This window comes from Mytilus edulis, chromosome 7 (genome assembly GCF_963676685.1).
Source record: "Mytilus edulis chromosome 7, xbMytEdul2.2, whole genome shotgun sequence".
Lineage (NCBI taxonomy): Eukaryota > Metazoa > Mollusca > Bivalvia > Mytilida > Mytilidae > Mytilus > Mytilus edulis.
The window spans coordinates 40,484,099-40,616,943 of NC_092350.1; the positions used below are offsets into that span (position 1 = coordinate 40,484,099).

General features: G+C 32.2%; 8 protein-coding genes across 12 annotated transcripts in view; 1 reads left to right on the forward strand and 7 right to left on the reverse strand.

The window, feature by feature from the left end:
- LOC139483120 (testis-specific expressed protein 55-like) overlaps nt 1-73 on the reverse strand; it is a 438-nt gene extending 365 nt beyond the window's left edge. Inside the window, exon 1 of the mRNA XM_071267153.1 lies at nt 1-73. This exon is cut by the window's left edge and continues 365 nt beyond it. Coding sequence (XP_071123254.1) covers nt 1-73 — 73 coding nt within the window.
- Nucleotides 74-672: 599 nt separating this feature from the next.
- Nucleotides 673-9,598, reverse strand: LOC139481451 (uncharacterized). Of its 3 annotated transcripts, XM_071264803.1 has the most exons (3): nt 9,518-9,578; nt 3,785-3,876; nt 673-2,675 (listed from the first exon to the last, which is right to left on the reverse strand). In XM_071264803.1, the coding sequence occupies exon 3, from the start codon at nt 2,663-2,665 to the stop codon at nt 983-985; it is 1,683 nt and encodes a 560-aa protein (XP_071120904.1). In that variant the 5' UTR covers nt 2,666-2,675; nt 3,785-3,876; nt 9,518-9,578; the 3' UTR covers nt 673-982. The 3 variants fall into 3 exon arrangements, with proteins under 3 accessions (XP_071120904.1, XP_071120903.1, XP_071120905.1); XM_071264802.1 differs by lacking the exon at nt 3,785-3,876 and having other exon boundaries at nt 9,518-9,598; XM_071264804.1 differs by lacking the exons at nt 3,785-3,876; nt 9,518-9,578 and adding an exon at nt 3,450-3,479.
- Nucleotides 9,599-14,358: 4,760 nt separating this feature from the next.
- LOC139481452 (uncharacterized) lies at nt 14,359-16,957 on the reverse strand. The gene is made up of 2 exons (XM_071264806.1): nt 16,922-16,957; nt 14,359-16,171 (listed from the first exon to the last, which is right to left on the reverse strand). The coding sequence occupies exon 2, from the start codon at nt 16,159-16,161 to the stop codon at nt 14,479-14,481; it is 1,683 nt and encodes a 560-aa protein (XP_071120907.1). The 5' UTR covers nt 16,162-16,171; nt 16,922-16,957; the 3' UTR covers nt 14,359-14,478.
- Nucleotides 16,958-19,802: 2,845 nt separating this feature from the next.
- Nucleotides 19,803-22,412, forward strand: LOC139483122 (uncharacterized). The gene is made up of 2 exons (XM_071267154.1): nt 19,803-20,885; nt 21,414-22,412. Exons 1-2 carry the CDS (start codon nt 19,803-19,805, stop codon nt 22,410-22,412), a joined length of 2,082 nt encoding a protein of 693 aa, XP_071123255.1.
- A 5,676-nt stretch (nt 22,413-28,088) lies between these two features.
- Nucleotides 28,089-29,783, reverse strand: LOC139483123 (uncharacterized). The gene has a single exon (XM_071267155.1). It carries the CDS (start codon nt 29,781-29,783, stop codon nt 28,089-28,091), a length of 1,695 nt encoding a protein of 564 aa, XP_071123256.1.
- Nucleotides 29,784-37,775: 7,992 nt separating this feature from the next.
- Nucleotides 37,776-41,114, reverse strand: LOC139481453 (uncharacterized). The gene is made up of 2 exons (XM_071264807.1): nt 41,089-41,114; nt 37,776-39,505 (listed from the first exon to the last, which is right to left on the reverse strand). Exon 2 carries the CDS (start codon nt 39,494-39,496, stop codon nt 37,811-37,813), a length of 1,686 nt encoding a protein of 561 aa, XP_071120908.1. The 5' UTR covers nt 39,497-39,505; nt 41,089-41,114; the 3' UTR covers nt 37,776-37,810.
- An 8,211-nt stretch (nt 41,115-49,325) lies between these two features.
- On the reverse strand, nt 49,326-50,739 carry LOC139481454 (adenosine receptor A3-like). The gene has a single exon (XM_071264808.1). It carries the CDS (start codon nt 50,581-50,583, stop codon nt 49,384-49,386), a length of 1,200 nt encoding a protein of 399 aa, XP_071120909.1. The 5' UTR covers nt 50,584-50,739; the 3' UTR covers nt 49,326-49,383.
- Nucleotides 50,740-56,446: 5,707 nt separating this feature from the next.
- Nucleotides 56,447-120,782, reverse strand: LOC139481475 (ligand of Numb protein X 2-like). Of its 3 annotated transcripts, XM_071264838.1 has the most exons (16): nt 120,645-120,782; nt 117,592-117,963; nt 88,677-88,769; nt 77,454-77,569; nt 74,052-74,152; nt 69,343-69,426; nt 66,943-67,072; nt 64,081-64,147; nt 63,674-63,704; nt 63,052-63,168; nt 61,916-62,089; nt 60,618-60,740; nt 59,669-59,856; nt 59,178-59,345; nt 57,029-58,437; nt 56,447-56,755 (listed from the first exon to the last, which is right to left on the reverse strand). In XM_071264838.1, the coding sequence occupies exons 2-15, from the start codon at nt 117,921-117,923 to the stop codon at nt 58,302-58,304; spliced, it is 1,860 nt and encodes a 619-aa protein (XP_071120939.1). In that variant the 5' UTR covers nt 117,924-117,963; nt 120,645-120,782; the 3' UTR covers nt 56,447-56,755; nt 57,029-58,301. The 3 variants fall into 3 exon arrangements, with proteins under 3 accessions (XP_071120939.1, XP_071120940.1, XP_071120941.1); XM_071264839.1 differs by lacking the exon at nt 120,645-120,782 and having other exon boundaries at nt 117,592-117,970; XM_071264840.1 differs by lacking the exons at nt 56,447-56,755; nt 117,592-117,963; nt 120,645-120,782 and adding exons at nt 96,782-98,425; nt 103,548-103,836 and having other exon boundaries at nt 57,030-58,437.
- Between the last annotated feature and the right edge of the window lie 12,063 nt (nt 120,783-132,845).

Sequence of the window (132,845 nt, forward strand, 5' to 3'; positions counted from 1 at the left end):
ACTGAGTACCAAACCTTCCCTCTACACAACATCCTGACTTAATGACTAATGATATATGGATAACATGAAACATCTTCTGACCTGTTGTCCTGCTGACCTGTCGACCTGCTGACCTGTCGACCTGACGACCTGCTGACCTGTCGACCTGCTGACCTGTCAACCTGCTGACCTGTCGACTTGCTGACTATTTAACTGAGTACCAAACCTTCCCTCTACACAACATACTGACTTAATGACTAATAATCTATGGATAACATGAAACATCTTCTGACCTGTTGTCCTGCTGACCTGTCGACCTGCTGACCTGTCGACCTGACGACCTGCTGACCTGTCGACCTGCTGACCTGTAAACTTGCTGACTATTTAATTGAGTATCCAACCTCATGCTAGTCCCTATCCACATTGACATATTAACAGCTGTTATGTTAACCCCCAAAAACACCGACCCACAAGAACATATTTAATGTTTCAGCGAATGAATATTTCGATTATTGCCGGAACTAGGCCTTCAGATTGTTGCGCGCCTAAACATATTTAAAGTATTGGCGTATGGATATTTCGAATATTGCCGGAACTACTTAAACGTATTCTATACTTGGGCCTAATTCTTAATATTTACGTGAAAGTAATATGTATTAATTATATGTCAATTGAATAAATAATACATGTCAATTTTTGATATTATGCTGTATTGCTTTAATTTGCAACAACTACAATTTCAATGTTGAAAGTTGAACGTAAAGTATTGAATGTAGTAATTCAATTATTGTTTGTATGCTTAAAATAACTGTTCTACGATCTTTTCGACGTAACTAACTGCTTATACATGATCATAAAATTTAAGTAATATTTTTGAGAAAATGTAATCTTACAGGAAAAAAAGATAACGGACGAAGCAGCAAAAAAGAAACTGCATAATTCCAAAAAATTTATGCTAGTTCTTGTTACATCTTGAATATGCATGTTGCGAATATAGAACTTTCTAATCGATACCATCATATATAAAATAGTCACCATAGTTATTAATAACCAATAGATGCTTGCCTTTTCTATCGAAATGAATCGCACAAGGATTTCTCAATGCATCATCTTGCGACAAAAGTATTCTGCAATGTTGTCCATCAGGTGATATCACCACAACGTGATGTGATTTTGAACAAGCAACGTCCACGTTTCCACTATTATCAACTGCTATGCCATGTGGATATTTCAATATTCTTTCATTTTTAAATGTCCAAATTTCCTTCCCGTTCATGTCACAAGACGTTACAGTTCTCGTACCATCGTTAGTATAATAAATGATGTTATCAAAAATTTCAATATAAGACCATGAAGGTAAATCAGATCTGATGATAAGAGTACTGCTGCCGTCTAGGAGGTTAAGTTTGAAAATGCCCTCGGTGAAAGCACACACGAACAATGACCCATTGTGGTGTGTTATTCCATAGCATTTATATTTTGTTGGAATATACTTTGTTACTTTTTCTAGAGAAATATCTACTATATTGACACCTATACGCGAACCAATATCTGACGTTGTAGCCACGGTTATATCGTCTATATATGTTACATCAAATGCATTGGCAGGCTTTACAGAGACTTTACTTGGTATCTTCCTGTTAGTACTGAAGATAGCAACATTTCCTGTACTCTGACCACTAATTGCAATATTTCCGCTAGGTAGTGCAACAATGCCTTTAATGTCTGAAAACTCGTGTTTTATAGTTTTCACTAGCCTTAACTTAATATCACCAATGGATTTAATCCTAGTCTCTACAATTTGAGCTTCTTTATTTTTGTGTCTAATAAGGGAAAGTTTATAAGGAGTTTTCTGTAATTCCACTGACCCAAAAGTTGTAATATCATCACAAATGGTATCAATTTTGTCATCAATGTTAAGGAGTAAAGTGGTTTCATCCACGCTGTGGTCTTCAATGATCGACTGCAGGTACGACTCAGTAGTTGCTGCTTCTGACGAGATCTTCCTCAATCCAAGGTACGTTTGAAGGTCAGTACCGTACCTGTCTATGTCATGTAATTGTTTTTCAGCATGATGTGTATTAGTATTGCTGCTTTCTAGCATCTGTAATGTTTGTTTAATACTATGATTTGATTCACTTGTTATCTCGATGATTTCATTTCTTATCTTCTTTTCCAATTTATCGAACTGGTCATTAATCTTTTTCTTTGTTTCTATGATCCGGGCTAAAATGTTTTCTTCCTGTCTCTCTAAACTTTCTTGTTGCTTCTTTAATTCACTTTGTAGAGTTTTGATGTTTTGATCAATATCTTTCAAGCTTTGTTTTGTTTCTTGGAATAGTGACGACTTTTTAACGTTTTCTAATACCTTACTAAGGGGTACTATACCTTTGCATTCATCATGATTCTCAATACATTTCAGGCAGAGAAGTTCATCGTGAGCTTTGCAAATCATTTGGTATTGTTCATTATGTTCATTGCACATATTACTCGTTTGAGAAATCGAAGACATTGCCGAGTAATCCTGAATCGATACAGTAACGTGATGTTTGGACGACCTTGAAAAGCCATGATAATCAGTACAGTCGTCACAAAATGCTTGTTCACATTCGGGGCACCAGACTGTGGATGGTTTTGTAATATGTCGATGATCACAGATATCACAAAGTTGGTGAGATGCCGCCATTTAAAGTATTCTGAAAAAAAAGACACTGCATATTTTCATCACCAAGCGTTATATCGAAAAAAAACTTTAATTCTCCTTGTTTTGATCAATCTCAAAAAAAGCCTTGCAGCGAAATGTAAAATTTCGGCAGGTTTTCTGTACGGAATCTGAAAGAAACGTATTCAATATAAAAAGTTGTACCAAGGGCGCATATACGCTTTCTCACTTTAACTCGAATTAAAGTTTTGGATTAATTTATTTGATTATCAAGAAATATTATGAACATTGCTCAAGTATAAGCCAAACCGAGCGCCCAATGCCCCAAAAAGACATGCTCACACAGTAGTTCCTATTGAAACAAAACATGGACAATTTGACACTATTAAAGCTACCAAGTTAAAAATCGGAAACTTAAAATAAATAGTAATCAAATGGGATTAACACAAATAACCAAATTGCAGACATTGCATGACAATAGTGACAGCATTTTTGAATTATTGTTTGAAGTTTTGACGACAGATAGACGGGCGGACAACTGTATAACATAATATGTCAACAGGAAACACAAAAACGTAAACATTTCCGAGGTTGTCTGCATCATAGTAAACAAGACCTCACGAATTCATTCATTTGATTCATTTATCAAAAAAGGTTAATACATAGATATATATAGATCGATCATTTTACACAAGAATATTGACTAAAGTGTATGAATAATCTCTGTCGTCTTGATCAAGAACAATTTGAAGAAATGTGAAAGGATAAATATTAAAACAGAAAACAATCATTTAAAAAGCATGTTTACCTGCAGTCTGTTACAACACCAAATGAATGTATTCGACCAGGAAATACACACCAGGTAAATTTGATAAACTTCAAGTAATAAAACGCGGCAGATTTTGAATTCATTGATTGATGTCAATAATCGGATAATCAAATCATACGTTCCTGCTGCAGAAACAAGGAAAGAAAATAAATACCTTGCCATTCATACCAGTGGAACAAATTAATTATTATAAATTTTCACCCCAAAGATAATTAAAACACGTACATATTTGGTAAAGTTTTATCTATTTACAAGTTTTTTGTTTACACATATCTATTGTTTAAGTTTGATAAGGTTGCGAATAATACGGTTACCATGTAAGTATAATCCACGTTGTTCACCTTACTGTAAATACTCTTACATGGGTCTCTGGTCGGAAACTGTACGACTCTAGGTACGACTAAGGCTAAACAATGAAAACAAAAAACCATAATCAATATTCCAGCATGTTCATTAGTAATTAGATCACAAATAGGACCAATTTTCAAGGTGTTATTTTACTCTTTTTCATACCAGTATCAACACAAGCATATTTTGCCATGATTCTCATCACTTTATGAAATGATTCCAATACGAACCCTGGACCATCTCAATTCGAACCAAGCTATTCGAGTGGTACCTGTGATAAACCTGCTAAATGGGACGATAAAGGCATTGAATGCAATATATATACTTGTAACCAATGGTATCATGTTGTCAGTCAATGTCACCAAGTATGTACCTTTATCAATGACTCTGCAGCTGCATTGAATAGACAACTTTCGAGTTCAATGCATTTCCATCAAAAACTTTACTTTTAGTGTAAGTCATCCGTGCGTTTAGGGGCGTCGTCTCTTCCGTTCCAATGTTGAGCAAGTGGCTGGAAAACTATGATATGCTATATTGCACGACTTTTTTGGCAAATTAAATTCTCATAATTGACAATCAGCACTGGTGTCATTAGGGAATTATGATCAAGTACCTACAGAACAAACATTATTTCTAGTTTATCCTGCACAATGACGATCACTAAGACGTTTGGTGAACGTTAATATCTGAAAAATGACGTCATAAAGGCGCGCATAGTTAACGAGTATTTTCCGGTGACAGACAAACTCGAAAATGGTCTTTTACATTGCATGTATAACTTTCCGATTTATTCAACATTCGGATTTTTCTATGGTTTTCAGCACTTCAAAACATTTTGATATCATGTCCGAATCACCTCAAGAAAGTCCCTAACCAACAAACCAGATGCAAACCATTCATGCATTTAAACCAATAAAATCAGCAACAAGACGACTTAATCACAATAACATTTGAGATTTTCAATTATTCAAAAGAAAGCAACCTCAACTTGACTATCTTATTGATACTACAGCCCTGGATATTATCATTGGTACATAGTCATTGACATAAAAGATTCTCGGATCTTTCCACACGAATAAAATATATCTAGAAATGACAGAAACCTATCAGAAGGAGATATATTCAAAGCAGTAAAGAATATATATATAACTACATCAGCTCCAGAATTGCAAACTGACGGCGAAACGATATGGTGCAAATTAGAGCTAGTTTGATAAAAACCCATTTACATATTCTCCTATACAACCCTTGGATATCAAACGAAAAAAACATAATTCAGTTTGGTAGGTGCATAGGAAGAGCATCAAGAATAAACAATGCATTTATATTGTCTGCTGGAGGTGTCAACCTGCCAGGATGGAATTGGATGAAAAAAAAACCTAAACCATATTCCCAGTGTCCAACTATACACTATAACTTTAATTACATACTACATGATTGTGGTTTTACTCAACTAGTCGAGAGAAAGACAATTACATCTTACAAGCCATCCATCTAGTATCAGTAGGACTAAGATCATACCAGGTATACCATATCACGAAATAGCATATCTGGAATCAATATAATACCAGCTAGACATCACCAAAAAGCTTACAGACACCATTATATGGCAAAAGAAACTCGGAGAATGTAAAAATAGACATCATAATCATCAATAAGTCACTACCAGATATGGTAAGATAGGGAAGATTAGTAGAGAATATTTAGAATATATTCCAGAAAAAGTTATAGGAAAGTATCAAGAATAACATATCTCACAAAGCAGCAAGGAATAAAGATGAATGGTCATTGCTTAATACAGACATGAAACAACTTATGCGAAAACGAGATAGGTTGTTTAAAAGACTACAAAAATTGGAAACCATGCTGATGCGGCAAAATACTAAAAAAAAGTAAGATACACAACGTGAGGTTTGGCGTGCTTACGAGAAATACAATAAAAGCATAGTTACTACACAATATGATGACCACAGTGGCACTAGAAACTACATGAAGTGTTTTTTTTTACTTGCATCAAACACACAAAGGATAATAATGACAGCATTACTACACTTCAATCAAAGAGAATCGTTCATAAAGAACCAATGGTAATAAGGCAAACATTCAAAATTATTAATTCTTAAAAGCATTTTTCATCAAGAGAAGATATACCAGACAAAGACAAGGGTGCCAACTGAAGCCCGCCTCCGGTGTAAGATTTTCACTCAAGTGTTGAAGATCCATTGGTTGCCTTCTGTTGATTTCTGTCTATTGGTCGGCCATTGCGATTGCCAAATAAACGGATCACCAGATGTATATATAGAAGTCAATATGATTAACTTATCTTGTTATGAATGATGAAAATTATCTAAGAATTTGAATACGCAGTCCCATTTTTTTTTGGAAAATAATCGATAAATAGTTAAACCATAATATAAAAGATTACTGTTCGAGTAATAAAAGATTAATTTGAAAGCGAATTTAAAATGTGTGACCATATCATCTTACCATTAAAGACAATGTGGAGTACAAGGTTTTCTTTGGCAATGTTTAAGTTTAGTTATCAGAATCAAATGAATAAAAAGAAGGAACATGTCATCTTCCTTCAGAATCTGTTATCTTTTAATTCAAAGTCTAAATTAAATGATGGAAGCTTTCCAAATACACAAATAACAAATGTTTTAAAATGTGTCGTCTGTACATTTTATTTGACTTATTAACTGATCTTCGTACAATCTTCATTTGTTAAATTATAATTATCTATTGAAAACATTGCCGATGTAAAATCAATAGATACAAGAAGATGTGGTATTAGTGCCAATGAAACAACACTCCATCCAAGTCACAATTTGTAAGAGAAATCATTATAGGACAAAGTACGGTTTTCAACACGGAGCCTTGGCTCACATTGAACAGCAAGCTATAAGGGCTCCAAAATGAATAGCGTAAAACCATTTAAACGGGAAAACAATGCATACTTAATCTTATTCGTTTAAATTAAGAATAACAATTCAAGTCTGACAAATTATTCAATGACAGGTTCTTATTTTTTTTTTTGCAATCATTGGTATAATGATAAGATTGTCATTCTATCATTTGTCTTTGATAACACAGAGTCAATAAAAATAACGAATTTCAGTAGCTAAAGATAATTCAACCATTCTCTTAGTACTAAAAAAAATTACTATAGTATTATTCAACTAATGATGTCAATCAGATGTGGATTCTTAAAAATTCTAAAAATCTCTCGCAAAATCTTTGATCACAATTTATGCAATTTTGCAGCAGCATTAGGAAATTGATTTTTGTACGGCTCCAAATGCTCAATTGAGGTATCAACTTTACCATCTCATTAAACAGAGCTTTTTTTCTATAAAAATTGGAATCAAAGATATATATTTTTTGTTTCGGGTTATGAGAATTATTGTTTTGTGAAGAACCATATTGATTCTATCAGAAAATACCAATAAGATGAAATTACGAAAATATCAACCCTATTCCAGTCTATATCTAAATTTGTTAATTTCTTTAATAATGTGGTGACATTTCTTTGAAATCGTACAAAGTTGATGAATTAAAACAGAAATAATCTAGTGACAGAAAATTCCAGAGGTGTGAGACTGGTACATTGGAATGAACTTCTTGTATTTATGAATGTTGAAAGTAAACAATAAGGTCATGGTCAAATGTAGTATGTACAAGTTTTGCAAATAATTATATACATATTGCTCGCCTAGCATACATAGTGAATAAGATTAAGCTCATTAAAAGAAACAAGGTAAAAGTACTCATGGAGAAAGCCAATTTCTGCGCAAACCCCTCCTTATTGAAGACATTTATAGTCGAAATGTAAATCTGGAGCAGTGCAATTTGTACCGTTTATGTTACTATACATATCAAAATGTAGTATGATTGCCAATGAGACAACTCTACACGAGAGACCAAATGATACAGAAATGATCAATTATAGGTCACCGTATGATCTTTTACAACGAATAAACCTCATACCGCATAGTCAGCTATAAAATGCACCGAGATGATATATGTAAAATAATTCAAACAAAAAGACTAACAGCCCAATTCATGTAAAAAAAAATAATGAACGAAAAACAAATTTGTAACACAGCAACAACTAAACTACAGGCTCCTGGCCTGGGAAAGGCACATAAAAAGTGTTGTACAATTAGACAATAGTTTGAAGGCCCCCTACCTCACCTACCATGAAACAGTGGGGTAACAGTACAACATAAAAACAAACTATAAAATTCAGTTGGAAAAAGTCTTAACTTCTTTGGTCAATATCTTTTAAGCTTTGTTTTGTTTCTTGGAAAAGTGACGACTTTTTAACGTGTTCTATAACCTTTTTAAGTGGAACTATCCCTTTGCATTCATCATGATTCAAAATGCATGAAGGACATACAAGTTCATCGTGAGCTTGGCAAACCTTTTGGTATTGTTCATTATGTTCCAGGCACATAATACTGTTTTGTGAAATCGATAAAGGCATTGATAAATAGGACTGAATAGATACAGTCATGTGATGTTGGGACAACCTTGACAATCCATGATAATTCTTGCAATCGTCACAAAATGCTTGTTCGCATTCGGGACACCAGACAAATGACGGTTTTTTTTATTATGTCGATGATCACAGATATCACAAGGTTGCTGAGATCCCGCCATTTAATGTATTCTAAAATAAGAAAGAAATTGCATAATTGGTTTTCATCATGCGTAAAATCGATCAGATGTACATGTTCCCTGTTTGGATAAATCCACAACATAGATAGCTAAAAGTGGAAGTTCCCTAGTTGTCTGTACCGAGTCTACTCGAACTTATTCAATATTTTTAAAAGAGCTACGCCATGAGCAAAAAATACGCCCATCAACCTTTAAGCTGATCTTCATGCTTTATATGAATTTATATGATCCAATAGAAATACTAAAACCACTTCATCAATATAGCAGTTTTTGATCATTTGTCTGAAAAGTGGAAAATTCCCTTCTGTATGAATACATTCCTAATACTTCAAAACGTAAATCAGAAATTGTTAAAGAATCGTATGAAAATTCATGTCAATATATATTAAAAAAATTCAATAAGGTTTCTTAAAAGTTGATTAATTATAGTCAGAAAACTGAAAATTCCATATTTTCTGAGAAAAAATTCCCATAGCACGGAAATACAGAATTTTAAAACAAATAAAACTTGAAAGCAAGTTTACGTCACGGATATACAAAAAAATCACCAAATCTTTATGAAAATTGGTAAAAGCATTTTCGTGTTATAGTCCGAAGTGTTGACGACGGAAGAACAATGGTATATTGTCTTTAAATTCATGCGTATAAAAATGAAAGCATATTGATTTTATACAAGAAAGATGACCTTAAACATGTAGTTCAACACTTTCTTATAAGAGCTTTAACAGTCTCAAACGTGAAATAATGAAGAATCTGTAAATTATGTTTCGAACCAGGCAAAAATACGTATGAAATCAATGTTCCTGGTTGGTTTAACCCAATAAACCATACAAAACAGCGAAAAGTTTTAAATAATTCAAAGGTTTTCGGCAGCATATTAAACGAGACCTCATAAAGCAGCCATTGATATATTTAATAAAAAAGTTAATATATAGATAAACTTTAAACGAGAAACGGTTTTAAAATTCCAAATGAAAAATAATAAAACAGTGAAAAAATGTTAAGAAAAACAAGTTTACCTGTAATGTAAATCAACATCAAAATAAATCTGTTCGATCTGGAAGTATACAATATGTAAACAGTTACGTGAATATGATTAACTTAAAGTTCTTAAACCTCGAGAAAAAAATGCAGCAGATGTTGAATGTCCTCAATCTGATAATCAAAGAAGATTATGTTCAAGAAAACAAGTGGAAAAATATATTGCCACTTATAACAAGAGTGCACACGCTGAAATGTCTCGCCTTCTTTACTAACCACTGATATTTTGTTTATAGTCCTAAATATAAAGCTTTACTACAACTATCCCATAAACTTAACATGATCCAAGAAAATGAGGCCACGATCGTATAAATTGAAAGGGGCAATACATGTTCACCTTACAATCATTCAATAAACTATCTATAGTTGACCTATTGCTTTTAGTTTCAAAAAAAATGAACATTGACTAATGAACCAAGAAAATTAGGTCAGGTTCAGATAAATAAAGGCCCTTGCCAGGCAGACATGTCCTGCTTACAATCATTCCATACATCAAATATAGTTGACCTATTACTTATAGTTAAAGAAAAACAGACAAAAACACAAAAACTCAACATTGAGCAATGAACCGTGAAAATGAGGTCAAGGTCAAATTAGACCTGAAAGACTGACATATACATCTTAAAATCTTTCCTAATACCAAAAATAGTAAGCCTATTGCATATAGTATTAGAAGAATGAACCATGAAAATAAGGTCATGGTCAAATGAAACCTGTCAGTTGGACATGTACTCCTACAATCATCCGATACACTAAATACATTATACCTAGTGTGTACAGTTTAAGAACATCAGACCAAAACACAAAAACTTTTTATTTTTATTTTTTATTTATAACTTCCAATTTACAACATAATATACACATATATAATAGCAATATATAATTTATAAATCTATATATATTATCTAATCAATACATTTTTCTATCAGGAAGCAATTTTTTATAATATACAAATATAAGATAAAGAGTAAAGCAGTTTTGAACACCGGAGAGAGAGAGAGAGAGAGAGAGAGAGAGAGAGAGAGAGAGAGAGAGAGAGAGAGAGAGAGAGAGAGAGAGAGAGAGAGAGAGAGAGAGAGAGAGAGAGAGAGAGAGAGAGAGAGAGAACAGTGTTGTGAGTTTTCAATATAATTCATCTAGACATTGAATTCTATTTTAGTATAGTAAATACAGAATTTTCATTTATAATATGTATAATATTAAGTGTAAAGTATATAAATTTTTGTACTTCACTAAGTAATCTATCAAAAACAATTCATTCTCTGCGAAACTGATTTTCACATTTGTTTTTTATAGTAATATTTGTGTCCATTGCATACACATATTTCATCTTTTCTTTTACTGATTTTATTTTTTTTAAACATTTGGAATTATTAATATATTGCTTTATGGTAAGAAAAAGAGTATTTTTTGCCTTTTGATATTTTGCAATGTTACCAAAAAAAGCAAACTTCTTTTGCAAAAAGTACACTAATTCCATTGGTCAGAAACCAATTTTCAATCTGTTCTTATAATAATTGTGTATGTTCACATTCCCAAAATAAATGTTCTAATGTTTCAATTTCTCTTTTACAAACTGTACAATTTGGATTATCAAAAATCTTAATTTTATGAAGAAATTTGTTTGAAGCTAAGATTCGATGTTTGAATCTATACTGTAGCCATTGTAACTTAGTATTATTAGTGACAACAAATGGCAGTATTGACCGTCCCTTTGGTATCATTTGTCCCTCTTTTATCATTTTTTCCAATGATTTTGATCAAGCCAAAAATTTCAGTCCATCTTAACTGACTAGTGGGAACACTTCAATTTTTATTAAAAAAAACCAATATACATATCTTTCAATCCTTTCAAACTTTAAACAAGTCTTTTAATAGCAGATGGAATTAAAAATCTTAACTCTTATCACTGAACCAAGACAACGAGGTCCAGGTCAGATGATACCTGCCTGTTGGACATGTACACCTTACACTCCTTCCATACACCAAATATACTAGACTCTTATAGTATAAGAAACATGGACTTGACCACCAAATCTTAACTTTGTTCACTGCTCTATGAAATGAGGTCGAGGTCAAGTGAAACTGGCATGAGAACCTTACAAGGTTTGAAGCTAAGATTCGATATAACTTAAAATAAGAGAGGAATTAACATTACAAAAAATCTAAACTTTTTTTCTAGTTGTCACTGAACCATGAAAATACGGCCAAGGACACTGGTCATGTGACAGACGAAAACTCGTAACATAAGGCATCTATATAAAAGTATGAAGCAACCAGGTTTTCCACCTTCTAAAATATAAAGCTTTTTAAGAAGTTAGCTAACGCATTCGCCGCCGCCGCCGCCGCGGGACAAAAGTTGCAGGCTTAACCAAAATTGCCTTAACAGCGGAGAACATATAGTTTTTTACAGCAATTTTTATCCTGACTACCTGAAATACTTGTACTTAACCCTTAAAATTCCTTTTAAAAAACGTGCATATTTGATACAGTTCTATCTGCATATAACTTTTTGTTATTTTTATAAATAGTTATTGTTGTATTTGATTAGTTTGCAAAGAATATGTTTGAATCTATAGCATGTAAGTATGTATTAAAATATATATAAAGAAGATACTTATTATGATAATATGTGTGTTTTTAACTTTTTTATTAAGGAATTATTTTTGAATGCTGTTCACCACTTATCATTTGTCGTCATATTAAAAGGATCGCTGATGTTATATTCGGACACTGTTCACCGATCAAAACGGAATGATGCCACTTTAGTCATATATTCATAATCATGAATTCTAGTAACAGCATCATAACAAAACTTGTGGTTATAAAAAGAGATTCAACGACTGTGAGTGTCAACTGTTCCATAATAAGTATACAGCTAAGATGATCCCTGTACCCTTATTTTTGACATTTATTTATATTACTAGTATGTCTGTTTGTTCGTCACACAATATAATGGATATTTATATTACTTTCATACAAGTGAGAGATAATCGCAAATGCTGTTAATGTATCGTCTATGATCAAGCGATATTTGTTTTAAATCTCCTATAATAAGTCTTAAAAGATCATAAAGAAACTGAAAACCTAGCAATTGAAAAGTGCTGCGTTATACAAAACATAAAAAAAAAAACAGTCCGAAGAACAATACATCAGGTTGGTTGCTGATGAATCTATGGTAGATGAATTTTGATGCACAATCTGATTTCAAAAAAGTTGCAAACAATTAGGATCACTTATAACATGCGTGTACTCTCAGATCAGTACTTAGTGTCTTATTGTTGTTGGGATATAGAAGTACCAATCTCTGTTTTTGTTAGATGTATTTCTATTTGTATCCATCTGATGACTTTTTCGACTGATGTTTATATTTTGTTCTTTTGTTGTACTGTTACACCACAGTCCCAGTTTAGGGGGAGGGTTGGGAGCACGCAACCATGATTAACCAAGCCACATTATGTATGTATGTGCCTGTACCAAGTTAGGACTTTGTAACTCAGTGGTTGTCGTTTGTTTAAATGTTACATATTTGTTTTTCGTTCATTTTTTTTTTACATACATTAGGCCATAAGTTTTCTCGTTTGATTGTTTTTACATTTCTCATTTCGTGACTATAGCTGACTATGCGGTAAGGGCTTTGCTTATAATGGAAGGCCGTATGGTGACCTATAGTTAATAATTTCTGTGGCATTTGGTCTCTTGTGGAGAGTTGTCTCATTGGCAATCATACCACATCTGCTTCTGTTTTTATTTTTACACCCTGACAGGAAACTTTTGAATGATGCTTAAATCTCTGAAAACCAACAAAATGTTTTTGGTTCTACTCCATTGAGTTTCAGTGATTATCTGAATAATTTCTTTTACCCAGGAGGAAAATAAAAACATAGCAGCATTCTGTTTAACATAGCTCATTTTCCTTTTATATATGAACTATTATTCCATAGAAATATGATATTGATTGTCATTTCAATGCTTACATCGTCAAATCTGGGAATTCGATGGATTCCAGATAAAGTGTGTCTCCTCTTTACTTTCTTATGTTATACTGCTTTCGTCTTAGTAAGATCATAATTAATTCTAACAACTATCGTGCATTTCATTTCACAATTGCTTTTGATAGAGGATTGCTGCTTACGCGGAAGCTATTAAATCGAGAGTTTCAAGTGATAATATTAAAAGCATATCTTGAAAAACAAATACAGATTTTTTTTACATTTACAGGTAAAAGATAAAATGAAAAGGGACATTTAATCGCGTTTACTAGACATACATACATAAGAGTATTATTGCTATCATCTGTGTATATCAAAGCCTGGAAACACTAAAAACATACAAAACGAAACTACATTGAAAAACGAAAATTGTGCCTAGATAGCGGCAAATGAAAATAAATCGTTCATTAAATATTTATAAGAAATACAATAAATTATGTTCTATTACCTCAAAAGAATTGTAATAAACAACAGAAGTAATACGTTATACCGCTTATTTCGTGTTTAAATACAACACCTCGATAACATTTTAACAACTTGTCGAATAAAATCATTCAAGAATTATAACCAATATGTTTAGGACCTATGGAAGGTGCTACACGAACGACAACATTGTAGGTATGCTGATAATTGCCCGAAAATAATAAATATGATAATAGAACTATATTGAACAATTGAGCATACAGGATGGTCCGTGCTAAAAAGCCAATTATGAATAGTTTGTTTCCGGGTTTACACAGGCATATAATGATCAATTTCCGACATTTGTTACCTGTCAGCAGACTAAGAAAAAATGCCATTTCTTCAATTCACAAAAATGGAGCAAGTTGTTTCACGTTTCATCTTTACTTCAAACAAAATTACAATATATCAAACAAACATAAGTCTAATGATTTAGAAACTTCTTTTTATCGTGAAATGAATTACAACGATTCGCAAAGACAGTACTAATGTATGGTTTCATATGTGAAAACAGTTTGTTGTTTGTTTGCAACCAACAGACAATTGCTTCTCCGATCGAAATGAATTGCACTAGGGTTTACCAATCCATCATCCAGAGACAACAACTCTCTGCTTTGTTGTCCATCGGGAGATATCACCACAACGCGATGTGATGTTGAACAAACAACATACACGTTTCCACTGCTATCTACTGCTAGACCACGTGGACATTTCAGTGTGTTCCCATCTTTAAATTTCCAGATCTGTTTGCCCTGCATGTCATAACATTTAACAGATTCATTACTAGTGTAATAGATTTTGTTATCAAAGATTTCAATGTAGGACCATGAAAGTAAATTAGACTGGACTATAACTGTACTACTTCTGTCCTGAGGGTTGAGTTTGAGAATACCAATGTTGTTTGCACAAACATACAACGAACCATTGTGATAAATTATTCCATAGCATCTAGAGTTTGTTGATATATGCCCCGTTATCCTTTCTGTTTCAATATCGATAATATTGACACCATTACCATTCCACAAGTTTGACGTTGTAGCTATTGTTTTATCATGTATAAACGTTACATCAAATGAATGGGCCGGTTCGACTGAGATTTTACCATGTCTTTTCCAATCAGTTCTGAAGACAGCTATATTTCCGGTAATGTAGTCACTTATTGCAATGTTTCCACTCGGTAATACAACAATTCCTCTTATGTCTAAAATTCCTATTTTTGTGGCTTTGATTAGGTTTAATTTGATATCAGCAATGGATTTTTTAATTTTTATATCCCCTAACTGGGCCTGTCTATTTTTATACCTGACGAGATCAATTTTACATAGTATTTTATGTATCGTAACTGATCCAAATTTTTTGCTGTTATTTGTAATGTTGCTTATTTTGTCATCTACTTTGAAGATCAAAGTCATTTCATCCAAGCTATGATCTCTTATGATCGACTGCAGGTACAACTCAGTAGTTGCTGCTTCTGATGAGATCTTCCGTAATCCAAGGTACGTTTGAAGATCGGAAGCGTATCTTTCAATGTCTTTTAGTTGTTGTTCAGCATTGTTTGTGTCACCATTCTTACTTTCTAGTATCTGTAGTGCTTGGTTCATATCATTATTTAATTTTGCTGTAATTTCAGAGACTTCATTTCTGATCTTCTCTTCTAATTTATCTAAGTGATTATTAATCTTGTTCCTTGTTTCGCTGATCTGGGACAATATTGTTTCTTCTTGCTGCTTTATACCTCCTTGTTGTTTCTTCAATTCATTTTGTAGTATTTCTATATTTCTATTAATATCATTCAAACTGTTTTGTGTTTCTTGGAAAAGGGACGACATTTTAACGTTTTCTATAACCTTACTTATGGGTATTATACCTTTGCATCCATCATGTTTCTCAATACATTTAAGACAGAGAAGTTCATCGTGAGCTTGGCAAACCATTTGGTATTGTTCATTATGGTCCATGCATGTATTACTGGTTTGTGAAATAGATGCAGACATCGCCAAATGGTCCTGAATCGATACAGTCACGTGATGTTTAGACAACTTTGAAAATCCGTGGTAAGCGTTACAATCATCACAAAATGCTTGTTCACACTCGGGACACCAGAAAGTTGACGATTTGGTAACATGTCGTTGTTCACAGATATCACAGAGTTCCTGGGAAGCTGCCATCAAATATATTCTACAAAAAATAGGGAACATTTTTTTTTGTTATACTAGATCTGAAAAATGTTCATGTCATTACACTAAGTACATTGCATATTGGTTGTTTATTTATCAATATTTTTAAAAGACTTAGATACATGATGATTTTACTAGTCTGAATAATGGGTAAAGTTCGTGATAAGACTTACCTGATAAGTACGTTATTCAGTCAAAAGTAAACTTGTCCGGTTATCTATACCAAGTTTTATCGAAACACATCCTGTAACCCATTCAATGAAAAGGTAAATACATAGCGTTTTTGGTTTTTATCAAACTGTGGGAATCCGTGATACCGTCTTAGAACGGAATAAATATCCATTTCACAGATGATATCGGATATATTCCTTTTGCCGTAACTACTATACCGTTCCCTTTTCACGAATGTGACCTACCAAATTTTACTTTTTACCGGGTCTGTAATAAGATGAACAACACAACGGGTGCCACAGGTGGAGCAAGATCTGCTTACCCTTCTGGATCACCTTCGATCACCCCATGTTATTGGTAGAGTTCGTGTTGATTAGGCTTCTAGTTTTCTGTATTGTGTCTTGTGTCCTATAACTTGTCTGTTTGTCTTTTTGATTTTTAGCCATGACATGGTCAGTTTATTTTCGAACTATGAGTGTGACTGTCCCTCTGGTATCTTTCGCCCTCCTCTAGTAATGTCTTAAACCATAATAATTGATGGAATGTAACAGATAAATAACCAAATACAGAAAATGTTTACCTATAGTCTGTAACAACGCCCAGGTATTCGACCAGGAAGTAAAGACAGGAAACGAGTTACATAACGTTGATTAATGTCAAGTATTTAAACGCGGGAGTTTTTAAATTTCATTACACTGAGTATGAATTGATGCTAGACTGTTACATATTTTTTTTTAAAGAAAAAAAAGAACAAAAATACATATTTTGCATACCAATTCCGTTTTCAATGCGCACTGCATTATGTTTCCATGTTATACGAGCATTTACGAGTTCAAGTGCGGTTAACACCAATAATAACCCTATCATTTAAATCACGTCCTCATTTCTAAAGTGTTATCTGTATTTTATTTGTTCATATAAAATAATCATTGTTTTCTTTTCATTACATTGCGAATAAAAATGTATAATTTTGTGTTAAGGAAAAGTAAATTTTAAATGACAAACAAAAACAGATAAAAATGATATAAGAAACTTAATACTTCTGTTAACAAATTTCTACATTTATAGAAGGAAACTATCTATGGAACAAACCAATATAATAGCACTAAAACATTATTTAAAAGAAAACTTATTAATAGAAAAAAATATATTCTATAAAAAATAAATTACTCAGTAGGGCAGAAAACTGCTACCCGTGGACTCCTTTACTTTTATAAAAACAAATAGACTCCACATATAATGTATATATATTTCATATCCAAACAGCCTAATGTCTTAAAATCCTTTTCTGCAATGTATCAAAAAGCTGTGTCTATCAAATATATTATATATCTTCTGTTTAGTTTATATAACTATTATGCATACAAGTGTGTATAACTCATTATGTTCATGTGCAAATAAGAAAAAAATGAAATTTAATATAAAAAAAACTATATATATATATATATATATATATATTCAAAACCTGTGCATTTGTTATACTTGATTATCATTGTAGATATAATACTAACAAAAACTAACAACTGTATAAATATGTTTATTTACTAATATTAACGATGCCGGGATAAGGTACCGGTACTTGATGTTTTAAAATAACAAATGTACAGATTTCAATAAAATATGATAACTTTAAAAAAAAAAATTGTTAATATGACATGAAGTATCATTGATATGATCATATATATATATATGTTCCGGACCATATGAGTATTTGGACCATACGCGTATGGTCGGGGTAATTAACAGGTAAAATTTTAATACTTAAATATATTTCATTTCGTTTGAAATTGGGGTTTTCCCGTTAGGTATTTGTAGTTATTATATATAGATGGGAACTAGTGGAACTAGTTTTAGAACTAGTTCTGCAGGAGTATGTACTATTTATAAAGTCTGATGTTACGTGTACAAGGCACGAGAAAAGTTTTGGCGGTTTCTACGGGTGGGGTACTATATAAAGTTTGGCATTTAAATGTATTAGTATCGAAGGTGCTCGCAGTTAGGTCGTATAGTACGAAGTTAGTCACATTAATTTACGTTTATCATGTCCGATACTGGTTCCGACCATGATGATTTGAGACCGTCCAAAAGTAAAGAGAGTACATCAAATACCGAGTTGTCTACTGATGGTGCCGTATCTTTGTTTTCAACAGTTTTAACGAACGCTCTAGAACAGCAGAAAGTTAATTTAATCAAACATTTCGAAAACCAATTTATACAACCAGTGAAGTCAACCGGTGTTTCGACTCCAGATTTCGTTTTCAAGAGAGAGGGACATCGCATTCAGTACTTATTTAATACAGAAAGGTCCGACACGATTTCAAGAATAGAGAAACTGATAAGGTCCAAATCGTACGTTCAGGCGTTGGAGGTGTTAGCAGAAGAGAAAGAAACCTTGCGGAAGAGGAACAAAATTGTGAAAATCGCCGACAAACATGGATGGGACACCGTTAATGAATATCTTGATAGTCCTTTGGCTGACGATAAGGATGATGCAGCCAATTTGCGTTCCGCTATTGCCAGTGCTTCTAGAAAAAGGAAAAGTTCAAAACCGTATGATCGGCCCAGCAATAAGCCTACAGAAAGTGGAAATAAATTCAACGCAAAGAATTTTTTTCGTGGGATTAGTCAAAACAGTGGATTCGGAGAAAATGCAGGTCAGTCACAGAACAGATCCGGGAAATGCTTCTATTGCAATCAACAAGGACATTTCGCCAGATACTGTCCATTCAAGGCAAGTCCGTCAGCAACAGTCAGCACGGCCCCAAAGGAACAAGAAAAGTCACAGTAAAGAACCGACGTTAGATGAAGATACTACGAATGGAGTTGAGTATAATTTTGACTTTATTAACAATTATGAAATTAAATCTGGAGATCAAGTTATTAACGTTAAAGGGAATTTAAAACATAATGTGTCTTTTTGGAAATCTGTTTTACAGGCAAATGATTTTATCGTAAATACAATAGAATTTGGCTATCGTATTCCATTTAATATTGAACCATGTTGTATTTATTTACCTAATAACAAATCAGCTCTTAAGCATGCCACTTTTGTTGAAAAGTCAATAGATGAACTTCTTACTACCAATTGTATTAATGAAGTAGAGTGTCCACCTTTTGTAGTAAATCCGTTAACTGTTTCGGTACAAAGCTCAGGTAAAATAAGACTTGTACTAGATTTAAGACATGTAAACAAATATGTTGAAAAACAAAAGGTTAAATTTGAAGGTGTTAATGAAGCATTATCTTTTGCACATAATTCAAAATACATGTATAAATTTGATTTAAGGCATGGTTATCATCACTTAGATGTGCATTATGATCATCAAAAATTTTTAGGTTTTTCATGGAAATTCGGCAATAAAACCAGATTTTTTACTTTCACAGTTTTGCCTTTCGGTTTGTCATCAGCAGGTCACATTTTTACTAAAACGCTTAGAGTTTTAGTAAAATATTGGAGAGCTATGAGTATTCCTATTGTGGTTTATTTAGATGACGGGTGGGGAACTGCAGAAAATTCAGAAATATGTGAAAATATGGCTTTACAGGTTAAAAGTGATCTAGAAAAATCTGGTTTCGTTGTAAATAATAAAAAGAGTGTATGGACACCTGTTCAAATTATGGAATGGCTAGGTTTTAATTGGAATTTAAAAGACGGAACTTTAGAAATACCTGTGAAAAAATTTGAGAATTTAAAAAACATAATATCTGCTTTATTTGAATGTAATATACATATCACTTGTAGAAATTTAGCTAAAGTGTGTGGAAAAATAATTTCTATGTTACCAGCATTAGGCAGTATTTGTCAAATTATGACAAGACATTTACATATGACTATCTGTTGTAGAGATTATTGGGATTCTTTTGTATATTTGAATGAAAATGTTATTCAAGAACTTAGATTTTGGTATTTTTACTGTGAAAAAATTAGTTTTAGGCATATTTCATATTTTCATAGAATGCCCGAGAGAATTGTTTTTTCTGATGCCAGCGAATATGCAGGTGCTGGTTATATTGTAGGTTCAAATAATGTCGCTCATTTTATGTGGGATAAATCAGAAAAAACCAAGAGTTCAACTTGGAGAGAATTAAAAGCAGTAAGCAATATTTTACAGTCTGTACATAATCAATTGAGTGGAAAACTTGTAAAAATTTACACCGATAATCAGAATGTGACTAAGATTATTAGAAAAGGTAGTATGAAGTCAGAGCTTCAGGACATAGCTTTAGATGTTTTTAATATATGTTTAGATAACAATATTGTATTAGAAATTGAATGGATCCTGAGAGATAAAAATATTCAAGCTGACGAATTGAGCAAAATTTTCGATTTTGATGATTGGGGTGTTTCAGATATTATTTTTAAATATTTTGATAGATTATGGGGTCCATTCAATTGTGATTTATTTGCTGACAGTAGAAATAAAAAAGTATCTAGGTTCTTCTCAAAGTTTTTTACACCTGGTACCTCCGGTGTTGATGCATTTGCATATGACTGGTCAGCATTTAATAACTGGATAGTTCCTCCTATTTATTTGATTACTAGGGTTATTAATTATATGCTTATATGCAAGGCAAAAGGTGCATTAGTAATACCTAAGTGGAAATCAGCTGTGTATTGGCCTATGATTGTGAATCATTTAACATATGAATATAAAGACTATATTAAAGATTTTCGTGAGTACAGAAATCCGAAATCATTTTTTATAAAAGGATCGGACGAAAACAGTATCTTTGCTAAGCAACCATTTAACAGTAATGTGTTAGTGTTGTTAGTTGATTTTACAACTTAGAAATTTAGATGATTATCTATTTAGATACAATTATATATGTGTATGTCACACAGTGTGAAATGTTTACGGGTGAACAATATAGTTGTTCTGTGGTATAATATACAGTGTTATGATGGATTATATATGAACTTTCACGAGCTATGTTGCACAGTGTAACATAAAGAATCACACAGTGTGATTAGAGGATGATGTATGTAGATATGAGATGTATATATTAATAGAACTTTAATGTTAAGATACATGTATGTATAAAGATTTTAATTGGGTTTTTTCTATTTACAGACTCAATGGAAACAGTTCGAAGAATTAGCCAATGATTCTAGATTTGCCAAAATTGTCAGTGCATTGCCATCAATTGTGGAAGCGTCTAGCTCAAAATCTACTGTTAAAAAGTATAAATTTTATTTTGGAAAATTTCGTATTTGGTGTTCCGATTGCCAACTTGAATTTTCTCCGGCTAATTCAACTACAGTATGTTTTTATATCGGTTCACTGATACAGCAAGGTGTTGGCGTGTCAGTTTTAGAATCTAACTTTTATTCAATTAAATGGTATCATGACATTAACTTTAAATACAATCCTTGTTCTGATAAGTTGTTATCTAATATTCTGGAAGGCGGTCGTAGAATTTTGAGTAAACCCATCAACAAAAAAGAGCCTATTACTACTGACATTTTAAAGTTAATTGTTTCTAGATACGGCTCCGAACATGATTTGTCTAATTTAAGAGTGTGTTTACTATGTCTTCTTGGATTTTCCGGTTTCTTACGCTACAGCGAGTTAGCTAAGATAAAAAGAAACAACATTGTTTTTTATGATACTCATGTTGAGATTACTATTGATAAGAGTAAAACAGACATTTATAGAAGAGGAAACACGGTTATAATTGCTAGGACCGGGAATGAAACGTGTCCTGTTAAGTGGTTAAAAATTTATTTGAAATTAGCTGGTTTAGAATCTGATTCTGATTATTTTATTTTTCGGTCTTTGTCATTTTTGAAATCACAAGGTGTATACAAACTAAGCAAAAACAATACATCCTTATCGTACACTAGAGCTCGTGAGATATTACTTAAGGCATTGGAAGACATTGGTTTGGATAAATCTAAATTCGGGTTGCATAGTCTGAGAAGTGGAGGTGCTACCTCAGCAGCTAATAACGGGGTTTCTGATAGATTATTGAAGGCCCACGGTAGATGGTCATCAGATCAGTCGAAAGATGGTTATATTAAGGACAATTTACATCGTCAGTTGGTAGTATCTTTGAATCTTGGCATCTAATTCTGAACTGTTTCATTTCCTTTGATTCGATGTTACTGCGAGCAACTAACTCTATTTCTGTGTTTGTTTTGTTTAAAGCCTATTGAATTTAGAGTAGAAATACTTTAAATTCGGACGAGCAGGGCGAGGGAGAATTTAAATATATTTCATTTCGTTTGAAATTGGGGTTTTCCCGTTAGGTATTTGTAGTTATTATATATAGATGGGAACTAGTGGAACTAGTTTTAGAACTAGTTCTGCAGGAGTATGTACTATTTATAAAGTCTGATGTTACGTGTACAAGGCACGAGAAAAGTTTTGGCGGTTTCTACGGGTGGGGTACTATATAAAGTTTGGCATTTAAATGTATTAGTATCGAAGGTGCTCGCAGTTAGGTCGTATAGTACGAAGTTAGTCACATTAATGGCTGCTATGTTTATTACATGTATTTATATTATGTTGTTTGTATCGAAGAAACTTGTATTATAGAGTGAAATAAAATGTGTATCGCAAGAGAAGATAATAATGTTACTGCGAGCAACTAACTCTATTTCTGTGTTTGTTTTGTTTAAAGCCTATTGAATTTAGAGTAGAAATACTTTAAATTCGGACGAGCAGGGCGAGGGAGAATTTAACTCTACATATAACCCTTCTAGTTAATCATCACGTCATTTAAAAAAAAAACTACCAAAGGTAATTTTATTATAGATCTATCAAAAACTAATAGTTTCACAAAGTAAATTTCACTAGTTAAACATGTTAAAACTATAGGTAACAAATTTTTAACCTATGTTCATTACTTATTACGAGTGAATGGCAAAATGTCGATTTGGGAAGATAACTTCCAAAAATATCTGCTAGAAAAGAAGTCAACTATAAACTGACGTAAAAGTCGACATGCAGAACGAGTCTAATAATTTGCTTATTTTTAAAACTTTATATAATTAGCATTAGCAGTTCAGAATTTTGTTAATAATATGAGTTTTTAATTCAAAAGATGAATGACGTCACCGGCACGAACCCTAGTTTACTTAAGTTATTTGGTGGTATGATGTACAGTCATGTTACTATATTGGAGATCTAAAAACACCGTAGACATATTGGAACGAACCAGGACCCAAGAAAAGCTATGGTACCGTGTGGATGTAAATGTCACCCTACGCATACAGGCACGAATACATATGCGATGAAAACTAATTTTGGTATCAATATTTAATGTTTATGTAGTCTTTGAATTGTAAATAATACATTTTCATATAGCCATCATTGTTTTTTGGTAAAGTTTTCTAATGCATATTATTGAAAAAAATCTATATGGTTCAAAAACTCATATGGTCCTGCCCCGTTAATAACCGAAAGGAGTATATACTCATATGGTCCAACCATACGCGTATGGTCGGACCATATAAGTATACGCATACGGTCATGACCATACGCGTATTTTCCAAATACTCATATGGTCCGGAACATATATCGTTTATCAAATACTAAGGCTTTTCTACCTCAGGAATAGATATTCTTAACTGTATTTGACAAAACTTTTAGGGAATGGTAGTCCTTAATGCTCTTCAACTTCGTAATTTATTTGGCCTTTTTAACTTTTTGGATTCTAGCGTCACTAATGAGTCTTTTGTAGACGAAACGACGCGCGTAAATATAAAATTCAATCCTGGTATATATGATCTGTTTATTCATAATTTCAAAAATTAAATGATTATGAATAACCCCTTACATTTTTTGAAGTGATTATGCATAATTTCAAAAATGTTAGTAATTATATGAACAGTGATTCTCCATAATCCCTGAAAAGTTTTAAGTTATACAGAGACAGCAAAACTCTCTCATCTAAAGACACCACGCTGTCCAAATTACGCTATTGAGATATGACATTATATAACCATCGACTATGTGCCGTACTTGGTAATACAAAAACTAAGGCCAAAATATATCAACTTATTGAATGAAAGTTAGAAAATGGGAGAGGGCGAGCTCTACCAAGCAATTCAACTGTTTCGTGCTGAATACAAAAAAAAATATATTATCTGAAATTGACCTTATATTGTGTTTATAAGTTGCAGCTAAGATAGATTCAACTATACATGATATTTTGTACTTGTTTTGGCTTTCAATCTTTTTCATCTGAGCGTCACTGGTTATTCTTGTGTGGACGAAACGCATGTCTGGCGTATTATATTTTAAACCTCGTACCTTTTGTTAGCTATTATTCGTGTTTTTATTTGTATTGTAGTCCTCGGACTTCTTTTGAACTGAATTTTAATGTGAGTGTTATTATGCGTTTACTTTTCTACATTGGCTAGAGGTATAGGGGAAGGGTTGAGATCTCATAAACATGTTTAACCCGCCGCAATTTTGCTCCTGTCCCAAGTGAGGAACTTCTGGCCTTTGTTAGTCTTGTATGATTTTTAATTTTAGTTTCTTGTGAATAATTCGGAGTTTAGAATGACGTCCATCATCACTGTACTAGTATACATATTTTTAAGGGGCCAGCTGAAGGACGCCTGCGGGTGCGGAAATTTCTCGCTACATTGAAGACCCATTGGTGGCCTTCGGCTGTTGTCTGCTCTATGGTCGGGTTGTTGTCACTTTGACACATTCCCCATTTCCTTTCTAAATTTTACTGTCTTGTAATGTTGTAATTTTAATGTTATATTTAACATTGCCATTGAAGCGTCAGGTTTGGCATGCCACAAAACCCATCATTTTTTTTCTTAAAATTTCCTGCACCAAGTCAGGAAAATGGCCATTGTTATATTATAGTTCGTTTCTGTGTTGTGTTTCTGTTGTGTCGTAGTTCTCTTATATTTTTCCTGAGTTTCTCTCAGTTTTAGTTTTTAACCCGGATTTTTTTTTTCTAAATCGATTTATGAATTTCGAACAACGGTATACTACTGTTGCCTTTAGTTATTATATAAAAACTTAAACTGTTCAGAAGAGCATAATAGTTTATATACGAATACCAAACTAAGAGAGATTTACTAAGATGGTCAACTGCAACATGCAGATGTAGATAATAAAAGTAATATTTATTGTAAAACAATTTTAACGAGTGTTTGTTCCTTTGAATATAATCATGTGACACGAATAACAAGGTTTAATTTTCAACTCCATAGATGAAAATGGTTTGATTATAATTTGCAATTAAAAGACTATTGGCTTTTCTGTCGAAATGAATCGGACCAGGACTTTCCAATCCTTCATCTTTAGACAAAAGATGTCTGTTTTGTTGTCTATCAGGGGATATCACTACGACTCGATTTAATTCTCTACAAGCTACATACACGTTTCCGGAGTTATCAACTGCTAAGCCTCGTGGACACTTCAAGATAGTCTCATCTTTAAATATCCAAACTGTCTTTCCGTCCATGTCACAACAGGTAACACTTTTAGTGCCATCGTTGGTAAAAAACATTTTATTATCAAAAATATCAATACACGACCATGACGGTAAATCAGAAATGACGATAGCTGTAGTACTGCCGTCCTGAGGGTTTATTTTGAAAATTCCCTCACTCATTGCACAAACGTACAATGACCCATCGAGGTGTTTTATTCCATAGCACTGATAGTTTGTTGGAATAAACTTTGATATTTTCTTTTCCTTAATATCGATAATACAGACGCCTTTGTGTTTGTGCAAAGGTGATGTTGCAGCTAACGTTCTGTCATCTATATATGTTATATCAAATGAGTTGGCATTATTAACTATGACTTTACTAAGTTTTACGCCGTCAGAACCAAAGATCATTACTTCCCCGTGAGAGTGAGTATAGTCACTCAAGGCGATGTTTCCGCTTGGTAGAGAAACTATTCCTTTAATGCTTTGAACTGTTGTTTTTATGGTTTTGTTTTCTAATGCATATTATTGAAAAAAATCTATATGGTTCAAAAACTCATATGGTCCTGCCCCGTTAATAACCGAAAGGAGTATATACTCATATGGTCCAACCATACGCGTATGGTCGGACCATATAAGTATACGCATACGGTCATGACCATACGCGTATTTTCCAAATACTCATATGGTCCGGAACATATATCGTTTATCAAATACTAAGGCTTTTCTACCTCAGGAATAGATATTCTTAACTGTATTTGACAAAACTTTTAGGGAATGGTAGTCCTTAATGCTCTTCAACTTCGTAATTTATTTGGCCTTTTTAACTTTTTGGATTCTAGCGTCACTAATGAGTCTTTTGTAGACGAAACGACGCGCGTAAATATAAAATTTAATCCTGGTATATATGATCTGTTTATTCATAATTTCAAAAATTAAATGATTATGAATAACCCCTTACATTTTTTGAAGTGATTATGCATAATTTCAAAAATGTTAGTAATTATATGAACAGTGATTCTCCATAATCCCTGAAAAGTTTTAAGTTATACAGAGACAGCAAAACTCTCTCATCTAAAGACACCACGCTGTCCAAATTACGCTATTGAGATATGACATTATATAACCATCGACTATGTGCCGTACTTGGTAATACAAAAACTAAGGCCAAAATATATCAACTTATTGAATGAAAGTTAGAAAATGGGAGAGGGCGAGCTCTACCAAGCAATTCAACTGTTTCGTGCTGAATACAAAAAAAAAATATATTATCTGAAATTGACCTTATATTGTGTTTATAAGTTGCAGCTAAGATAGATTCAACTATACATGATATTTTGTACTTGTTTTGGCTTTCAATCTTTTTCATCTGAGCGTCACTGGTTATTCTTGTGTGGACGAAACGCATGTCTGGCGTATTATATTTTAAACCTCGTACCTTTTGTTAGCTATTATTCGTGTTTTTATTTGTATTGTAGTCCTCGGACTTCTTTTGAACTGAATTTTAATGTGAGTGTTATTATGCGTTTACTTTTCTACATTGGCTAGAGGTATAGGGGAAGGGTTGAGATCTCATAAACATGTTTAACCCGCCGCAATTTTGCTCCTGTCCCAAGTGAGGAACTTCTGGCCTTTGTTAGTCTTGTATGATTTTTAATTTTAGTTTCTTGTGTATAATTCGGAGTTTAGAATGACGTCCATCATCACTGTACTAGTATACATATTTTTAAGGGGCCAGCTGAAGGACGCCTGCGGGTGCGGAAATTTCTCGCTACATTGAAGACCCATTGGTGGCCTTCGGCTGTTGTCTGCTCTATGGTCGGGTTGTTGTCACTTTGACACATTCCCCATTTCCTTTCTAAATTTTACTGTCTTGTAATGTTGTAATTTTAATGTTATATTTAACATTGCCATTGAAGCGTCAGGTTTGGCATGCCACAAAACCCATCATTTTTTTTCTTAAAATTTCCTGCACCAAGTCAGGAAAATGGCCATTGTTATATTATAGTTCGTTTCTGTGTTGTGTTTCTGTTGTGTCGTAGTTCTCTTATATTTTTCCTGAGTTTCTCTCAGTTTTAGTTTTTAACCCGGATTTTTTTTTTCTAAATCGATTTATGAATTTCGAACAACGGTATACTACTGTTGCCTTTAGTTATTATATAAAAACTTAAACTGTTCAGAAGAGCATAATAGTTTATATACGAATACCAAACTAAGAGAGATTTACTAAGATGGTCAACTGCAACATGCAGATGTAGATAATAAAAGTAATATTTATTGTAAAACAATTTTAACGAGTGTTTGTTCCTTTGAATATAATCATGTGACACGAATAACAAGGTTTAATTTTCAACTCCATAGATGAAAATGGTTTGATTATAATTTGCAATTAAAAGACTATTGGCTTTTCTGTCGAAATGAATCGGACCAGGACTTTCCAATCCTTCATCTTTAGACAAAAGATGTCTGTTTTGTTGTCTATCAGGGGATATCACTACGACTCGATTTAATTCTCTACAAGCTACATACATGTTTCCGGAGTTATCAACTGCTAAGCCTCGTGGACACTTCAAGATAGTCTCATCTTTAAATATCCAAACTGTCTTTCCGTCCATGTCACAACAGGTAACACTTTTAGTGCCATCGTTGGTAAAAAACATTTTATTATCAAAAATATCAATACACGACCATGACGGTAAATCAGAAATGACGATAGCTGTAGTACTGCCGTCCTGAGGGTTTATTTTGAAAATTCCCTCACTCATTGCACAAACGTACAATGACCCATCGAGGTGTTTTATTCCATAGCACTGATAGTTTGTTGGAATAAACTTTGATATTTTCTTTTCCTTAATATCGATAATACAGACGCCTTTGTGTTTGTGCAAAGGTGATGTTGCAGCTAACGTTCTGTCATCTATATATGTTATATCAAATGAGTTGGCATTATTAACTATGACTTTACTAAGTTTTACGCCGTCAGAACCAAAGATCATTACTTCCCCGTGAGAGTGAGTATAGTCACTCAAGGCGATGTTTCCGCTTGGTAGAGAAACTATTCCTTTAATGCTTTGAACTGTTGTTTTTATGGTTTTGTTTAGCTTTAATGTGATATCAGCAATTGATGTTTTCATTTTTACCTCTACTATTTGAGCTTGTTTACTTTTATGCCTGACGAGAGAAGTTTGACAAGTAGTTGTCTGTACCTTTACTGGTCCAAATGTTTTGATATTATTGATAATGTTGCTTATTTTGTCATTAATTTGCAGAATCAAAGTAATTTCATCCAAGCTATGATCTCTAATGATCGACTGCAGGAACGACTCAGTAGTTGCTGCTTCTGACGAGATCTTCCGCAATCCAAGGAACGTTTGAACGTCGGTTGCATTCCTGTCCATATCTTTTAATTGTTGTTCAGCATCGTTAGTGTTACCACTCTTATGTTCTAGTATCTGTAGAGTTTGGTTCATATCATTCTTTAATTTTGCTGTAATGTCAGAGACTTCATTTCTTATCTTCTCTTCCAATTCATCTAAGTGATCATTAATCTTGTTCCTTGTTTCGCTGATCTGGGACAATATAGCCTCTTCTTGTTGCTTGATACTTCCTTTTTGTTTCGTTATTTTATTTTGTAGCATTTCTATATTTCTATTTATATCGTTCAAACTTTGTTGTGTTTCCTGGAAAAGTGACGACTTTTTAACGTTTTCTATAACCTTACTAATGGGTATTATACCTTTGCATCCATCATGTTTCTCAATACATTTAAGACAGAGAAGTTCATCGTGAGCTTGGCAAACCAATTGGTATTGTTCATTGTGGTCCATGCACGTATTACTGATTTGTGAAATAGATAAAGACAGCGCCGAATTGTCCTGAATCGATACAGTCACGTGATGTTTAGACAACTTTGAAAATCCGTGGTAAGCGTTACAATCATTACAAAATGCTTGTTCACACTCGGGACACCAGAAAGTTGACGATTTGGTAACATGTCGTTGTTCACAGATATCACAGAGTTCCTGGGAAGCTGCCATCAAATATATTCTACCAAAAAAAGGAACTTTTTTTTTCAATACTAGATGTGAAAAATCTTCATGTTATTACACTAAGTACATTATATATTGGATGTGTACTAATCCATATTTAAGACTTATAGATACATGATGATTTTACTATTCTGAATAACTGTTCATGATAAGACTAACCTGAGAAGTATGTTATTCGGTCAAAGTAATTTTTTCAGGTTATCTATACCAAATATTAACGAAACACATCATGTAAACCATTCAATGAAAAGGTAAATACAGCCTGATTTTGACCAAAATGTGGGAATCCGTGGTACCGTCTGAGAGCTATTGAACATCCATGTTACAGACGATATCGGATATATTCATTATGTCGTAACTACTATCCCATTCCCTTTAGCGAATGTGACCTACCAAATTTGACTATTTACCGGCTCTGTAATATCATGAACAACACAACGGGGGCCACAGGTGGAACAGGATCTGCTTACCCTTCTGGATCACCTGCGATCAACCCCAGTGTTTGATTGGGTTTGTATTGATAAGTCTTTAGTTTTCTATGTTGTGTCTTGTGTCCTATAATTTGTCTGTTTGCCTTTTTCTTTTTTAGCCATGGCATTGTCAGTTTGTTTTCGATCTATGAGTTTGACTGTCCCCCTTGTATCTTTAGCCCCTCCTCCTCCAGTAATGTATTAAACCATAATAATTGATGGAATGTAACAGTTAAATAACCGAAGACATCAAATGTTTACCTATAGTGTGCAACAACGCCCAGGTACTCGACCAGGAAGTAACGACAGGAAACGAGTTACATAACGTTGATTAATTTCAAGTATTTAAACGCGGGAGTTTTTAAATTTCATTACACTGAGTATAAATTGATGCTGCACTATTAAAGAAAGTAAGAAAAAGGGACATACTTTGCAAACAACTTCCGTTTCCAATGTGCATTGTATTATGTTGAGATGTTATACCAGCAATTACTATTCTAATTGTCTTAAACACCATTAATAGCTCTATCATTTAAATCACGTACTATTTTGTAAAGTTTTATCTGTATTTAATTTGCTCCTTAGAAATATTCATCGTTTTCTTTTCATTGCATTGCGAATAAAATATTTAATTTTGTAGTCAATAAAAAGTGTAACAAAAATACAGAATTCCAAAGTAAATTCAAAACAGCGAAAGTCTATAAATACTGACGAAAGCAAACACTGTCAATCAACACGACAATTGACCTGGTACAGGGATTTTCCAACGAAAATGGTGGGTTACATTTGAATATCTCGAAAGCTAAACATGCCACTTGCATGTCAATTTTTTTCAGCTCGGTTATATGGAAAGATTTTGGTGAGAAACCAAACCAGATATAATAGGTCAGTGTCATGATAATTGCAATTTAGCAGCAAAAAAACTGCAAACATACAACACAACTGATTAAAAATATTAACAGATATACAAATAAATCGAACGAATATGCCAACAAAAAAGGTGAAGACCATTAATTTTTTATATAACGTAAAAAAACAACTTCATGTCGTTGATAAACATAAGGCCGTATGTAGTTTATTCTTTTTCGACAAGCTTAAAATTGAATAAATAAAACTACAATGGTAAACAAAATAGAAACAACACTGTAAAAAGCTATTGTGTCCGAATCTCACATCAGCCTGACCCACCGGCAGTAGGAACGCCCAAACTCAAAACTCCCGATGGCAGAATGCATAAATACCGAGTCACGTAAATTTAAGTCATACACAAAAGAAACATTAAAGAACGAAGACAATTCACGAGAAAACTAAAAGTAATATAAAAATATACACACCTCCAACATATATAATCTATAACTCTTGAATCATGTGTAAAGAAGACAGTGTCCATGTATCTATTAGGTCTGTGTACTTTCCAATAAGTAAAGAATGAGTCGTTCTTTGACAAAACCTTGGCTCCTCGAACTTTTGCTCAGACTCCTTTGACGTTTTACAAAGCCTGAATAGCAACTGCAAACTCTTAAATACCGTATGTGATATAAGACATGTATACCCAATATATGCATAAAGTTGGTATGTTGCTGCTACGGTGAAGACAATTCAAATTTTTAAAATAGTGAAATGTCTCGTTGGTCAAAGATTTTGTTAGACAATTTTGCCGTTTGTAAAAATAAAGGATTTGTAGAAGAATATTATGCTTTAAATTTTGATATGTATGTTTTTAAAGATGTTTTAAATATGATTTTATAGAATAAACTATTTCATTTTTATGCATTGACCATTGTCTCTCCATTGTAATTATTATGAATAATTCCTTTTTTTGTAGTGATGATAAAATAAATCATTTCTGAAAGTATAATGTTGCCAGTGATTCTACATAATCCCTGAAAATTCCATGGATAATGCAAAATCCCTAATTATACACATTTACTGTACAATATGTATCAAGGAGGCAACACACCGCGACTCATCATAAGACACCAAGCTGTACACATATTACTATTGAAATATGACATACAACAATTGACAATGTGTTTTACTTGGTAAAAAATAAAATTAGGTCATTGTCAGAAAGATATCAACTTTTCATATGAGGCTAAGAAACTTGGAGAGGGCGAGGTTTGACAAACTCTTCAACTGTTTATAGTCGAATACCAAAAAAAAAACAAATGATATTACATAAATAGTTATCAAAGGTATTACCAATGTTGTTTTAACTGATCGAGCGGAGTTTACGTTTTGCATAAGGACAGTCTATTTGAAGATGTGTGTGATAAGGATGATTGCCGTTATATTTATTACTGATTTCTAAATCACCTATCAGTTTCATCAAAGTAATTTACAAAACAATGACTGGACACTTCATTGATGAGTTTATCCTAAAAACACCTATCTATAGATGGACTGGTTTATTGTGAGCGAATCAGTTAAACTCCGCCCAGTCAAGTGAAATAAATTGAGTAATACCAGGAGCCTGTAATTCAGTGGTTGTCGTTTGTTTATATGCTACATATTTGTTTTTCGTTCATTTTTTTTTTATGCCCGCGTCACACTGTCCCGATTTTTACGCCGATGGCAACACGATTATGGAAATTTTCAAAATCGGGACTGATCGTATCCAGATCGGGCTATTCGTAGTGCCATCTTTAACCATCGTAGAACCATCGGCCAATTTTTCTAACCTTCGGGGACAACTTCGGGAAGGGTTCTAAATTTTTTAACATGTTAAAAAATCCCCGAAGGTGCGTCCGATGTTGAGGGTTCGTATTGAGTTCGTATCACCATCCTCACCATCGTAATGTCACCGGGAATGCATCTTTGAACATCGTATTGCATTCGTGTTTGCATCGTTTCCATCGGGCAGTTTTGGCATTACGATGTCTACACGAATGAATCACGAAGCTACCCGAAGGTCTTACGATGGCAACACGACTTCGTGAAGACCTCGTAATCCCGTCGTGTTGCCATCGAATAAAAGTACGAAGGCGACAAGATGGAACTACGACGGCAATAAATCCAGCTAAATGTATTAAGTTAATTTTCGCGCTAAAATACATTTAAAGTGCCATGCGCGATATGCACTGGTCAGTCTAATACGACAGTTAAGAAAGACGTTCACAAAACATGGAGCTCATATCATATGATTCTATGAGAACAAGAAAGGCGACAGCGTTGTTTCTATTAATTCAAATGGAACAAGAAGAGCAGCTATTACAGGCTCCGGATTTACTTTTACAAGTAAAATATTATTTTTTGTCAATTTTTCATATCAAGTAACATAATGAAAATCATAAACGCGCCTCGTACACCAACACTGCAGGTACACGTATATAGGGAAACCAACTTTTTCTTCATTATTCTGATTTTTTATGTATCGTCTGCGTTGTTGTCACACGAATGTTTACTCCATAACCATTTTGTTTTCTTTATGTCATATTTTGCCGCATTCGTTGCTTTCCCCACATATTTCCTTTTGTCTATATTATTATGATATTCTCCTGGAAAGAGCTCTTTTTGAATAAAAGGGATCAACGAACCCATTACCTTACCTTTAAGATAGATCAGTAAACATGGGCATAATTATGGGTGATTATTCAGACTAGTGAACACATTTTACAGTTCAAACAAGGCAATTCCGAGCGTGGCATCCCCTCGTATGTAACATATTTGGGGACAAATATGGACACTATATTTGTATATGACACATGCAGAAAATAGTAAATTGAATATGCATATTTGATATATAAACTATTTTTTTAGAAATCAACCAAAACATTCAGTAACTGGAAATACCCTTAATATTGTCTTTAGAACCAGCAGGTAAAAAAATGAGGAACCAATTTCCTGTGTATTATGCTATTTCAAGGAGAAAAAACAAGTCCATCTGCATGACCTTGACCTTTGGCCTTGAACGTAAAAAATGTCAGATCATTACAAAGAGGAACAATATACCAAATGTGGTTAAAATCTTTTGAAGCATATTGGTTTTAGAGTGTCAACAAGGGTGATATTGTCTTGTATTACAACTGCCACTGTGACCTTGACCTTTGAACTTTAAAGTCAATAGCGCTTAAGATATTCTTAACGAGTAACACCATACCAAGTTTTGACCATTTTGGTTCTAGAGTGTCCATAACAATTTTATCTACACGCAACTTACGGCATATCATTTAAATGCATCGTAAGCTGTACACGACGTCTTTTAGACATCGTATGGCCATCGCGCCACCATCGTAATCCATATTGTAGCCTTCGTAATCCATCGTGTAGCCTTCGTGATCCATCGTGTAGGCTTCGGCTGAGATATGAAGCTTAAATACCCGTCTTCGGTTAACCTTCGTATGTCCATCTTTTGCTATCGTATATAATTTCGGCACCATCGTATAGACTTCGTTATTCATCGTACTTGCTTCGGTCACTTTTTGGTATTTTAACGAGATCGGGACCAACTTTGTACGAACTTACAATTTTCGCATTCGGGTGTCCATCGTATATAAAAATCGGGACAGTGTGACGCGGGCATTATACAAATAAGGTCGTTAGTTTTCTCGTTTGAATTGTTTACATTTTCATATCGGGGCCTTTTATAGCTGACTATGCGGTATGGGCTTTGCTCATTGTTGAAGGCCATACGGTGACCTATAGTTATTAATGTCTGTGTCATTTTGGTCTCTTGTGGATAGTTGCCTCATTGGCAATCATACCACATCTTCTTTTTTATTTTTTATTTAGTACTTCAGACGCGTTTTTTGTCTACATAAGACTCATCAGTGACGCTTAGATCAATTTAGTTATAAAGCCAATCAAGTACAACGTTGAAGACAATTGAGGTCCAAAAATTCTAAAAAATATTATGCCAAATACGGTTTAGGTAATCTATACCTGGAATTAAAAAAAATCCTAAGTATTTCGAAAAATTCGTATTTTTGTAAACAGGAAATTTATAAAAATGACCATTTATTATTGATATTAATGTCAGCAATGAAGTGCTGACTACATGGCTGGTGAAAGCCTCGGGGACGAAACGTACACAAGCAGTGGCATCGACCCATATTAAGGACATTGACCTAATAATGTTTTTATAAGTTGCAGCTAAAAATTATACAATTATACTTGCTATAGTTAAATATAGTAAATATGTTTATTGTTTCCTAGTTTGTACCTTGACTGCGAGACATGATTTACAAAATATTGTTATAGCTGACTATGCGAAATGAGATTTGCTAATTGTAGAAGGCCGTACGGATACCTATAGTTGTTAATTTCTATGTCATTATGTCTCTTGTAAAGTGTTGTTTGATTGCCAAGCATACCACATTTGCTTTATTTTTATATTGAATATTGACACAAATAAAACGCATTTTCCAGAAAGTAGAAGTGTGATTTAATAAATGTAAGATTGGAAAAGTATGTACGCACCCAAGGAACAACTTTATATTTGGTGAGATTATGTCAATAGTTATAACAAAGCTTTTGTATCAAAATATTTTGTTGTTTCTGGGCTATGCACAATGTTTTCACAATGGAAATAACGACAAAAACTGCATAAATTCTATATTTTTCATCGTTTTTGTAAAAACAATACATATTATGACATAATTTGGAAGTCATCAGATTAAATTCTTTATGTTTTTCATTTATATTTCTTGACCGTATGCATTTCCAAACATTATGTGCCAGTTTTAAAAAGTTTTCAAACATTTTAAAACTGTTTTAGATAAGAGTTTTGTTCACTTTGTCTCATACTCCTTTGAAAACATCAACATAGATATGAAAAATTGTAAAATCTTCTACTAAGCAAAACCAACTTCGATATAATAAGACCAAATACAAACCAGCGATTGCCGGTAAATTAAGAACTTACGAAAGCAAATGACTTTGCAATTGAAGTAAACCTTGCTCATTCTAACCCCCCAAAAAAGAGGTTAGAATACAATACTCAATACATGCTGATTGTTTTAGATAAGATTTTTGTTCACTTTGTCTCATAATGGTATATTTGAATAAATCTTTGTTAAGAACATCTAAGTTTGGTATAAAAAATAAACTGTACATATAGCTCTTTTATTTTGCTCTATGTTATGAAAAAAATTCAACTCTTAAAAAAAGATAGATTAAAAAAATTGTGACAGTTATAAAAACTCATATATATAAAATTAATTTTGGCAATTCCCTATAAAAAATATATTTCATATTTTGATATATATTGGAATGAATTTACAATATTTCGTTAAAGTTTAAAAAAAATCGGAAATATCATCTTTAACAAATTACAGATCTATGTTTATTGTAATAAATCTATGTATCGTCGAAGTTTAGGACATACATTGTATAACCACATCAATAATTGTAGATATTAAAGTTCCAAGGATAAACAATCAGAATAGAATACAGTCTACAACTTGTGCAACGCTTCTCGAGTCTTATATGTTTTCATAGTTATGGTCTATTTGTGTCAAAAGGTGTGTGTACATGTACATGTACTATAGATACAAAATGCACTTACAGTAAAGGAGGTAGAAGGTATGTGGTATTGAATTTGGTAGGGTTCTGATACTGAAGGTTACGTCAATTTTGTATTAAAAGAGACAGGAAATTCTAACAATTCCTGAGCTTGAGTTTAATTATGGTCGGTGAACATGCCATGTACAAGGGGGAGGGAGTATATAAAGCCAGACCGCAAACAATGCTCTGTTTCTGATATCAATTAAAACAAAAATGATTCATTAAATGTTCATTAGATATACAATGAATTATGTTATATAACCTTAATGAAATTGTATTAAACAACAGAAGTTATGCATTAGACCGCTTGTATCGGGTTTGTAAAACAATGATGTCTTCGACATATGGTAGCTGCTATACAAACACGCGCATATACTTCTAAAAGAATTAACTTATTAAATCAAAAATAAAAATCCTTGTCTTTAAAGTTATATATATGCTTCTGCTGTTGTCTGTTCTATGGTTGGGTTGTTGTCTCTTTGACACATTCCCCATTTCCATTCTCAATTGTATTACTAGTGCCTGAAACTGGTAAGTACTAATATGAAACTTTTGTCAATTCGGTGCCTTTAATAACTGACTATACAGTAAAGGCTTTGCTCATTGTTGAAGGCCTAACGGTGACCTAAACTTGTAAATTTTTGTGTCATTTGGTCTCTTGTGGAAAGTTCTCTCCTTTGACTATCATACCACATTTTCATTTTTTATATGACAACTATTTGATATCAATACTAAAAAAAAGTGAACAGAAGAGAGTAATAGATAGTCCCCGTGAAAGGCGCATTACTTGTCGTTTTTTTTTTGTCATTGTTGACTATATTTCCACACAAATACTTGGACGAATGAAGGTTTGTTTGTGTGCTATTAGCAGACACGAATGCTTAATTTGTAAACAAACATTGAGAAAGAAGTTCTATTATTCATCTCTAAATACAACAAAAGGGCATAACAGATGTGGTAAATAAAAACAAAACATTATAAAATTTTAATAATTTTGCGTGTTCTTTGTATTTTGTATTTAAATGATTCTATAAGAAAATTTTAATTTATGATTTCGTATGTACAAACAGTTTGCTTTTCATTTGCAATCAACAGACAATTGCTATTTCGGTCATAATGCATCGCAAATGGACTTTCCAATCCATTGTCACTAGACAAAAGTTGTCTGTTTTGTTGTCCATCAGGAGATACCACTACAACTCGATGTAGTGTTGAACACGCAATGTACACGTATCCGCTGTTATCTACTGCTATACCATGTGGATTTCTCAATATATTTTTGTCTTTAAATGTCCATATCGCCTTACCGTTCTTGTCACAACAATTCACGGTTTCAGTTTGTTGGTTTGTATAATAGATTTTATCATCAAACATTTCAATATATGACCATGAAGGTAAATCAGTCGTGATAATATCAGTACTAGCTCCGTTCTGGGGGTCAACTTTGAATATACCCATGGTAGATGCACAAACGACCAATGAACCATTGTGGTATGTTATTCCATAGCACAGAGCGATTGTTGGTATGAACTTAATTACGTTCTCTGTATTAATATCTATGATATTTACACCTTTACATGTTTCTGTACTTGACGTTGTAACTACAGTTTTATTATCAATATATGTTACATCTACTGGAAAAGCCGACTCAAACGAGCCTGTATTTAGTATTTTCCAATCGGTACTGAATACAACTACATTTCCGCTACTGTAATCTGTTAAAATAATGTTTCCACTAGGTAGAACAACGATTCCTTTGATATTTAACAGTTTTGTTTTAATGGTTTTCCTTAACCTTAATTTGATTTCAGTGATAGATTTTAGTCTAGATCCTACCAGTTGAGCTTGCTTGTTTTTGTATGTGACGAGGGGAAGTTGAAATGGCGACTTCTGTGCCTTTATCGACCCAAATGCAGGGACTTCATCGATTATGTTGTCCATTTTGTTATCAGTTTTGAAAATTAAAGTAATTTCAGTCATGCAATCATCTCCAAAGATCGACTTCAGGTACGACTCGGTAGCAGCTGCTCCTGCCGAGATATGCCGTAATCCTAGGTACGTTTGAATGTCGGTCGCGTACATTTCAAGATCCTTTATTTGTTGTTCAGCATTTTTGGTGCTATCATTCTTGCTTTCTAGGATCTGAAGTGTTTGGTTCTTATCATAATTCAGTTTTGCTGTTACCTCAGCAACTTCATTTCTGATCTTCTTTTCCAATGTATCTAAGTGGTCATTAATCTTGTTCCTGGTGTCGCTAATCTGGGCAAATATTGTCTCTTCTTGCTGCTTTATACTTCCTAGTTGTTTATTAAGTTCACTCCGCAGAGCTTTTATATTACCATTTATATCTTTCAAACTGTGTTGTGTTTCCTGGAAAAGTGACGACTTTTTAACGTTTTCTATAATCTTACTTGTGGGTATTATACCTTTGCATCCATCATGGTTCTCAATACATTTAAGACAGAGAAGTTCATCGTGAGCTTGGCAAACCATTTGGTATTGTTCATTGTGTTCCATGCACATATTACTGATTTGTGAAATAGATGAAGACAGCGCCAAATGGTCCTTAATCGATACAGTCACGTGATGTTTAGACAACTTTGAAAATCCGTGGTAAGTGTTACAATCATCACAAAATGCTTGTTCACACTCGGGACACCAGAAAGCGGACGATTTGGTAACATGTCGTTGGTCACAGATATCACAAAGGTTATGGGTAGCTGCCATCTCATTATACTACAAAAAATAAGACAGCTTATATGTTTTGCAACATGTGAAAATGATCGTGTTATTACACTAAATACAGGACACTTCATAAACATCTAAATTTTGCCTGTATTTTTCAACCTATAATGAATAAAGTCCTAAACTATGGGAATATATGTGCATTTAAACATATTTATCATATACACACTGTGTAAATTGTAAATTAACATGAAATTGTTGTGCAGTGGCCAAACCGGTTCTTGGGTGGAACACTCAATTTTCAAAAAAATTACTGGAAGCCTGCTAGATGACCTAAATTATTTTAAATTAGTATGGACAAATACTGTCACATGTAATGCAGTGCAAGCTAATGTTGATGTTTCAGAAAATGTATTGATTTACGAGTTTCAGTTAATTTTATGTGTCTAAGTGAACGAATATATAAGGTACAATACAGTACGTATTGGGCAATTATGACATTGAAACATATATATGTGACAAAACAACATTAGCTTGACGTACTGCATTACTTGTAACCGTATTCGTTTATACCAATTTTAATCAAATAAAGTCGTGTCGAAGGCATCCCGATTTTTTGAAAAATTTAGCATGTTTAGTGTTCACCTCAAGAACTGGTTTGGCCACCACATACACATGATACAATTTCAAGTTTATTTACAATTTACTGATACACAGTGCATGCATATATGTTACGTATGTTTAAATGAACATATGTTCCCATAGTTTAGGACTTTATGTTTTATAGGTTGAAAAATGCAGGCAAAGTTTAGATGTTTATGAAGTGTCCTATCATTATTTTGACTTTAGCGGAACATTGGAAGTCGGAATAAATTAAATATAGGCGAAGTTCGTGATTAGTACTGATGTTATTCAGTCAAAAGTAAACGTTTCCGGTATCTGTACATAGTCTTAACGAAGCACATCATGTAACCCAACCCATTCAATAGAACGGTAAATACATTTGGCTTGTTTTTTATCAAGCACAGCAGCTAACAAGCGATAGCCTTTCAAAAAGTGCTATATTCGACTCTTAGCTGATGAAAATGGAAAGAGCTCTCGATCACTTTGTAGATTAATTCATTTACTAGAATAGCCACGTGCATCAATAAACAAATTTTACAACACACGTGAGGTCACGCGTTATGAACTTCTAGTATCGTTTAACGTTGTTGTTTACTCCAGAAGGTTCGTCTATTTATACATGTTATAGATAAAAGTTAACTCTGTAAAATCTAATTGCTTAAATAGAGAAGACAAATCCGATACTCTACGGGATTGAAGGACATTTACTAGGTTTGGATTGTCCTAACCAATCAATAAATTTTGATTATTCCCGTCTCGTAATATCTTCAAATCAGGTAGCAAGAAAAATTCACGCCCTAAGTGTTCATCGTTCAATTCTTAATTATTAAGAGTCCTAGGAGTCGATAATGACCGTGTGAAATGTATCAAGTCCAAATGCCGAACGGCATGAAGAGAATATGTGAGGAGAGTGGTGAGATTCGTAATACCGTCTGAAAGCTAGTAATGTTTCAAACTATAATAATTGGTGGAATGTAACAGATAAATAACTGAAAACAAACAATGTTTACCTGTAGTCTGTAACAACGCCCAGGTATTCGACCAGGAAGTTTAAGACAGGTAAAGGGTTACATACCGTTGATTAATGTCAAGTATTTAAACGCGGGAGATTTTAAATTTCCTTGCACTGATTATGAATTGATTCAGCACTGTTACAGAAAAAAAAACAGAACAAAAAGGCATATTTTGCATACCGATCCTGTTTCCAATGCCCAACGTATTGTGTTTCCATGTTATATCAGCAATGAATATTTTAAATGTCTTAAACACCAATAATACCTCTATATTTCAAATCACGCATTAATTTTTTTTAATGTTTTATCTGTATTTTATTTATTACAGAATATTTATCATTTTCTTTTCATAACATTGCAAATAAAATGTATAAATTTATAGTCAATAAAAAGTTGAATAAAATACCGAAATCCCATTATATTATACAAATAAATCTAACAAATATGCCAACAAAAAAAAATGTAGAAAGAAAAGGATTAGGTCCGGTAAGGGCCGATTTTGGCCTCAAATTTCAGGTTCATCTGAAGAAAGATTTTGACCCCTTTTTAAACGTGTCTATTTTATTTGAATCAATTAGTTTATGTGAAAGATTTTAACTGATTTATTCATAAAAAAACGCACCGATTCAAGCTGAAATATGAAAAATCTACCAAATATGCCGGAAAATGTCACTTTTCAGATGGTTTTTGTCAAAAATCAAAGTGGCCGCATCCGTGTTCATCCTCAACCTTTTATATATGTTATGTATTATCATAAAACACAACTTACATTTCAATATTAAGGATGAACACGAATGCGGCCTTTTTCGTTTTTCACGAAAACCGTCTAAAATGTAACTAAAATGGTAGAATTATGAAGATTTCCGAGTAATTTAGCATGCCTTAATGGTGCTAGTACCCGATATATGTGCATTGTATTGTCAAAAACAGCCCATTTTTATGTAGCAGAAGCATTTTACTGTCCAATATATAACTAACAAGAATGTGTCCTCAGTACACGAATGCCCCACTCGCACTATCCTTTTCCATGTTCAGTGGACCGTGAAATTGGGGTAAAAACTCTAATTTGGCATTAAAATTAGAAAGATCATATCATAGGGAACATGTGTACTAAGTTTGAAGTCGATTGGACTTCAACTTCATCAAAAACTACCTTGACCAAAAACTTTTACCTGAAGCGGGACAGACGGACGAACGGACGGACGGACGAACGAACGAACGGACGGACGAACGGACGAACGGACGCACAGAACAGAAACATAATGCCCCTCTACTATCGTAGGTGGGGCATAAAAAGTTTACATTTTTTAAAACAATTTTGTAAAACTGCTATATTTTGGGGCCAAAAAGGGGTCTTACTGGACCTACTCCTTTGACAATTATGACGTTATAAAGAAAAAAGTTTATGTTGTTGATAAAACATAAAGTATGCAGTATTATATTTTTTCGACTAATTTCAAATTGAACTAATATAAAGAAAAGGGTATTACCGTACAAAAAATAGAGACAACACTTGAAAAACCTATTATATCCGAATCGCACAAGAGCCTGGCCCACCTTCAGCAGGAACGTTCACAGTCAAAAGTAAAAACAACTATGGAAGAATGCATTAATACCAATAAAATCATCATAGAATGTTGTACTAGTAGTGATTATGAATAATTTCTGAAAGCATAGTAATTATGTTACCAGTGATTCTACATAATACCTGAAAATGTCATGGCTAATACAGAATCCCTAATTATACACATTTACTTTAGCATAAATACCAAGTCCACAGCAAACCGAGACTCATCAAAAGACGCCGACATTGAACTTATGTTGTTTCGATATAAGTTGCATCTAAAATTGATGCAAGACGTATAATAAATGTTATATAGTTGTGAATATGTTTATGGTTTCCCAGTTTGTACTTGACATATATCATGTACTGTAGTACGCCGCTAGATTAAAACTGACGAGGAAAGGTAACACACGGCCAGCGGCGTACTACAGTACATGATATATAAGGCATGAAGATGTTATTGTTAAAGATCAGCTAAATTATCTATAGTAAAGGATCCTACAAATTAATGTAATATACAGTCACAGAAAATAATTATATTTATAAGTACGTCTGAGTCAGTGACAACTCTATAACAGATGTATCCATCGGATCGCCATCAATGATGGTGATACATGGCTGTGTACATAATGTATATACAACTCGTCTAAACATCAACCCAACAATGTTAGATCTGTAAATTTGCTTTCGCAAATTTTTTGGTTCTTCCCTCGCCGGGATTCGAACCCATGATACTGTGATATCGTGACACCAAATCGCCTGCACTGCAGCCGTCCTGCTAGACCACACGACCACCTGGGCTCTAAAAAAAAGAGCTTTCGCTGGCCGTGTGTTACCTTTCCTCGTCAGTTTTAATCTAGCGGCGTACTACAGTACATGACATATAAGGCATGAAGATGTTATTGTTACAGATCAGCTAAATTATCTATAGTAAAGGATCCTACAAATTAATGTAATATACAGTCACAGAAAATAATTATATTTATAAGTACGTCTGAGTCAGTGACAACTCTACAACAGATGTATCCATCTGATCGCCATCAATGATGGTGATACATGGCTGTGTACATAATGTATATACAACTCGTCTAAACATCAACCCAACAATGTTAGATCTGTAAATTTGCTTTCGCAAATTTTTGGTTCTTCCCTCGCCAGGATTCGAACCCATGCTACTGTGATATCGTGACACCAAATCGCCTGCACTGCAGCCGTCCCGCTAGACCACACGACCACCTGGGCTCTCAAAAAATGAGCTTTCGCTGGCCGTGTGTTACCTTTCCTCGTCAGTTTTAATCTAGCGGCGTACTACAGTACATGATATATAAGGCATGAAGATGTTATTGTTACAGATCAGCTAAATTATCTATAGTAAAGGATCCTACAAATTAATGTAATATACAGTCACAGAAGATAATTATATTTATAAGTACGTCTGAGTCAGTGACAACTCTACAACAGATGTATCCATCGGATCGCCATCAATGATGGCGATACATGGCTGTGTACATAATGTATATACAACTTGTCTAAACATCAACCCAACAATGTTAGATCTGTAAATTTGCTTTCGCAAATTTTTGGTTCTTCCCTCGCCGCGATTCGAACCCATGCTACTGTGATATCGTGACACCAAATCACCTGCACTGCAGCCCGCCCTGGGCTCTCAAAAAAAAAGAGCTTTCGCTGGCCGTGTGTTACCTTTCCTCGTCAGTTTTAATCTAGCGGCATACTACAGTACATGATCTATATATATATATAAGTGCCTATAAAAGCTGCCAATACAAGCAGTTCTTTCATCAGCTCCGTTACTAAACAAAAATATACCATCTACTCTAATTCCAACTGTAAAACGGAGAACTCAATTTCATATTAACATGTGACACTTGTGGCATTCAGTATGTGGGAGAAACAATGGACAAATTTAATATTCGGCTCAATAACCATCGTTCATCGTACAAAACCAACAAAAACTGTCCTCTCACAAGACATCTTCGTTCAACGAAACATCCTTTTGATAATGTTACTTTCCAAATTATAGAAGTCAACACCGAGTGGGACACCACGGCGAGAAGGAGAAGAGAACTTTAGAACCTGATGGTCTTAACGAAAAAGACGAAAAAAGATACAGGAAAGATAAAGAATAATTTTTATCCCGTAATATTGGCCAATGGACGTTGCTAACCCCAACTACCAATTATGTACTTTTAAGGTAGCTAAATCCTAGTGCAACATATACATTGAGCTGCAAAATTTTCTTATTTTCAAAGCAGCTAAATTCAAGTGCTCATAGACATTGAGCTTCAAAATTTTCTTATTTTAAAGGCAATTAAGTGCAACATAGACGTTGACCTGCAAAAGTTTCTTATCATCTACATCCGATTTCACCAGGATAGATGCACGCTTGATAAAGCTAGTTGGTCTAGCGAAATATTGCGTTTATTTTCATCATTTTGTAAATATTTTAAACATTCTTATATTTACATACTAAATAGTGTGTTAAAATTACATTGTTAGGCAATCTATATATATATATAAACGAGTCTAAATTGAAAACTACGTTCAAACCTATGATTGCGTTGGATAAAAACCGCAATTTTTTTACGTGTGCATGTAAAAAAAAATTCGGTGTAGAAGGGTCTAAAAACAGCACAAACAACATTTTCCAAAAGACCAAAAAAGTGAAAAAGTATATTTAAACAAAACGCATTTGACTAACAGGTCGAACAACTGATGTTCTTAAACCCTGCTGACTGCCATTGGCGATTGCCAAATAAAAAATATATATATATTGTTATGCATAATGAATTTACACTGGATTTATCTATTTTAGTTCATTAACAAATTATAGTGTTAATAAGTATCTGCAAATGAAAAGGATTTTAAAACATCCACAACAATATGAAAAAACATATGTAAAATCTTCTAATAAACAAAACTTAACTCGATATAAAAGGAGAAAATACAAAATGACTAGGAAACTATGCAAATGCAAATGTTCTTTTATAATTGAAGGAAGCACATGATTAGTATATTATTAAGATAAAAAGGTCAAAATATTCAAGCTGGGTTTTTTCACAATTTTTTATTTGGTATAATAAATTGAATCTTTGGGAAGAACTGTTTAGTAGTTTAAGATAAGAAAAAAAAAAATAAAGGATGCAATTACAATTAATGAGTTATAGATACAGTGTTTGCAGGTTTCTTGTAACGTATGTCAAGTTTGTATTATAAGAGACATGAAGTTCTTGCAATTGTCGCGCTTGAGTTCAATTATGAATGGTGGATATCTGTTGGTCAGGCCACGAATAATGATCTGTGTCTTACATCGGCGATACCTGTAACTTGACATTGCACAAGGTCATGTTTTTCGCTGACTGTTTATGTCTTTACACTACATCCATTGGATGCTTGATGTGTACGGATTGATTGTTTAGTCTTAGATGCATGATTTTCTTTATTAGTTGTTAGTGGCTTTGAACTAGCTGTCAGATTACTGCGAGTACTCTCAGATCTGTTCCTAGTGTCTTTTTGTTGTCGGGATGTACAAGTACCCGGCACGTCCACTTGTATTTTTGTTCATCTGATGAGTTAAACCTTTTTCAACTGATTTTTATAGTTCTTCTTATGTTGTACTGTTATACCACTGTCCCAGGTTATATTAGGGGAGGGTTGGGATCCCGCTAACATGTTTAAAACCGCCACATTATTTATGTATGTGCCTGTCCCAAGTCAGGAGCGTGTAATTCAGTGCATGGTTGTCGTTTGTTTATGTGTTACTTATTTGTTTTTCGTTCATTTTTTTTATATAAATAAGGCCGTTAGTTTTTGTTTGAATTGTTGGGTTTCGTTTGTTTGCATGTCGAATATATGCGTTCGATTCATCTTCCTTATCCATTTCAAAAGAACATTGTCAGTTTATAATGTTGTTAAAACAATTGGCGTGTCTGGTTTGCATTTCATGTCAGTGGCGGATCCAGAAATTTTCATAAGTGGGGGCCCACTGACTGACCTAAATCCGCCTCTGCATGTGGTTGATTGCTGGATGTTTAATGTTCTGTGGAAAGTATACCACGCTTTTCACGACGATATTAGCGTTTGCAAAAGGTTTGAAAAGTGATTGAGATGACACAAGTTTAGTACTTTTCATTTATTATATCCACACATTCAGGCTTTATAAATATTGAACGAATAAAGGAGGGCGAGTTTGGATTAATTCTGTCTCCTAGAATAAAGCACCCAACAGGAAAGTCTCAATGTGGGTTAGGTCAAATTGGTCTGACTTGCTATTAAATTATTTTTGGGAATAAGTTACAGAAATATAAAGGTGCACTTGATCTATCGTAAAGTTTAGAGTTTTGTGTATTCTTGTTGAAAGTATGAGTGCTACAGCACCAACAAAACTGATAGTTACATAGTTTTTAAAAGGTACATTTTCTAAATAAAAAAGAAAATAATGAGAAAAAAAGAAACATATACAGCATCAAACAAAAAATCCACGAGAAAAAAAACCAAAATAATTATGTGTATACTAAAATTTGTACGATTATACACAAAGAGAAGAAGAACTGCCATGAAAACAAAACAAACCAAAAATAAACCTAATATAAAAAAGAAATGACACAGACATTAACAACTATAGTTCGTCGTACGGCCTTCAACAATGAGTAAAGCCGATACCGCATAGTCAGCTATAAAAGACCCCGATATGACAATGTAAAACAATTCAAACGAGAAAACTAACGGCCTTATTTATATAAAAAAAATGAAAGAAAAACAAATATGTAACACATAAACAAACGACAACCATTGAATTACAGGCTCCTAACTTGGGACAGGCACATTCATAACTAATGTGGCGGGGTTAAACATGTTAGCGGGATCCCAACCCTCCCCTAACCTGGGACCGTGGTATAACAGTTCAACATAAGAAAGAAATAATTACATTATTAATAATAGAACATCTTTTTAGTTAAAGTCATAAGAAACGAGTGACCGGTGAAAAATAATGTTCTTCAATTCTTAAACCAATGCATACAAACATCATAAACTTAGTCTTCTGTGCTCCAATTTATCATTTTTTTCGTGTAAACTTCGTATAATCGTCAATTTTTTTTTCAATCTGTCAGTGTTGTTGTTAAAATATGGCAGGTAATTAAAGTTCGTGTTCTGAAGCCGAAGTTTAACGATTGTCACCTGTTTGTCAACAATTGACGAAAAATAAACAAAAAAGCATGGAAATTGAGCACGTGTTTAACATGTAAATTCAGATAATAGTTTATTTTAAGGACATCCATGCGTATTGTGGTCACCGGATTTTTACGAGATGGGTCACACTGAGGTCACCTTGCATACGGAAAATATATCGGGGGAATTGCTTGCTGGAAGGAAGCAATTCAAATAAAGTAAACTTCTTCTAAATATGAATAAATTAAAGAATTTTCTTCAGAAAAAAGTATATGTACATAAGTTTTACAATGAAAACTATCGATTGAGTTATAAAAAACATATGCATTATTTTTTTTTGATTTGAGGTTTCTTATGACTTTAACTATTTTTTTTTTCAAATATTTATTTCAATGTTTCCCTTTAGTTATCTTATTAAGTTTGTCAGTTTAGCTAGAATATAAATCAGTTTTAAAAATTTAAAGTCAAGGAGTGATCATTGTGATTTTAGAGTTGTGGCGACGAAGTTACCACGGATCCGAGGATGTTTTTTTATTCAAATTATAAGCTAGAGTCGTTGACGCCTAGATTAGTTATTTGCGAAAGACCTTCTTGATCTGATCCTTGTTAAGATTCAAAAAGATTCCTATCCCCTTCCATTCCAAAATTGTATATTTACCCTTTTTCATATATATTTACTAAAAAATCGAAATGATGTTGTCATGTTTATCAAAATATCTTTTACGATTGCTGTCCTGGGTCTAAATATTTTATATTCTTTGCCTTAATTTATTGATCAAGTAGATTTTCAACTATTTTGATTAAACCGTAAATTGTATATCATATATTACATATATCAAGTCAATATACTATTTCTACCACTCAAAATGGTCTTACAAAATCCAGAATGTATATATATAATTTTTTTTTTTATGTAAAAGACATTTCAAAGGCAAGAAGATAACAACCGATAGTCCAAAATTATTGAATAAATGAATGCTCCCTCTTTTCTCGTTACGGCAAGTTACGACACGTTTAAAAGTAAATTTTCGTTCTTTCGTAAGATGTTGAGAAGTAAGTTTGAATATTTCTACTCAATAAAGTTGACAATGGTATAACTGGAATCGTCGCGTTTGTCATTGATTCTGTTTTAGTTGTTCTTGAAAGATTCATTTTAGAAAAAAGACCTAAAATTGAAGAATACTTTTATTCTTTACATCAATATTACAAAATATATAAAATGTATGCTCTTTCTGACGAAAATGAAAAAGAAAAGTCTTGATATGGTCGTAGTTCATTATGAGTCATATCGGAAAGTGAAGCATGTGCATGCAAAAAAAAAGTTACAGGTAATAATTGTTTTTTAGTTACAATTTATTGGAGAGTTACACATACAAACTTTTACAATAGTAGAATCAATAACATTAACACATTAAGATAAACGGCTTAAAGAGTCATTCACTTTAAGATGGACTATAATTTGATCACAAGTTCTTTGTCGGTGTAACACTCGGAAGACACTTGAAATATGACGGAAAGGGATAATCACTATAGAACATTCGTCACAGATTATAACTATGACTCTTTTTAAAACAAATAATTTTCTTAAAGATATATCTATAGCCATCCCTAAATCTTCTGTCAATAAATGCATATATGATAGGGTTCACTACATTGTTTATGGCGAATGACCTGGATACTATTGGCAACACAGCAGACACAACAGGACCTGGTGCAAACAGGAATTTACCTTTCAAGGCCGTCAATAAAGATATCGTCAAATGCGGCAGGTAGCTCAAAATGAAGGCGAGACTGACTGCAAATGCGATTTTAGTTAGTTTCTTCGATGCCATGTCTTCTTTTGTTGATTTTTTTCTATCTTTGATGGTTGACTTTTTCTTGTTCAATAGTTTCTTTTCACTGTGTTCCTTTTTGTCCTTTTTGTCCTCGAAAACCTCATTTTCGTATTGCTGAGAAGTATTTACATGGTGTTGCTCATTGGAAAGTGTTGTATCAGACGTTGACTTAGACGATGACACATTAGAGAATTTCCGCCTAAACTGGATGTGTACGCAAAGTTTTCGTCCAATTAACGAGTATATAACAATCAACGATACCATACAGATAATGAAAATTAGAAACAATGTTCCACCGTACACAGTTGGGTATATTGTTTTTGCAAATTGATCCGAAAGCGAGCAATCAAATCCTGTGATATTGAGTTGTCCGAGTTTTACATGTCTTATTCCACTGATAAAGAAGTTCGGCCACGAGAACATGAATGATAAACAGACACTAAAAAAGATGATTACCGTAGCATGGTGAGAAGTCATTTGAAGTTTTAATGGCGTAAACACACGTCGGTATCGGTCGCCTGATAGTCCCATTAAAATGAAGATCGACGACAGTGCAAAAAGGTTGTTACAGGCGCGAAAAAATTTACATGCCCACATGTTGTAAAACGTATATTGAAATCGCATCTCCGTTATCTCAAAAGGCAGAGTTACAGCACAGACAAATAAATCTGAAAGTGCCAGACCAATGATAAATGTACGATGAGTACTCTTCTGAAATCTAATAGGATAAACAATTAGAACCAAAACATTGCCTGGTATTCCAATTAACATTAGAAGTACGAGATAGATCATTGGTGCCAGTCGTCGTAAAGCTTCTTCATCATTGTAATCCTGTAAAGTTTTGTTTAAGTCGAGATCTATTATGTTGGTTACATTAAAATGTGGGATTGCTGTTGAATTATCCATGATTTGTGAATACAACTGTACTGTATATACACATGAAATAATATGTCCAAACTGTCACTTAGAATTTTCTTTTCTTGGATATTTCTTTCTTTTAAGACCACGTTTTAATGTCAAAAAATGTAAATATCTATGAATGGACATACACAAGACTAAGTTAGTATTATCAATTTATGGCGCATTGTCAAACTTAAAGGCGGATGACAACAATTAAAACAATCCCAAGTGGAAGGATGATAGTTAGAATTAGTAAATTTTCCGATGAGGAAGTCACTTGTTATATGTACGCATTTGCCATAGTTTGATTATAAAATAAAGGAAATAAATTAAAATTGAATTATCTAGTGTATTTACTGTAGATATTAAAACAATTGAATGAAATTGGCTTTCCAAAAACACAAGAGTGGAATGTGGCAAATAATACAAAAAGTTTTTATAGAAATATAATGAACAAGAATGTGTCCCAAGAACACGGATGCCCCACTCGCACCATCATTTTCTATGTTCAGTGGATCGTGAAATTGAGGTCAAAACTTTAATTTGGAATTAAAATTCTTCAAAAACTACCTTGACTAAAAACTTTAACCTGAAGCGAACGGACGCACAGACGGACGGACGAACGGAGGCACAGACCAGAAAACATAATGCCCCTCTACTATCGTAGGTGGGGCATAAAAACGTCGTTGTATATATATATATATCATTTTTGAAACTCAAAATAAAATCTATAACCTTGTTTGTTGTGGAAACATTAAGTTGTCATTTTGTTGTTGCTTGATCATTGGCATACACATCTCTCTTTTATCAATCCACTCATGAAACAGTGATATTTGGTCAACAATCCATGAAAATTGGGTCCAGTTTGGGTGCATAGGAACATAAGTGTTCAGACAGGATAGTGAATGTTTCTATGATTTGTACGAACACTTTTTATCCAGCAATATAAATAGCTGATAATGATCTCTTTCTTACACAACAGCGTACACGCTGAAATGTCTTGCCTGTCTTACTGACTATCGAGTTTATGTTGAAAGTCTTAAAGATCAAGGTTAAAAGACAAGTATCACATAATCTAAAATATTAAAGAGATTCTTTACAATGAGGTCAAGATCAGATAAATCCTGTCAGACAAACATGCACTGCTTACAATTTTCCCTTACATCAAATTTATATGACATATAATTTACATGTATCACAATAGAAAAAAAGAAGACCAAAACACAAAAGCTAAACATTGACCACTGAAACATGAAAATGAGATCAAGATGAGATAATACCTTACAATTATTAAACACATAAAATTTAGCTGACATATTGCTATAATTATTTGAAAAACGGACCAAAACAGAAATATAGTTAACCTGCTGCTTTTAAAGTATCGGAAAAACGGAGCAGCCATATTTAGGAGTTCAGACAAAAATTACACTGGATAACACCAATAACATCTATAACATTTTCGTGGTGGTCATTTAGACCATAGACATTCCTTTAGGAACCAACTGTGCCGTTCATATGTGTCAACACGTTTTACTTCACTCCGTTATTTAGATGTTGTCCTTTCACTTAATAATTCAAATAGGTGACTATGTTGACTGCATCTATACTACGTGATAATTATAACAGTTTCAACTAAGTTCGCTTAATAACTTGACCTATATCTAGTAATTTATAATGAATATTAGTTGTGAATCAACTTTTAAATTATCCCAATGTGAACTTTTCCTTTCATAACAGCAACATTTCAGCAGCAACTGCATATGCCATGTGGAGAACAGGTTATTCCCGAACTTGTGATTCCTATAATAATTTCCTTGATAGAGGGTTACTACTTACAAGAAAGCTATTAAAGTTCAAAAATTTTAAAGTCAAAGTTATTCTCATGAAAATTTACATCACCAAGATTTTGGTGGCTATTTCGAAACATGTGTGTCACAGATTACCATAGAAGTTTTTATCTTATTGTCACCTGCCTGTTTTTCTATTACAGAATGAAATGTATAACCATATAAGACAAGAAAAATTCACTCCAGTATAAAACGTTTATTATAAGACTTATCTTCCCTCAAATGGTCAAGTTGAAAAATTAATTCTAAAAATCCAAACATTTGGTATTTGTTTAAACATTGTGGTGTATGGTAGAAATAGTTGTTTGTGTACCAATCTATAGGTTTACACATAAAATGCAAATATGTCTCAAATTTTGCAGATTTAGGCAAAGATAAAACCAATTATGTACTGCTATTGTACAATCCAATATGGTAGTATACAGTGGATCTACCTAAAGGAAGCTGGAAAGAAACACAACCTCTGAGAAAAAAAAACTGTCAATCCTAGTCAATTTAGATCGGTTTCAAGCACAACTACCACAAACAAGGTATGAACTCACAATGTCAGATTGACAGACAACTGAAAATGAACTACTATGACCACTAAACATCTAAGGTCTCAATTATTCTTGAAAAAAGACAACAGTCAATAATTCTAAGCATAAACTAAACAAATTGACAACAATAATTTATTTTTATTTTTACTGTGATGAAAATGCATACAAAGCATGTTTGTAATTTCTAAATGAGATCAATATCTTGTATTTAATATTATTGTGATAGCACACATTCCCTAATGTGTTCAAAATCATATTATGCAGTAAAATGACTTCTAATAAATAACAACTCATTTATAATGCTTATATGGATAAATTTATATTGCTGTATACACACACATATTCTGTTCCTAGATACACATGAGAATGTCAACCCTGGAAAAAAAACTTTTTTTTGAAACAGGAATAGAAATAGAAATAGAAAATATGGGACAAAATTGTCAAATTTCATAGCAATGATAAATTTTGATCGTTAACACATACAATTATATTTATAGAACCTTTGATAATGTCGACCCTTTCATGATTGAACATTTTTTAGATATCAAACATGAAATACAACTATATGCAAATTTTCATGAAAAACATAAAAAGTTCAGCCTTCCATTTTTAGATATCGATGCAGGTCTTAGGTAAAGAAAATGAACTAAAAACAAGACTTAAAAATCTGGAGTACACATTCTATTGCATAAATAGTATATATATTATCTCAAACCTTGAATAAATTTACATCAACTTTCTTGTAAGTGGTTGTTAATTTAGTAAAAACATGGCATTTGATGTGTTGAGAACCGTGAGAAAGCCTTCATGAATGAGGCTCTATTAGGAAGACATTTACGTAGCAGATAATGTTTATAAATTGCTTCTCTGGCATACAACTAATAATAGGTTGTCTCATACATGTATGGATTTAGAAACAACATAAATTGCAGCAATTTAAATAATAGTTCATCTTATTCAGTACTGGTGAAACAAACAAACAAACAAACAAAATTGTAAAACCTATCTCAATCAAATTAGGAGACTGGATAAAAATAACTATCGGCTACATAAAACAAAACAAAATAAATTGTTTGGTGCTGGTTTTTTGGGGTAAAAAAAGAAATAAATTTCATGTTTAACACTTTTTTTCTTAATAATTTTTACTCTTTTACTATTTATGTAAATTTCTTTAAAACAAACTTTCAAAAATAATGCTATGTGTAAGTTATCACATAACTTGATATGAATTAGTTTATTTCAAAATTCTACAAAATTATACAACAGATCTACGTGCAAAATATTTACAATTCCAATTTGGAATAGTGAGTATTCTTATCAATCATTCATAAAGCCTTTAGAATTACATCAGAATGAAACATTAACAATGTAAAGTGTTATAACTTATAAGCAAATGCTATGTGATTTCACTTATATTCTGGGTTGTTTTTCTTTTTAAATGTTCACCAATAAATTTTTCTAGATACATGTTTCTAAGAAAATTTCAACATAAGAAGCTATTTCAAAATTTTAAAACCATTTTCTTCTATTATGAATATATAATTTTGAAATTATTTATTTAAAAAAATGATTCATTTGAATTATAAAAAGTTGTAATGCTACTTATAAATTTGTACTAAAAATCTCATCCTTACTCTCATCTGCAAAAAATCTTTTAATTTAAAAAAAATTATACACGATATATTATTGTCAATCCTGGTACAATGTCTGAATAACATGAAAACTTGAATGCAGCACATATAATAAATAACATTTTGACAAAAAAAATATATATTTTAAATCAAGTTAACTAAATTTTAGATATATCTCATTAAGGAAACTTTAAGACTACATGGTAGAGAGGGGACAGAAAATACTGAGTGGTCTAAATGAACCAATCAAATGGTTGATTAGTGTTCTGTATGACCACTTAAATGGTTGACTCAATTTCTTTGTAGAAACCTTGAAATTGCTTCCTTATTTCAAGAATCACTTAACAATATAAGCACCAAAATAAAATAACTAAGTAATAATTGAGATCACAGATTTAGTACCCTTTAAAACAATAAAATAAAATGCTTAACATACTTGTGTAGTATTCTGTTTAAAACTATCATCTCTTTGAAGATTAAAAATATATCATTTGTAAAATTGGAATGAATGCTAAAAATTAACATTGTATTTGGAATGTAATTACCTGTTAAATGACACACATTACCCATACATCCAATTAAAACAAAACAAACACACTGTGTAATACTGATATCTCAAGGAAAATGCTGTGTGAAATCTACCTAATTTGCATTTGATTTGAAAAAAATATCTTTCATTTTAGGCACAAACTATATTTCATTTGCACCAAAATAAAAATTTGCAATTGTGTCAATAATAATTGAAATATGTCTGCATTCTATATATTCAGAAAGATGTAGGTTAAACATTATATTAAATTAATATATATTTTCAAGTCAATCCTCATATTTTGCTGCACAAAAATTCAATTTTCATACAAAACAATACAGTATCCTTGTAAACAACTTTTCCACAGCGAAACAATATACAATTGGCAAACTTGGATTTTGCATTGATTACCTATATGGGAATATCACTTTATATATTTACAGACTATCATACTGCATCATATTTTTAGATATGTACAATGCAACCTGCCTAATGACACACTGGGGAACCAGATAAAATGTCGGATTAAGCAGGGTGTCGGAATACTAAGGTTTTTTTCTTCAAGGATAGGCATATTTTGGAACCATGAAAATGTGTCAGTTAAAGCAGGATGTTGGAATACTCAGGTGTCGGATTAGGCAGGTTGCACTGTACTTTAATTACACAGATCTTCAGAAACAATAGTAAAAAGTTGTATACATTGCCATGCTTATAGGATGCCTCCCTTATTTATTCAAAGTATCAGAAAACATAAAACAGATGTCAGACAGATCCAAAAAGCTCTGACAAGTTACAATGCATTACTGTCAAAGTGCTGACCACACATGAAGTCATTCTGTGCAGTGGTTTCAGAGAAAAATGATAGGAAAATATTCATTCAAACTCAATATATAGGCATTCTAGCTTAAATTGCTTAAGTTCAAAAACAAATAGCAAAAAGGTTTATTCATTAGTTATCTGCATCAAATGCAAAATGACTTCATATCTTTATTGCTCTTCCATTACCCAAATTTTGAATAATTTTAAGATGCATCCACTTTACATTTTTGTTTCATTTTTTTTTAGTTAGATGCAGATCTAGAAAAGTGGAAAACAACCATAGTGACAAACATATACAGTTTAACCTTTTTAGGTCAGAGTTATGGCACTTTGTCTGATTGCATTGTTCACACATTGTGGTAAATATAATGGAATTTTATGCGACTGTCATACAAGAGAGAGGTTTAGCTTACTAATAAACTATGTTTAATATATCATTTTCTACAAAAAGAAATGCTTTTTACCAAGTCAGGAATATGACAGTTGTTTTCCATTTTTTTAATGTATTTGTGCTTTCGATTTGCCATTTGTTGAGGGAAGGCAATTCAAAATTGCATATCCATCATAAGAAGCAATGCATTTTTACTGTACAAAAATAGTGTTCGACACCGGCCTATACTTGTGATTTGAAAATAACTTCCCTGGGTCCATGTACCTTCTAATGATACAAGCCTCACAGTGTATGCACAATCATATTACCAATAAAGCCAAATATAGAAGTTAATGGAACAAAAAAATACCTACATAAAATTTATCTATATTTTTGAAAGATACATGATTAAACAACCATTAAGGCAGCAACCATTTGATTTTCTGGGGGGGGCTATGGTTTTTTTTTCTGGACAAATTATTTTTTTCGCCTTCGGCGAAAAACAATCTATTTTGTTCACAACAAGTCGAAAGCAATTTTTTTCTTTCAATTTTAGCATTACATATAGTGGCAGCTGAGAGTGAAACAAACAATTTTTTTTTCTCAGAATCAAAAACAAATTATTTTTTTCTCCAAAAACTGGAAACAAACTTTTTTTTCTAAAAAAAACCATAGCCCCCCCCCCCCCAGAAAATCAAATGGTTGCTGCCTAATACATTTTATTTTAATATTTGGTTTATTTTCTTTACAACCTTAAGTAAGAATTTGTGGTAATGTTACTCAAAATACAATGTTACCATATAATATCTATACGAAAGTCTAGTTACATATATGTTTTAATAATGCCAAATACGAGTTCAAAATAAATAAATAATGAATGCCACATCTTTATGAAAGACTAGCTAATATTGTGTATGTTATATGTGACAAAATGTAAAGTATCAATTGTATTATAAACATTATTTAAAACACTTTTTATTCCAAAAATACTGGACTATAATCAGACACTAAATAGTTATGGTGTTAAATATATAGCTACAGAATAAGCTGAAATTTGATTAAGATTAAAAGTAAATACGTGAACATTTTGTCAGCAAAAACTTAAAATGAAAACAGTATTAATCTTCCATTTTCTTTTTGTTTTGTTTGATTCAAAATAGTTAAATTAAAAAAAAAGATAACACAAATATTTTAACCACAACTAGTATATCAAATGTAAAACAAACTTGCTAAGAAAATAAAATGTCTGGAATAGATAATTCAGAATTTCAATACTTCTTATCGAAAAAATGTAGTAAAAAGAAGTGATGATAATTGACATAACTAACAGACAAAATGGCACATACTTAAATTTTCTTTCAATTCTTTACTTTAAAAATCTTTAATCATAAGAGATCTATGAAAGTTAATTATTTAGCATAATGATTTCTTTCAATTGAACATAATTAAATATAAAAAAAACATTATCAATTTGGAAATTGACAGTCGAAAGCTTACAGTGTTCATATAATTACTTTTCATCTTGTTTGAAATCATTTTCAATGTTTGGTACTGGCATACAAAATAAATATAAAATGTAAAGATGAAATTGCACCTTTTAGTGAGAGAGCACAACCTGATAAATGGGATGACTTAAAATATAATGCAACAATCTATGACTCAACAGTATCCCCTTAAATCACAATGAGAATAGCTTTTCATGCATTATTATACAAACATCTCTGGATATATCACAATTTTACATATTTTCAATGCTTTTCTATGTGTTGGAAAGATGCCTGAAACTACAGCACATTGGAAGATTTCCTTGTGGAACCTAATAAATAGTATAATATTGATTATTTCTAAGAATGACATTTGTTGAGCTCCATAATGCATTTGAGCTTGAATTAGGTCACTGTAGCCTGTATAACTGCTTCCAGATCCAAGTAAATGCTTCAGTAAAGCCAATGATCACATGATTGTCAATAGTATCAATAACAATGACCTTCATACAATTGTCCCTGGCCATGAAACAACTGTCAAGGTCACAGCACCATCAGCCATCTTGAGTAGTTCTACAGCTTTTGAATGTGTAACATTATGTAAACTATGTTCATTAACGCTAAGCAAAATATCACCACATCTGAAAAATAAAAACAGATACTAATAATTATACCAGGAATCGAGCTGTTTACCGGAAGAGCTATGTTTGTATCTTAATTTGACATACTGTTTTGGGTATGTTAAAAAAACTTTTATGCTAATTGCTTATGTGTACAACTTATTGTTCAAGTATATTTACTATCAATACATTATTACAATGATCAGATGAAATTGTATAAAACATTCTTGACATATAACTTATAACATCTGGGAAATGGACTAAACCACTAACAGGGGAACACTGCCTGACAGACATGTACACCTTACAACCCTTGCATGCATTTTGTCAAATAATCAAATTTCATACCGATAGAATATCACAAAAAATTCTAGTTTGGATTTTTTTACATTTGTGGTTTAGGGGCAGTTTATAACTAACTACGTGGTAAAGGCTTTGCTCATTGTTGAAGGCTGTACAGTGACCTACAGCTGTTAATTACTGTGTCATTTGGTTGTATTATTGGCAATTCATACAACATCTTCTTTTTTTATATTAAGTTAAATTACACATCAGTACCATCACATGTGTTTAAATTTTCAATTTAAACAGATTTATTTTATAAATATTGGAATGCAATTTATAAAACTATATTTAACAGAATAAATGCACACACACTGTAAGCAAATACACATGTTTTTGTAACATTTATAAAACTATCTTTATCAGAATAAATGCACACACATTCAAGCACATACACATATGTTTTTGTAACAACTTACTTCAAACGCCCATCTTTATAAGCGGGTGTATCGAGCACAACTGACTTAACATAAACAGGAAGTGTATAAGAAGTTACAATTTCACTGTCACATCCTCCAACTACAGAAAATCCTAGACTACCACTCGGACTACGTAACAATGTTACAGTCTTAATGTTCTGACAGTTTCTGAAATAATAACAAATGTAAATACTGTTATATTCTATCATTTATTTTTATTACCACAGAGGTATCAATTTTTTTAGATTTTACAGTTCATTAGAACCCTGAAATCAATTTGAAAACAGCATTTTATCTTAATCATACTAATTATTAAATTTGCAACTATAAATATTACAGTTTTTTTTCTTCTTATTAACAATGCAAAAAGTTAGCAATGGCTGAATATGTCAAGCTATTACAAGATGCAGGATTTATAAAATTGTGGTAGTCATATTAAAGAAATGTATCGCAAAAGTTTATAGTTCATTTAATTCTTTTAAAGATCTTACCTTGGCATTTGCTGCCAGAATAACCATGTTGGCGTGAAGTTTCCAGGGCCATTTGATGTCTCTGGACCTTCAATTATTTTAATAGAAACTACCTTGGACTCTGCATTGGCCTTGACCTGGGTCACAGCCTCATTGTGAGTCAAGGCTAATAAACTAACTCCATTTATAGACAGAAGTATGTCTCCCTTCTGAAAATAAAGAAAATTAATGAAATATCATTTTTAATACATAGCTACATTTTAAGTTGCTAAATATCTCATTTTAATTATACCTTATGGTCAATTTTATCACATATCTTTATCTATAATATCTGTAGAGCTTGAATGATTTGGCCAATCTTTAAAGTTCCCTTAATTATGGTTTTACATCTCTCTGCTGAAAATTCTATTATACCCTTTTTAACTTGTGGGACTATAATTATGTTCCTTTAAGCACATCCTGGGTTATTATTCTACAAAAATGTTAGGTTGCAGGTTGCATCAACCTAGCTGTTTATAAGTCTATTACCACTTATTGCGATATTACATTTAGTAAATTTGATTATCTCCCCTTCAGATGCAAGGATAGATGTATATATCCTAAAGTAGTGTTCTACAACTGTGTATAATCATTATCCATGAGTGTTTCAGTAGGAGTAAAAGTTCTTAACAGAGTTTATTCCCATAATTTGCAACTTTGAAGTAGGTAATTTCAATTATCTCCCCTTATATATGTTGAACTGGAATTATATTTATATGTGCACATCCTCTGTATGTATTTCATCAATGTCGTTCTAGCCATTAAGGAGTTACACTAACAAGGGACATGGAAAATTAGTCATTGATAGAACCATTCATACTCCAAATTTTATTTGGATGTGTATAAAAAGGCTTCATATTTGTAACGTAAACATAGATAACTATCATTTTATGGCTGGTAAATCATTAAGCTAGTTACAAGTGCTACCTACCTTGACCTGTTTAGATCTGCCCATACAACCATTTGGATTTATATTTGTTACATATATAGGTGTATCACCTCTGGGACTACTTAACCCTCCCGCTACACTTATACCTAGAGTTTCTGTAGGATCCTGCAAGGCAAATCAAATACATTATTGATAGGATTGCACCTGACCCTAGCCAGAATGCCAAAAGATGTTGTCCTTGGTTATATATAAATATTGTTGTGTCTTTATACAATTTAGTGTTCATGAATGTTCTCTTTAATAATTTCTGTTTAGTTTATCAATATCTTTTCCACTCTTGGCTATTGTTCAGGGCTGCATGTTGACCTGTAGATGTTTTTTGCCCTTTTTGAAGCCTTGGGTTGCTGTCTCTTTGAAGTTTACCTTACATCTCTTTTTATTTTTATTTTTAAAAACTTTTTAACTGTAAAATTATTAAATTATTAAATAAAATTCTGATCATTCGACAGTCTAAGCTCAAGTTCCTATTAGAAAATTTATCAAAGAACCAACAAATTGAGTTAAATCATTAATGTGGTTGTTCCATGCAAGAAGTGATGTTGCCCTTATCCAACACATATTATGATCAAAGTCTTTTTCATTCTTGAAACTTTATATCCTTAGCTGAAACGCTGCATATTAATATATTTATGTGTAAAGCCAATGTTCCAACACACAAGGCTATCATAAAATCATTAAATAAGAAACTTATATAAACAATAAATGTTCTTTCACAATAATAATTAATCCTTTTTATTTGTCAATTGATTTTTCATATCATTAACTTTGGACTCTTAGAGTATATAGCTATTGACAGATTAACTTCTCTACTGAAAGACATTCTACATTCTGGAGTTCTGTCAAGTAAGAGCAACTTAAAGAAATAGAATTAAGTTTACAATCAGCGTAATTTGGGGAAAAAATAACTGTTTTATGTCTTCTTTTAAGCAACAACATCATAAGAGAAAAGTTGGATGACATCCCCCCCTCCAAATTGAACAGAGGTGTGATACATACCTGCCAAATGTCAATATTTGTTGGTGATTTCCCCCATGGAGGCTCCCAAATTGAAATTTTGAAAGAACAATATGTCCACAATTTTAAACAAAAAAGTTAATTGTAAAATGACATGAGGCTTATAAAAGTATGAAGAAGCCAAAAAACAACATTTAAATGTATTTGAAGGCCCCCTTGAAGGCTTTTTAGAACTATGACAGCCATCTTGCACGCAAAACCCCCATGGGCATTTTGAAAAGTTGGCAGGTATGGACTGATATACTCCAACATTTCAAACCACTGACCTTTGTGACAGTAACAAGTTTTTCTCTACACATATGACACTGTAAGAACTTTTCTGGTCTAAATTCAGAATTAGCCGTACTAGCAGAACTTTCACATGAGGTAGAACGTATCAGATCTGGCGTCTGTGGACGACTCCGTCTTGATATCACAAATTGCACTTTATCTTCACATATCTACAATAAATACATAGAATACAGTCCTGTTTACATTCTGTTATTTCACTACCCTGATGTCATACAACAATAAGTGATGTCAATGAAATTGCTTCAAAATGAGGCGAAAATTTGCAGGAAAAGACCTAGTATGTTGCATTTTCTATTTACTTTAATGTAATAAAAGGAACAAATCCTAGAATTTAAGTATAAAAAAATAAATGCAAATAATAATCAAATATCAAGGATATTTGCATGAATGTCCTTCACACATTTGTGGATTGATGTGTTGGTAAGTCATTATTTCGATATTTTTAAAATAACTAATCCCAAAACTCGATCATCATACAACATCCAATAAGTGACCAAACAAAACATTAATTCACAAATGGTCTAGTGTATGAGTGAATAATAATAAGTGGTTAGTCAAGAGATTGGTCATAAACTTCTTCCTTTTCACTACATATTTCAATTATAATTTTTATTTTTTTCTACCTCAAAAATGATTAGAGAACAGTGTAGAAATATCCCCGCCTTGCACATATTCTAACTATACAAGGAATAAGGGTAATAACTAAAACATCCACTTTTTGTTGTTCTTTCAAACCTTTTATAAATAGCTTAGAAAAGTGATGGGCTTTAGAGCAAATGCATGCAATTACCAATATAATCAATATTTTCAAGTAACATTACTCAAAACAAATATACAAACATGTTCAAGACAAGCTGATATAAACATATGATATAAATATCATAAAAATCTGTCAAGAAATGTACATGTGAGAGCACTAACGATGCAATATTTAACATAAATAATACTACCATGGGGCATAACTCTTTAAAGAAATAATCAATCAGTACTGATTATTCGAACAAGTCCAAGATATTGTAAATGTGAGAGCGCTCTCAAGACTGAATGGACAGAGGGGCACCCAGCATTTCTACGTCCCCAACAAGGCATTGTGTAGGGGATAAAATCTAACCTGTATGACTTGAGCAGCTTCTTCCTGAGAACCATACGACACATCTTTACCGTTAATCTCTAACACTCTATCGTCTGGTGTTAACCGACCATCTTGTGCTGCTAAACTATCTGGGACCTAGAAATATATCAGTATATATTATTAAAATAAACTAAAGTAAGAAGATATAAAGGCTCAGATAAATCACAAATTAAATAGAAATGTCTGAAAGTCTTAAATGATCATTTATATTAACCAAATATCTTTGTTCTATGAATGAATATTTTCTTTGAACGCTTGTCATATAAAAGATATCCTAGTTGTTTTGACTTCACAGCAACATATACACTTCATTTGTATAATCTAGGTTATTCGAAATGTTTTATTGTCTACTTTTTAACTATCTATATTTTATATATTCAGGTATTTAGTATGGAGTTCATTAACACTGAACTAGTACACAAATTTGTTAAGGGGCCAGCTGTATAACGCCTCCAGCTGCAAGATTCACTTGGTGTATTGACCATGCATTAGTGGTCTTTGGCTGTTTTCGGCTCTTTGGTCGGATTGATGTCTCTTTGACACATTCCCCATTTCCATTAACAATTTTATTTATACAAAAACTTAGTTAACCATTACTTACTAGATTAAGAATATAAACTCCTGTACCATTCCTGCAAATTAAAAAATGTACTGTATTTTTTCATTAATTGGTAGATTTCTAGTTTTTTTTTTTATTTCTTTGTTTTCATTCTTTCTTTTTTAGTCACATGATAACCCATATCCTGTTGATGTTGGTCATATGAATATAGTGGTATGTTTTTGATGTTGTAAAACAAATGCATAAGATCTAAAGAATGTTGAACTTACTGTACTATGTTGTGTGAACTCTCAAAAGTAAGTGATAAGGCCTGGCAGATATAGCTATGAAGCCAGATATAAAAGTTTTAAATGCCTTTCATTCAATCTTCACCCCCAAATTTGTATAAAAATTATCAATTATCATTGTTCATATTCTTCATTTGTTTTTGTTTTTACTTTATATCTTACCTCTTTCCAACTAGCTTAATACCAAGCTGTTTTCCTTTCTCTTTGGTCAGAGTTATCTTCAATATTTCTAAAGAAAGACAATTAAATAGATTTCAATATGTTGCTATCTATATATGTAGGACTCGGAAGTGTGATGGGGACACTGAAGTGTGATGGTCATGCTGAAGTGCGATGGTCTGGCATGACGTTTGAGTATTGTGACGTTTTTATATGCTTTAATATATCACAATATCAGAAACAAACATGTTCACAAATACAAATTTTGAATTGTCTCCCCATTGTTCCAAAACAAAAATATTCATATAAGATTGTATATCTATTGTTGAAGGCGTACTATAGCCTATAATTGCTTAGATTAACATCATTTTACCTTTGGTGGATAGTCTCATTGGCAATCATACCACATCTCCTCAGTTTCATACTATAGGAAATCATATTGCAAATCTGTCAAAAGTTCAAAAGTAAACATTACATTTTGTACTTTGGTCAAATGTTAATTAGAAATATGTCAATCTCTATTTGCCCATATCAAAAACGTTCCTAATGAATGAACTTCAAAAAATCTATGAACTGCTACAAGATATAAATGTTATGTCTGAAACCTACAATGCAAGCTGCATTTAAGAAGCAGCCAGACATCTTCAAACCTAAACTTTAACACACACAAAGCTTCACATGCAGAGAGATTTGAGAAGGTAAACTTATGTAAGGGACATAACTCTGCAATATCACTGGTACATTTTGTTAACCATTTTCATACATATATTGTGAGCCTCCAGATTAAATTGATTTGGTGTTATATGATTGATGGAATCAACTATTACAAAAGAATAATCTCCCATAATTCACTGATGATAATGAGCCTGAAATATCATTTTGTAATGTAAGACTCATTGTGAAGGAAATATAAAACCTTTTACTAGAATCAGTACTTGTTCAATTGGGTATTTCTTTTTTTTTATTTTGCAACATGAATTGGCCAATTGAACAAATAAAATAGCTATTGTTTCCTGTTAAAGAGAATTTTTAATTTCTACTTGGATAAAATGCTCCGCAGGGCGCAGCTTGATAGGACCGCAGAGGTTGAACCCTGAACAGTTGGGGCAAGTATATGGACACAACATTCAAGCTTGACACAGCTCTGAATTTGGATTGTGATTAAATAGTTGACACAGCATAGGTTTCTGACACAAAATGAATGTGGTCTAAGAACTTAAAAATTTTGAATTGGACTTTTATTTTTTATGGTCTAATATCCAAAATCTAAATACAAGGTTAGATTCAGCATATCAAAGAACCCCAAGAATTCAATTTTTGATGAAATCAAATAAAGTTCAATTTTGGACCCTTTAGACATCAATGTTGACCAGTTTGATAAATGGGCCCAAATATCAAAAATCTAAAAACATGGTTAGATTCTGTATATCAAAGATCCCCATATATTCAATTTTTGTTGAAATCAAGTTTTAAAAGTTTAACTTTTGACCCCAATTTGGACCAACTTGAAAACGAGGCCCATAATCAATAATCTAAGGACATGTTCAGATTCAGCATATCAAAGAACCCCAAGAATTCACCTTTTGTTAAAATCAAACAAAGTTTAATTGTGGACCCTTTAGACATCAATATTGACCAGTTTGATAAACGGGACCAAATATCAAAAATCTAAAAACATAGTTAGAATCTGTATCTCAAAGATCCCCATATATTCAATTTTTGTTGAAATCAAGTTTAAAAAGTTTAACTTTTGACCCCGATTTGGACCAACTTGAAAACGAGGCCCATAATCAAAAATCTAGGGACATGTTCAGATTCAGCATATCAAAGAACCCCAAGAATTCACCTTTTGTTAAAATCAAACTAAGTTTAATTTTGGACCCTTTGGACCTTAATGTAGACCAATTTGAAAACAGGGCGATGAGCATATAAAAAAAAACCCAATGATTCAATTTTTGATGAAATCAAACCCTTTTGGCCCCTTATTCCTAAACTGTTGGGACCAAAACTCCCAAAATCAATCCCAACCTTCATTTTGTGATCATAAACCTTGTGTTTAAATTTCATAGATTTCTATTTGCTTATACTAAAGTTATTGTAAGAAAACCAAATGTCTTTGGATGACTAAGACGACTTGATAGCAATATATGATCGCAAAAATATTTGTTTGCGATCATATAAAAACCGATCATGTATCGATTAATTTGGCTGTAAAACAAGAATGTGTCCATAGTACATGGATGCCCCACTCGCACTATCATTTTCCATGTTCAATGGCCCATGAAATTGGGGTCAAAATATTAATTTAGAAAGATCATATCATAGGGAACATGTGTACCAAGTTTCAAGTTGATTGGACTTCAACTTTATCAAAAACTACCTTGGTCAAAAACTTTAACCTGAACTTTGCACTATCATTTTCTATGTTCAGTGGACCATGATATTGGGGTCAAAACTTTAATTTGGCATTAAAGTTAGAAAGATCATATCATGGGGAACATGTGTACTAAGTTTCAAGTTGATTGGACTTCAACTTCATCAAAAAATACCTTGACCAAAAACTTCAACCTGAACTTTGCACCATCATTTTCTATGTTCAGTGGACCGTGATATTGGGGTCAAAACTTTAATTTGGCATTAAAGTTAGAAAGATCATATCATGAGGAACATGTGTACTAAGTTTCAAGTTGATTGGACTTCAACTTCATCAAAAACTACCTTGACCAAAACTTTAACCTGAAGAGGGACAAACGGAAGAACAGACAAACTGATGTACAGACCAACAGACGAACGAACAGATGCACAGACCAGAAAACATTATGCCCCTCTACTTGTAGGTGGGGTAAAAAAAACAACTTTAGGTACCTTCTTTTTCTATAGGTCTGTTTTCCTCTGCCTTCTCTCTATAAACAGTCACCCTACAGACAGGATAATATTGTGATAAAGCTTGCTGGGCATGGTAGTGTGTAGCTTGAGTCAGATCCTCACCATTCACCTACAAAATAGGGTTATAATGTGAAATGATAGCTTGACCTCAAATTAGGAAGCATGGATAAATCTTTCAACATTCACCTATAAAAATATTATAATGTGTTAAGATTGCAGTGCAATGCATGGTAGTGTGTATCCTGGGTAAGATAGTCACAATTTATCTACAAAATAAGGTTCCTATAAGACATGATTGCTCAGTCTAATAGTGTAGAGCCTGGGGCAAATCTTCATCAATCACAAACAAAAAAGGTTATTCAAGAAGTTAATGCTTCAATTGAAATATATTGATATGTAAAAACATTGACCAGAATCATTTGAATAAAGCCTGTAATTATTTTGTTTTCGTAGGTTGCTGTTTGGTTTTTACCATTTGAATTGTGAGATTTGTTCATTGTTGAAGGCAGTAAAGTGACCTATAGATGCTTACAATAACTTTATTTAAAGTATGGACATTGAATGTAATAAGTCTTGCTGAGAATTGAAGCAACTAGGAAGAGATTGGTGACAAAATCTAGGTAAAACGGGAAAAAGTTAATGCAATAATTTCTTTTCTGAAATACAGAATTCTACAGAACATTTCAATATTCTAAAAAGAATTCACATCTTAGAATAATCAATATTTTTTTTAAGATAAAATTAGGCAGATCAATAATTAGAACAGTTAGCCTTTTGGGTTACAGACCAATATTTTCCGCTTTGTAGATTTCAGCGTAAACATCACAGACAGTGTCAATATTTATATGACACTAAAACTCAGACATCAGATTTTATAGTAATTTTAATAAAATCTTAGCAGTGAAACATTTTATATGTGCTGTCTCCACTATATAATATTACTATATCTAGGAACTACGGCAATGCTTGTCAATGCTGCAAGCTTTTCCTGTATTCAATTCTACATTTTTTACCACTTGAGTGGTGTCTTCAAAACTAATATGGAGATGTTTATAAGTCTTGAAATTCTGGATGAACAACTGATGTAATGTTATTGCCTAAGAAATGTCAATATCACTAAAACAAAACATTAAACTGGAGTTATTCTCAGTAATACAAAATAAGGCAAGCTCCTGCAGAAAGGAAGGTGGTTCACACAAGGCTCTCCTGCAGAAAGAAAGGTGGTTCACACAAGGCTCTCCTGCAGAAAGGAAGGTGGTTCGCACAAGGCTCTCCTGCAGAAAGAAAGGTGGTTCACACAAGGCTCTCCTGCAGAAAGGAAGGTGGTTCGCACAAGGCTCTCTGACTACCTCTGACAATAAAACTGGCCACAGTGAGACTGTGTCTTAGCAAAGTGTGCTGAAAGTGGCACCAACCATCAACAATCAATCATCATGAACAGTGAACAAGGAACACAGACTAGTACATTAATTATTTTTACTTCACTCCATCATTCTAGAATTGCAGCTTTAAGTAGATACATAGATGAATCATTTAAGTTGGAATATCATGTTCCAGAGAATAAAACTAAAAAAAGAATTCCCTTTAGATTCGCATGCAACAAATACATTATTTTACTATAAATTTGCGTGAAACAACATATCAATAATTGAAGCCATGCACCTTTAGCCATTCTGAAACAAGTTAAAAACTTCTTAATTGTCATCAGAAGACATCCTGACTATATCATTGACACAGTCATTATTTATAATTAAACAAATTATGCGTTTCTCAACTCACAATAATTCAAAGTGTCATTCTATAAGAGATATGATAATAAGAGATGTCAAATGGACAGTTAATAATCAACAAATTCATAGAAAAGCTGTTATTTCCTAATTAAACCCTAGCATGTACATTGATAAAAATTAATTTGTTCAAGCTTGAAAACTAACGAACAACATGTTTTAAGAAAGAAAAAAAGGCTACAAAATCATCTTTATATCACCATCATTTTGACCATGCAGCCTTTAGAAAAACGTTCCCATTTTCCAAAGCTTTCTAATCATACTCAATTACAGAACCACTATAAATAACACCATAATTCCTTGCCATAATGAATTCTAACAGGAAAAGTTAATTGTATTCACACAGTCTTGTATGGTTTTCATTTAAAAGGCAAATAAAAACACCTCATGTATGGAACAACATTAGTAGTAAACTGAAAATGCTTGTTTTTGTAAATAAAAAATAAATATGGTGGAAATTGTTCTGTACTTAAGGCTTAAGATGATACAAAATGTGTGATTGACAACTGTAATAACTTTTTGTCTCAGTAGATGTAGATTCATCATTGAGAAAACTCTTATTTTAAATTTTATCTCATGAAATAAAATTAACCTCTAATATTTGGTCTCCTGGTTTCAATCGGCCATCTTTTGCTACCACACCTTCTGGAAAGACTTCTTGTATAACTATACACACCTACAAAATATGCATTTATAAGTTTAAAACAAAATGTAAACCAAAGCACCTTATATTCCAAGAATTTGAATAGATAGATGTAACTATAGAACTATAGTCAAAACATTGAACCATTTCTTCAATAATACTCTAATCTACTTGTTCAAGCTACACATCGCTTTATTTTTTTAGAAGTCTTGGAGAAAAATGATGTATCTTCCTTTCAGTAATCATGAGTACATTTAACTATATCAGCATTTTGTTTTTATGTAAGTTGTTGTTTGTGCTAATTTGTTTTAAGGCTAATGTGTCAAGCCACTTCAAACTCAGTTTTAATTTTGTTCTAATATTTTGCTGTTGCACAATTGTCTGAGGTTGTGAAGTTTGAGCACTCAGAAACATGTTTAAACCCACCACATTCTTTATGTGTCTGTCCAATGTCCGAAGCCCTTATGGCAATATTATTTTTGTTGGTTGCTGTTTGTTAAATATGTTTTTAGATTTATTGAAATTGTTTGGAGATCTTTAGATTTCTGCAGGTACTCATTAAACAATATAAGACTTCATCTACTTTAACATTTGTCTGAAGTACTTACTAAAGGAGTATCACAACCTCCAACTATACTGATGCCTAGATCAGCTTGAGATCTTTGGATTTCTATTGTACTTACTAAAGGAGTATCACAACCTCCAACTATACTGATGCCTAGATCAGCTTGAGATCTTTGGATTTCTATTGTACATACTAAAGGAGTATCACAACCTCCAACTATACTGATGCCTAGATCAGCTTGAGATCTTTGGATTTCTATTGTACTTACTAAAGGAGTATCACAACCTCCAACTATACTGATGCATAGATCAGCTTGAGATCTTTGGATTTCTATTGTACTTACTAAAGGAGTATCACAACCTCCAACTATATTGATGCCTAGATCAGCTTGAGATCTTTGGATTTCTATTGTACTTACTAAAGGAGTATCACAACCTCCAACTATACTGATACCTAGATCAGCTTGAGATCTTTGGATTTCTATTGTACTTACTAAAGGAGTATCACAACCTCCAACTATACTGATGCCTAGATCAGCTTGAGATCTTTGGATTTCTATTGTACTTACTAAAGGAGTATCACAACCTCCAACTATACTGATGCCTAGATCAGCTTGAGATCTTTGGATTTCTATTATACTTACTAAAGGAGTATCACAACCTCCAACTATATTGATGCCTAGATCAGCTTGAGATCTTTGGATTTCTATTGTACTTACTAAAGGAGTATCACAACCTCCAACTATACTGATACCTAGATCAGCTTGAGATCTTTGGATTTCTATTGTACTTACTAAAGGAGTATCACAACCTCCAACTATACTGATGCCTAGATCAGCTTGAGATCTTTGGATTTCTATTGTACTTACTAAAGGAGTATCACAACCTCCAACTATACTGATACCTAGATCAGCTTGAGATCTTTGGATTTCTATTGTACTTACTAAAGGAGTATCACAACCTCCAACTATACTGATGCCTAGATCAGCTTGAGATCTTTGGATTTCTATTGTACTTACTAAAGGAGTATCACAACCTCCAACTATACTGATGCCTAGATCAGCTTGAGATCTTTGGATTTCTATTGTACTTACTAAAGGAGTATCACAACCTCCAACTATACTGATGCCTAGATCAGCTTGAGATCTTTGGATTTCAATTGTACTTACTAAAGGAGTATCACAACCTCCAACTATACTGATACCTAGATCAGCTTGAGATCTTTGGATTTCTATTGTACTTACTAAAGGAGTATCACAACCGCCAACTATACTGATGCCTAGATCAGCTTGAGATCTTTGGATTTCTATTGTACTTACTAAAGGAGTATCACAACCTCCAACTATACTGATGCCTAGATCAGCTTGAGATCTTTGGATTTCTATTGTACTTACTAAAGGAGTATCACAACCTCCAACTATACTGATGCCTAGATCAGCTTGAGATCTTTGGATTTCTATTGTACTTACTAAAGGAGTATCACAACCTCCAACTATACTGATGCCTAGATCAGCTTGAGATCTTTGGATTTCTATTGTACTTACTAAAGGAGTATCACAACCTCCAACTATACTGATGCCTAGATCAGCTTGAGATCTTTGGATTTCTATTGTACTTACTAAAGGAGTATCACAACCTCCAACTATACTGATGCCTAGATCAGCTTGAGATCTTTGGATTTCTATTGTACTTACTAAAGGAGTATCACAACCTCCAACTATACTGATGCCTAGATCAGCTTGAGATCTTTGGATTTCTATTGTACTTGCTAAAGGAGTATCACAACCTCCAACTATACTGATACCTAGATCAGCTTGAGATCTTTGGATTTCTATTGTACTTACTAAAGGAGTATCACAACCTCCAACTATACTGATGCCTAGATCAGCTTGAGATCTTTGGATTTCTATTGTACTTACTAAAGGAGTATCACAACCTCCAACTATACTGATGCCTAGATCAGCTTGAGATCTTTGGATTTCTTATGTACTTACTAAAGGAGTATCACAACCTCCAACTATACTGATACCTAGATCAGCTTGAGATCTTTGGATTTCTATTGTACTTACTAAAGGAGTATCACAACCTCCAACTATACTGATGCCTAGATCAGCTTGAGATCTTTGGATTTCTATTGTACTTACTAAAGGAGTATCACAACCTCCAACTATACTGATGCCTAGATCAGCTTGAGATCTTTGGATTTCTATTGTACTTACTAAAGGAGTATCACAACCTCCAACTATACTGATGCCTAGATCAGCTTGAGTTCTTTGGATTTCTATTGTACTTACTAAAGGAGTATCACAACCTCCAACTATACTGATGCCTAGATCAGCTTGAGATCTTTGGATTTCTATTGTACATACTAAAGGAGTATCACAACCTCCAACTATACTGATGCCTAGAACAGCTTGAGATCTTTGGATTTCTATTGTACTTACTAAAGGAGTATCACAACCTCCAACTATACTGATGCCTAGATCAGCTTGAGATCTTTGGATTTCTATTGTACTTACTAAAGGAGTATCACAACCTCCAACTATACTGATGCCTAGATCAGCTTGATATCTTTGGATTTCTATTGTACTTACTAAAGGAGTATCACAACTGCCAACTATACTGATGCCTAGATCAGCTTGAGATCTTTGGATTTCTATTGTACTTACTAAAGGAGTATCACAACCTCCAACTATACTGATACCTAGATCAGCTTGAGATCTTTGGATTTCTATTATACTTACTAAAGGAGTATCACAACCTCCAACTATACTGATGCCTAGATCAGCTTGAGATCTTTGGATTTCTATTGTACTTGCTAAAGGAGTATCACAACCTCCAACTATACTGATACCTAGATCAGCTTGAGATCTTTGGATTTCTATTGTACTTACTAAAGGAGTATCACAACCTCCAACTATACTGATGCATAGATCAGCTTGAGATCTTTGGATTTCTATTGTACATACTAAAGGAGTATCACAACCTCCAACTATACTGATGCCTAGATCAGCTTGAGATCTTTGGATTTCTATTGTACTTACTAAAGGAGTATCACAACCTCCAACTATACTGATGCCTAGATCAGCTTGATATCTTTGGATTTCTATTGTACTTACTAAAGGAGTATCACAACTGCCAACTATACTGATGCCTAGATCAGCTTGAGATCTTTGGATTTCTATTGTACTTACTAAAGGAGTATCACAACCTCCAACTATACTGATACCTAGATCAGCTTGAGATCTTTGGATTTCTATTGTACTTACTAAAGGAGTATCACAACCTCCAACTATACTGATGCCTAGATCAGCTTGAGATCTTTGGATTTCTATTGTACTTACTAAAGGAGTATCACAACCTCCAACTATACTGATACCTAGATCAGCTTGAGATCTTTGGATTTCTATTATACTTACTAAAGGAGTATCACAACCTCCAACTATACTGATACCTAGATCAGCTTGAGATCTTTGGATTTCTATTGTACTTACTAAAGGAGTATCACAACCTCCAACTATACTGATGCATAGATCAGCTTGAGATCTTTGGATTTCTATTGTACTTACTAAAGGAGTATCACAACTGCCAACTATACTGATGCCTAAATCAGCTTGAGATCTTTGGATTTCTATTGTACTTACTAAAGGAGTATCACAACCTCCAACTATACTGATGCCTAGATCAGCTTGAGTTCTTTGGATTTCTATTGTACTTACTAAAGGAGTATCACAACCTCCAACTATACTGATGCCTAGAACAGCTTGAGATCTTTGGATTTCTATTGTACTTACTAAAGGAGTATCACAACCTCCAACTATACTGATGCCTAGATCAGCTTGAGATCTTTGGATTTCTATTGTACTTTCTTAAGGAGTATCACAACCTCCAACTATACTGATGCATAGATCAGCTTGAGATCTTTGGATTTCTATTGTACTTACTAATGGAGTATCACAACCTCCAACTATACTGATGCCTAGATCAGCTTGAGATCTTTGGATTTCAATTGTACTTACTAAAGGAGTATCACAACCTCCAACTATACTGATGCCTAGATCAGCTTGAGATCTTTGGATTTCTATTGTACTTACTAAAGGAGTATCACAACCTCCAACTATACTGATGCCTAGATCAGCTTGAGATCTTTGGATTTCTATTGTCGACACCTCACCTTCTAGAACAGGATTTTTACCTGAAAAATAATTATTTGATTTTACTGACGATCAAGATACTCAGAAAATGCTCCAATATCTCAGTTGTTCTCCAAGTTTTCTTCAAATCAAATAAGACATGCAGCTCACCTAAATCAGAACTAGGGCAATAACTTAAAAACAAAATTGAATCGGTTCTTTTAAATTTTATCATACATATCCATCAAGAAATGTAAGATATAAATAGTGAACAATGTGATTTTCAATATAATTTTTATTCTATGGCTTTTAACTGCTTTAAAAATAAATCACATACAATGCAACGTTCAAAAAGTTTATATTGAAAAGGGACTACTATTCATGCAAAAGTAGTCGATAGGCATGGATTTCAAGTACAATTTACATTTTCAAGGGAAACATTTACTCCTTCAAACAAAATTAACCACCCTGACATTTAAACATGCCCATGACATGTATGACATTGCAGATTTAAACCTTTGAAATTAACTTCATAACAATACTACAAGAAATGTAAGCTTGAGACCACTTAGTTACAATGCAATTTTACATATAATTTATTATTTCCAAGGGGTACTTCTTCTTAAAATATTGTTGATCAGCTCTCATTTTTTAGATCGTTCAAGACATTTCTGAATGACGTTTCAATTTTAGGTTTATTATTTGACCTGTTGATACAATTTGTATTGCTTTTTTGTTCTTTAATGTTTACTTATTTGTAAAGTGTTAATGTATCTCATCCTTCTATTTCAAATATGTATCAGCTTTGATAATTGTGTTTGGTATGACTATAAATTTTTACTTCTGTTCTCGTACTATGAACAATAAAATTATTTATTTTGTAAAAAATATTTCTGTATTCCACTACTGTATTCCTGACAACAAAATTATTTTCATTAACCTGTGCACTTTATTTTATTTGGCATTTATTTTGTCCAAGGTTGTGGTTGTCTTTCTGATATTGTTTAATATCTCACCCCTTATTTTATTGATTAAAATTATGCGTTCAGTGTATGTTCCCTAATTATAGTTTGTGTTGATATGTCTTTTGATTGAGTTAAGCCATTTGAAATTTTATAGTGTGTCCTTCTATGTTGTGATGTTACACTATTGTTTCAGGTAAGAGTTAAGGTTGATACCTATTAAAAAGTTTAAATCGGCTGCATTTGTTTGCACCTGCCCTAAGTCAGGAACCTGATGTTCAGTGGTTGTCGTTTGTTGCTGTGGTTCATATGTGTTTCTAGTTTGTCATTTTTTTCTATACAAATTAAACTGTTGGTTTTCCTGTTTGATTGGTTTTACACTAGTCATTTTTCGGGCCCTTTCATGATAGCTTGCTGTTCGGTGTGAGCCTTGGCTCCGTTTTGAAGACTGTACTTTTACCTAAAATGGTTTACTTTTACAAATTGTGAATTGGATGGAGAGTAAAATTGTCTCATTGGCACATCTTCTTATATCTATTTGATATAAATATCATAAAAATCTGGGAGTATTGTACAAGTGACATGGCTTACACGATAAGATGGACAGAAGGAAGTCAAGAGTAAGAAAAACACCCTGTAATTTATGTCTGCCTCACCATATTGTGTGGGAGACAATAAAATCTTAGTGCTGTTCTTCTGGTTTTTAAATAAATGTATCGTAGGCATTCGTCATTATCTGGCTGACTAATTTTGATTAGTATTGTTTGATAGCATTTCAAATTCCTTAATTGCAAAAATTAAATTCATAGAAATAATAAATCCTTTAAGAGTGTTATTTAAAGTCATATAGTATCATAAGCTAATTGTCATGTGTTCCTAAGCTCTCTTTTTTGCAGTGAAATAGTGAATATATCATATACCTCAACAAATATATTAAATTTTTGTGTCAATTAAGATGAATGCTATGAAAATGTAATTTCAATGTCATAGGTTTTATAAAAAAAATTTAAATCACTCAATGTCATTTTATTGGATAATTACTTGATAATCCATCAGTGTAAAGGCATTCAATCATCTTTCTTAGAAATAATATTACCAAATTTTTACATCATATTGTAAAAGAAACTCATACCACAACATACTGTTTAATAAGAATCTATCATTTTGAAAATAATACCTAAATACTTTGATAATGTATTCCAAGAGATGATAAGTATAAAACACATGCTTTTTTTTTAAATAAAGAAAAATTTTAAGCTATGAAACACAAAAAGCATGCGACTTAAATAACATGCAATTTTTAACTTACTGTAAAAACCATGAAGTCTATGATATGATACTTATGTTAAATTCTATCATATATCATTCCAAAGCAAAAAACACCATTTATGGCACACAAACCACAATAAACAGTATTTCCTGGCTTTGTGACTTAATTTTATGGTAATATGTTAAACATGAGAGAATCATTAACAAAATTGTGCATTTTTTTTCAGAATTAACTTTTGTTTATGAGGAAACAAAAAAAATAAAGCATGTGACTTAATTAAGCCATGTGATTTTTATTTTTGTAAAAAGTGCATACTCAATTAGTATTATGATAAATCATTTGTATATAAAAACAACTATTTTTAGAATCTAGGTTTTTATAAATGATGAACCACAAAATTAAAGCACGTGACTTTTTTGGCATGTCATTTTTTAACACTTTAAAAATACAGTATTCCAAGGACAGTTCATGTCGCAGTTATACCATTTTGGTATATATCATTTCATAAAGAACATCCATGAAGTTCATCAATCACAGTTTGCTTTAACCTTACTGACTAATTTTTATGTAACAAAGAATATATTTACTTAAACTAGCTAACAGTCATTGTCACAAAGCATTTTAATGTTGTTTATAAACTTTATATATATAATAGATAATTTCTGTGTAATTTGGTCTCCTGTGATAAAGGTGGGGCCACAAACTAGGCATTGTTACGAAATGGGCCATATTAAAAGTCTATGCATTTACAATATATGAAACTCAAAAAGAGAGGTTCAGCCCCATACCCCTCCGAAAATCCCCCTCTGCTATCATTTCCAGTATATCAAATAATATATCTACATTTAGCAATAAAATAGACCCTTGGGGATTTGACAATGGTACAGTTATGTTTTTCTACTAAAAAGAACACACACCTGTAGTCATGTGTGTTACTAAGAAACACACCTAATAGGGGTTATCAAAAAAAGACAATCTTGACTTTGGTACAATTTAGGGTCAGATAATACAAAAGTATATGAAACAGTTCTAGCCACAAGTTCTCACCACTTATAAGTTTCACCATAAATCAACCTCTAAGTTAGTAAAGGAATCAATGGTTATCTGTTCTTGAAAAATCTCTGGACTTACCACCATCCTGATCCCTAAACTGGCATTCCCACAGATGGCTCTGTAGGGCACTCCTGGGTCCTTGAAATGTACAACCTAAACTGGACTTAATGCACCTTGTAACAGCACCACGACATCTGAAAATATAGAAGAAAAAATACCCATTACTGATACTATTTTTTAACAATTGTTTGTCCATATAATGCAAGTGCAGCACTTGTCTTTAAATTGTACAAGTGTCAAAGCATTTGTTTTCGAAGTGTGCAATTGCATGCAACACATCTTCAAATAGTGCAAGTGTAGCACTAATTTGTCTTGTCGTCAAATGATGCAAGCACAGTTCATGTCTTCAAAATTAGCAAGTGCATACAGTACTTTTTTCAATTTGTACAAAACAATAGTTTTTAAAGGTCCCATGGGGTTAATCACTTCAAATAAGAGTATAAGATCATGAACACAAGTTAGGTAAAGACAATGACAGTTTACATTTCACACAATAGAAATTTGAAATTGTAATTTCAGTTCTGTCAATTTATAAGCATAGCATCTTCATGCTTTGAATTATTGCTCTCATGAGGATTATCATATCAGATTAACATGCGAGACTCATGGTTAATAGTTGTAAATTTTTTTTCAAAATTTCATTATAGATTTTGAATGACATTAGTACAAACATTAACAAATACAAAGACATTTAACATATCAAGAGAGAAGTTACATACTTCAAACCTATACCTTACGGAGACCATCTTACAAAACAATGTCAAATATATCAAAGATTCCATAAATTATAATCAATTTTAACAGCTTCAAGAAATTCTCGTTATATAACATGAAAAACGTTATTGCAAACACAAGACTTGAAATATGCCAATCACAAATGTTCAACAAATTAGTTTTGTGGATGCTTTCCAACATATTTCATACAGAATGCAATTTGAATTGGCATGCAATAATATATCATATTGCACTAGTGCATATAAACCCTACATTTAAATGAGGTCATAACTATCCAATATATGTTTTAAACAGTTTTCAAACTTTTGGTATGTATGCAATATTTAAGAAATAATTCATGGGGGCTTGAAATTATTGTGATTTTACCACCGGTTGGCCCTTTATGATAAATATTTTACCCTGAGCGATAAGAAATGTTCAAAAGAAATGTCAATGGATTTATATGGTAACACATTCCTCTGACATCAATTATGTATTTTATTCATGTGAAATTTTGAAGGTCACCTTAACAGAATTGGTTCTTTTTTCATGTGAATAAACATTAAAATGGGAACTTCAGAAAGTACCAGGCAAAACTTATATAGTATAGTAAATTAGATCAGTGCTCTTGTTTACTACAGAAATGATGCCAGCCAGCATATGTGTATCGTATCACAATTTCAATTGACATCAATTATCTTTTTTATTCATTTGAAAATTTGAAGGTCATCTTAATAAAATTGGTTCTATTTTCATGTATGTTTAAGAAGCATTTAAAATTGGATTTCCCCCTTAAGACAGGATGTATAACAAATACGATTACAAAGTCCCTCACTTTGAAAATCTAATAGCTACAGAATAGTGGTTTAAAATTGAGTCTCCTTCTGAGATTATCATCAATGTCTCAGTATGGGCTTAATAATTACAGAGCTAAATCATTTCTGTATAATATTTCATGCATGAGGTTAAAAAAATATTGTATTAAACAACATAAGAGTGATATTTCTAAGAGTATGATGTCTTGACTTTTCAGAGTAACGGTAAACAAAGCTAAAAATAATTAACGGAAATTGAACTTTTTTTCCAATCACTTAACTCAGATTTCTTCCCCATGGAATTTTTTGCTACTTTAAAAGTAAAATTATACAGAAATTTCAATCAAATTTCCTGGATTTCTATAATTGATGCTTTAAAAGATGGTATATTAGTGGTACCGGTAAATCAAATCTGTATTTTAAATTTTCAAATTATTTAAGTATGGTAACTCCAGAGACACATTATCTTAAATTGAAAATTAAACTTCAATTTATGTTAATAGGTTAATTAAGCTTCATTCTCTTTGTTTTTGCAGTCATTTGCATTATCAAACAGTTATGTGTGGCATTTACTGGACTATTATTTGTCCTATTGGTATTTTGTTTTGGCCATGGTTTGTTTTTTCCCAGATTGTTGTTTTGTTGTTTGTTGATTGCTCAGTCTTTAAAATCTAAATTCTACCCCTTTTTTGAGGACCAGTAAAGAAAATGACAAATTTTCAAGGTATTTTTTCCAAATAGTGTGGCAGTTGGTTCTTTCAGTTCTTTAACATCTTGAATACTAAACCATTATCGTTAAAACATTTGATTTTCATCTTTTTAAGGAAAAAATATCAATTGACAACCCATTCCAAGGCACTTAGTAGACTGTGACTAATAGCCATTTAGCTAGACACAATTTCTGTATATGGTCAATCAGCTGGCTAATATTTTACGGTATCAACTATTATTTTCAACATTGTCTCAGAAATCTACCATAATCCTAACAATATAACTTGGCAGTGTCAATTAACTATATAATGTTAAGTACCATTGACTCAATAGTTTAGGACATTTATTCAGTTTCCATTAACAAGTCACAGCTAGTCCTGGCCTATTCAAAGATCAATCATATCTTAACCTTGTGAGTCATTGTATTGAAAGGAGACAGCAATTTATTTATTGAAAAAGCTTAAATTTTGGTCACTAGAATTCTTAAATTTTAAAATGATAATTCTATTGAATATACACGTATATATGATAAAGCTTATTCTTCATTTACAGTTACAGCAGAATCTTGTTCTCCAAGAGCATGGTGAGATTTGATGGCAATATTCTATTAAGAGCTGATGAATCATAGAGTTGAATTTAAGCTAAAATCATGCAGTTTTAATGCCATTCTGATGATTTCTCCTGACAAACATCACTGTCCAGAAACTTAACAGATTATAAATGCACATAGTTGAGTCATTTATAACCTTGCCTAGATGTCCACAAGACATAAGTCATCAGATATCAGTAAAATGATCCATCTAAATTTTGCCCTAAAAATTTGTGAAAGCATAGCATTGCAAAATTCTTGCATTTAATTAAAACCTCAAATTCTACAAAAAGAGCCTTATTTTTAGTTCTGTCTCAGAAAAAGATAATTAACATGATATTTTTTACAAAGAATCAAATGTTGACAAAATAACTTTTTGTTAAAGGGCTTGGTAGCTATAGATATAATAATTATAATTTCACAAAAAAACAATGTTCAAAAGAGTCGTGTATGACGTCAATCTCAACATGTTAAAGATTATATCAGACACTTTTGATTTTTTTACAAACAAACAGACAATACATTAACTTTTTTTGGAATTCCAAGGCAAAAAGCCAGCAGTTATCATCTTGATCATACAGCTTCCTCTATGTACAGTGCTGATCTGTCTATGATCTGATATTGCTGTTCAAATAAATATCTTGGCACACCAGCCAAGAGAATGTTACACGTTTGTGCCAACTGACACAAAATAAAAATAACGAAATATGGAAACAATCCACCAAAGACTAAAGGGATGTAAAATTTACCAAGAATGTGTCCCTAGTACACAGATGCCCCATCCACACTATCTTTTTCAGTGGACCCTTGAAAAGGGGGAAAATCTCTAATTTGGCATTAAAATCAGAAAGATCATATCATAGGTAACATGTGTACTAAGTTTGAAGTTGATTGGACTTCAACTTCATCAAAAACTACCTTGACCAAAAACTTTAACCTGGAGTGGGACAGACGGACGGATGGACGGATGGATGCACAGACCAGAAAACATAATGCCCATAAATGGGGCATAAAAATATGTTTTTTTTTGGACTCAAAAGTCCTATTAAATATTTACATTGATTTGACTAATTTTTCTCACAGTTAGGATATCTTAGGAAAGTTAAAATGTTGCAAACAATTGTAGAAATAACTAGAAATTAAATACCATTTCATCTTGCATCAATATATATATATATAACATGCAGCAATTAATTCTTAGCTTCAAAAACCTCCCTGATTGTATATGTTAACTAAGGAATTTGCTATCAGATTGATTTCTTCTGCAGAAATATCTACTGAGCTTTGGAAGAGCTTAGTTGTGAGTTATTATGTAATTCAGTTCAGTTAGAAACCACATCTGGGCTTTCAAAGAACAAAATTAACAATTTATAAATACCTCGTACATGGTTTGGACATAGGAGCCAATATCCACAGTTTAAACAAGCTAAGAATTGTCTAATAACATTATAAGCTTTAGTAACATTCATGTTAACTACGTCACTACCATCTTAAAGTACAAGAGATATTGAATGTAAATAAGACAGAGAAAATTAATTAAATTTCCTAAGTCAGGCGAACGAAAATATGTTGACTCCTTATTTGAAGAATCATGAAATGAAAGAAGCTCAGCTGAGATATTATTATTGATTGGTGTTTAACACCACAACTATTGATCATTGTGTGGTAAAAAGTTTTTATTGGTGACCAAAGAAACCATGACCTTTGGTAGGAAAACTAACAACTGTTATATAATATTAGTGTAGTAATAAACCATTATTTAAGATGTTTCAGCCGTTGGCCTTCTTCAGTTTCTTTTATTTTTCCTGTTATATAATTGGTATGAATTAATTTTTACTTTTATGGATGCCATATAAGTTTGCTGACTGTTTTGATAGATTGATTATTGATTGCTCTGTGAACTCAGTGTTGACTGTTTTGCAGAAATTGATTGTGTGTTACAGATACTCAAAGACATATTCCGAAAAGTACATTGATGCCCCACTTGGACTATAATTTACTATAAAACAAGAATGTGTCCCTAGTACACAGATGATCCACTCAAACTATCATTTACTATGTTAGTGGACTGTGATATTGGGGTCAAAAATCTAATTTGGCATTTAACTTAAAAGGGTCATATCATAGGGTACATGTATACTTATTTTCAAGTTGATTGGACTTCAACTTCATCAAAAACTACTGTGATTAAAAAAATTAACCTGAAGGGAGACAGACAGACAGACAGACGAACAGACTAACGACACAACCCACAGAATAGAAAACAGTATGCCCCTCTACTATCATACGTGGGACATAAAAAAGAACCTGTTAAAGATAAGTTTATAAATAAAACCGTAGAAATTGAGTATAAAGTGATATACAGAAACCCCAAAACACAATAAGAAAGTCATCTAGAGCTTAAATTCCAATATTTAACAGTTACAAAAGTGTTTAAGCGTGCAATGTCGATTTAAAAAAACCAAGAGTTCAGAAAATTTGTAATAAAAAGGCCATAAAACACCTACATCTTTGATCTTGCAGCTCCCAGATTTAAGTCTAAGTCACAGTTCACCTGAGAGGGCACATGAGAACTTCAATTGATGATTTAAGATATTCATACAGTATAAGAGAACTTTCTGTACTCTGTATAAATGTTTTGAGTTGCTGCCATTAAATCATCACACCATATGAACTTCCATGGCGCCACTGTGTAATAATCAACACATCAAAATGGTGATTTATATTGAATTCTAACCACTTTTTCCACCTATTTGAATTGATGAAGTCTAATTTCTTCATTCTGAATCACATTTTCTACCTATCTGAATTCATTAACTCCAATCTAAAGCACAAATTTATAGTTCCAATTATTACATGCAACTTCCAATTATTCATGTGAAAATCCAACATTTTGTCCATCAGAACTAACATGACTTATACATCATGACATTTATGTTCTTATTTAAATTTCAAATTGGTTACATTGTCTGGGCGTTATAATACACCATGGACTTATTCTTTAAGAAACACTGGGAACAGTCTGAGCAAAGGATATACATGAGAGCTTGATCAAACAGTTGATGTGTTACTAGAGGCTTCAAGCTCAAGAAACTCAATGCAGCTCAACTACATGTAGTATACGCCCATATATTATAACATTTTATTAAGACTGTTATGCTCAGTAATAATAACTTCTAAAGATAAAAGAAACATGATGTCCAGTTTTACCTGTGAAAAAGAACTTTTGCTTATTACTTTTTTTTTTTTACTGGTAAGATAATGAAATCCGTATCCTTAAGGAAAGTGAGATTATTGTAAAGAAGCTTCAGAAAATTAAAAGCACACCAATTTGCCCCAAAAATATTTTCTGGAAAACAGACCTTTAATGAGTCATATGTTTCCTTATTTTTTCTTGCTTATTTGAAATTCAACACAAAATTATTTAAAGACTGCTTCAAAATGCATTGAACATTTTTTATTTTCAAATAATTCATAGATTTTACATCATAAACAATAATTTAAATTTCTGATAATAATACTTAATAGCTTTTCAATTGGCATGCATAAATGATTTTCCATCTCAGATATAATGCTTTAATACTGTAATTTTAATTCATCTAATGGTATTTATGCTATTTGAATTACAAAAAGCAATGCAACTAATTCATTTTATTGTAATTCTATCCTTTTAAGAATTATTTCAAAAGTTTTTTTCAACTTCAGGATTTCTGGTTACATAATTTTTGACTCATCTTTTTATGTTCATTTAAATGTAACTTAAAGCATAAAGATGTGTTTTTTCTGTGCCTTAATTCAAAAAGTTTAGAACCAATTAGGGTTTGAGCAGAAAAAACAGAAAGTTGCATCTAAATAGATAAAACAAGATATCTTTACCAACATTTTAGTGAAATGAACTAAAAAGAACACTTATTTTTTTTCATTAGAAGTATTTCCACATCAGCCTTGTCAGGTTGGATCTATAAAAGTGAAGACTTCATTTGCATATAAGTTTTAAAAATTTCCAAAATGTAAAATGTTTGACTTGATTGCTACTTATATTGTGAAATTTTAATTCTTCATATTTTTGAAATGTAATGAAAGAAATATTAAAAGCTTATTACAAATTTTCAAGATTATAATTTGACAGGCATTTCTCCTTTCGAATGAATCTGGCATGAATATTCAATTTCTGATATTTAATATAGAAAACAGTTTATACATGTCATACAGTCATTTTAATAAAATATGGTATTGATTAAAGAACAGATTTCATTTGAAAATTTTATTGATAAATAATAAAATCTATCACAAAGCTTTTCATTAAACAACATAAATTGTGGTTTTATGTCCGGACTTTATGTCTTAATGTATGAGTTTTGTACAGTTAAGAGAAAGCTGACAGACCTTTTGAGTCGAGAGTTTTATACCACAAGCTTTTTACTACTCTACTGGAACAAAGTTTCAGATGTGAATCCATCACAAGTACAATACTAACATTTCCCCGAAGAGTGTTAAACCATTTAGCTTGTTTATAGGTAGGGGATGTCAATACAAAAATAGCATTATGACTGAAATTGGAAACAGCAAATTGATTTCACTTAAAACAGTTAAATGACTTTTTTTCAAGAAATTCCTTTCTACTTAACTTTTATCTATTTCTTTAAATGGATAGGTTTGATGTTTTGGAGAACATTTCACAATGCAATGATTATTTCAACAAGACATCATAGGGAATAAATAGGATCGACCTACGACCTATTAAACCACACATTTAATTCCTATCCAAATACTGTGGATTCATTATTATTAGTTGGATACCAATTTTCGTGGATTTCGTTGGTACATGGAAACCACGAATCTAAATGTTCAATGAATTGTAATTGTGTTGTATGATTAAATGCAGACTTTTCAAAAACAACGAAATTGAATATCCACCAAAATGCAAGTTTTCGTCAACCCACAAAAATTGGTAACCACGAAAATAAATGAATCCACCTTACAGTAGTATCTTTTCTGAATATTCAGCCTAAATTTAAACTTGGCTTTTAAGGTGGTACCCAACACCTTCACTAAAATTAATTTGGCTCATTTAATTTTCATAAAATTTTGAAAAAGTATTTTCTTTGACCCTTTGACAAAAATATAAAAAATTCAAAATATTTGAACCAACCAATTTATCAGAAAAATTACACTGGTTATATAGCAGTTTGACAAACACTAATTTTGATCATCGAGAAGCTTAATATTCCCTTAACAACACAACGTAATTAAAACGGTTAGCTGATTTTACAGAGTTATATCCCTGTAGTGTTAGGTACCACCTTAATTGTTTAAAGCTCAAGCTTCCTATATTTCTTTTGTTTTTGCTAAAACAAGTTACATGTAAAGTTAATAAAAAAATATGCATGCAGATACTTCCATTTTGCATTTAAGTCTTAGTTCTTCCTAAACTGACTAAGTCAATGGTACTGAGTCATGTCTATAAAGGTAAATGATTCCTTTTTTAACCCTTAGTAAACTCAGCTCAATTTGTGGTGCGGTTCATAATGCACTGATATAACGAAGAAAAATAACAATTTCAAAAACATCCGCTAATAATTGAATTGTCTGTGTAACAGAAACTTATTTCAAATTTCAGACCGTTCAGGACATGACAGTTACACGTCAATGTCTACTGCTAATCAAATTCTGTATTTCATTTTTTCACTCCATCTACTTTTCTTAAATGCTTTTAACAAAAGCAAAGGAACTTGTACTTTTTTTACTACATTTAATGACTTCTTAACTCTAAATTATTCTAAGCAACTGTGAAATTGACAGGTTTTAAATAAATCGGAAATATTTCCATATTTACTGAGACTTCATCTCTTAGATACATTAAACAATTGACATTTATAAGAGGAAGCACTCCGCTATCTGTTAAATGATTCCATTTTATCAAGTATAAAATTGTATGGATAATTTTTCAGACACTATGCTAAATATTGTGGTTCTGTAAAATGTTTATCAAATTAGCCAGAATCTGACATAGCATAGCTAATAGGTTGTCTTTATCTTTAATATGGTAATCTTCAATATAATGTATGTAAATTGATGTCTGAGTAAAGACATAAAGACTTACAGGTTACTGAACATAATTCTATTATTCTTCTTCAGAATACAGTTATTATAATATCGTTTGTCTTATTTCACAAATATTTAAATATTTATGAGGGATAACATGACTGGAAAGTTTAAAATTTCTGTAAAATCTATCCTACACCAGGCACTGACAGACACTACTATGAAACCAATAACTGAGTGAAATCATAGCTCATATGCGAAATATGGCCATTGTATTTGTTAATATAATTATTATTCTAACTTTCCCCAAAAATGCAAGCTGCACATGTATTCCATATTTCATTCAATCAAAATATGGTCTTTTAACTATAACCTATCTTTGAAGGTAAAAACATTCTCAATTTTGATTTTAAGTTTTAACTTATTTATGACAGTGGATCACAATCATAACTGGAGTCTTAACTTATCTATGACAGTGAATCACAATTGTTCCGGAAGTCTTAACTTATCTTTGACAGTAAATCACAATTGTAACTGAATTCTAAACTTATCTATGACAGTGAATCACAATTGTAACTGAAATCTTAACTTATCTATGACAGTGAATCCCAATTGTAACTGAAGTCTTAACTTATCTATGACAGTAAATAACAGTTGTAACTCAGAAGTCTAAACTTATCTATGACAGTTAATCACAATTGTAACTGAAGTCTAAACTTATCTATGACAGTGAATCACAATTGTAACTGAAGTATAAACTTATCTATGACAGTGAATCATAATTGTTCCGGAAGTCTTAACTTATCTATGACAGTAAATCACAATTGTAACTGAAGTCTTAACTTATCTATGACAGTAAGTCACAATTGTAATTGAAGTCTAAACTTATCTATGACAGTAAATCACAGTTGTAACTGAAGTCTTAACTTATCTATGACAGTAAATAACAGTTGTAACTCAGAAGTCTTAACTTATCTATGACAGTTAATCACAATTGTAACTGAAATCTTAACTTATCTATGACAGTGAATCACAATTGTAACTGAAGTATAAACTTATCTATGACAGTGAATCACAATTGTAACTGAAGTCTTAACTTATCTATGACAGTAAGTCACAATTGTAACTGAGTCTTAACTTATCTATGACAGTGAATCCCAATTGTAACTGAAGTCTTAACTTATCTATGACAGTTAATCACAATTGTAACTGAAGTCTTAACTTATCTATGACAGTAAGTCACAATTGTAATTGAAGTCTAAACTTATCTATGATAGTAAATCACAGTTGTAACTGAAGTCTAAACTTATCTATGACAGTAAATCACAGTTGTAACTCAGAAGTCTAAACTTATCTATGACAGTTAATCACAATTGTAACTGAAGTCTAAACTTATCTATGACAGTGAATCACAATTGTAACTGAAGTATAAACTTATCTATGACAGTGAATCACAATTGTAACTTAAGTCTTAACTTATCTATGACAGTAAGTCACAATTGTAACTGAAGTCTAAACTTATCTATGACAGTAAATCACAGTTGTAACTGAAGTCTAAACTTATCTATGACAGTGAATCACAGTTGTAACTGATGTACATGTCTAAACTTATCAATGACAGTTAATCCCAATTGTAACTGATGTCTAAACTTATCTATGACAGTGAATCCCAATTGTAACTGAAGTCTTAACTTATCTATGACAGTTAATCACAATTGTAACTGAAGTCTTAACTTATCTATGACAGTAAGTCACAATTGTAATTGAAGTCTAAACTTATCTATGACAGTAAATCACAGTTGTAACTGAAGTCTAAACTTATCACAATTGTAACTGAAGTCTAACTTATCTATGACAGTGAATCACAATTGTAACTGAAGTATAAACTTATCTATGACAGTGAATCACAATTGTAACTGAAGTCTAAACTTATCTATGACAGTAAGTCACAATTGTAACTGAAGTCTAAACTTATCTATGACAGTAAGTCACAATTGTAACTGAAGTCTAAACTTATCTATGACAGTTGATCACAATTATAACTGAAGTCTACACTTATCTATGACAGTGAATCATTATTCTTACCAAAGCATTAGCTTATTTATGACAGATTTTTTACTATAAAGTCAAAGCATAAGTATATTTAAAGCAGTGAAAACGTCACTACTCTAACCTAGTTTTAAATTACCATTCAAGGAAATATAAATCCTTTCTAACTTAAGTCTTAATTACTGTAAGTTTCAACATACCTATAGATATGAATCCAACATACATATAAATATGAAACAAAAATGAAACACAATTCTTACTTAAGTTTTAACATACCAACAGAAATGAATCACAATAATAACTTAAATTTTAACATACCTATGCAGTAAATGAGCTTCTAAATCAGATCTGGGTAAAACTTCTTCACAGTAATCTACATTAGGACACACTACTAATAACTTATCTAACAATCTGAAAATAGAAACATCAAAAGTAGGTCACAGATGTCAATTTATCTGAAACAAATATTGAATTAAAAGAACATGAAGAAAGAGCAGTTTTATTATAAATACAGACAATTTTTTATGCTCTTTGTTAGGTTTTGTTTTTGTATCTTTCACACATTTCCCATTTCTAGTCTCAGATTTAATACTATAGGTCTCAGCCAGTTTGTTACATAATTAATATCTAAAAATAAATATTATCTAGAAAAGAATAATAAAACTAAGTCACAGTAATTCCAGAACTTGGGTTCAATTTCATCACTGAAACTAAATAAATTGCTAGAACAAAATTTTATATGTCACTAGGAAAATTGGACAAACACTAACTACTGACATGGTCAAGAGATCTCAATTATATGCATTGTATAACCAGATGCTCCACAGGGCGCAGCTTTATACGACCGCAGCATTCGAACCCTGAACATTGGGGGAAGTATGAACACAACATTCAAGCTTGATACAGCTCTGAATTTGGATTGTGATTAAATCAATAAGTTGACACAACACAGGTTTCTGACACATAATGAATGTGGTCTAAGAACTTAAACTTAAAAACTTATTAAATTTTAAATTGGACATTACCTCTTATGGTCCAATATCCAAAATGTAAATACATGGTTAGATTCAGCATATCAAAGAACCTCAAGAATTCAATTTTTGATGAAATCAAATATTAGTTCAATTTTGGACCCTTTAGACCTCAATGTGGACCAATCTGATAACCGGGCCCAAACATCAAAAATCTAAATACATGGTTAGATTAAGCATAATTATTATCAAAGAACCTCATATATAAAAAAAAATTTGAAATCAAACAAAGTTTAATTTTGGACCACGATTTGGACCAACTTGAAAACTGGGCCCATAATAAAAATTATAAGTACATGTTTAGATAAACTCCAATACTCCCAAAATCAATCCCAACCTTCCTTTAGTGGTCATAAACCTGGTGTCAAAATTTCATAGATTTCTATTTACTTAAACTAAAGTTATAGTGCCAAAACCAAGAAAATGCTTATTTGGGCCCTTTTTGTCCCCTAATTCCCAAACTGTTGGGACCAAAACTTCCAAAATCAATCCCAACCTTCCTTTTATGGTCATAAACCTTGTGTTTAAATTTCATAGATTTCTATTCACTTATACTAAAGTTATAGTGCGAAAACTAAAAGTCTTTGGACGCAGACGACGCCAACGTCATACCAATATACGACCATTTTTTTTTATTTTTGCAGTCGTATAACAATTATATTCCTTATACTGACTTGTTAGAAAAAGACAATTATTATTACAGACTTTCCATATTTAATAATGAGACATTAAAGAGACCTGTTGTGACTGCAAACGGGACACCAATCAACCAGAGATCAAAGGATGAAGGATGGAAACAACTATAGGACACTATATATATGGCCTTCAACAATGAGAAAAACCCACACTGTACAGCAAACTGTAAATAAAAACATACACTGAAAACAAAAAATTCAAACAAGAAAACTTTCATGACATTCAACAACAACTAGGTAGCAATGAATAACAGGATTCTGACTGTGTAAACAGTAACTACAGACTCAAGTCCTATATATATAGATTGAGGGCTCTGAGTCCCAAAATTTACGTACAGATCTTAAATCATGAACTTTGTAATAGCTGAAGTTAATTATATTTTGTCACAAAGTCCTTAAATCAGTTCACAGATATATATACAAGGAAACGAAGCTATTCTAAGTTAAGTAATAGTCTGGTATTTACTGTAGTAGAAAATTTATGTAAACAAGTTCACTTAGAAGACAAAAACATTGATATTAATCTCTTACAGTCAATTTATCTCCGAGTCAAATTTCTGGATTTTATCACTTCCTTTTAACCATCAATAGAACCTTTATTCCAGCCGATTACAGACGAATATACAATATTAGGATTTCCATTTATAAGACGACTGAATCACCTTTATAATTCTGCATGGACAAATAACTTGATCCAATACTTGTTTATTTCATGTTATGGAATGGGTGTCATTTTCTGCTTGGGATCATATAGACTTCACATGACGCCTTCTTGGACATTTAGTTTTCTAACATCTATACAGAAGGGACTTAAAAGATATGCATATTCTTCAGAACAAATGCCTGCTAGACTTAATCATCATTTGGTAAATGTAATCATCCTAAATAGGTTCCAACATTTAAAGATCTGATGGCAATCACATGATCTTTAATGTGAATTTTTGTCATTGTCTGCATGATCAAAACAGTTAGATGTCAAGGGGACAATCAACAGTTGAAGTAAAACAAACAATAAAATGGCGTTAAAGAAAACAACAAAAAGTCACAAACAAAAAATTCTAGAAATGACTACTGAAAAAACAGAAAAAACTGCAAAATTTGGTGATCTCAGTTACTCAGAAAGGGTAAGATGATTGTGCTCGGACCCTAGTTAGCAAACATGGTCATAGTTGTTCATGGCAAGTCACATACAAGTGTTTTCATTCATAATTTTCTTGCTACATTGCTGCTACTGACTTAGGCCAACTAAAATTAATTAGTAGATTTTCATCCAAATTTTTGAAAAAAATGGGGCGGGTGGGAGGATTTTATTTTTTAAATTCTATTTCATATGAAACCTTCTTGTCACGTGTTATTCATATGCAATTGTAATAATAAGCTTGTATCATGTAAATACATGTACATGCATAAGGTATAGTGTATAAGACAATAACAATCAAAACCAAGGAGTAAACAAAAACTCATAAAACCAAAAGACATTTAAATCAACAGTTACAAATAATAAATAAGAAACAACACGAACTCCACTAAAAACTGGAAATGAAATCAGATGCTCCGGAATGGTCAGCATTTCCTGCAAAGTATACGGCACCGGTCGTCGTGTTATTTCTTTGTTCAGTTCAGTAATGATGGAAGGTTATTACGACTTATGAATAATATCAGATATCATGATGGCGACAATAAAATTTCTCGAGTGATGACCTTAATTTGATTGATTCATAGCCCTGTCAGACCTGTCTTAGCAACTTTTGAGAAAGCAGCATTCCTCGTTCAACAAAACCAACGTATCAATTGAGACACATATACTCCATTATGCTGGTGCTGCTTTTTCAAATTCGTAAATACATATCTCTGATTGGCAACCACTGTTCTACATGTAATTGCCGCTTTAGAAACCCATTTTATAGTAAAAAGCAGAAACGTGGAGAAATGCTCTCTTCAGTTGGATGACTTGCACCAAATTTATTTTGCGTTCTGAGCAATTTGTTGTTGTTCTAATAAAATGATACAAATGTATTGGTATGCAACACAAGTATGAATGTATGAAGTACAGAATAAAACTAAAACTCAAACAGTGTTGAAATAATAGGGTTGGCAGGCGCGTAGCTACGTTTACGTCAAAACACCCGGGCGTACACTTGAATTTTGTCAAAAAAATATTTTAATCTAAAGAAAATAAAAATAACTTGTTAGAAGCACATCAGCTTTATAATTCTTTCTTCGTTGGCTTGTAATTGTGGATAAAATTGACGAAATTTAATTTCAGTCAAATGGTATCATATCATTTATTTGTTCATTTTCTGTCAAGTCTAAAGCTACTTTGAGTTTTATACTCCCTTCCCTTCTGTTTTAAGCAATCCTTTATCTCCTTAGAATCGTTTTGTGGTTTACAGTTTTGTTGAGCCTGTGACATACATTTGTATTTATGACACCAAAGCGCGACATAGCGATCATTTATGGCTTCTTATAAATTATCAATGCATCAATCTTCTTAAATTGTCATGAAACTTGGGCCAAAACTAGTAGTACTCCAGATCAAGAAAAAATATCTAAAGGAAATGTTGGATTTTTTTAAAATCCTGTAATGGACTGATAAATGGATTCACTTTTTGCAGGAGGAATCATTGACAAAAAAAACAGGATTTCACAGAACCCTTTACGATATCTAATATTGGACCAACATCTCTGAAACTTTAATGTTCATTTACGAAATTTGGAAATAGAAAGGTTATTTTGTTGGTTAATTGCTTTACCCTCACAGCTCTTTTAAAACATATTTAAAAGCTACTGGTTTTGAAATTATCTCTGAATCCAATGACTATTATATTTCAAATTAACAAAATGAATAATTTAACATAACAAATAAACCATTTAGATTGTAAAGTATGTTGCTACTGATGAGTTTTTAATGATAGGAACGGTATTCATTCTCGATAACTCATTAGCTTCCAGGGGCCTCGCTCCCTAGATCTAATCCACTACCAGAAATTGTTTGACATGGATCAGTTTGGGGACCTCAGACCCCTCGCCAAGGTTCGAGCGTACACGTTAAAATGAACTAGCTACGCCACTGGTTGGTCCTTAATATGCAAATATAATTACAATGTGGAACATAAAGTTGTTAGACGACTCTATCGCGGGTATTGGGACAGAGGATGTGTGCTGTTTGTCTACAAAAAACGAAAGGCATGGATAGATCTAAATCTAAGGGCTTGCTATAAATTATTAAATTAGAAATGCGTATGTTTGTCGACTTTCTGAACTCAATATATACGGTCACCAAGCTAACAAGTTCAATGATCATGCTTGTGTCAATTTCTTTGTTCCAGTCACGATTTTTGTATCAATGTGTTCCTCGATTCTAACGCTTTTGGGTTTCATTCACAGTCCAAATTTCTTGACACAAAGTCATTGTATAAATAAGAAAAATCCAAGGTGTTTTACTCACAAACATTTTTGACATACAGCGATTTGCGTTCTTGAACACAGCGTATTACCCGTAACCCGAATATTTCACGACCTTCTCGTAATCAATCTCTATTCTCGGTAAATTATGTTGTCATCATAGATCAGTAGAATATATCGACTGAATCATTTAGTAAGAAACACGAAAACCGAAATTTAAAACAGAAAGTTTTAAATGAAACGAAATTATCGACGGTTATCGGTAACGGAAATGAACGAAATCCGGAAATCGTATATTTTTCAAAAATAAAAAAAATCGGGGCGGGAAGATTTCAGAGGGGCGGGCGGGGATGAAAATCTATCAATTAATTTTAATTGGCCTTATAAGGAAGCTATTGAACAGTAAAATCTAAGTTCTCTCTTCAAAAGTTTTACTGAAACCATCATGATTTTGTTGACCATTGTTGAATATTTTTGTTTAAGAATACTATGCATATGTTCCAATAGTTTTGCTTACAATTCCTTCCTCTTTTTCTCATTAACCAAATCACAAAACACAAGTGGAATGTTTTAAATTGGAATCAAAATACATACAGCATCAAGTAAGGTTGGGGATAACCAAAAACATTTTTTGTTTACTTTTGAGCCAACATACCAACGATAAACCGAATAAACATTCTGTTACCAAAAAAGATTTCAATGTGTCTTGAAATAACCTAAAACAAATTTTCTCTGATAAGCAACGACAGTCTAATTGAGATAAAAATAAGTTGATAATTGTCAATATCAGAATTGTGTTTTGATAAACCAAGATCGTACATGACGATATTAGCTGGTTTATTTTCGTAACAGATCCAAACTTCATTCCATCAAAATAACAATTTGTATCAAGATTAAATTTGTAGTGGTTTATTTTTGTGGACATCTTAGTAGTTAAAGACTTAATCAGCCCAACTTAATCAAACATTAAACGATGCAATATTTACATGAAATTGATTGGTAATTTGTACACCTTGTGGCTATTGCACTTGACATTAAGGATTCTACATTAATTGGTAACAAATACACATTGACAGTGATGAAATAATTCTTTATCTGATGTTTAATACCCTGTAGAAACCCAAGCTGTACAAACACGGGCATTTGTCACTGAATTTCTTCTTTTTTTTTCTACAGACACAAAGAATGAATGACTTTTCTTTAAATTCTTTTTTATAAAGAATAAAGAGTTAAGTCTTTGTAATGATTTCTATTATAACTAATATTTCAAAGGGGCATAACTGGTTAAAAATATTGAATCAGAACTTATTTTCAAAAATGTCAAACACTAGTACTGTCACATATATCTGATATAAACCTATGATATAATATATAAGTTTCATAAAATTCTGGCAAGAATTGTTCATTATATATGAGAGCACTTCAACGAATGCAAATCTCAATATGATTCATTTTTTCAAGGGGCATAACTCTTTTAAAAATAATTGACCGGAACTGATTTTCGAACTTTTCTGACATTGCTGATTTACGCCTATGATATAAGTTTCATAAAAATCTAATATAATAAGGAACCAGTGTAAGGTTAGTCTATAAAATTTAGAGCTGGAGGCTTGCAAAAGCTGTAAGTATTTGCTAAGTATTTTAGGCAAATAATATACTCATTCTCTAATTGAAAATAATTCAAAAACTATACTACAAATAAAACTAATAGAAAAACAAGCTTTTCTTAATCAAAACATAACATTTTTTCTCATTTCATGGCCTTGGGCATTAATGTTAAATCTGTGGTTTTGTTGTTGTTCTGTTTGATACATCGATTCCCTATTTCCATGCTCTATTCTATTGTTCTATTGGTCACTGCTGAGACCAAAATTAATGTGTAAATGGAAGTTTTACCCCTTGACCGTCCATATCTGATTTTAGTATCATCCTTATACAGATGTTTCAATTATGACATTGCCTGCTGAGACTAATAAAGTTTATTTATACACCTCATCTTCTAAACAATTCCAGTTTTATACTTGATGAACTGAACACAGACTATGTTAGGAATATTACCTTACTTTACAAATAATGTCATAAATATATTAGTTATCATTAAATGACAACAAAATATAAAATATCTTGCAACAGATGTTCTAATGATAAATTTTGTACCTGGAGATATCATGAGTCTAAATATGAATTAAACAAATTTCAGATGAATTTTTCAAAACATCTATAAATGTGTTACATATTTGTTTTTCTTTCATTTTTTTATATAAATGAGGCCGTTAGTTTTCTCGTTTGAATTGTTTTACATTGTCTTATCAGGGCCTTTTAATGGCTGACTGTGCAGTATGGGCTTTGCTCATTGTTGAAGGCTGTACGGTGACCTATAGTTGTTAATGTCTGTGTCATTTTGGTCTCTTGTGGACGTACAGCTGTCTCATATGTATATAAAAAAAAATATTGATAAATGAAAGTAGTCATTTCTGAATAAAATTTCCATCATAAGGAATGCCTATACCAAAAACATTTGACAGCCAAAAATGTATTATTTATCTACAGGCTAGAGATGGTGTAATCATAATCAGTTGTAATTGATTACATTTTTTAAGTAATCAACAGTCACTACTACTACCTTAACACATAGAAGTGCTCAATGATCCATAATTAGGTGCCTAAAAGAATAATCAAATCCATCAAAGTCAACTTAGTACGGGAACTATAGTGATTTTATTCAGTTAAATATTTTCTTAAATGCAATGTCAATCAAATGATAATGTTGACCACTATTTTTCCTTGGATACCAATTTTCCTGGATTTTGTGGATATAGGCCTAGTTGAAACACGAATTTAAACGTTTAACAAATAACATATTTTCCATAGGCTTGTGTGCAGTCTTTTGCTAAACCATGAAATGAAATACCAATGTTTTTAAATGAGTTTACCCTCTTTAAATGAAGAATTTATTATTATTATTATTATAATGAAAGTAATAGTTTTCCACAATCAACAAAAAATTGGTACCCACGAAAATAACTTAATCCACACATGCAGTACATGAATTCTTATGTAATTGTAGGTGGTACATGTATTCATGTCAAAGAATTAAATCAGGAAGCTTATATTCCTGGTAGTCAGTTATTCTTGTCACTTCATCAAATTTTCAGACAGGTATTTCGACATTAATTTATATATTTTTCTAAATATCCTTTATAAACCCTTTAGTAATAATTAGAACATACTCCCCCCCAAAATAATAATTTACAAGTTAAATGGTGAATATGTAAAAGCTAATAGTATTTACCTGTAAGGTGAAAGTACCAAACTATGGTCAATAGATGTCCGACATTCCATGTCAAATAGCATTTTAAAATGTCACAAACTTGGACACACACAAAAAATCCCTATTTCCTGAAATGTTTGTCCATTTTTTTCAAATCCATAGTTATTTTTTATTCAATAATCAATTCAATTATTGCGCAGTAAAATTTAAAACAAGTAGCATGTAAAATATGAATACAATAAGTTGATATTTTCTTTATCACTTAAAAATCATCAGTTGATACCGTTATGAATTTTCCATCCTGAAATGTTGAACTGCAACATCACAGCAACTATAAAATAATTGTTCTCTTAAGTTGCTTGAACGTCTTATAAATACAGCTCTTCAACATATTCTAACGAGGATCTCACATTGGTGAAGTTCAGCTGCTCTTCAAATAAGTGATATTCACTAATTAAGAAACGATGCAAAAAATATCCATATTTCGGGAACAAATAGTATAATTTTGCATTGATTTATTAATATTTCAAGGCAATATTAAAACTGACAGAGTTTAGATCGTATTTCCATACTTTGATGTCCATTTCTGTAATTTAACACATATAACCTCCAGGCGTTATCAAGTATTGAAACTAAATGTTCCGAACTTTGTTATTTTAATTTGTATTTAACTCCATCAAACAAAAAGTCAACACCAAAGGTGGTACACCACTGATTCTCTTTTTTTCACCTTATGCATCAAAAATATTCTCTGACATATGAAGACAAATTTAATTTCTTGGTTTTACTGGTATAACCTGTCACATCTAAAGACAGAATTGACAAATTAACACTAGTTTTAATACCATATTTACATGCTTATAGGGTTTTCATGAGAGCAACTCCTGGTTTTATGAATGAATAAATTCTTTTATTTTATAATTCTTTTATTATTTACAATCCATTGAGTCTTAAAAATATTATTTTCTACTCTTCACAAATTTTTAATTAAACACAGCTTCTGTTATTCTTTTTTATTATTAGAGTATTTTGCAAATATTTTTTTCTGGTATTTCTCAGCTCTGAATTCAGAATCAGGATTTTTCTTCTCCAAGATTCACCAGAAAGATGATATTAATTGTGCCCAAGACTTCAGTACTTTGATCATCTTCTTATTGTCTTTAAATAAGCAAGCAGCATGCAAGAAATCGGAGAAACTGTAATGAAAGTCTGTTGCACAAAAAAGCAACTACCAATATTCCAGAATAGTTGTTAATTTTCCAGATAATTTCCAACTGAAATTCTCTACCGATTATCTAATTAACATGGCTTTTCGACCTAAAATTCCAATAGTGTACAAAACTCATTAATAGAGTTAATTTAAGCAATTAACTTTGAAATTCTGAAAATGAGCATCTTTCATTTTACTTTGATCTTAATGACGATTCCTGGATATTTCCTGCTCGAAGTCCACTAAAACATCTGCCTGTGGTGCTACAGCCTTCTCTTATCAAGGCTACAATTATACAAATACAGAAGTTCTCCAACCTCCAGCTATCTATAATGATTAAGGCAATTTTCCCAATTTGATTTGGTTAAAGGTGGCGTTGTCACAAAACACTAAATGTCCAATCTCTGGAATTCTGACATGATAAAAGGGAAAGCTTGTCCATCAATAAATCCAATCTTCTACTGGTCAAGGTTAAAAATAATGAAATACATGAAAAAATAAGCAGCTCCACCAAAGCTGACTAATATTGAATTCTATTAGCTTGTCAGTATTAACTAATAATATAATCAGTAACCAAAGATTTTGATTGAGATTTATTGTAAAGTTTTACATAGAAAATATCTTATGCAACTCAACTTTGGTTGTGCAATAAACGTATAAGAAGTAAGTGTTTAAGAGCATCACATAAAAATTAATAGTATTAACACTTCTAACTTCCTAAATTTATTTGGCATTAATGTGAGAAATGGATAACACAAACATGCTTTTAGATGCCTGTAAAATGGACAATGTTTTTTTATGCTTTTAGTAATGCATAAATGACCTTATTTATACACAAATCTTCTAAACCTTATTCTAATGACAACAACAACTTGTTTTGAAATGTTTTCATTGAATTTGACATTTTAACATGTTCAATATGACCTTGACATTACTTGTCATTTACTGTGTTTGGTAATTTAAATTTTGCCTGAAGCATATTGAAAGCATATATACTAGAGGTATAGGGGGAGGGTTGAGATCTCATAAACATGTTTGACCCCGCCGCTTTTTTGCGCCTGTCCCAAGTCACGAGCCTCTGGCCTTTGTTAGTCTTGTATTTTTTTAATTTTAGTTTCTTGTGTACAATTCGGAAATTAGTGTGGCGTTCATTATCACTGAACTAGTATATATTTGTTTAGGGGCCAGCTGAAGGAAGCCTCCGGGTGCGGGAATGTCTCGCTACATTGAAGACCTGTTAGTGACCTTCTGCTGTTGTTTTTTCTATGGTCGGGTTGTTGTCTCTTTGACACATTCCCCATTTCCATTCTCAATTTTATATATCATAAATTTATATCAAATTCCTTTCAAAATATTTTGACCTCAACTTTTGGAATCCCAAAATGATCATTGAATTATGAAGCCATAAATGAAAAGCCTATTAACACACTGAATTCTGAAGCAGAATGAAAAGCCTCAGACACCCTAAAATCATAGTAACGAACACTTCTTATCAACATGTATTAGTCTGGAAGATTGCTTAGACATCTGAAGCCTTTGTAATGAGCTGCTTAATGGCCATGGGACAGTTCCTACAAGACATTAAAAGGGACGCCTGGGAAGTCAGAACAATCTTGAACTACTGAGACAGGTCTGTGGATCTTCCACATTAATTAAAATTAAAACCTGTCCATTTTAACATCAAATGCATGGAACCACAGACTAAAATCAATGTCAAATACTGTGCAGACATCCCAGTTGTATATTTTACTCATTATTCCTTTACAAAGACTTTTTTAATGAAATTGAACTGAACTGAAATAGAATTAGATAGCTCCAGGAATTGTACATCTTTATTTCCAGAGTTAATAACCAGTCTTATTTCTCAATGTCAAACCAAAAAAACTTAATTATCTTTAATTCAAAAAGATTTAAAGAAATTAAATGAATTACAATACCTAGATATATTTAATCAAGATGTCATTGTTCTATTTTTAACATGCCAAAGTTGTTTTAAAAGGAGCTAACAAAATTAAACTGCAAAGATGAAATAATACGGAAAGTTTTCGAAATTTCTTTTAAGTTAATCTAATAAATATATATTAATTAAACCATGAGCAGTATATTAATGTGACAGCAAACTAAGTTTTCTGTATTTTGGAAGTAGCCCTTGTTGAACCTAAGAAGGTGCAGCTTTAAGTACGATTAATGAAAGTAATGTTTGGAACGTAAGGCTATAATGTTTGACCTGCCATGTTCTGTGTCTATTTTACAATCTATCAAGTATCACATTTGGCCTGAACAGTAAAAGTTAAATAGTCAATATCAAACTTGATCGATTAGTAACAAAATGATAAAAATTGAAAAAGCATTAATTAAGCTGAACAGTTCATAAGCCAATTTGTAATGAAACAGGTTGCAACACAAAGTGCCATTTTCCAATCTATCAAGGAATATGCAAAAGTGGAAATTCTTAATGTTGAACTTGACCTCCATTTTGTGATCAGATGATATATTTAAAAATTTGAAAATCATTGGTAGAACGATCCTCGATCCTCATAGAACAGTTCATAAGTTATTGAATGAAACATAAAATACCATTTCCCAATCTGTCAAGAACTATAACTCCGGCCCTGAACAGTAATTATAGTGAAAATCTTCAATATTAACCTTGACCTTCCTTTTAGTAACACAGTGGGTCACCATTTTTTTAATTTGAAAAGTATGGGTTGAACAGCTAATATGTAATTGCACACAAACTGTTGCCAGCTGACTGCAAAACCATTTTAATAACCAGTTTGTTTTTTTCCTTCTGAAAACCTTGTTTAACTGATGCCGGGTGACCCCAATTGAACTTCCTAAATCTAAAGTATAACCAAGTTTCATCAATAAAGCTGCCTATAATGTGTCCTTTAGACATGTACATCATTTATACTATAAAGGGAATATGACAGTATCATTCAAAATAAAACCAATGCCCACACCATGATGAGATAGATTGGGAACCAGGACTATCATAAAAACCAATAAAGGCCAAAATACAAATATTCTTAGATAATTATCTATGTCACTTGCAAACTGGATACACAATGGACATGCCCTGTTCAGCTAGTGAGTGGAAGACACACCAACAAACTCAATAAAAATTTATTTAATTGTAAATTCCTATAAAATGCACTAAAATTAATGTCCAGGTAAAAAAAATCCTCAACACTTACAAAACTGATTTCATATATGAAAAAATAACATTTCAATGATTTTTTAAAAATTATATGTAAAACAGTATCAAAGTCCAACGTCATCAATTTCACAGATTTGTAATAGTTCAGTCTTTGAAATTTGATCACACGCTCACATCAAAAGCTGATGAAAACGAGAGTTAAAAACATGATTCTTACATTAACAACAATACTCCCACATTAAATCAAAACTTTGCTGATGAGCCGTTTTCTCTTTGAATTTTAAATTGATCATTTTAAAATCATTACAATATTTTACCTGGGTATTATGTTGGTCTGCCGGGACTGTTTAGTAACCTAATTAAGTAGAAAATTTAATGCTCATATTTTAGCTTACAGGAAATTAACATCATTAATATAGAAATTTCTGGGAAATGGGATTTATATTATGAATAAGCTATAATCAATTTTTTTTCAGGAATGGTTGGTTATTAAAAATGGTTCTACAATGTTTGATTTAAAGTATTATAGTCTGCTCGAAAGAATAAAACCAACAAGAATACGGTTAAGTGTTAGACCTATTTGCTTATATTTTTATGACATTATGCAAGCACAATTATAATAGGTCAGATTTACATTCACACGAATTATAAGGGACCTATTTTGCTGTTGAGTTGATGAGCATATGCAAATCCCTCTCCTAAGAAATTTAATTGCCCTTCAAGAAACTCTAACAAAGTGGCCTGTTACTGCATCTTGCTTTCAGTTGCAGAATTATTGCTGAACCTAACATAATGATTAATAAAGTGCCTTTAAAGAAGCATTATCAAAATGGACATTGAATAACTTCAGACAATTAATTTGCAAAAAAAAGTACTTTACTTACAGGTATTAACAATCAAAATAAAATATGAATATGTCTGAAGACAAGTATGCCTCTGCTCAAGCTTTGCTATTTTCAAAGTTAAAAAGGGGTAAATGAATCACTTCCTAAATTCGAACTCTGTCTGTGCTTTGTGGTTATTAGCATTAGGTATGTAAATTGCATTAAATTTTGATGAGACAAATTGAAGAAAGTACGTGGAAACTGAATAATTTGCCATTTTCCATATATATAAAACAAGTATAACTCTAGAATGATAAGTTACTAACTGCCCATATTTTAACTCTATCTACTAGTTTTGATTGTTATCATTGTGTATGAGTTTCATAACATTTTATTGAGGAGAATTAAGTAAGAGTGACGGAAAAAAACTGGGACTGACAGCAGAATGATGGCCAAGGGTAACACTTAATGCTCTTGTTGCCTACTTTGGGGGATAAAAAATAATGAAAGTTATTATAAATAGAATAATTCTGAATTTAACAGGTCAATTAATTATATGGATACTATTAAACCTTGGCATGTTTATTTTAAAACAATGATTAATTAAATATTTATCTGAAATGCCTTTAGCATAAACTAATCTATAATAATGTACAATATTTAGTATGCAACTTACTATTGTCTGAAAACTTTTTCATTGATTTGAATATATCTTCATGCTATGAAACAATTACAATTTACATTTAAGATAGCATATTGCTAATATAGTTATCAAAACCGTATTTTACTGCATTTATGTCTTTGATATGTTCACAATTTTCATTTAAGATAGCTTCAGAAAATTGCTATATAGCTATCAAAGTTATCAAAGTGGCATTTTACAGCAAAAATGTCTTTGATAAAACGAATGTGTATGAATAAACATGGAAATTTTATTTCACTGTTATTAGTTTTATTGAATTTACTTAATAATGGCAGCTATCTCTTGGCTTTTTCAAAAGATTTATTTATTTTTCAACTTTGAGAGTGGTTAATTGTTCAATTACATTTATAGAAGATGAAATAAAAGAAAATTGGCTCATACAAAGATGGGAAGCATTCTGCTGTTTATGCTTTTAGAACTTTTATAGATATTTATGTTTAAGGATTGTAAAATTTTAAGTATATAAAGTTCCTTATATAAAATTCAAAACATTAATGAAATATTCTTAATCTCCCAATTCGTAAAACTCAACAGGAAATGTTTTACTAAGCAAACAATGCTGGAAGAATTTGTTTGCATTTTTTTTTGTTGTATCTGAAAGTTAATAGCAGTATTTGTATGATAATTAAGTCAGGTTTTAATAATAAGGAAATGTACAACTTATTTAACACTATTTATATTAGGTCTTATTCTTACCTTACATAATGGCTTAATATTATTCAAGTTCATTTATTATCAAGTCAAATTCAAACTTTCTCTTACCTACCTGTTAAAAAAATCTCAAATTCAAATTATGGATAAAAAAAAAAGAAATAAAAATTGAACTGACTCCTAGTAGTTTACAGTACATTGCTTCAAATTCAACGGAATCATAATTAAAGAAAGGATACAGTCATGTTATTAGAGAATCATCCTGTGACATCAGCTAGAAAATATAGATGATAACACAATAACACCTAGCACATATCCAATCAAAAATAAGTCAATATCATATCATCCCATAGATACATCTGCATTGGAAATTATGTCCAGTCACAAAACAGTCATTCAATGTCATATTTAAATATTTTTTACACATAATAATTCAAAAACTTCCTTTTTTTGTAACTTAAACAAGTAGAACTTTCATTTTCTATTTCGAGCTCATAGTTTAATCTTAACATCCATAAAACAGTCAACAAATTTTTAATTGTGATCGAAGATTGAACCAGAACAAAAAATCACTATTTGGAGTACTACAAGGTATATTTTCAGTAGGAAAAGTCAATCAATTATGTTGTACAAGTTTACAATCAATCTTTGTATCGATCTTAGATTAATCAACACAAGGTGTATCAGTTACAGATGTCCATTACCTATAAAAAACCAAATTAGGCAAAGTCTTGAAGGATACTAACATTTGAGGAACCTATAATTAATCTTACTGACCACCACTGATCTTGACCTGACCATCACATTAATTAAGCTTGACAGAAGGGAAAAATAGCCTACTTAAGTATTTATCTGAATAATAGAAGGCTTTGTATTTTGCAAAGCACTTTTAATTGCGTTGGAATGGATATGCATAATGTGGTAAACAGTGAGACAGTAATCCAACAACATAAAAAGTAAAACTTTAAAAGAGGTCAACATTCAGTTCAGGTGAATGCTTTTTAAAACCAAATCAAATAGTGTTCTTGGATCATTTCATTACTTTTTAAAGACAATATTACATAAGCATTAATACGTTACTGAATGCTTACTTCTCTACTGCCATTGTCATAAACATGTTAAACATCATTGCCACATTACAATAGACAGAGGCAGAATATTCAGACAACAAATTCATTTACATGCAAAGCCTGCAGAATCAGACAGACAAAGTTCTATAAGAGTTTTTCATATAAATATTCACAGTCCCCAATAAAATCACAGGTGTGTAAGGCAAGCTGTGGTGATTGGCATTGATTTATTGGAATCTTTAGTTAATCTGAATAGTTTTATTGTTTATAATTGTCTGAGTAGGGGGATATTGGTGTAACCATCAATCTTTATTAGACTCCTTTGAGATTTTTTTTTATTGTTGCTTTCCAGCAGATTATTAGATCTGTTCTACTGCTTGAGGTATAATAATTATTGCCTTATCTGTATTACAAATCCATATATAAGCTATTGGGAGTTAAAGAATTTGTATGACTTAATGGTCTTTAACCATATGTGCTTCCTGTTCAGAAAATCTAATTCTACAAGAAACCTTAAAGGGGCACTAGCTATGAGATATATAAAAAATCTAAAATATGATTTTTTTTGTTCAATCATTAATGAAAGTGAAAAAGTGAAATAATAATTTGCTTTCAGCAGTTAAAATGGTTCAAGTTTGTCAAATTCAGCTAATAAACATTGATAATAAATTATTCACTTGCAGGTGAATAATTCGACCTCATAAAATCCTTATTCATGTGAACTTCAATTTGACCCCATAGGAAAAGATAGAATAAGCATGCATTGTCTGATGGTTATTTAAAGGAAAAGAATGTCAACATTGAAATTGAAACAAAGGTAAATAATTTGATTGACTTATTCGATCCAACAAAAATCATTCTTAGAAAGGTAAAAACGACGATAAACATAAATTTTTAATCCATAATTGAACAGACCTATGATAATAGTTGCTTAATCTTTTTATATTTATGTTTATGTTTACATCGCTTATATGGTCATAGAAGGTCAACTCGATAGTTAATTAGATGGCATCTTGGCTAAAATTCACATGAAACGAAGCTACATCTTATTGAGACCATGTCTTGTAAATTGTTTATTTTATACTTTTGATAGTTTGGAAAAATGTTTTACATTGTATAATAAATAAAATATGAGAATTTGAGTCAAATCGTGATTCCTAGGTGTTGTCTGTTTTAATTAGACAAGTGGTTTTTGGGTGTACAAATATAGGCAGATCCAAGGGAAAAACATGTTGATTATAAAGGGAATCACTGGAGCATGACTGTATCAGGAATCCTCTTATAGCAGTCAGTGGACCCCTGTTATAAAAAGTTCTAGATCTGCCACTGACAAATGTAATCTAGGTGTTTTTACTAAAAATAAACAACTAGAAATTTATGAAATCTAAACCTACACAGACAAAAAGCTGTTGAAATTCATGATGCAGTGTATGACCAATGATCACCAAAAGAAAGTAGGGCTTATAAATATTTGATCTTGGTCACAAATGGCAAGTTTAGTATTTCACTTTTTGACTTCTGATATTACTTTGAAGTCATTATTAAACATAAATATTAACATGTTTCCAATCAAAATGTAGCCAATTAAACAATAATCTGTACATGTTTGCACTAGGCATGGACTATTTAACATTTCAAAACTTTTACAGATATAAAACTCTTCAAATCTGAACAAACTAATTTGCAAATGAAATGCAACCCTAAATAGAATCAATTTTCGTCATCTATTTACTGTAGATCAAAGGATCAGGTCAATCAATTACCAGTATAGAAGAGAAATGAATCCAATTTCAACTTTCATATTTATCAAGTAATACGAATACAGATAAAAAATCAAGAATTAATTTAACAAAACTGATTTTATTCTCTTTTTTCTTTGAATGTCATAAAACGTTATGACAGCTCTTCAATAGAAAGTGCTTGGGAAATAGCATTTCTTTCATTTTGTTATCAATCATAGAATTTCTGTGGTATGAAAAAAAAACCTTTGTAATAGTTTTTAGTCTCACATCAAATTATTTAAAAAATTATCTCAATTATAGATCGAAAAAAAAAAAACTTTTGATGCAATAGGAATGTAAAGAATTTCACACTCAGTACACTGTCAAGGAAAATTTCCCATATCATAAAAAGAAGGCATAAAATTGAGAATGGAAATGGGGAATGTGTCAAAAAGAGACAACAATTGACCAAAAAGCAGACAACAGCTGAAGGCCACCAAAAGGTCTTCAATGCAGCAAGAAATTCCCACACCCAGAGGCGTTCTTCAGCTCCTAAAGTAATGAACATAGAGAAGTTTTTGCTCGGACACTCACACACACTCCATTACCTAGTATATTATAAGAGCATAAACCTGAAGCACAGGGATATGTATTAAGAGGTCAGAAAATCTTACGTCAATTAGCTATAGGTCTATTTCTAAGAGACCTTTGTGTACTTCCTTTACTACTGATTGAAACCTTTCAAGTGTTGACAGATTTTTTTAGGTCTAGTCATGTTTGGTACACCTTTCCATAACACCAGGTCTGTTACAACAATTTAACTGTGGTCACTGGACATGTCATGTCTTAAGCTGGACAAAACAACATAGGAATGATTGACTTTGTATGCAATTCATTCTTGCTACAATTTATGTCTATATATAGCTAAAACTTTTCATAAAACTGAAGACCAATTCACTTGATGATTCAGTTCAAAATCAGTCTTGGTGTTAAATTTTTTAATTCAATTCTGACAATTCTTTTCCAAATATATCTATGGTTTTTTTTTACCAGATGCTCCGCAGGGCGCAGCTTTATACGACCGCAGAGGTCAAAACCTGAACAGTTGGGGCAAGTATCAACACAACATTCAAGCTGGATACAGCTCTGAATTTGGATTGTGATTAAACAATTGACACAGCATAGGTTTCTAACACAGAATAAATGTGGTCTAATGAGCTTAAAAAAAAAAGCAATACACTATGCTGTTGAATATTAATACCTTCAAAAATAAATATTTGAAGAAAAATTCTTTTTAATTTCTGAAATCTGAAATGAGAAAAATTTCACTTCTAAAAATAAATTACAGCTACACAGCTCAAGACAATCATTATTTATCAATACATAATTTTCAAGCAGTGTAAGGGAGGTAATCAAGTAATCAAACATATATGTAACAGTGTTCTTTAAATTTTAATTGGAAAATAATACCTCCTCTTCACTGCTTTTAAATTGTCTTAATTGTCCTTTAACCAGAAAACCCCTTGTTTTCCCCTTTTTTTGCCCCTAATTGCTAATGATTTGAGCAATAACCCAATTAACCACCCCTTTGCAGTATGGAAACTTGTGGTCTAATTTCAGAGAGATTTATACACTTTAAACACAAGTTATTGCAGTGTTCTCCCCAGGCCGTTTTAGCGTCGCGGTACCGCGACGCTATATTTTTCCACCGTGATGCTATAATAATTCCCGCGACGCTATAATTATTCCCGCGACGCTATAATTATTTTGAAGATGCTATTTTACTTGTCTTCAATTTTGAACTTTCATCTATTATCGATTATGATCATAAAAATTATATCACCTTTAATTGTAATCCCTTTAAGTCGGACACTAAAGGCATTTAAAAGATTAAATAGCTAGGTGTTAATTGCCCTCAGGGTGATAACTGTTTGGATGCGAATATCCCAAGCTGACACTTGTGACATGACTAATACCACGTCACGTGTCTCCAATCACCAATTTCGACATGGAAAAATGCAATCACAAAACAATTCGAAATCTACGTTTTGTATTACGAAATTTTAAAGATTGAAACGATTATTTTTTTTAAAAGGTCGTTTATTTGTGCAACTCTCCAAAAATTGCTTTCTTTCTCTTCCGTTTTCGAGAGCGAGAATTTTGGTTTAGAGCTAAAATAAGTTTAATAAATCTTTAAAAAGTTATCATAATTGGCTTAAGTTTATGTTTAATCAATTTAATGCATTAAAAGCGTCTTATTCAGTCACAATCTCTTGTCAAACAATGTTTATTCTCAGACTCATTTTCGTAAATTTTTCTACGGCCGCCATTGCACATTTTTGTGCAAACTACGGATAGGAACCGGACCAGATATGACAAAAATCCGCATATTCACGATAATGACAACAGATGAACAGTAGACAGAAAAAATATACCAAGAGAGAAAACTACGTATTAACAGACTATTTGTTAGATAACTTTGTTAAAAATACATATCATTTTGATGTAAAGATAAACAACTGGGACTAATTCATTGAGTGCCATGAAACAATGAATTTCATAAACATGATAAAAAAAAGTTTTAAAATTGATTTTTTTTTTGCTACTTTATCTTTACTTAATATAATATAAAAAATAGTTAATTTTGTGTACTAGATATTTAGTTTTGTATATATATACAGGTTGCACTATAATGAACCATTCATTCATTTGACTTATTGTTGGGTTACCTGAAACCACATATTTATTTTTATTTGGCACAAAAGGAAAAAAATAATTCTGTAACTATAAATGAATAAAGAAAACATAAACTGAAACAACTGTTTTTGTGGTTATAGTTTAATTGTATTCTCAGTTATGAATTGAACAATATAAACTAAAACATATAAAGGAAATAGAGCATCAACGCGACGCGACAAATGACATTAAAAAAAATACAGTTATTTTTTTTTACGCAAAATGTGATGCTATCCAAAATTTCTGGGGAGAACACTGGTTATTGACTGAAAACTACAAAAATGCTTATTTGGGCCCCTTTTTTAGCACCTCACTTATTAAAACCCCCTTGAAGCAAGAACCTCAAAACTCAATTCCAGCCTTTCCTTTCTAGTAAGAAACCTTTTAGTATAATTTCAGAGAGATCCATACACTTAAACACAAGTTATTATCTGTAAACTAGAAATATGCTTCTTTTTGGTCCTTTTTTGGTCCCTTATTTCTTAATGTTCAGGGTTATTAACCCCAAACTGAATCAAAGCCTTAAAAGTTTCCTTCTTTATATGGAACCTTGTGGTTCAATGTCAGAGAGATCCATACAGTAATACATAAGTAATTGTCCAAAAACTACAAAAATGCTTGTTTTGGCCCTTTTTTGGCCCTTAATATTATATAATTCCTAGACTGTTTGCCCCATAACCCTTAAAATAAATTCCAACCTACTACTTTAAATGGTATTGAACATTGTGGAACAATTTCAGAGCAATTGAAATACTTATACACAACTTATTGTCCTGAAATTAGATAAATGCTTGTTTTGGAGCCCTTTGGGTCCCTTATTCCTAAACCATTGGGACCATTAAAATCCCAACCTTTCTTTTGTGGTTATAAACATTGTGTTAAAATTTTATTGATTTCTATTCACTGATACTAAAGTTATTATCCGGAAACCATCCTTCTTCGGACGATGCTGATGACGATGACAATGACAATACATGATACCAATATACAACCAAAATTTTTTTTATTTTTGGGGTCGTATAAAAATTTAAACCAGATGCTCCGTAGAATGCAGCTTTCTACAACCACAGAGTTTGAACCCTGAACAGTTGGGGCAAGAATGGACACAACATTCAAGCTTGATACAGTTCTGAATTTGGATTGTGATTAAATAGTTTACACAACATAGGTTTGTGACACAGAATGAATGTGGTCTAAAAACTTAAACTTAAAAACTTAAAAATTTTAAATTGGACATTTACCTATTATGGTCCAATATCCAAAATCTAAATACATGGTTAGATTCAGCATATCAAAGAACCCCAAGAATTCAATTTTTGATGAAATCAAATAAAGTTCAATTTTGGACCCTGTAGACCTCAATGTGGACCAATTTGATAACCAGGCCCAAATATCAAAAATCTAAATACATGGTTTGATTCAGCATAATCAAAGAACCTCATGTATTCATTTTTTGTTGAAATCAAACAAAGTTTAATTTTGGACCCAGATTTGGACCAACTTGAAAACTGGGCCTATAATCAAAAAATCTAAATACATATTTAGATTTAGCATATCAAAGAACCCAAAGGATTCAATTTTTGTTGATATCAAACAAAGTTTAATTTTAGACCATGATTTGGACCAACTTGAAAACTGGGCCTATAATCAAAAAATCTAAATAAATATTTAGATTCAGCATATCAAAGAACCCCAAGGATTCAATTTTTGTTGAAATCAAACAAGGTTTAATTTCGGACCCCGATTTGGACCAACTTGAAAACTGGGCCCATAATCAAAAATCTAAGTACATGTTTAGATTCAGCATATCAAAGAACCCCAAGAATTCATTTTTTGTTGAAATCAAACAAACTTTAATTTTGGACCCCGATTTGGACCAACTTGAAAACTGGGCCCATAATCAAAAATCTAAGTACATGTTTAGATTCAGCATATCAAAAAACCCCAAGAATTCAATTTTAGTTAAAATCAAACTAAGTTTAATTTTGGACCCTTTGGACCTAATGTAGACCAATTTGAAAAAGGGACCAAAAATTATGAATCTACATATACAGTTAGATCAGGCATATCAAAAAACCCCAAGAATTCAATTTTAGTTAAAATCAAACTAAGTTTAATTTTGGACCCTTTGGACCTAATGTAGACCAATTTGAAAAAGGGACCAAAAATTATGAATCTACATATACAGTTAGATCAGGCATATCAAAGAACCCCAATTATTCAATTTTTGATGAAATCAAACAAAGTTTAAGTTTGGACCCTTTGTGCCCCTAATTTCTAAACTGTTCGGACCAAAACTCCCAAAATCAATCCCAACCTTCCTTTTATGGTCATAAACCTTGTGTTTAAATTTCATAGATTTCTATTCATTTATACTAAAGTTATGGTGCGAAAACCAAGAAAAATGCTTATTTGGGCCCCTTTTTGGTCCCTTATTCCTAAACTGTTGGGACCAAAACTCCAAAACCAATCCTTACCTTCATTTTGTGTTCATAAACCTTGTGTTTAAATTTCATAGATTTTTATTTACTTATACTAAAGTTATTGAGCGAAAACCAAGAAAAATGCTTATTTGGGCCCTTTTTTGGCCCTTAATTCCTAAAGACCTAAACTGTTGGGACCAAAACTCCCAAAATCAATCCCAACCTTCTTCTTGGGGTCATCAACCTTGTGTTTAAATTTCATAGATTTCTATTTACTTAAACTTAAGTTATAGTGCAAAAACCAATGTGTCTTCGGACGACGAAAACAACAATGACGCCAACGTCATACCAATATACAACCTCAAAATTTTTGTAACATTATATGCATAATTTTTCACAGCATCAAAAAAATATTCATTTTACTTTTTTTGCCTTTAAACACCATTGATCACACAGCCTTCAGTTTGACAGCTATGAGTTCAATACACCAGCTTAATAAGGTTAGATGGACAATCAGAAGACTTACAATAAATGAAGTCAAAAGTCCAATTCATTAAGTGACATTTGTAATTACAATGTTTAAATCCCAAAGGAATGTCTCAAAGTTGATTTGTACCAGTGTAAATCTATTAGATTGCTACACTTTATGTTTTCTGTGACAGTGTACATTATCTGGCTGTTCTGTGGGTTTTTTGAATCCAAATGACTTTGCCTGCTGACATTGAATATAGAGTATATATATATATATTATATTAGGAGAAGAATTAAATGTGCACATTTTCATTAAATATTAATAGCATTCGTACAATCTAATCCCTATTGGACTTCATGCTTAATCAACTAAACTACTTTAAAGCCAGAAAATTTTCAGAATAATTATAAGATACAATATGTAATTATATTAATGTATGTATTTATTGTTAATTCAAGCTTAATTTTTGTTCCACAACATAAAATTTTGCTTATTTTGTTCTGCAGTTCAAAAGGAATAAATGTACTGCTGATTTTTAATGTTGTTTTTACTTGTAATATTATCTATCTGAAGTTGTTTTATACATGTTTTAAGTAAAATTGAGCAGTATGATCTTGTTGATGAAGACATACACATTTATAAGATATGACTTTTAAGGTTTATATATTAAATTAGTAATTCCCATTGCAATGAAACCGAATTTATCATGCTGCTAGATTAAGAACAGAATTTTAAGATTGATATTTTATTTTCAATCCAAGATGCCTGTAATAGCACGTAACAATCTTGATGAATTAGAATTATGAAACCTATCAAAGCCATACGCTTTATCTTGCATTACATGCATGGCATGAACATGGTCTGTTATTAATGCAGTTATTGGCTGCATGCATGTATTGCACTGAAATTTCTGCAATTATATTGCAATTACTGATTAACAATTTTCTGCTAAGTTGATCTTCAAAACCTCATCATCATTACTTTGAATTTGGTTTTTTTTAACCAACAACATTAGTGATATATTGATACCATCTATAAGAGACACATATTTTTATGTAAATATCATATCCTGTTTTAGGACATTATCAGACAAGAAAACTTGTTACATGCAACTGAAATAAAAACATTGCTTTAAGGTGCAATTAACATGAAAATCCTTTTAATTCCGTCATTAAACAGGTTTTTTTATCATGCAGTAGTTTTATTTTATTTAAATTCTATTTTTAGCATGTCATGAAATAGTCACATCCATCATCTGTTCATAGATGAGCATGTGTCTTATATTTGAGATATGTTTCATTTTAAATATAAATTTGCTGTGCTAAGTTCTGCTAATGACAGGTTTCTATATTCTTTTTTCCAACTTTTTCTATTCCACTATTACTTTTTCTTGTTGATAATGTCTGAATGGATTACAAAATTTCACTTCTAATCAAGAAGACATATATATGCATTGCTTTATCATTTTAAACTCATTGAATATAGTACATAACAATTCTTGTTTGCTTTACATGTATATGAAATGATTGATAGACTGATTGTCACTAAATGTCCACTGGCAAATATTAGATATATATATAAGCATATATGTATCTGCAGTAAGGGACATAACTCTTGGTAACTAGTCAACACAAAACATTTTTTCAGTGAGTAGTAGCAAATGAATGATGGTTTGTATATATATCTAATTTGATTGTTATATATTAGCACACATTGACAAAGCCAATGTGTGCTCATATGGTGTTTAATCACATTTGTCACCAAAATATTCTCAACTCATCCTTTAAACCAGGTGCTCCGCAGGGCGCAGCTTTATACGACCCCAGTGGTTGAACCCTGAATAGTTAGGGCAAATTTGGTCACAATATTCCAGCTTGAATCTGTCTGAATTTGGATTGTGATCAAATTTTTGACATAATATAGGTTTTTGTCACAAAATTAATGTTGTCAAAGATCTAACAAATCTATTGCACAATACTGTGCAATTGAAGATTTCTTCTTGAAACTTCTTTGAAAAAAAAGGAAGCCCTTCAAAAAATGGTAAACAAAAAATCCCCCCCAACTTTTTGAACCCCCCTTGGAGCAATAACCCTTAACTCAATCCCATGCTTTCCATTGCAGTATTGAACCTTGTAGTACAATTTCAGAGAGATCCATACACTTAAACACAAGTTATTGTCATGATTGTTTGGAAACTAGAATCATGCTTCTTTTTGGCCCTTTTTGGCCCTTAATTCCTACATATTTTGGGCAATTAACCCAAAACTTAATCCCAGCCTCCCCTTTGTTATATGGTACATTGTGGTACAATTTCAGAGAGATCCATACAATTAAACATAAGTTATTGTCTTAAAACTAGAAAAAAGCTTGTTTTGACCCCTTTTTGGCCCTTAATTCCTAAACTTTGGCTCCATAACCCCTAAAATGAATCCAAACCTTCTACTTGTGGTTTTAAACATTGCAGTATGATTTTAGAGCAATTGAAATACTTCTACACAAGTTATTATCCTGAAACTAGAAAAATGCTTGTTTTGGGCCCCTAATTCCTAATCGGTTGGGACCTTCATCCCCAAAATCAATTCCATCCTTCTTTTTGTGGAATTGAACCTTCGGAAAAAATTTCATGAAGATCTATTCACTTAAACTAAAGTTATTATCCGGAAACCAATGTGTCTTCGGACGACGACGCAGACGACAACATCATACCAATATACGATCCCAAAATTTTTTTGGGGTCGTATAAAAACTATCAAATCTGCCTTTTTTTAAGACCAATAATACCTCTAGTTGAAGTTAATAGATTTTTTATCAATATGCTAGAAAACTAAATCTAAGATGGCTCGTTTTAGCTAGTCTGTCGTGAGTGTTTTTGGTGTCCCATTTCATTTACAGACAAAAGTCATTTGATTTTGTCAGAAATCTTTGCAGTTTTTGGATCAATACAACATCATCTGAACAAACAAAAAAAGCATCAAATGATAGGTTTAGTCACCTTATGTTAGGTTTTCCCCATTTTAGATATAGATGTAAAATAAGGTTACAAACAAGAATGTGTCCAAAGTACACGGATGCCCCACTCGCACTATCCTTTTCCATGTTCCATGGACCGTGAAATTAGGTAATAATCTAATTTGGTATTAAAATTAGAAAGATTATACTATAGGGAACATATGTACTAAGTTTCAAGTTGATTGGACTTTTTTCAAAAACTACCTTGACCAAAAACTTTAACCTGAAACTCCCACTTTCATTTTCTATGTTTAGTGGACCGTGAAATTGGGGTCAAAAGTCTAATTTGGCTTCAAAATTAAAAAGATTATATCATAAGCAACAAGTTTACTAAGTTTCAAGTTGATTGGACTTCAGCTTCATCAAAAACTACCTTGGCCAAAAACTTTATCCTGAACGGACTGACGCACAGACGAAAGGAGCCACAGACCAGAAAACATAATGCCCCTCTACTATCGTATAAGTTTGGTTGATTTTTTTAAATTAATTTATTTTTAAGTTGTTGAATTTACTTTTTGTCTAGTGTAAAAAGTAGGCATGGTACGACTTTTCAACCTTGACATTGAAACTAAAACTATCAAGGAACTCTGGTGTGTATTCAAGTATCATAAAGTGATGCACTGAGTGATATATCAGCTACTTGTTAGCAAATAAGTAGTTCAAATAATCATGACGTCTTGAAAGGCCATTTTAAAAAATCTGTGACACTGTAGGAAGGCATCACAGAAAAAATTTAAAATAGCCTTTCAAGATGTCATAATTATTTGGACTAGCACATAAGCATTAATAAAGTGTTTAAAAAACAAGGAAGGGTCAATTCCACCTGAATTTATTTCACACTAGAAAAAAATTCTAAAAGCTCTTCAATCTTTATTAAAATTCACAGCATGATAAAATAACATGTGAACTTTATAGTTTACAAGACATTTAGCCTATATCTGTTCTTGTGTCAGAACAAGTTTTAATTGCCTGAAGATTGCAAAAACAAAGTACACCTCATGAAATGATTAGAGTTTTTTCATTGTCTATTAAAGTCTGCATACAAGCTTATTGACAATGTGTACCTCTTTGAATATTTTCAAAGTAGTGGTTAATCTTAATCCAAGAAATTCATGAAAATTGGTATCCTGCTACATGTAATACTAATGTATTCACTGTATCTAGAAGTCTGTATCAATCTAAATATATCTCAGTGAAAATCACTAAGTAGATGTCTGAAAATTGATCTTTTGAAAAATTATACTGATATTTGAACTCCATCTAAAATGAAGTCTTTATCATTCAATGGAATTTATATTTTAAGAATTGAAAGAATTGAGGAAATTCACTTCATGTACCCGGTACATTGTATGATTATAGGAAGTACACCACTAATTCATGGTCCCATTGCTTTCTATGTTAAATTTCTCCGTTTCAATCAGGCACACCTCTTTTGTTTTAAGTTCAAATAAAGTGTCAATCATTGCATTTCAAAGCAACACTTTATGGTGTCTTGTACTGAAAAAAAAAACATACGTTTAATTGCATATAAGAAAGAACTGGTTCCCGGAACTTCGGATGTACCAAAACAGGTACATCAGATCTGACAAACAGACAAAATGTACCCTCTTTTTTGAATTTGGTGCAGTGTTTTTAATATTCAAAACTAAAAGTCCAAAAGTGTTCTACAATGATCACCAGTCCTTCAACTTTCATTTGATACCAAAAATACCTAAATATTCTACATATTTTGAAAGTTACACTCATGCGTAGGAACTATTTTGTGTTAAATATGTACTACTTTCTGGTACATGTATGTGCTTTCTGGCCGGGCCCGAATTAGTGGTGTTACACCTTATAAGAAAACATATAATCATATTAAGGAACAGAAATTAGATTAGGGAACAAATACATCCTAGGTTCTCTAAAGTAAATAAGAGTCTTGCAGATTCTCATTTCCAATTAAGCATCAATTATAAAAATTGGATCACGTTATAAAATTTCATTAGTTTCTGACATTCAATCCATTGCGTAATAAGATACACTTTACTAGGGTTTCACTAAATAATTGTTTTATGTTTTCGTATATCAAAGACCCTAATATATGTCTTAAATCTGGATATGACTACATTTGTACTTTCCATGAAAATGGTTTTATTTGTTGGTTAATGAATCAAGCTGACCAAAATTTTCATGGGGGGAAAAGAAATTAGCTGTCAAGTTGACAGCAGAACAATTTTTTCTCATTTTGAAAGCACTTTGTGGCTATTTTACAATCTATCAAGGCCCATATAAATCCTGAACGGCCGAAGCAAAATAATCAATTTGAATTTGAATAGTTCACAGAATATAAGATGGAAAAGACTTAAAGTGCAATTTTTAAATCTATCAAGGACCATAACTCCTGATTTACAGTAAAATAGTCAATATTGATCTTGACCTCAATTTTGTAATTCAATTACAACAAAATTTGAAAGGCATTGATTGAACTGTTCATTACAAGTACATCATGAAGTTATTTAGATGTCTTAAAACTAAAACAAATCTGAAATTCTGTATTTTGCTTGGCTGTTCCAAGATTTTTCCTTTCGTACATTTGGTCAGCTCTATGAAAGCAGTGTACAAGGACAGTATACATGTACATACATGTACCTATGTTTTTGACCGTTTCATCTTAACACACTGTACTTTTGGTTTCATAACTGGTCACTGTCTGATAGGAATCAAACTTTTTACTGGTCAGTGGACAAATAAATGGACCTACCGTCTGACAATTACACTGGACAGATGGTGGTAATCATATCTGGTCTGTGGCTATATATCTAATAGGAATCATAATTTTAACAGGTCAGTGGATGAATAAATGGACCTACCTTCTGACTAGTACACTGGACTGCTGATAATCATTTCTGGTCAGCAGCTGTCTGTCTACTGGACACTGGTTTTGTATACACAGGTAATTCTCTAGGCATTTTGTGCAAAATGTATGACTACATTTAGTGTCCACAGGATTAACTAGAGGTTGAAGACAGATGTGACACATCAAATCTTCATCAACAGCTTGATAGTAGTCAAACAAATGGTTTCCATCCCCTTCATGGAATTGCCCACAGTTTGGACACACAGTTTGTCCTTGATTTCTGAATTGGCTGACTGTCAAGGTCAAAGCAGAATCATTTTCATAGTCATGATATGACAGGGCCATGCTACTACACTCGTCTCAGATTGTCAGCTCATTCTTCCTTCTGAAAAATTATACGAAATGTGTTACTTAAAAGTATGTATCAACAGAAACTTCTTCATTGTACCTTATAACTCTTCTATAATTAAATACATCCATTATTTGATAAATATTCATATTGTATGTCAAAAAATAAATTAATTTTCAAAGTTTTTTTAAAAACAAGAGTTCATGTGCTGAAATGTTTTGCCTGCTTTAATTATAGTTATTCAGAACATGAAATTCTGATACATTTCTTATGATCTCAAAAAGTTTTAATTTTAAAATGAAATGTTGCTACATGTACATGTAAAGTCATTAATCAGCAATGGTAAAATACATAACAGAAAATGACCTTCACAAATCAATAATGACACAATTTTCTAATCTGATAAAAACTTAATATTTTCAAGAATGAGGTTGCCCATTCAGAAAACAAATTCAAAACTCATTGTTCACATTATTATTTATTTTAAAGAAAAGGTCAAAGGGAAGTAACTTTTGCTCATCTATTTATGCAGCAGCAAAACTCTGTGTTGAACCATGCTATTGACACAGTAAAATGGTATTGTTGTACAAACATTTGTTATATATATACAGCCATTCATTGACTGAAGTGTAATGAAATTGCATGAAATAATTGCCACTATAACTTTAGCAAGCAACATCATTCAATCAAGAATGGTATAAAGCCTTAAAGACATAAATAATATGTTAGGATGGTAGAGTTTTTACATCATCTAAGTCCAAAATGCACTGTTATCTCCCTATTTGTTATTGTATCCATCTCATGAATTATATGTAAGACTTTTTCAACTGATTTTAACAGTTCGTTATTATGTTGTTTGGTTACACCACTGTGACACTGTCCCAGGTTAGGAGAGGGTTGGGATCCCTCTAACCATGCCACATTTTGTACATGTATGTGTCTGTCCTGAGTCAAGACCCTGTAATTCGGTGGTTGTCGTTTGTTGCTGTGTCACATATTTTTTTTCCTTCATTTCTTTGGTACATAAATTAGACCATTAGTTTTCTCCTTTGAGTTGTTTTAAATTTGTGATTTCAGGGTCTTTTATAGCTGACTGTATACATGCTGTATGGGCTTTGCTCATTGGTGAAGTCTGTATGATGACCTATAGCTGTTTAAAATTTCTGTGTCATTTGGTCTCTTGTGGAGAGTTGTGTCATTGGCAATCGTACCACATCTTTTTTGTTTCATGCATTTTAAATGTTTTCTTTTACTGAAATTTATCAACATGCATTAAATGAGAACATGTCTCACACAGTTATTCATATACACAAACAAAATTTTTCATTGACACTTCTATAAGGCAAACAAAACAGTCATTCAATTATGAATTTCAAAGAAGTTTTTAATTTTATTAAATCATAAATAGAAGGCATTTATCACATTTAAATTTTCATTGTGAAAAATGATGGCAATTAATATATGACTATAATCATGATAATTGATTACATATTGCAGTGTAAAATATAATTAAACTAATTTGAACAATCATGGCGTTGACCATACTTATACTACATGTACATTTTGACAATGAGCAAAACTAATACCGGTACAGACTAGCAAGCTAGCTATAATGGCTATAAAAGACTTCAACATGACAAAATGTGAAATATTGCATAAACAAAACCATATATTATATTGGTCTGCCATTAAAGGCATTACAGACTTTGTTGTAAAATTTTCATGTCATATCAGAGACTGGCCACAAACTGATGCCCCCACACTCCACACTGAAGTAACTGTATTATAACTAAGTCAATGTGAGACTTTCTTTGAGATATTATTGTCTGAGAAACACAAATGATGCCCCCACAGATCCAAAGATTAATTTTAAAATACACAAAAGTGAGCAATGGAGCACATAGGTTTATTTTTCACTGTAGGAGGACCTCTTATTCAAGTATACATGTACATTGTATACTCCAAAGATGACAAAGTTCAACTATCTCCCAAAATAGCATGTAGAAATCAAAACCCTGACCACATGAACACATTCAAAAATATGTAAAAAAAGCCAGCAAAGTGAAAACTATATACCTAAATTGGGACAGACGGGTGGAAATTAGTACAGGCGATCAGACAGGGGTAAAACAATATGCCCCAGAACTTTTAGTTGTGGGGCATAAAAATGAATAAAGATTGTAGTTCAACTGTTACAAATTCTCATTTCTCAGATTCCTTATGTATATATGTTTCTTTTTGGAACCATAAAGCAAACTACAGGATACCTCCTAATGGAAAAATGTGAAAACTCAACATCCATACTAAAAATAACTCAAATGAGGAGAAGAAAAGAAAAACAATTACCGTCACACAGTAGCCAACGACAACCACTAGAACACAGACTTCTGGATGCAGACAGGCACATTAAAAGAGTGTTTGGGTAAACTAAAACATGTCTGTTAGTGCTTAACCATTCTCACAACCTTGGACATTCCTTTGTAGTTCCAAAGACATCAACATTAGTTTGGAGTTGTGCAACAGGTCTGCAATAAACTCTTGCTGGCATTGTTTGTTTTGAATTGTCATTTGTTACTGGATGTTAAACAAGCAAGAATCAATCATAAAAATGAACATGTACCAATCCGCAAATTGGAATAAATTTCTATTCAGACTAGTCTGTATTTTAATATATAATTACAGCAACTTTTAACAATAATAACAGACATTACATATACCTGAATAAAATTATACAACTTTTCCATTTGATCTGAAAATTAGGCGTGGCTTTTGTGTGTATATTATTGTTGTCTTTTGATGTGAAATCTATTTTTGGTGATTCATGCAATATGCTTTCAGAATAAACAAACTTCCGAAGGTTTTCACATTATGTACTGAGAAGATCTAGAGAGAGCCGAGTTTTATTTTTTTTTTATCAACAAAACTGTTTTATTTGTAAAAGCTGGCTGGTAAAAAATGTATAAATCACTGTTTAAAACGGTATATATAATGTTAATTCAACTGTATGACTCCAAGCTCTACTTTTATCAGGAATATATTTTTTTCTAATGCTTTGCGGTGTCTGGTTTTTAAGTTTTATTTCCCGAAATAAACTGCGATTTGTGACAGGGAACCAGTTGTTGGTGTTCCTAAGTTTAGAGTCAAATAATTAAAACACGTATAAATCCGGAAAAGATGAAGAAATAAAATAGTTTACAGTAAAATAGAAACACGATGATTAAAAAGATAAAACGGAATAGACAGTTGAGTGAATGAACGAATTCCTTATGATATCCACATGGTAAATCATCGTCAATCAGTCAATTAATCAATTAATTAATCAATCAACTTTAATTAATCAATCAATCAATTAAGCAACCAATCAATCAATCGTGAATGTATGAATGAACGAACGAATAAATGAATCTATCAGAATAAATCAATCACGAACGAGGCCGAATAAACGAACTAGTAATGCCCTTTAACGTCAGGCGTCAAACAGTCATTTCGGCTACCGTTAGCGTCAAATTGATTAAAATAAGTGTACATTTTATCGTCATGTATATATATACCAAAAGTTACCGTTAACGTCATTTGGCAAGAATTTTTACCGTTATTCGTCATGAAGTTACCCCAATTACGACCCTCAAAAACGAACGGCCGAACGAACAAATGAATGAAATCGGCTCAAGGCGACTGAAAATAAACAAACACAACTACCAAATACATATAGTGTTACAAGCGACGCACTAACATATACATACCTGTCAACCTGTGATGATGAAAATGCAGGTCATGACCTGCATTGAAGAATCAAATCTCAGGTCATAACGCGTACGAACTTTTTCGAGCTGAATTTCAGTATTTATGGTACATTTTCTTATAATGTATATCAAAGATACCAAAACATCAATGCATGTTCACTTGCCTTGGTTAAGTCATTTTATATCTTATTTATTAATATTTCATTATACTTTTAAAGATTTTTATTAACTTGTGTATCACAGTCTTATGTCATTTACTTTTTGTCAACATCTAAAATTTATTTTTCAAATGTAATTTTAAAATGAGACTACTGGCCTTTGAACATACCATGTAGAGGTATTACATGTATGAACATTCATCACTCAATACAACAAATGGAAGTTTTTAACGACCTTGACTGGCTATACAGCCCTCCCTCAATTGCCAAGGAAATTAGACTATGAAAAAATATAGTAATACAGTTAAAGGAAGTATAAATGTAAAAAATAATTTTCAACTTTTTTTTAAAAATTGTATAAAGGTATAAAAATAATGAAAAGTTATTTTTCAATATGTATTTGAATTTTATATTATTATGATTTTAATCTTTTTCACCCATAAAACGTAAATATAATGAATAATTTTGAATGGTGACAAATAAGGGGAAGTAACTCTTAGTTGAAATATCTTTGTAAAACAACAGGGCAATTTATTTACGACCTAAAGCTAAGGTAATTGGTGTTAATCAACAGTGTGTTTGACACCAAAGCTGTCAAGTGAAGCCATGCACTTAATTTGACAGTTTACATAGCTAGATGAACTGCATGTTTATGGAAGAATTACGAATTTGCCGGTATTTCAAAAGAAATACGGGTGAAATCGGGTCATTTTCGGAATTTCCGGGTTATTTCAATGACCCGGCGGGTGATCCGGGTGATCCCTCAGAATTGTGAAAATCTCGGGTCACACCCGCAGAGTCCGGGTCAGTTGACAGGTATGCATATATCTTTTAAAAGCTATAAAAACATATCCAAACTTTATGGGTCAGTTACGAGTTTTCTCATTGTTGAAGACCGAATTAATCAAATTGAGCATGGAAATGGGGAATGTGTCAAAAAGACAACAAACCGACCATAGAGATGCTGGCCCCTAAACAAATATGTATACTAGTTCAGTGATAATGGACGTCAAACTCCGAATTATACACAAGAAACTAAATTTGAAAATCATACAAGACTAACAAAGGCCAGAGACTCCTGACTTGAGACAGACGCAAAATGCGGCGGGGTCACATATTTTTGAGATCTCAACCCTCCCCTTATACCTCTAGCCAAAGTAGTTACTTATAATGACTTAATAATTACCGTGGTACCCACTTCATTTGAACTTTGGTGGATATCTGTCCTTTTGGCAATGATACCACATCTACATACTATAAAGTTTAACAGATTGACCAGAGAATAAGGGCCGAGTAATTGATACTTTGAACGACAATTCAAAGTCAATTGGCAAATATTTCAATGACCTACAGAACGAGAATTGAAAAAAAGAGAATAAGAATGAATCTATAGGTAGAAATTTTGAAATGAAATAGGATCATCTATAAAGAGCTCTCAGTGAGCTAGAGATTTTTGTAAATTTAATGCACCCACATTTCTTATGAATATTTATAAACATTTCTATGATAACAAATTGTTCTTTGATGCTTAAAAAAGGAATGGCGTTTTAAGGAAATGAATTGCACGACATATGCCAAGAGTTAGGGATCACTACATGAACCCGATGCAAGACGTTTTAACGGCAACACTTCCGGTTCGGGCATAGTCGTTTCGGCCATACGTTGTGAATTCGTTTCTGTATTTTGTTTGCGGGGTAAAAATCGCATTTGTGTTAACAATCGAAACCCCGTATGTGGCTTGCAAAATGTTGATTTCTTCCAGGGTTTATTACTACATTTGATATATAGATAGAGTAATATAGAGCAGTGAAGTGACCATTCTATAGAAAATATCCAGGCAATATTGATTTCATGCACTTTATTGATATATTATGAAGATATGAAAGTTTACAAAATGATATATATTTGAACAACCAGTCAAGAAAACAGTTTTATTAGAAAAAAGTTTTGCATTGTGCATTGATGAATCTACAATGTTACAATTATGCACAAAGGAAAGTAACTTCAATTCACTACATGCTTGATTTCAAGTTCGATGCAAAAAAGCAATCTAAACTTTTTAGGCAGTGCGCATAAGCACTTTGAATTTTTACAAGCCTATATATATTGAAATGAAGGTACATATAAATATTTCTACTCACAGACATGAAGAAACAAATGAAGAAAAAATACATAATCATGTATAGTTTGACTTCTATAAATTGTGACTTGGATGGAGAGTTGTCTCATAGGCACTCATACCACATCTTCTTATATCCGTATAGTCATTTGTATTAATGTAGGTGTTATAAAATTGAGAATGGAAATAGGGAATGTGTCAAAGAGACAACAACCCGACCAAATAAAAAACAACAGCAGAGGGTCACCAACAGGTCTTCAATGTAGCGAGAAATTCCCGCACCCGGAGGCGTCCCTCAGCTGGCCCCTAAACAAATATATACTAGTCCAGTGATAATGAACGCCATACTAATTTAAATTGTACACAAGAAACTAAAATTAAAATAATACAAGACAAACAAAGGCCAGAGGCTCCGGACTTGGGACAGGCGCAAAAATGCGGCGGGGTTAAACATGTTTGTGAGATCTCAACCCTCCCCCTATACCTCTAACCAATGTAGAAAAGTAAACGCATAACAATACGCACATTAAAATTCAGTTCAAGAGAAGTCCGAGTCTGATGTCAGAAGATGTAACCAAAGAAAATAAACAAAATGACAATAATACATAAATAACAACAGACTACTAGCAGTTAACTGACATGCCAGCTCCAGACTTCAATTAAACTGACTGAAAGATTATGATTTCATCATATGAACATCAGGCACAATCCTTCCCGTTAGGGGTTTAGTATCATACCATCATAACATATATGAGAAGAACATAACCCGTGTCATGCCAACAACCGTTTTTAGAATAAATGTGTTTAGTTCCGATGCAAAGACCTTATCAGTGACTCAATATTAACGCCAAAATATGCAATCTTTAATGACTTGACAACAGTATCGTAATTATATCCCTTCTTAATAAGTCTATTCAAAAGTTTTGTAAGTTTCTGAGGTGAATACTGACACCTTTGTGCTTTATAAAGAATATTTCCATAAAAAATTGGATGTGTTATAAGAATATTTTGAAAGGGCGAATATCAACAAGAACAAAATAAAGTGTCAGATTAACGGGAGCCGGTATGCATGTCGGATTAACGAGATTTCGAAATATCAAAACGAGATAAAAAGCTTTAGGGGTATTGACTCTCGTGTTACCTCTTCTTCTTCTTTTTCTATTAGCTGAAATAAATCCAATGAAGTTTTATTTTAATTAATGTTAATTTAAAGTTGGTTTCTCTGAAGGCACCAGCATATAATATATCGATTTTTTTTAATATACCGTTTGGCTTTTTTTTTATTTACGGCATTCAGTTTGTATACTCTTATTTACATTTGTGTATGTTATCTGAAAAATCAGTCTGGCGACTATAAGTACATAGATATACATGTACAAAACTTTTTACTGGTCAGTGGACAAATAAATGGACCTACCGTCTGACAATTACACTGGACAGATGGTGGTAATCATATCTGGTCTGTGGCTATATATCTAATAGGAATCATAATTTTAACAGGTCAGTGGATGAATAAATGGACCTACCTTCTGACTAGTACACTGGACTGCTGATAATCATTTCTGGTCAGCAGCTGTCTGTCTACTGGACACTGGTTTTGTATACACAGGTAATTCTCTAGGCATTTTGTGCAAAATGTATGACTACATTTAGTGTCCACAGGATTAACTAGAGGTTGAAGACAGATGTGACACATCAAATCTTCATCAACAGCTTGATAGTAGTCAAACAAATGGTTTCCATCCCCTTCATGGAATTGCCCACAGTTTGGACACACAGTTTGTCCTTGATTTCTGAATTGGCTGACTGTCAAGGTCAAAGCAGAATCATTTTCATAGTCATGATATGACAGGGCCATGCTACTACACTCGTCTCAGATTGTCAGCTCATTCTTCCTTCTGAAAAATTATACGAAATGTGTTACTTAAAAGTATGTATCAACAGAAACTTCTTCATTGTACCTTATAACTCTTCTATAATTAAATACATCCATTATTTGATAAATATTCATATTGTATGTCAAAAAATAAATTAATTTTCAAAGTTTTTTTAAAAACAAGAGTTCATGTGCTGAAATGTTTTGCCTGCTTTAATTATAGTTATTCAGAACATGAAATTCTGATACATTTCTTATGATCTCAAAAAGTTTTAATTTTAAAATGAAATGTTGCTACATGTACATGTAAAGTCATTAATCAGCAATGGTAAAATACATAACAGAAAATGACCTTCACAAATCAATAATGACACAATTTTCTAATCTGATAAAAACTTAATATTTTCAAGAATGAGGTTGCCCATTCAGAAAACAAATTCAAAACTCATTGTTCACATTATTATTTATTTTAAAGAAAAGGTCAAAGGGAAGTAACTTTTGCTCATCTATTTATGCAGCAGCAAAACTCTGTGTTGAACCATGCTATTGACACAGTAAAATGGTATTGTTGTACAAACATTTGTTATATATATACAGCCATTCATTGACTGAAGTGTAATGAAATTGCATGAAATAATTGCCACTATAACTTTAGCAAGCAACATCATTCAATCAAGAATGGTATAAAGCCTTAAAGACATAAATAATATGTTAGGATGGTAGAGTTTTTACATCATCTAAGTCCAAAATGCACTGTTATCTCCCTATTTGTTATTGTATCCATCTCATGAATTATATGTAAGACTTTTTCAACTGATTTTAACAGTTCGTTATTATGTTGTTTGGTTACACCACTGTGACACTGTCCCAGGTTAGGAGAGGGTTGGGATCCCTCTAACCATGCCACATTTTGTACATGTATGTGTCTGTCCTGAGTCAAGACCCTGTAATTCGGTGGTTGTCGTTTGTTGCTGTGTCACATATTTTTTTTCCTTCATTTCTTTGGTACATAAATTAGACCATTAGTTTTCTCCTTTGAGTTGTTTTAAATTTGTGATTTCAGGGTCTTTTATAGCTGACTGTATACATGCTGTATGGGCTTTGCTCATTGGTGAAGTCTGTATGATGACCTATAGCTGTTTAAAATTTCTGTGTCATTTGGTCTCTTGTGGAGAGTTGTGTCATTGGCAATCGTACCACATCTTTTTTGTTTCATGCATTTTAAATGTTTTCTTTTACTGAAATTTATCAACATGCATTAAATGAGAACATGTCTCACACAGTTATTCATATACACAAACAAAATTTTTCATTGACACTTCTATAAGGCAAACAAAACAGTCATTCAATTATGAATTTCAAAGAAGTTTTTAATTTTATTAAATCATAAATAGAAGGCATTTATCACATTTAAATTTTCATTGTGAAAAATGATGGCAATTAATATATGACTATAATCATGATAATTGATTACATATTGCAGTGTAAAATATAATTAAACTAATTTGAACAATCATGGCGTTGACCATACTTATACTACATGTACATTTTGACAATGAGCAAAACTAATACCGGTACAGACTAGCAAGCTAGCTATAATGGCTATAAAAGACTTCAACATGACAAAATGTGAAATATTGCATAAACAAAACCATATATTATATTGGTCTGCCATTAAAGGCATTACAGACTTTGTTGTAAAATTTTCATGTCATATCAGAGACTGGCCACAAACTGATGCCCCCACACTCCACACTGAAGTAACTGTATTATAACTAAGTCAATGTGAGACTTTCTTTGAGATATTATTGTCTGAGAAACACAAATGATGCCCCCACAGATCCAAAGATTAATTTTAAAATACACAAAAGTGAGCAATGGAGCACATAGGTTTATTTTTCACTGTAGGAGGACCTCTTATTCAAGTATACATGTACATTGTATACTCCAAAGATGACAAAGTTCAACTATCTCCCAAAATAGCATGTAGAAATCAAAACCCTGACCACATGAACACATTCAAAAATATGTAAAAAAAGCCAGCAAAGTGAAAACTATATACCTAAATTGGGACAGACGGGTGGAAATTAGTACAGGCGATCAGACAGGGGTAAAACAATATGCCCCAGAACTTTTAGTTGTGGGGCATAAAAATGAATAAAGATTGTAGTTCAACTGTTACAAATTCTCATTTCTCAGATTCCTTATGTATATATGTTTCTTTTTGGAACCATAAAGCAAACTACAGGATACCTCCTAATGGAAAAATGTGAAAACTCAACATCCATACTAAAAATAACTCAAATGAGGAGAAGAAAAGAAAAACAATTACCGTCACACAGTAGCCAACGACAACCACTAGAACACAGACTTCTGGATGCAGACAGGCACATTAAAAGAGTGTTTGGGTAAACTAAAACATGTCTGTTAGTGCTTAACCATTCTCACAACCTTGGACATTCCTTTGTAGTTCCAAAGACATCAACATTAGTTTGGAGTTGTGCAACAGGTCTGCAATAAACTCTTGCTGGCATTGTTTGTTTTGAATTGTCATTTGTTACTGGATGTTAAACAAGCAAGAATCAATCATAAAAATGAACATGTACCAATCCGCAAATTGGAATAAATTTCTATTCAGACTAGTCTGTATTTTAATATATAATTACAGCAACTTTTAACAATAATAACAGACATTACATATACCTGAATAAAATTATACAACTTTTCCATTTGATCTGAAAATTAGGCGTGGCTTTTGTGTGTATATTATTGTTGTCTTTTGATGTGAAATCTATTTTTGGTGATTCATGCAATATGCTTTCAGAATAAACAAACTTCCGAAGGTTTTCACATTATGTACTGAGAAGATCTAGAGAGAGCCGAGTTTTATTTTTTTTTTATCAACAAAACTGTTTTATTTGTAAAAGCTGGCTGGTAAAAAATGTATAAATCACTGTTTAAAACGGTATATATAATGTTAATTCAACTGTATGACTCCAAGCTCTACTTTTATCAGGAATATATTTTTTTCTAATGCTTTGCGGTGTCTGGTTTTTAAGTTTTATTTCCCGAAATAAACTGCGATTTGTGACAGGGAACCAGTTGTTGGTGTTCCTAAGTTTAGAGTCAAATAATTAAAACACGTATAAATCCGGAAAAGATGAAGAAATAAAATAGTTTACAGTAAAATAGAAACACGATGATTAAAAAGATAAAACGGAATAGACAGTTGAGTGAATGAACGAATTCCTTATGATATCCACATGGTAAATCATCGTCAATCAGTCAATTAATCAATTAATTAATCAATCAACTTTAATTAATCAATCAATCAATTAAGCAACCAATCAATCAATCGTGAATGTATGAATGAACGAACGAATAAATGAATCTATCAGAATAAATCAATCACGAACGAGGCCGAATAAACGAACTAGTAATGCCCTTTAACGTCAGGCGTCAAACAGTCATTTCGGCTACCGTTAGCGTCAAATTGATTAAAATAAGTGTACATTTTATCGTCATGTATATATATACCAAAAGTTACCGTTAACGTCATTTGGCAAGAATTTTTACCGTTATTCGTCATGAAGTTACCCCAATTACGACCCTCAAAAACGAACGGCCGAACGAACAAATGAATGAAATCGGCTCAAGGCGACTGAAAATAAACAAACACAACTACCAAATACATATAGTGTTACAAGCGACGCACTAACATATACATACCTGTCAACCTGTGATGATGAAAATGCAGGTCATGACCTGCATTGAAGAATCAAATCTCAGGTCATAACGCGTACGAACTTTTTCGAGCTGAATTTCAGTATTTATGGTACATTTTCTTATAATGTATATCAAAGATACCAAAACATCAATGCATGTTCACTTGCCTTGGTTAAGTCATTTTATATCTTATTTATTAATATTTCATTATACTTTTAAAGATTTTTATTAACTTGTGTATCACAGTCTTATGTCATTTACTTTTTGTCAACATCTAAAATTTATTTTTCAAATGTAATTTTAAAATGAGACTACTGGCCTTTGAACATACCATGTAGAGGTATTACATGTATGAACATTCATCACTCAATACAACAAATGGAAGTTTTTAACGACCTTGACTGGCTATACAGCCCTCCCTCAATTGCCAAGGAAATTAGACTATGAAAAAATATAGTAATACAGTTAAAGGAAGTATAAATGTAAAAAATAATTTTCAACTTTTTTTTAAAAATTGTATAAAGGTATAAAAATAATGAAAAGTTATTTTTCAATATGTATTTGAATTTTATATTATTATGATTTTAATCTTTTTCACCCATAAAACGTAAATATAATGAATAATTTTGAATGGTGACAAATAAGGGGAAGTAACTCTTAGTTGAAATATCTTTGTAAAACAACAGGGCAATTTATTTACGACCTAAAGCTAAGGTAATTGGTGTTAATCAACAGTGTGTTTGACACCAAAGCTGTCAAGTGAAGCCATGCACTTAATTTGACAGTTTACATAGCTAGATGAACTGCATGTTTATGGAAGAATTACGAATTTGCCGGTATTTCAAAAGAAATACGGGTGAAATCGGGTCATTTTCGGAATTTCCGGGTTATTTCAATGACCCGGCGGGTGATCCGGGTGATCCCTCAGAATTGTGAAAATCTCGGGTCACACCCGCAGAGTCCGGGTCAGTTGACAGGTATGCATATATCTTTTAAAAGCTATAAAAACATATCCAAACTTTATGGGTCAGTTACGAGTTTTCTCATTGTTGAAGACCGAATTAATCAAATTGAGCATGGAAATGGGGAATGTGTCAAAAAGACAACAAACCGACCATAGAGATGCTGGCCCCTAAACAAATATGTATACTAGTTCAGTGATAATGGACGTCAAACTCCGAATTATACACAAGAAACTAAATTTGAAAATCATACAAGACTAACAAAGGCCAGAGACTCCTGACTTGAGACAGACGCAAAATGCGGCGGGGTCACATATTTTTGAGATCTCAACCCTCCCCTTATACCTCTAGCCAAAGTAGTTACTTATAATGACTTAATAATTACCGTGGTACCCACTTCATTTGAACTTTGGTGGATATCTGTCCTTTTGGCAATGATACCACATCTACATACTATAAAGTTTAACAGATTGACCAGAGAATAAGGGCCGAGTAATTGATACTTTGAACGACAATTCAAAGTCAATTGGCAAATATTTCAATGACCTACAGAACGAGAATTGAAAAAAAGAGAATAAGAATGAATCTATAGGTAGAAATTTTGAAATGAAATAGGATCATCTATAAAGAGCTCTCAGTGAGCTAGAGATTTTTGTAAATTTAATGCACCCACATTTCTTATGAATATTTATAAACATTTCTATGATAACAAATTGTTCTTTGATGCTTAAAAAAGGAATGGCGTTTTAAGGAAATGAATTGCACGACATATGCCAAGAGTTAGGGATCACTACATGAACCCGATGCAAGACGTTTTAACGGCAACACTTCCGGTTCGGGCATAGTCGTTTCGGCCATACGTTGTGAATTCGTTTCTGTATTTTGTTTGCGGGGTAAAAATCGCATTTGTGTTAACAATCGAAACCCCGTATGTGGCTTGCAAAATGTTGATTTCTTCCAGGGTTTATTACTACATTTGATATATAGATAGAGTAATATAGAGCAGTGAAGTGACCATTCTATAGAAAATATCCAGGCAATATTGATTTCATGCACTTTATTGATATATTATGAAGATATGAAAGTTTACAAAATGATATATATTTGAACAACCAGTCAAGAAAACAGTTTTATTAGAAAAAAGTTTTGCATTGTGCATTGATGAATCTACAATGTTACAATTATGCACAAAGGAAAGTAACTTCAATTCACTACATGCTTGATTTCAAGTTCGATGCAAAAAAGCAATCTAAACTTTTTAGGCAGTGCGCATAAGCACTTTGAATTTTTACAAGCCTATATATATTGAAATGAAGGTACATATAAATATTTCTACTCACAGACATGAAGAAACAAATGAAGAAAAAATACATAATCATGTATAGTTTGACTTCTATAAATTGTGACTTGGATGGAGAGTTGTCTCATAGGCACTCATACCACATCTTCTTATATCCGTATAGTCATTTGTATTAATGTAGGTGTTATAAAATTGAGAATGGAAATAGGGAATGTGTCAAAGAGACAACAACCCGACCAAATAAAAAACAACAGCAGAGGGTCACCAACAGGTCTTCAATGTAGCGAGAAATTCCCGCACCCGGAGGCGTCCCTCAGCTGGCCCCTAAACAAATATATACTAGTCCAGTGATAATGAACGCCATACTAATTTAAATTGTACACAAGAAACTAAAATTAAAATAATACAAGACAAACAAAGGCCAGAGGCTCCGGACTTGGGACAGGCGCAAAAATGCGGCGGGGTTAAACATGTTTGTGAGATCTCAACCCTCCCCCTATACCTCTAACCAATGTAGAAAAGTAAACGCATAACAATACGCACATTAAAATTCAGTTCAAGAGAAGTCCGAGTCTGATGTCAGAAGATGTAACCAAAGAAAATAAACAAAATGACAATAATACATAAATAACAACAGACTACTAGCAGTTAACTGACATGCCAGCTCCAGACTTCAATTAAACTGACTGAAAGATTATGATTTCATCATATGAACATCAGGCACAATCCTTCCCGTTAGGGGTTTAGTATCATACCATCATAACATATATGAGAAGAACATAACCCGTGTCATGCCAACAACCGTTTTTAGAATAAATGTGTTTAGTTCCGATGCAAAGACCTTATCAGTGACTCAATATTAACGCCAAAATATGCAATCTTTAATGACTTGACAACAGTATCGTAATTATATCCCTTCTTAATAAGTCTATTCAAAAGTTTTGTAAGTTTCTGAGGTGAATACTGACACCTTTGTGCTTTATAAAGAATATTTCCATAAAAAATTGGATGTGTTATAAGAATATTTTGAAAGG

Coding starts and splice junctions, on each gene's coding strand:
- LOC139483122 (XM_071267154.1), top strand. CDS start 19,803: ATGAGTATTCCTATTGTGGTTTATTTAGATGACGGGTGGGGAACTGCA. Junction 20,886..21,413: donor CTATTTATTTGATTACTAGG/GTTATTAATTAT, acceptor TTCTATTTACAG/ACTCAATGGAAACAGTTCGA.
- LOC139481452 (XM_071264806.1), bottom strand. CDS start 16,161: ATGGCAGCTTCCCAGGAACTCTGTGATATCTGTGAACAACGACATGTT.
- LOC139483123 (XM_071267155.1), bottom strand. CDS start 29,783: ATGGCAGCTTCCCAGGAACTCTGTGATATCTGTGAACAACGACATGTT.
- LOC139481454 (XM_071264808.1), bottom strand. CDS start 50,583: ATGGATAATTCAACAGCAATCCCACATTTTAATGTAACCAACATAATA.
- LOC139481453 (XM_071264807.1), bottom strand. CDS start 39,496: ATGGCAGCTACCCATAACCTTTGTGATATCTGTGACCAACGACATGTT.
- LOC139481451 (XM_071264802.1), bottom strand. CDS start 2,665: ATGGCGGCATCTCACCAACTTTGTGATATCTGTGATCATCGACATATT.
- LOC139481475 (XM_071264838.1), bottom strand. CDS start 117,923: ATGGCCCTGTCATATCATGACTATGAAAATGATTCTGCTTTGACCTTG. Junction 88,770..117,591: donor TCCAGTGTACTAGTCAGAAG/GTAGGTCCATTT, acceptor TTCTATTTTCAG/ATTGTTAGATAAGTTATTAG. Junction 64,148..66,942: donor CAGACCTATAGAAAAAGAAG/GTACCTAAAGTT, acceptor GTCTTTCTTTAG/AAATATTGAAGATAACTCTG.